Source organism: Acinonyx jubatus, chromosome F2, assembly GCF_027475565.1.
Source record: "Acinonyx jubatus isolate Ajub_Pintada_27869175 chromosome F2, VMU_Ajub_asm_v1.0, whole genome shotgun sequence".
NCBI classification, from domain to species: domain Eukaryota; kingdom Metazoa; phylum Chordata; class Mammalia; order Carnivora; family Felidae; genus Acinonyx; species Acinonyx jubatus.
The window spans coordinates 32,738,592-32,882,770 of record NC_069394.1 but is presented as its reverse complement, the minus strand read 5'-3'; the positions used below and the strand labels follow the sequence as shown (position 1 = coordinate 32,882,770).

The following is a 144,179-nucleotide window of genomic DNA, read 5'->3' as shown; positions in this document are numbered from 1 at the left end:
CATGAAATTCCTATCTGTTTGGAGGAATGTGAGAGTAGAGATGGCCTGTGCCCTCAGACAAGACTTTCTTGTGCCTCCACTTGACACGGGGTAGTATAATGATGTCCTGTGCTGAGAGGACCCGAGGCAGGGTCCCCAAGAGTGCAGCCTGGAGTGTTGGGTAAGTAGGTGTTCCTAACAGAGTAGCTCAGACAGGACACCAGAGGCCATCAGATTCAAGGATCCTTGCAGCCAGGAGCATGGAGGAGGCAGCTTTGTGCTGTGTGGACTGATAACTGATGAAGAGGAGGGCATCTACACAGGTGACAATGTAGGTGTCAGAGGCTGAGGCCTGAGGCACTCCTGCCCCCAGCCCTGAATACTGCAGGCAACCCTCCTCACCCAACTCAATTTAGACCCAGTGAGGTAGGGGCAGGTTAAGTTTCTGCCTTGTAAAGCGTGCTCAAAGCCAAAATCTAGTTCAGTTTAAACAAATCATCAGTTTGTGAAGTAATATTCAGTGATCATTAAAACAAGTGGGGGCAGTGGAAGGATGGCCACTCCAGCCCCATGATGGGCCACTCCTCTTTCACAACCCTTCAAGAATCACTTCTCTGATGTGGGAAACCTTCTGTTCCTCAGTCTGGCAAAGCTTGAGGTGACTTCATTTGCAGGAAGGACACAAACAGTTATTTCTGGCATTGTTGTGGGTAGCAGAACCAGTAGGGGGTACTTTGGAGACAACTTCACTAGCTTTGTAATCAAATAGAAATTTCCCCAGAGACATTTCATCCAGCATGAGGGGAGAAAGTCATGGGGAAAATGAATACAGATCAGTTTACTAGTCAGAAGCAGGTAGAACAGTTGGCAAAAGTGCCTACAAATGAAAAATATTCCCAAGGAATTACACACAAATTAAAACAACAGTTACTGTTTTAGGGCAACTGGATTGGCAAAGATAAGAAAAGAAATGATAATACCCAGTGCTGGTGAGGAAAGCTGGTAGGAATATAAATTGTCCAGTTTCTTCAGGAGGGCACTTTGGTGCCATGGATCCAAATGTCAATGGTCTGTTTTCCCTTTGAGTCAGCAGTTCTAGGAATTTATCCAAAGGGAGGGATCAGACAGATACAAAAACATTTATGTACGAGGAGGCTAATCCCAGGTTTGTTTATAGCAGTGAAACATTAGAAACCACACACACACATTAATGAAGAGTAAAGCAAATAAATTACAGAGCATACACGTACCAATCCACAATCTATATGCAAACAAATACGGAGATATGATATGGACATCGCAATGACTATGCAGCTTTATATTTATTAGCATAGTATGGTGTTTAAGATATATTGCTAAGTAATAAAACCAGCTTAGAGTCAGCATATTAGGTATGAATGAATTAAAAATATGCATAGAGGTAAGAAGCTGAGGATCCAATGTATGGCATGGCTGAAATTAATAACAATATTGCACACTTGAAGGTTGTTGAAAACAGATCTTAAGGGTTCTCACCACACAGGAACCATGTGAGGTGTTGGATGTGTTCCTTATCTTGGTCTCAGTAATCATTCTATAATGTATCTGTATATCAAATCATCATACTTGGAATATATACTAGTATCAATAAAATTAAAAAATATGCATATGCGTAGGCAGACAGAAGTCTGGAGGTCTCTTTTTTTTTTCTTTTTAAATTTACATCCAAGTTAGTTAACATATAGTGCAATAATGATTTCAGGAGTAGATTCCAGTGATTCATCCCCTATGTGTAACACCCAGTGCTTATCCCAGCAAGTGTCCTCCTTAATGCCCCTTACCCATTTAGCCCCCACTGCACAACCCCTCCAGCAACCCTGTTTGTTCCCTGTATTTAAGAGTCTGTTAATGTTTTGTCCCATCTCCCTGTTTTTATATCATTTTTGCTTCCTTTCCCTTATGTTTATGTTTTGTATCTTAAATTCCTCACATGAGTGAAGTCCTATATTTGTCTTTCTCTGACTGACCAATTTCACTTAGCATAATACCCTCCAGTTCCATCCACGTAGTTGCAAATGTCAAGATTTCATTCTTTTTGTTTGTTGAGTAATACTCCATTATATACATATACCACATCTTCTTTATCCATTCTTCTGTCAGTGGACATTTGGGCTCTTTCCATACTTTGGCTGTTGTCAATAGTGCTGCTGTGAACATTGGGGTGCATGTCCCTCTTTGAAACAGCACACCTGTATCCCTTGGATAAATACCTAGTAGTACAATTGCTGGCTCATAGGGTAGTTCTATTTTTAACTTTTTGACGAACCTCTATACTGTTTTCCAGAATGACTGCACCAGTTTGCATTTCCACCAGCAATGCAAAAGAGATCCTCTTTCTCTGCATCCTCGCCAACCTCTGTTGTTGCCTTTAGTTGCTAACCATTCTGACTGGTGTAAGGTGGTATCTCATTGGCTACACCAAACTATTAAAGATAGGCGTTTTAGGGCAGGAGTGACAATAAAATGATTACAGTGATTTTATGTTCTCCTTTTTCACTTAAATGAATTACCTGTCAAACTTTTTTAGAATAAGCGTGAATTATTACATATTTATATTTATTTAAGTGTTCTGGGTGTTGGACCAGGTGACCTCCAAGGTCCTTCCCTCCTTGCCCTGCTCAGCTTTTCCCTCCCCCCACTGTATTTTCTCTCTTCTCTGAACTCCCAGGGCAGTTAAAATCCAAGTTCTGCCCAATGGAGGAGTTCAGTAACGTCTTTGCATTAAAGATACTGTCGGTGGTGAATCTGTCATATGCTGTTTCTCCAGCAGCTTTGTAAATTCAACTTGCTCCAAATTTGTTTGGAGCCAACCATTATAACATTTTTTTTTGTTTTGATGGGTCATTACTCTTACAGACTTCTGGGAACGCATGAGACTACAAATGACCTTTTGTCGATTGTTTGGGGTGTAGACATGTTGTGGAAGGAAAAGACCATCTTGGATTTAGAAGGCATTTTCAAATGGGGCTTGAAAACTGGGAGTAGGGTCAATGCTAAGCACCTCATTAGGATCAGAATTGTAGAGCTTTATAAGATAAAGCCCCAACAACCGCTCCATCTCGGGATCTTTGTCTTTCCTCCTTCCTGATAGTCAATGCTGAAGCTGCTTTCGCACTGCCTGGGGAAACTGATCCTATGAAATGTTGAATGTCTGTCTGGCTCTGCTTGTGGCACAAACCTGTCATTCCTGGGTCAGGGAGAGACAGCAGGGGCAGCATCACCCTTGAGCGTAATTCAGACGTAAAATCTGGGAACCGATGGTGTGAATTTCAAACTGCTCCCTAACTGTTGATAAGCCAACTGAAACGAAAACTCCAGTTGTAAGTAAGTATACCATGGAGAAAGAGAGGAAAAAAGAAAGGTGAAAATCTGAGAGGAAATAAAGAAAGGAAGGAAGAATCAAAGGAGGAAGGAATGAAGGAAGGCAAGAAGATAATAGTTTGGAAGAAAAATGAGGATCTTTTGCAGAAATAGTAATTTCTGAAAGTAGCTGTAAAGATTTTTGAAGGCCTTGGACTGTGCTCCCCTTACCATGCTTTAGGGAGATTTGGGGACCCTGGGAATGAGAAAGATGAGAAGTCAGAAAGACTGGGTGGAGGTGTAGCTCTGTCACTCACTATTCATGTGACTCTGACTGTGTACAACCCCGTCTGGATCTTCCTGGAGAACATGGACATGAGCCGGGACGTTCGAAGTTTCCTACCAGCCCTAACATGCCATGTCTTACAAGTTCTAAGAGCACACATTCTAAGAGACACAGGCAGGATGTGTTTGTGGTGGCCACGTGGCAAATGTGCCCACCTTGCCTTATTTCTACCCTTTGTCCTAGGCGGTGACTATCATAAGTCGTTCTCATAGTTCCTCACAGCAAATGGGCCCTGCGCCTTTGAAAACAATGATGGATATGATTCTCTTTGTTTGCTTAAAATCTGGGCTAAGGGGTTGTCCTAAAATTTTCAGTCGCATTATGGAAATGACATGATCCCAAATCCTTAATGATATTTGGGTTTGGTAGATAGTGGATGTCTTACCTAAGTTCCTGAGTATCCATAAGAAGTCTGTGTGTCTTGGCTCTGATTAGACTTCAGATGTACTATGCTATCCTGTTTGTGTTATCTCTCAGGATTAGGATAAAATAACAGTATGGAGCCTCATTTAAAAAAAATATTTCTGTGATATATTGTGTGTATAGTAAATGTATAAAATGAATTAAATTACATTGATCATAAATGTATAGCTGGGTATTTTACATATGCACACACCTATGTAAGCACCATCCAGATGAAGGTATAGACATTCTGGCGCCCTGTTTAAGCCAGTTACCTCTTCTAACCCCCAATCCGTCCAAAGGTCAGCTCTTTTGACTTCTATCACCATTGATTGTTTTTGTCTGTTCTTAAACTTCATATAATGGATTCATGCAGTATGTACATTTCGGATCTGATGTGGGAGAATTTCTTTGGTTCATGTCATTGAAACTACTTATTTTAATCCAGTCTATGCTTCTCTTAACCACTATAGACAAGGGGCCACATAGACATCCTGACATAAAGTATATGTTGTCTGACTACCATATGTACTTTTACATGCAACATGTACTATGCAATTTTACTCAGATGCCTTTAAACTCGTGTCAAGTACCTCTTTGATCAGGTACCACAAGAGTTAGAGAATCAATGGTGAATCTAGAGAGACCAGACTCTGGAAAACAGATGAACAATCTCAGAAGTGAACCACCATAATTGTGAAAAGGGGCTAAATTGTTCCCAAGGATACTCTTTCAAAAGACATAATAAGAGGAAACATCTCACTTCTGAACAATGAAACACGTAAATGCCTAATTCATTAGACCAACCAGAAATGCAAACAAACAACCTGCTATTCAGCATAGCGTCACTAGATGGGGATCTTGAGTCAATCATCGCTTGCTGGTTTTCTTTATCTCAGGTTTTCTTTCTTTGAATCTGTTTTACCCAGGGTCTGAATACACATAATACAAGTTTACAATTTTGGCATTTCACATTTTTTTTGGCTGAACTTTTTGGGGATGGTAATTTGGAGTAAAATGGATTTAGTTTTAAATATATTAGCTTAATTAATTTCTCATCTGGGGTCCCAGGGAGGTGAAGAGCCCCGACAGGCAGGCTGTGTGCTATTAATCTGGTGGTTATTTCTGGCAGAAGCTACCAGTGTTTATTCCCATTGCCCCCACAGGGTGTGGCTGGTTGTGGAGACTGTCATTATACTTTATAACTGATTAAAAGAGGAAATCCTCACTAGAAATTGCTCTACAGCAGCCAACAAGTGAACCCAACTGTTTGATTTCCATAGAGTAAGCAGTTTCGATCTCTTTATATGTAAAAACTGTAGCAGTGAAAGAAAGCTAATGCTTTTTGTCCTTCTTTTTTCACAATGAAATTCCAAAGTGATTTTTATATTTAATCCCATGTTGACCTCATAGAAGAATCTAGACATACGAAGTAAAAGCCTTTGCTTTCTCTTCTATTTGTCTAGGCAGTCATGCCATTCAGGAATAAAAACCCTCAGCTTGCTGAGAACGGTGACTAAAGTAGCCTGTCCTCATGTTTAAGTTTTCAAGAAAACTCAGTAGCTGGACAGTCTTGCCTGTGACGTATTGACCTTCTATCTGGGGACAATGTGGCCATTTAGCTTTGGCTGCTATCTGAAATGAGTTTGAGTGTCTCAGCTCATTTCATAAGAAACACAAATAAAGCCCACATAATAAAGCATGCAGTTTGGGATTATTGCCAGTCTCTGTTCAGAAGGTGCCCAGAACTATATTTCGGAAAACTAAATTCCTGTTCCACGTAGATAGAGACTCTTGTATTTTCAGATGGGTCCAGTTGGAGGGCAAGCAGGGAAGAGAGAGAAAAGAAAATTGTAAACTGTGAGCATCATGCTGGAGGAAATGCCTGTGGCGACCCAGGCTGAAGGCCCGCACAGCAATCTCGAGGACCCCACGTTCAAACTGGTGGCACATCTGAACCCGCGTGAAGTCGAGGGCAGGGGCTGTCTCTGCTCTCCCACTTTACCTTCTGCTCTCCAGCTTCTTCAAAGCTGCATAATAAAGAATGGTAGGGACTTCACTTCTTACCGCCTTCACCTGCCCCTGTCACAGCTCCTACTCCCAGAGCTGCCAAGGAGGCAAACGCTCAGAGGCTCACTGTCAGTGGTCTGTCTCCACTCTGCCTGTCCGGCCAGAGAAATAGGCTGGTGGGCCTGGTTGTGGCTGAAGCAGGCGCTTTGTCATTTGGGTAGAACCCTGAACCAAATTTTGTGAGGATGAAGTGTTGGCCAAACAATGTCTCAGATTTCAGATTCAGAGTGGTCATTTCATCAAGGGAGGATACTTTCGTTTGCTTGCATGTTTGTCCTTATATTTCTTTCTCTTAAACAAAAGTAAACCATGTTCACTAAAGAGAAGAATTCTAGTAAATGCAGATAGGTTCAAAACAATTTTTTTTAAACTGTCTGTATTCCTCCTACATAGACATAAACTGTTAAATGCCTGCTTTGTGTGTACCCTTCAATCAAAGGTCTATGGGTATGTACATATGTAAATTTTTTATAAAAATAGGAGTCATTTTGTACACACTGCTTTATGACTTTTATTTTCACAGAATGCTATTGTATCTTTCCATATATTCCTAGGCATTTATGTATAATCTCACATTTAACAGCTGCCTTATATTCTATCATAGACAATCCCTTCTTTTTGAACAATAGACTCCTTCCCCCCAATTTTATTGATGATACGAAGCAGTGATTAACTTTCAAAGGTGAGTTTTATTGTATAATCTAGTTTTCAAATATATCCGATTTAGAAGTATTTGATTACTGAGAGATTCCTTCCAGTATGAGAAATTATGCCTTTTACAGAAACATGAATATAGGTCAACATTTATTTTTAAAAAATACAACCTTTTTCTCTCCCCATATGGATTAAGTTATATTAAACACTCCCCACATATATTTACATGAATTGTGTGTGTGTGTGTATGTGTGTGTGTGTTTTTATATATATATATAAACATACCCTAGAACTGCCACATGATACACCCTTTTAATGTAATGGAAAATAGTTACTTTAATTCTTAGGGTTGATTCTTATGTGGGTAAATGGAAAAAAATATGCTAGGAATACAAGATGCATGAAAAATGTTTTAAAGTCTTTATTAGGCTTGAAATGATGAGAGTTTACATAATTAATCATAAGGGGATGTTTTTAGTCACAGAAATAATCATTAGTATCGCACTAGAGTTAAGTAATCTTTATAGCAATATAAAAATGCCATTTCACCCTTAGATCTTACCGAGATTTTGTCTCTCTTTTATTCTCTCTGGCATTACAACACTCAGTAATTGAATGCTACTTAATAATGAGGGTGGGTAATGAAACCATCTAAGCTAATGTGTCCATGGAAATTTCTGAAGCACAAACCCCAAATATCACCACAGTATGTTGTGTTAGCCCAAAGCTAGGAAGAAGAGAAATTAAGCGCTATCATGGTGGTGTTTAAAAAATTACCCCCACTTTTAAAATTAATAGCCTTTGTTCTTCTTCTTCTTCTTCTTCATCTTTTTTTTTTTTTATGATCTTTTAAGATGCAAATTCTATATTTCAGCCTCGGTTCACATTTTTGTCAATTGCTTTGGTGGGGGCCGTCATAAATTTTAACTCTCCTTCCTAAATTATAAGAATGTCTGGAGTGAGTTTTTTGATAAACAGAAGGTTCGTATTTGGTCTATTTTGACAAAGAGGCAATAATAAAGACAATTAGCGAGTTCCATTTGCTCACAGGAGAATATAGGTCAATAGTCAACGGTGCAGTCTGTGGAATCAGAGTGACTTTGCTTGTACCTGGGTGCTGCCCTTTACTTGCTGGATGACCTTGGGGTGATTTGCTACCCCCGCCCCCCCCCCCAGGGTATTTCAGCTGAAAAATGATGATAAAAATGTGAAGATTAAGCGAGGAGGTGCAAGGTGTGCACCATTGTACCTGACAGAGAAAAGAAGTTCAATACATTTTTAACTATTGTTTAAAAAGTTGGCTAACTGTACTTGAATATTTAATGGAGTGAAATTAGATTTATTTTGATCCCCAAACACAAAGCCTATGAGTTAGGGTTGTTGCAGATTTTTCAGTCTATTTGGTTAGAAATAATTGTGTCATCATCTAACTAAAATCCCTCAAGAACTTACTTCAAAGACATTTACATTTATAGAAACAAAAGCATACAACTATGGGGTAGATGTTTTGACTTTTCTCTGATCTGTTCAGTAAAATGAGCCTTCAATTGAGATACATGTCTTCTTATCACAAATGTGTTCTCATAATGGCTTTTAGCAAATGTAGCTTATTGAAAATAGGAAAAGCTGCCTAAAGTATCATTTAATGAAGCACCTTTAAATTTAAAAAAGCAAGAATATCTCTTGTGCCTTCAAAATGGAACTTAATTGGTTCTAAACATGAACAGTTGGATTTTGATCTCAGTGTATAAAAAAAAAAAGTTTGATTTTGACTATAAGACTGGTTTAAAATTTAACTGCAAGTAATTGATTTGTAAAATTTCAAAAGCAACTCTTTAATCTTTTACTAAAGTATTAATAAGTTAATAACCTTATTTCATTGAATTTGCTCTTTCATTATATAAGTCCAGCTTCTTGAGTAGGTCCTTGTTCATTCAAAAAATATGCTCTTATTTTTTGAAACGTCCATCTTGCTGTGTAAGAAAAATGAATTTGTGGCATCTTTTCTTAGTTGCAATTTTCCATTAAAATTTACCTTTAAGTGAGAGTGAGGTGGGGGAGGGTGAGAGAGAGTGACCAAGAAAAGGTTTCTTAACCTTATACTTACGTGGGCTCTGAAATTTAGCAAATCTGGTTTTTAAGTAAATTCCAATTTTCTTTCATCTTTACTGACAATAGATATAGTTGTATAGAAGATCATCAGACTCCTTTGTCTATACATTTAGAAAAGCATTCTTTTTATGACTATCACATAGAAAAGAATATAAATCCTGTCTACCTCATGATAAACAGACTTTTCTATTCTGTTTTGCGAGAAACGATTTATACAAACTTGTTCCACATCTGCACTCTAATTATCAAATTTTTCTCAGAGTTGGTCATATATCACTTACTGAAATACTGACATCATCCATTTTAGGGCTGGGATGACTGTCGCTTCACTATGAAAAGAATTTTTTAGAAGTTGAGTTATGCATGTTCAGTACCTCTCAACTGTTAGAAGACTGGCATATTTAAATGCTCTAATGATGGGAAAAAGTATAGATCAATTGTCTTCCATTTGAGATCAATAAGCTAACTGATCTGAAAGGAAAAGCAAAAACAGATGATGCTTTCGTAATCTGTTTGACTCTATGAAAGATGATGACTGTCTGAGTCTGTGTGCGTAAATGGGAAGAGCTGGGTTTAGTAATTCATGAGAAGTGGCTCTTCCGTCATCTTTTAAAAATGAATAGATCCATGTAATGGTTAAAGGTGACTCTAACATCATAGCCCTGTTATGGGATCGTCGACAAAGATTCCTGAGCACGGATTTTATAATTTGACTGGATCTTTTTTAAAAACATGTTTATTTATTTATTTTGAGAGACAGAGAGAGAGAGAGATAGTGCAAGTGGGGAAGGGACAGAGAGAGAGGGAGACAGAAAATCCCAAGCAGGTTCTGTGTTGTCAGCACAGAGCCCGATGCAGGGCTTGATCCCATGACCCTGGGATCATGACCTGAGCTGAAATCAAGAGTCAGAGGTTCAACCAACTAAGCCACCCTGGCATTCCTGATTCTAGATCTTTTTTAAAAAGCATATTTCCTTTTTAAAACTCAAGCCTTGAGCCTTTATCAGAGCTTCCAATAATTCATGACAGTTTTAGGTAGTGACCGTGACTCAAGAGCAGTTGAGAGGATGAGATATTAATTTTCTTGTTTGCTTGCATGTGATCTATCTAACACCATGGAAAGTAAGATACATCACAGCAAATTTTTTTTTAAATCAATGTTGTATTGTTAGCTCCTAGAAGAGACTTCAGCACATAGTAGGGCCTCAATAAATATTTGTGGAATGATGACATCAGTTGAAGAAAAGAAAAGACTCTGTTCAGACAGGAAGGGACAGCAATGGAGAAGCAATGCCAATTTTTAACCACAGCAGACAAAGAAATCCCAGCTTCTCTAGTCCTGAAAGTTTGGAGATAGGCATGAATGATGGTGCCCAGTTGAAATCAGGCAAGGAGTGTCATTTAGTTTCCTAGTTCCCCCTACAGTCACCCTGCAGCCTGCAGTGTCTGGCTGCCTCTTACCTCTCTGCCTCTTAGTCTCACTGGGGTTTCTTCCTCTCCCTATTGCCCCTCTCCCCCACTTGTGTCAACATGAAGCCTGGGCTTTCTGGGTAATGAGCAGGACAGTGATGTGGTTGAGAATTCGAGAGGGCTTCAAGAGGCACTTGGGCGTCAGTCCAGGATCTGCACTTTGATGTGTCTGATCCCACACAAGCTCCTTAGTCTAGCTCAGCCTCATTTTCCCCATCTGTATATTTGTGTTCATAATAGTTGTGCCTATCTTGTTGGCCTGCTGAAGGATGAATGAGAAGTTGCTTGGTATGAGTACCCAATGACAAAGACATGTCGTGGGTGGCTAACTGCTTTCAAGAAGTAAAACTTTGGGGTGCCTGGGTGAGTCAGTCAGTTAAGCGTCCTACTGGGGCTCAGGTCATGATTTCACAGTTCGTGGGTTCAAGCCCCACATGGGTCTCTGTGCTGACAGCTCAGAGCCTGGAGCCTGCTCTGGATTCTGTGTCTTCCTCTCTCTCAGTCCCTCTCCTGCTCATGCTCTGTCTCCATCTCTCAAAAATAAATAAATGTTTAAAAAAAAAAAAAAGAAGTGAAACTTCATGTACAGGGACCAGGAATAATGCTCTTAGCACAGGACTGGCTCGTGAGCAGCCTTTGACAGTATGTGAGCTTCTGCTTCTGTATGTGCGTCTTTTCATTCCTCCCAGTGTGGAGAAACAGAATATGAGTAGGAGGCAAAGGAGATGGAAAGTGGGAAGATTCTGACCCCAACAAAGGCTTTGGAGTGAAGGATAGTTCTGTATTTCACAGCATCCCTGGGCTGGTGTTCTCCAGGACCTGAGATGAGCCAGACGTATGTAAGTCTCCACACTGAAGTGATCTACATGCATTCAACCCTTTCCAGTCTGGGTGTTAAAATTCTTTCCATATATCATCATGGTCATTTGAGTTTTGCTGTTGCAGAAGACGTTTCTTCACAGATTTTGTTTCTCTTTTTAAGTTTATTTTATTTTTAAAAAAATTTTTAATGTTTAATTTTGAGATAGAGGGAGAGAGCGAACGAGCAGGGGAGGGACAGAGAGAGAGACACACACACAGAATCCGAAGCAGGCTCCAGGCTCTCAGCTGTCAATGCAGAGCCCGACATGGGGCTCAAACTCACAAACCGTGAGATCATGACCTGAGCCGAAGTTGGATGCTTAACCGACTGAGCCACCCAGGTGCCCCTTTGGAAATTGATTTTAAAAGGTTAAAATAGCATTTGCCATCAGGTCGTTGCATTGGATATGTTAGGCTGGGGCTTGGTGGGCTGTTTATGTTTTTTATATGCTGCTGGGGAGAAGACTGTGGTGCTTCATGTGTGGTCTCGTGGTTCAAGTGGCCAACTTCACTGTGGGTGTGGGTAAGCGGTTCACCTTCCAAGAGAAAGAAAGAAACAATTTGACAGGCTTTTCCCACTTAAGTATTAATAATCCATTTGAAGACAAATAGAACTCTTTATTCAAATACCTACACATAAACATAAGCCGAGGCTACTAATTTTCGTGTATAGAATATGCAATTAGAACAAGATAATAAAGAAAATAAGCACCTAATTACAATTTGATGCCTTTATCATTAACCTTCAACTGTTAGGAATGTGAATTCTTTCGCTTGCTTCCTTTTGTAACTTTAAACAAAGATAGAAGCATTCAGGCTATTCCTTTTTACAAATCTTTTCTGACACCCTCAGCCTCTTCTCAGGTACTGACTCCTTAGAATTCAAATATTCTTATCTTTGTAGCAGCCTAAAGCTTTCTCCTGCCTCTTTGCCCTCCCACTTTTGTATACACCATTCCCTCCATCAGGAAAACCCTTCCTCTGTCACCCCTAATATTGAGATTTTGTTCAAACAACCTCTCTCCTACAAGGGAGTCTCCCAGGCAGAGAACCCTTTGAGAAAGCATTTTATTTTTTGTGGGTTCCTATTAATCAACTTGTGGATCTAATTATGTGTTTACACATCTGTCTCCCCACCTAGCAAGACTTAATTTTTTTCAGGGACCTGGCCTTGGGATGGGGTTCCTTTTTGTTTGTTTTGTAACATAACAGTTTTATTGGGATATAATCCATGTGCCATGTGATTCGCCCACTTAATGTGTATAATTCAACGGTTTTTAGTATATTCACAGAGTTGGACAACCATCTCTACAATCAATTTTAGAACATTTTCATCACCTGAAGAAAAAACCCTGGACCTATGAGCAGTCATTCCCTTTTTACTCTTCAATTGTCTCCCTGAACAACTACACCACCACCCCCCCCCCCCCGCCCTCCACTATTAGCCAGAGAGAACCACTAATCTACTTTCTGTTTCTATATTCTGGACTTCTTATATAAACATCATTTGCTTTTAAACTGCACTGCACAGAAGTAGAAGCAAAGAAAGTTTGTTAGAGGCCAGATTAAAAAATGCATCCCTAAATATTTTGCCTTACTGCAGGAGAGAAGCCCACTGGAATGAGCCCTATTATTTTAACTATGGGATAATACAAATACCAGACCATCGCAGGTGAAACTCAACAAAGAACACTTTACCTGCTCTTTCAGGGAATCACTACCAGCAACAATATACCAGGAGGCAGTTACGTAGCTCCTGTCACATATTTTAGGGGCTCAGTTCTGTTCAGTTTGGATAAAATTCTGGAAGAAGAAAAGCCACCTCTTAGTATTATGTGCAAGCCACTTGCCTTCTCTTGTCATAACAGAATGCTGACATAAATCTTTTTTTAATAAAATGAACTATTAAAATTATTTCTTTCCTGAATGATGGCTGAAACAGATGTATTTTAATCTACAGGGCATAGAAAATGAAATTTACATGTCACTGAGGTCTCTCTGGTTAGTAAATGTTTTAAATAGAAAGAAAGCACTAAGCTAAATAAATATGGAACTATGCTGCTTTGCATAAGATTAAAGAAGTAAAATTAGAGGTCTTTTTCTCCAGCAAAGAACTGATTTATAAGGTGAAGGTATCTTATACTATCAAATACCAGTTTTTTAGAATATCCTGAAAATGCTGCCTTGCTGTTCTTCTTAAAAATAAAAAATAAAAAACAAAAACCTGCAATATGTAGTTCAAAATATTGCCTCTGCATTTCTAACTTGACTGGTGTGTCTGTTATGTGAGTACCAGCCTGATTGTTTTCACTAATATTGGGACATTTTCTCTCTTTTTGTGTGCTGGTGAAGTGAAAAAAACTCATGTTCCATTTAGGACCTGGCTCTAAAATTTTACACTTTTTTTTTGTTTATAAAATATCATAAGGTTTACCTACATTTTGTTTGTTACTGTCAGACAATGTCCATGATTAAAAATGAGGAACTCAGAACTGCCCTTTAAAAGGCTTGGCAGACAATTGGTTTTTTTCCTTTAAAAAACAAATAAACAAACAAACAAACAAATTTTTTCCTGGGTGCTTTGAACTGTTGCCAAACTAGATAAGGGTAAAAATGGCTGAGTTTTCCTAAATGGCTTGCATGGAAAAGCTTCAAATAACTTTCATGGACAGGCAGTCTAAACATGCATGCCACGAATCCATTTCCCCCAACCTATTTGTCCTCCCACTTTTGATGAGATATATCCCTGGTGGAATCAACCTTGGAAAAATAAAATGGCAGCTTGGATGACCTGACTTGTACCCTGAACACCACAATGCCTTGAAAGCTACTCTTTTCATTGTAGTCAATGGGCTGAAAATACAGGAATTCTATTCCAGATTCACCTTTCTATAGTTAAAAACTGTGGCAAAGTCATTTTTAAAAAAGTGTTTATAGGAAGGGCTCAGGTACTACCCTAGTCTGATTAAAACGGGTTGTGGGTCCTCCTCCTGCTTTTAAATTGCAACAAGACAGACTCTGATATGATGCACAGATCTTTTTTCTTTTTTCACAACAAACTGAGTTTTAGAATTATAATTTAGAGTGTATTGGATGTATCACCAAAAGACAGGGTGGTTGTGCAATTGTAAGGGAGTATTGTATTGTTGCTAGTCTGAGTAAATCTAAATCTTTTCAAGCTTTGGTTGAGTGGGTTAATTCCAGGACCTGAATTACAAGTGCAATTTGAATTACATTGCAAACGCTGAACTTCCTTCACTTTAGCGAAGTGCTTTCTTTTCCCCTTCTCAGACTTATGAATTCTAGCTATTTTGTTGGTTTTCAAGTGTTGAAATATTTCTGTTAGCTGTAAAAAATAGCGGTTCCAACTAGAAATGGAGGAAAAGATTTTTTCCCTTTGCCCCTTTGTTTATTAATTCCCCCCCGTCTCTTTTTTGGTTTGCCTCTATTTTGTGAAATCTCCATTTCTAACATCAATTTAAGCCTTTAAAATCATAGCAACTCCTGAACCATTCCAGGCAGTACAGCATTAACCCTTTGATCCTGGCATATTTCGTAGAAAGAGTGCCACAAACATTAAGAACAGGTTGGGGCCGAGGGTGGCGGTGGATGACAACAAATGAACAGGTAAGAAATTAATATATGATCTATGATACAAATTGGGATTTCTGGTTTGAGGATTTTCCCAAGCATCAACAAACACGGATGAATATAGTCTCTTAGAAACCCTGTGAGGTAGAGCCATAGGATGACACTGATTTCATAGACAAAGAACAAAGAGGTTAAGTGGATTGTTGAGAGCTTGAATTCCTGTCTCCCCACCTGATTCTAACCACTGGTCCTCCGTGGGGAGGATGGAAAAGTCCAGCAAAGAGGAAACAGCAGGCTTGGGGTGGGACCGGAGTTTCTGCTGCAATGCTGGAGATAATGTCAGGCATTTTAACAGCCGGGGGAGGTGGTAGGCAAACTGCCTGGTAATTATTTAAGAACATAGCAATTTATTTGTAGCATAAAGTCTAAGATCAAGCTGCTCAGGCATGACACTATAGTTTTCAGACTGTGGAGGTATTTATCTCCCAGTCTTCACAAAGGAAGTCTGATTGAATAATTGTTGTCAGAAGACAAGAAAATGCAGGTTCATATTGGGAGTTCAAAAGCTTGACACATTTTTTAAGAGAACCTGTAAATGGGGTACTAAAACTGTAGAAAATTGCAGTAATCAAGGGCTTTCAGCAAAGAGCTAGAAATGAGTAATCAATCTAGAACATCTCACGCTGTAGTGACAGTGTATTTTGAGGGCTTTGTTCATCTGTGCCTGCACTTCCCTCCCAGATTTAAAGACCCCATCCATTAAAGCACCTTTCCTGCATGGGACCTGGGTACCATGGCGGCTCATTTACTGAGGACCAAAGAAGACAGTAGGAGACCCTGCAGGAAACCCAGGACCCCTCTCTGTCCTCACTCAGGAGATTATCACTCCAAACAACACGATTGCAGACTTTTTCTGGCTTGCACATTTGTTGATCTTCTTTTGTTTCTCTTGTTTTCCCAACATCACGATTTAACTAAGGCAGATTTATCCAATCAAACCTTACGCAACTAACAAAATGTTTCATTTTAACCACTGAATATTTAAATTTAAGAGAGATAGTGAAATATATTATTTTCAGCTTACAAAAATATTTAAACAGAACACTCTGCTTTTCTCCAAAAGTGAGAGGGAAAATGGCTTTGAGGAAAACTGTACAAAAAATGACTGTGGTTCCAGATCAGGGATTAAAATAGAGTGGAATTTCATTTTTAAAAAATCATCTGATGTTTTCTCCCCCAAATCTATATTTTATAAAACGTTTTGCTTCGTAGGTGAAATTTTTATTTGAATAATTTCCATATTACACGTATATAAAGGCAAATGCAACTTCACACATGTTTATTATATATTTCCATAAATCTATAACTTAGAATATCTCAATGTAACTTCCCATTAATCCACGCAAAGTGGAAATTTTTCAATTGGAAAAATGTGAGAAGGTGTCCAAGCACGTATTTGTGTCATCTATTAACTAAAATATAGTCTAAATGCAGAATCCTATATTGATGGAAAGTATGGTGAGATTTGTTCCTCTTCTGTTTTCTTTCTATTTTAGGAAAATAGCATTATAAGGATAGGAATGATGCAATGTTCAGGCAGTAAGTTTTAAAACAAAGTCAGAGGTTGTAAAATTTAACGTTCTCATAACAGCATTAACTTACTCGGGTTGTACATATAGTACATTAAGGGATCGCATTTTGCTGTCTTCTATGTAATTGGAAATATTCTATATGTACAATTTGAGTGAGTTAATGTTTCTAGGAGAACCTTAACTTTTGCATTTCTTGACTTTTTTATGTTTGAATTTGTAGCTTTAACATTTGCATTAACATAGTTATTTGCATTTCATTACAGCTGATGTTAGCATATTCAAGGACTAAAGTCGTAAGTGAGTGTTTACTTAAAGATCTGTTTAAACGAAAATATTCAACCTTTTTTTTTTTTTTGGTTTACATATTTATGTTTGGAAGGTATACTAGTTTAAGACTGTGATTTTTTTGTGTGCTAACTTAAGACTAACAATTTTTATGCATGGAAATTTGGCAACAGTTGAATGGGTGAGTAAAGGAACAATCGCTACAACAATTTAGCAGCAACATTAGATATAGAAAAAGGTGGCAATAAGATCAGTGGATTGTTTGAATTAAAAAGCAGCTCTCAAGAAACTTGTCCTAAAGAAAGGAAGAATGTCTTTCTCAGCCTTTTATAGTATCTTCCTGTTGGTTTTTGCTGTTCTAAACGCTCTTATTGTGTTGTTTTAAATATTCTCCAATTGAAAGGAAGAATGCTATTTCTCCAATTTTGCATATAAAGAAAACAAGTTCCTAAGGGATCACATGATTATCTCAAAGAGAAAAAAGACGGGAGGGCATGCTATACTGAAAAAAATCTGGAAATCCAATTGTACATTGATTTTTGGAAATTTATATGAAGATATAGATGTAAATAAATGCAAATGGAAGGGATAAGGGAAAAAATACCTGCTCTTTTATTTATGAAGAAAAGTTTAGCATAGGAATCCCTTCCTCAGAGTATAGACCTCATGCAGACAGGCGCTGTCCTGTTTTTATATCCTAGTCTCTAGCACATGCTAGGAACATGTGAACTCTTTTTCTAAATAACACAATTAGTACCAAAAAATAGCCAATTTGCATTACTCTATGTGCTTCAAATTATATTAACCTTAACCAAAAGTTATATTTTTAGGGGACAGCTACTACTTAAGAGTGGAATGAAAACAAGTCTGTCCTGTCTTAGATTATGCTCCTTTTTATCGTAGGAGAGCAAAAGTTGCTACCCTAAAATATGCCTCTTTGGCGTGTTGGTTATTTTAAGCTGACTATTTCTAAGAAACAGCAGACACAGGAGAAGCTTTGAAAAACAAGTACAAGTTACCCTTTTGTAAGATTCATTTACATTTATAAGGGAAATCTCTATTTGCAAGCCTGAGTCCCTCAGAAGGACGAGGATGATTCTAAATCTCTAGGAACTGTTACTGTTTGGAGAAGGCGCTGGACTTAAACCTGTGTAACAGCTCTCCTATTGTTAATTGTGCTTTTACTAGTTACCTTCCTTAACTGACTCCCCATCCCCAACATCTTCTTTGTCTCTAGGCTGAAGATAGTATTTCGGGTGGTGGCTTCAGGCTTTTCAGGGAATTGCTGAGTTTTCTTGGGTCTCTCTCCTGTATACAGAAGGTTTACATGTTATTAAACTTTTGTTTTCTTTTTTTTTTTTCTGTGAATCTGTTTCATGTCAATTTGATTCTTAGACCAGCCAGAAGAATTTTGAAGAGTATAGAAATTTTTTTTTTCCTTTCCTTAAATATATAAAATGTTCTTAGGTATTTGTAAAGATTGTGCATAAAGATGTTTTAAAAGATTATATATCTGTAATAAGGATTTTGTTTCTTAACTGAAAGTTGGTTTCAGTTAAACTAAGTTAAACCTTTTTGTTAAAGGTTTAGCACTTTCACCACAGAAGGTGCAAAAATTTGAGTTTCATAAAACTTTCAGGGAATAAGAATTTCCTGTTCCCTTTAATGGGTCTTTCCAGTTAGACTAAAAATCAAATTGACATGAGACAGATTAACAGGAGAAAATCAAATTTAATTTCATACTAAGAGGAATCTGCACGGACATGAAATTCCAAAGACAGGTAAAATATACATGGTTCTGAACTAAGGAGAAGGGGAAGGAATCTGGAACTTTAAAGGAAAAGAATGGAGTTCACAAGAAGATAAAAAAGAGCAAATGTTTCATAAACAAATGTGTGTTTGGACACTCAGAAAGAGTAGGAAATAGAGAACTTTGATCAAATAGGTCTTTCCAAGTTTCTCCCTATCTGCCATACCTAATTTATATCATAATGTAGTTCTCTGTGGTGATAGCTCTCTTCCTGGAACAGGTCCTTTACATTCTTTTTAGGCAGTTTAGTGAGGAGGTAAAGAGCTTTTACTGAATCTGCTAGGTTTCAATTGCTTTTTAAATCAAAATAATCTTCATGCCAAAGTGACTTATCTGGGGCTGGCCTGCCCTTGGCCCCTACAAAACCCTATTAGAGATTAATATAGACACTATGTAGATTTAAATTTTGAGGAGAAAGGGGGGGACAAAGAGAAGAAAGAAATGTGGAAAGAATCCAAGAAAATAAAAAGCAGTAAATCACATTTATCTATTCATTCGACATATATTTATTGAGCGCCTATTATGTGCCATATGTCTGAATGCTGGGTATACAGCAGTGAAGGAGACAAATAAAGACTAGGCTCTGATGGAATTTGCCATCTAGTGAGTAAGACAGTAAGAAAAGAAATATGTAACTAAGATTATTTCACGTAGTTAAGTGCAATAGATAAAACAGGTGGAAGGAAGCTATTTAAAAGCGGATAGTCAGGGGGAGGGGTGGGTACTTTAGATTTGATGATCAGGGAAGACTTCTCCCAGGAGGTCACACTTGAGGTATGAGGACTGAAAGATGGAAGAAGGCAGCCATGTGACATCCAGAGGCAGAATTTTCTAAGAGCAAATGAAGCTGAGCTTGATGTGCCTGAGGACCATAAATGAAGTCAGGGTCACCAGAGTTTAGTGAGAAGGAGGCAAAATGCTAATAGGATCCTGATCATGTGGAGCTTCCTCAGCAGTAGAAAAGAGTTTGGATTTTGCCTTATGTGCCACAGGAACCACTGGCATGAGAGACCTAGCTAAGATTTTTTCAGTTACTCATTCATTCACCCATTCATTCATGCAGTCATTTGTTTGTTTAATAGACTTTATTTTTAGAGCCATTCAGGTTCACAGCAACACTGAGTGCAAAGTACGGAGTACCCACATTCCTGCCCCACCCCTCCAAACTTTCCCCATTATCAACATCCCTTACCGGAGTGGTACCTTTATTACAATCAATGAATCTACATTGACACATACATAATCATCACCCAAAGTCCATAGTTTACATTAGAGTTCACTCTTGGTGTAGTATTTTCTGTGGGTTTTCACAAATGTATACTAACATGTGTCTACCATTATAGTATCACACAGAGTAGTTGTACTTCCTTAAAAATCTCTATGCTCTTGTGTGTTCATCGTGCCCTCTCCACAAACCTCAAGCAACCACAGATCTTTTACTGTATCCATAATTTTGCCTTTTTTAGAATGTCCTGTAGTAGGAATCATGCAGTCTGTAGACTTCTTACAGTATGTAGGCTTTTCACATAGTAAGATGCATTTAAGTTTCCTCCATGTCTTTCCATGGCTTGATAGCTCCTTTCTTTTTAGTGCTGAATAATATTCCATTGTCTGGATGGACCACTTTACCCTGGCAATTTGTCTTTTCATTCAGCTAAATATGTGCCATATGTGTATTTGTCACAGACGATATAGTGATTAGCTAAATAAATTTAGCCTGTGGAACTCACAGTCTAGTGGGGAAGATAGATGGAAAATTAATAAAAACAATGAATGTAAAATTGCAAGCAGATATGTGTTCTGAAGGACTGGGACACCTTTTGTTAGGTATGTGTAAAGAGAGCCTTGGAGTCAGACAGGGATTTCCTGATCAAATGACACTAACTTGAAGTGGGGTCTGAAGGATAAAGTGAAGAAGGAGGCAGTGGGGGAGACAATATCCCAGACAGAGGAAGCTTGCCTCATTCAAGGAACAGAAAGAAGGTCCAAGAAGCTAGAGCACAGCTCTCAGTGGGAGGCAGGGTACCTGACTGCACAGAAACTGGTGGGATGGGGGAAGGTCACACTTTCATTGTAGAAGCAGTGGGAAGGCCTTGGTGGGTTCCAAGCAGGAGAATGAAGAATGACATGGGCAGAAGAGTGTGCTGGAAGAATAGAGGCTGGGGGGTGGAGGGGGCAATGAGAGCAGGGAGGAGACTTTTCAGCAGTCCTCACAGCAGCACCAGAGGTTTGAATACCGGTGGTGGAAGAGGAGATAAAGAAGGTAAGCAGGCTGGAGAGGTAGTTTGGAAGTGAAATTGACTGGAACGAAAAGTGAGGGAGCAGGGGAATGAAAGCAGTCTCCTGGATTTCGGGCCAGAACAAGATGGACTGAGACAGGGAGCGTTAGATGGAGATCAGGGTTGACTATAAAATAATCTAGGAATCTTTTTCCACACTAGGAAAAATGTATCATTGGGCTGCTACCAGCTGTATGCGGATTCTAGAACCAAAGAGGACAAATCCTTGCTCAAACTGTAAAGAGGAAAACCATCTATCGGGGCCAGCGTTTCACAGAGGAACTGTAAGTACCAGAATTAGACACGGAATTCTTTTCCTTGTTTTGGAACTTAGTGACTGAGCAAAAGTGAGACTCATGCAAATTTTGTAGAGCTTTACTTGTTTTTAGAATCAGCAAGATTTGTGAGAATAGCATCACATTTTCCTATAACTTTTTAAATAGATGATAGCCTATAATAAAATGAAAATAATATTTATGGAAAGCATAATATGCATTCAGAATGGTCTTATACGATTTATTATTTGTATGATTTATTTCCTATAACGCTAAACTCACCCAACAACATTTATTAAATAAGTACTCTTTTCATCTCCAGTGCTGTGCTATGCTGGTAAATGTCTAACAACTGGCTCTCTGGGGAAAGCAGAGAGCTCTGTTTGTGGCTTTTGCCAATTTCCTTCTCTGTGGTGTAAATTTTCCCATCGTGGCCAATTCAAACTACCAGGGTGATGTCGCTGAACATAAAGTTGGGAAGAGATGTGTGTACAATCGTTTCCTCAGTCCATGTGAGCCCGCTCCAGCACAGCACTGAATCTCCCTTTTATTAATGAGGAATTCAGGCCTCAGAAAGTGAGAAACTTACCCAAGTTCACAGAGATTAAGTGGCAGAGTGAGAATTTACACTCTGGCAGAGATCCCAAAGCCTGGGTGTTTAACTGCTATTCTGTGCACACCAATGGTTGAATCATAATGTTGAAAGTTTGATGCAAACCCAGGACTCATTTCAGTCCAACTGCTTTTAACGGCAAGAACACTGAACCCCAAAAGGCTTTTGTTGATTTCCCCCAGATGAAAGGCAGCATATTAGCAAAGCCAGGGCTATAACCCAATTCTTCGGTCACAGCTTTATGCTATGCTGTAGCTGCTTGGTTTTCCCAAACTTCCTCCACAAAATGTTGAAATAATTTATTTTGTAGGAAAAGCAATTGTTGGGATTTTTTTTTCTTTCCACATATTTGGAGTGAAAATCTCATCATGTGGCAATGCAGCTCAACAATATCACCCTGCTTGGAAGCAGTTAATTAATTGTGGACAGAATTCCTAAAGAACAGTTATCATAATAATAGTCATAGTTGGCCATCATTTATTTTGTGCATGCCAGTTTATTTTACAAGATGGCGATAAACTATGGAGACCTAATTGTGCTCCCAGTCATAGGTACCCTAATGTGTATGTGTGTGTGTGTGTGTGTGTGTGTGTGTGTGTGTGTAACTGTAAAACAACAGAGAACTCACTGTGTAACTAGTTCTATAATAAGTTGTAAGTAGCCGCAGAACTAAAAATTGAGCCATGCTTGGAGACTCCAAAAGCCCACACTGTAAGAAGCTGGTCCTATGCAATTCCAGCTCATTTTAGGGCCAAAAAATTACACAATTTGCTTTAACCTCAAAGTTAGCGGTTTAAAAGAAGAGAGAATGAAAACGAATTATGGATTGAGCACAAACGGGACACCAGAATTGCAGAACTTCTAGCAAAATTTCAAAATACAATTTGGCCAAGTTACCAATCCTCCCTAAATCAGGGAAAATAGCTACTCATTTCCCAGCAGTGTTGTTACGAAAATTAATTAGCAATGGTATTGCTGTCTACAACGGTTATTTCTAGAGAGATCCCGAATTTCAAGGAGACTCCAATTCTTAAAGCAGTTAAAGATTGAGAATTTTATTACTTACAAGAGGATTTATAGTATGAAAGACTTTACTTACATAATGTTTGACTAGAAGTTTTAAAAAACGACGCAAAACTATGTTCCACGTGGAGAAACATTTTATTTTCTTGATAACTAACTAGGTAAGACTTGCTATTTGTTGCTCCTTAAAAGATTTTATTTTTGTCACCTTGTTCTTTAAATCAAATGTAACCTACTGAGGATGGCCATAAGAAGCATTCTAAGAGTTACAAGTGAAAATTATTAAAGAAAAGTGACTTTTACTTAGGTAAATGGTTCATTACCTTTTTAGGGGTTTAAATTTGGCCTACCCGTGTTTCTATAGCACAGCAGGTGGACATGTGGTCTTAGAAAGGAAATAGGAACTGCATATTATTCTGTTTTTAAAATGTGCTCAGCATAGATTGGGCCAATGGAAATATGATACCCAAATTAACATGAGATTGAACAACAGTGTGAGATAAAATGAAGATCTTGACTATGTGCCTGAATGTTGTACATATTCCTGGGGAGAATCTTTGACCTTTTTTGGAGCCGGCACTTTAAGCCTGGGGACAAATAGTTGCATTTTTGACAGTCATGTGAAGATTACACTGGGGACCAAAGATGTGAGACCCTTTCTCTGTCAGAACTTAGAATTAAACCCACATCAAAAGCATTTCGAGAAGTGGGAGATCAGTGGGACATACTCAGTAAAAAACTCTTAATGAGCAGATAGACTGCTATGTAGCTTCTGTGATGTGCGTCAACTTAGTCTTGACATAGCCAATTCCCAATTCTCTGTGCAAGATAGAATAAGGGTAACAAGGATAATTGAAACCCAGAGATAATCCGCAGGTTCCGTTTTAACCCTCAATTGTAACTGACTGCCTTGCAAGCCTTTCAGGAGACCCAGGGAAGAGTTGCACCTCCTCTTTGTGATGTTGGCTACCAGCATATCCTGAAAGTGTTGGGAAACCATGAAGTAAATAGAGAGGTTGTATCATTCAGGGGCCTGGCAGGAAACAGATGGTACACTCAGAAGGCAATCAAATAGAGTTGAATGAAGGGACCATTTTCAAAGATGTGGGTAGGTTCAAGGGAAGCCTAAAGGCTGAGTAAACATCCTGGGGGTAGCAATGACCAGGAGCTGTTTCCACCCCTAGGGATGAAGGAGCAAGAGGACAGAGCTGTGAGTTGAACCAAGCTGCCTGGCAGGGGCTGTGATCTTCCCCACAGGAAGGCAACCACTGGCAACCAGAGCTCCACAGAGCAGGAGTCAGGGCAGTAAACACCAAACCCCTCCTTCCTCTCGCCCTCTGATCTCCTGCCAGCGCCCCCCACTGGCTGAACCCATCTGGAAGCCAGAAGGAACGGAGAGCTGTTGATGTGGTCAGCAGATGTCAGGATCCTGGGGCACACAGCAGAGTGGAAAAGGGCCAAGAGTAAATCTAGAGGGAGAGACAGAATATCTAGTCCAGAGGGGAAAATGATTTCGGGGAGCTCAATGAGTCATGGTTACCAGCCCCTGCATTTGAATGCAAAACCACACCTGTTAGAAGAGATACTTTTATTTTTACTTTTATTTTTTTAGAGAGAGAGAGATTACAAGTGGGGCAGAAGACAGAGGGGGAGAGAGAGAGAGAGAGAGAGAGAGAGAGAGAGAGAGAGAGAGAGAGAGAGAGGATCTTAAGCAGGCACCATGTTCAACATGGAGCCAGACTTGGATCCCAAAACCCTGGGATCAGGACCTGAGCTGAAATCAAGAGTCGGACATTCAACCACCTGAGTCACCCAGATGCCGCAAGAAGAGATACTTTTATTTTTAGAAAGCCAATCAAGACAGAAGGTAAAAGAAAGGAACATTCTCTACGAAATGGCCATCTGCAATACGTAACATGTATGTATTGGGAATACAGTCAGTCTTTCATCCTTTAGAGGGAGAGAGAGATAATAAGGGGAAAGTTAGTGCTCGTTTTGCTATTTAAAATTTGGGGGAACAGAAAATCTTCGCTGTGATTATATCAACTTCTATCAAAAGGGAGTCCTGAGGGTTCCTTGATAAATCTGAATGCATGACCATTCCAAAGGCCAATTTGAAGAGTAAAGTTTCCATTGTCCCTTCTGAAATTCAGACCCACACTCCTATATTTCAGTGGCTCGTGAGAGAGACAATGTCACTTGTATCATTAGTTACAACAGAGATCTTAAAATGAGCTTTTCTTATAGATCCAGATACTGTGGGAAACTGAACTGTAGTACCTCAAAGAGTTACAAAAGTATTATAAAGTATTACGGCTTATCTATTTCAGTATGTTTATGGATTCAACTATATAGAAAAGACTGTGTTAATGCCACTTTCTCTCTCTTTATGTTAGCAGAAAAGATATTGTTCTAAGGGATTTCTGGAGATCATCTAAACAAGCAGGAGATCATGAGTGCCTGTCTCCCCCCATCCCTGTCCACTGTTCCTGACAGGCTCCACTCTGTCACATTCCTAAACCCAATCCTACCAGCACTGTGTGCATTTTAACTTTTTTGGTGGCTCAATATTTGTTTGGGGCCAGAATAAGTTTCATGGATACTATCTCTGAATCTCAAGTGCTAGGGTGGGCTCCAAGTACCCAGAGGTTTTCTTGACCCCAGTGGTGGGTTCTCACTTTAGGTAACAAATCAGATTTAGAGTGGCAAGTTTTCATAGTGCTACCCTGAACTTCAACTTGCTTGACCAAGAAATTGGCACTTTTCCCCAGCCTTTGCCAGACCTACTGTCTCCTGAACAGGGTCTGGACCATGACTGTATGATTTTTCTTGGTGTTCTTCTCAGCTTCTCCTGCTGTGCTCTGCCTCCCATACTGGGCTTCATATAAGCAACTTGCCCCTTTTTCTCCACCTCCCTACTCCTGCCCCCAATCTAGCCATGTTGTCCCAACCCACAGGACTAGGCTTCTGTTTCCAAGAGGAAACACTGAGATGGATTACATACAGAGATTAAGCAGAAACATAGTCACCTCTCCATCATGAGGCTTTCTGCCACATGAGGCTTTCTTCTATTTGTTTCTCACTTGCTGAGTTAGATGTTTTATGTTTTATACTGTCACCTGCCTCCCCAAAGGCTGAGTTTGTTAAGGCCCTGCTAATTCTGCTAAGGTCAGTCCCATGTCAGGGTAATGGTGATGGTACATTCCCAACCTATATGGTCCCGGTGTCCTTCTCTTTATTGTCTAATGCTGCTAAAAATCTTCACTCACCTGGAAGTGGATCCACCTAATGTATGACAGATTGTTTCAGATAAATAAATTCCCTATTTTCCAATAATTGTGTTACAGCAAGATATGGTATTGAAATGTTAGTCTCATGAATAAGAGACACACTGGAGGGCTAGAACTTTATTATTTGCTCTGAAAATGTCATATAAGTTTAGGAAACTTTAAACTCCTCTTTGGTTATTTCATTAGGAAAAAGTAATCTCATTTAACTGGCACTTTTACATCTACATTCATGCTTTTAAAACACTGAAGTGAGTGTTCTACAGCTATGTAAAGAAACACATTATCAAAGCATTAGGAAATGATTAAACTGACATTTTCTTAAGAGAACGAAAGGAGCAGGAAAAAGCCATTCTAAAAGGACTGAGTGCTACATACTCCAGATATTATCTGCAGTGCTTACTCAGGGATCTTTAAAGAAGCTTATTACCAAGTACCCTAAGAAGACAAGTGTGGATGTGTACAGATCAGAGGAATGCAAGTTAATGCACCTGCCAGATTTTACTATCGTACAAAGTATGTCAATCAGCACTCAGACCTTGCATTTAAAAATGTGTTCTTTCAGGTTTTCTCTGTGCTGTATCATTCATAACTTAATCCTCCAAGTCAGTAACCATTCTATGTTGCCAATTGTCACAAATGGCTTATGCACACACACACGCACACGCACACGCACACACACATGCACACGTGCCACATGGCTCTTGAGGTTATTAACAATCTTTTTCCGGACATAAGGAAATATTTTAAAACATGAAAAAGTTAGAATCTTGACTATCTCAGCTGTTCAAGCATTTTCTTATTTGGCTAGCATTTATTAAGCATTTGTTGCATGCTTCACTTTTCATGAAAAGCTTCACTTTTCATGTTTTCATGGATGCTCTCTCAGGTGATTAGTATTGCCAAGTTCTAGGATATGGATTCAGTTTGGAGGGAAATTATAGTCTTCTATGGAAGAAGAAAACTAAACTAAACTAACTTAAAAATAAGCTTAACTGACTTTATTAGGGCAACATTTCTAGCTGTGAGGCTAGCCCCAACAGAAAGGAAAAAGATGAGGAGGTCAGAGAAGGCAGACAATGGTTGTGAATGGCCTGGCCTCTTTTCTAAGGCCTTGGCCAGGGAGTCTGGAGAACAAGGCCAGATACATGCTTTTTCAACATATATGGGAAGGGTAGTGATCAGGATTGGCAAGTGTTCATTGTATGTTGGTAGGGACACTTTTCAAGGTTGACTACTGACATCTCAAAAGCAATTGACATAGCTGAATACACTCTCCTTCTCCATATGACGTGTTTCCTTGGTTTCTCAACATCTTTCTTGACAGATTTTCCTCTGCTTGCTGGCTATTCCTTCTCAAGGTCACTTGCAGTCTCAAATGTCATCGTTCCTGAGGGCTCTGGCCACAGAACCCTTCTTACTTTCCACACTGTCTCTAGGAGACCTTCTTTATCTCTGGGCCTCCAAGACATTGAATCTCTTCCTGAACTTCAGACCCTACAAGCTTACATTAGTATTATGTTCTTTTGGCTAGACATTCCATAAACTCTTCAGACTCAACACATTCAGAACCAGGCTCATCTCCCCCTGACGCCCTCCACCTCCTTCTAGACAAACTACTTCGGGTAGTTGCTGTCTTGGGAAGAACCACCACTCTAGCCGTCCTAGGCATCACTTTTGACTTCTTTTCCCTCTTCGCCCTGCACATTCTCTAAGCCAATGTCAGCCACCAGGTCCAGTTATAGGCTAACCTATCACACTTTTTATATCCATCTTCTAACCATCTCCACTGCCATCACTTCCTGTGTTACAGGAAACCCCCATACAACAAATAGATTACGTAATGAGAAGTTGGAAAACTTGAGAGAGCACAAGACTAAGAATTTTGAGACCTACAGTTTTGTCTCCGTAGCATTCATATCTGGCCAGAGGGATGAGAAATGTCTTTTACAGCACAATGCTGTTGGTGTTTTAGGAGCTAGTGGTGCCTTATTTGTCTCTTTTTTTGTAGAACATAGCACTAGTGCATGTTTTACAAGTGCTTGTTGAATGAGGAACCAACACCAGAGACCATTCATTAATGTAAAATTTTAATAAAGTTTAGACGTTTTTCTGTCTTTAGAAATAAAGACATTTTAGGTAAAGGTGGGATGAAATTAAGTGGATGAAGTGGTACAATGGAGTGGATGGAATCTGCAGCCTCTTCCAAGATCCATAGGGAGAAATAATATAATGTGATGATTAAGGCAACTCCAGGAGCCAGCTATGGATTTTCCAGATTTTACTATCACAAGATTTCCTCCAGTCAGCCATCTTTAGATATTCCTGGCCTTTCTCGTATTGATTGTTTTTACTAAAATTGGAGCTTCCACCTATACTGAGTGAAGAAAACACAATTGTGATGATGGGCAATTGCTGTTTTGAGAGTTCACACCTGTTTGTCCTACCTCGGGATGGTGTGTGGTTAGGGCTGGTTCTTCCTTTTGGTTGAAATAGCCACCCACCCCATCCTTAGAATAAGTAGCTGGTGCTTTTGGAAAAAAGCCAGAGGAGATCACTGAAGCTTTGTTCATTTTTGAGACAAAATATGTTTCAGCAGTAATCTCCTTGTAGACATTGTCTCTTTTGCGTTGCTTAACCCAAAATGCTTTTTTGGGGAGAGAGAAGTGGGAGAGATTGTGCGAGGGCACTAAATAACATGCCCAAGGCGTCACACAGAGGTTCTTCTGACTTTTGCCCTGAGTAGAGAGATTTGGGGCAATGTGTGTAGCCTCAGCCATAAGAGTGTTTGTCTAATATTCTGCTCCGAGAGAGATAATAATGAATATGAAATAGAAAGAGCAATGAGGTAACAGTCTGGAGACTTGGATTCTCTCTGGTTCTTCTCACTACTAGTTGTGTGATCTTGCCTTGGATGCAGCCTCAGTTTCCTTCTCTGTGACATGGGCATAATAATGCCTACTTACCTACCTCACAGTGCTGATGTTAGGAATAGAGATGATATATATCAAAGCCCATTGAAATTGATTGCTAAGTTCATTAAGTGTGAAAGAGAGTATCATAATTATTTTTCTGGCCCCACCACTTACTACCTGTGTTGCTATGGCCAAGTTACTTAACTCTCATCTGCCTTGGATTCCTTATCTGTATAAAATTAAATACCTCACAAGGTTGTTTGAAGGTTTAATTGAGACAATCCACATAAAACGCTTAGTACAGTCAAGCATATAAGAAGCAGCCTATGAATATCCACATTTTTATCTTTCGTGGCATCATGACCTTAAGCATTTACTCTGAAGCATCATTTTAACATCACTGTAGTATACCCAGATTTACCTGACTTTATAGTATTTCAGGATGCAATAAAAAAATTTATATTGTTGATTTATCAATCATGTCTATCCTCAGCCACCATCTTTTCAAGTTCATATATTGTAATTCTTTCAGATTGTTCTCATACCATGGACTCTATGATCTTTGAATCATTTCTAGCAAAATCTGAAAAATAAAGATAATCCATAAATAAACTAAAATGCAAAATGCCCAGATGTCTGTATGATATTTTAGACATGGCTGTTTCATGTTTATTCAAAGGTTGTTTGCTTCTTTGCCCCCAATATTCTTGTGTGTGTGTGTGTGTGTGTGTGTGTGTGTGTGTGTGTGTGTGTGTAAGTCAAGGAACAGGATCAGAAGACCCAGGAACCACCCTTAGTGCTTCCATTGCCTCCCTATGTGTCTTTGGGGTGAGTTTAGTCAATCCTGGAACTTTGAATTTCCTCACCTGTAATAGGAACTTTATAGGACTGCTGTGAGGATAAAATGAGATTATGTATATCAAGAAGTTGGCAAGTAGATCCTGGGTGTAGTGTAGTGGCATAGTAGATCCTCAGAAATTTTAATTTCTTTCTTTTTCTCTTCCTTGATACTTCTTTGACCCATAGCTTCCTAATGTGTGACGTGTAGATTTTTACTCTTATCTTACATTTCTGTGAGATTCTTTTGAGGCATAGTTAAGGTGCACCTTATGAAGGCACTCAAGTCATTGTAGAGTGTAAAAATGTCATTATTCACAATGGTGGTGGTTAGTGATTTACTAATTTATTCAAGAACATTACTGAGTGTCTGTTATATTAAAGGCAATGTGCTAAGTGTTGGGAATATACTGTTGACTATTAGAGACATAGTCTTTATTTTCAAGGAGCTTTTAGAAGGAAAATGCATGTATACATAATCTTCCCTGGTACCTGTTTTAAGAATAAATAGAGTATTAAAATCTCTGTTAATAATTAAAATTGTTACTTTTGTGTAGCCCCAAATTTCACATGGTTATTTGATCATGGAACAACTTCCCTTACCATTGTTTTTTGCATTTCATGCAAACCCACTAAGATGCCATGCAACAAACACAACCTGGGAAACACCACTGAAGCAAGCAGGATTTCCTCTCCCATGAGGTCTGGTATGTATTCCCTCAATGTGCTGTATTTGCATAAATCATATTATGTAGGTGGCTGCCTGTTTTGCCCATGGTCAGGGCCAGCCATAGATAGGGTACAACCCTGGAGTGAACAAAACAGGAGTCACTCCTGGGCAGAGAACACAAACTTTGTCAGAAAATAAATTACTGGAAACATTTTTATTAAAGAAGAGGAGTAGTTTTGAGGGTGTGATAACTTCCGTTAAAGCTTGCGCAGTTAATCATTCCTTGTTTGAGGTTTGGACTTTCTTCCCTTTGATGTAATTAGCCATTAGGCTTTCTGAAGTACATTTTTCATGTCAAGGAGACAATGGTTTCAAAGGAGAGATAGGGTGGGGCTGAAAGGAAGGCCAAGTTAATGCATAGAACAGCAAAAGACACAGGAAAATATCAACACTTCTTGCACAAGCCATTTGCTAGCGGTGCATTGGAACACGATGCTATTTTCACTATAAACACAGCAACGTGTTACACTCTGTTTGCTGCACTGTGAGGGTTTTCTGGCACTTTTTTCTGAATTGTGAGATGGGGAAGTGTGTGTATTTGGGAGTGGCATAGAACCATTTCCCCTGCTTCAACCAAAGAAGCTCTCCTGTTATGTTTTTGTTTATGCTTCTAATTAAGATGCCATTTGCAAAAATAGTAACTGCTAAAAACTATTTATAACCTCTGAAATAGATGAATTACCTGAATGAGAGAGGATTGGTTAGTCACCTGTTGCCCCATTCCTGTCCAAGTTGACTTTGTTATAGCAGAAAAAATATCAGGTCAAGTTATTGAAAGAAAGAATAGTTTATCCAAACTCTTTATTCATTCCATAAGTGTTTATGGGAAGTACTCTATATACAAGATACGGTTTGGTTTTGTGTAAATGTGTAAGCATATGCACACATACAGGAATTGGTATGTGATTGTGTGTATATGTACATGCATATACACACATGTGTGTATATGCGTGTACATGTGTGCAAGCACACATGCCTGCGTGTGTGTGATTTAGAGGAACTTCAAAGCTGACACAGATCTGAATCCTGGCTTTAAAGCGCTTGGTCTAGTACAAGAAGTAAGGCATGCGTACAAACGACTATAACCAAAGCAGAAAGTAGTTTGTGTCATCTAGCAGATGAGGACTAGTTCACATTCAAGTTTAAATAAAAATATCCCTCCCCAAGAGGATGTCCTCATCTTTGTTCTTTGTCTTTGAAAATTATATAAAAAATACAAATTAGACAGGTTAATATTTAAAACACCAGATTTCTGCCACTCCAGACTCATTTTTTAAAATTAGTTTTTGGTCATATTTGTGTGAGCCGTTTTATGGAAAAACTAAGACAAAGTTGAAGCTTCCTTTGATCCTCCAATTCCATTCACCTGGGTCTGTATGTGTGGCAATTACTGGTGAGAATGTGGGATGTGCCCTTCCGGCTCTTGGTTCATATTTCTCTACACGTATATTTGTATCCACGTATACTGTTTTTTCCCAAATGTGCATGCGTAGTATCAGATGTTTTCACTTTCTGCACTGCATACAGGCATACAGATGTTGAAATAAACAGATATAACACTAAGTCCTACTTTTACTACTGTTTTAGTATCCTAGGTTGGGACAGGATTTCTTTTCCTTTATTCCTTTCCCTAGAAGTATTTACATTGCTTTCCACTTGTCCATAATTACAAATCAAGCCGCAACGAGTATCTTGGCATACGTGTCCTTACAAGAGTTTTTGTCAGGCAAGATCCTTTTTCAAGGTTAACAGAAATGAGAAGCTGCAGGGGTGACCCTTTTACTAGATCGTGCCAAATTGCTCTCCAAAGCGGTTCTACCCATTTCTGCTTCCAGCATCAATGTATGAGAGTTCTTGTTTTTCCACATCCAGGTCAGTGCGTAGTGTGGTTGAGGCTGTAGGTTTTTTACTAATTTGATATATATATATATTTTTTTTTTCATTTGCCATTCTTTGATAACTAATTAGTTTGAACATCAGTTTAACATTTAGTGACCACTTGAATTTCTTCAGTGAATTCTTTATATCATTTCCTCACTTTCCTAGTAGGTTATACTAATGATTTTTTTGTAACATAGTTTGCAGATATTTTCTTTCAGTTATTACCTTTCTTCAAAAAATTTAATACCATATGCTTAAAGTTTTCTAATAAATGAAATTTAACTTTTGTAGGTGTGAAGATGAGGAAATAATTTAAATTTTTTTTTCTACAAGGATCAATGATAATCTTTAAGTCTCATGGAATTTGGCATTTTGATGGAGGAGGGCAGCAGATTATGGTTATAAGAACCCAGGTTCTGGAGGCAGGCTGCCTAGACTCAAATTTTAGCCCTGCCACCAAAAAACTTTGTTGCTTTAGGCAACTTATTTTCTAAGCCTCAGTTTTCTCACCTGTAAAATGGGGGTGATAATAATATTACTTCTTACAGGTATTTTTGTCAGAGCTAAATTAGCTGATACATTTAAAGCATTTAGAACAGTCTTAGAATCTAATAGTATCATATGCGTCTACTATTATTACTTCATGAGAATCAGTGCTATAACCTGAGTTTGTAAATATCTATTCTAAGCTGACTTTTACTTCAGATGTGATAAATGTGTTTGTGTATGACAGATGAATCTGGGGCATAGTGGCATATCTATTCACAGGACTGAAATGACATATGGCTAACTATTAATTTTATGTATTTGTAAATATCTCCAGGGCCAAGACTATAAATATCCCATTTATTTTTTTTACGTTTATTTATTTTGAGAAAGAGAGAGAGAGAGACAGATCGAGCAAGCATGGGGGAGGGGCAGAGAGGGGAAAAGAGAGAGAATCTCAAACAGGCCCTACACTGTCAGCACTGAGCTTGATATGGGACTTGAACCTGTGAACCATGAGATCATGACCTGAGCTGAAATCAAGAGTCAGAAGCTTAACAGACTGAACCACCCAGGTGCCCCCCTCATTTCTTTTTTATCCTTAATACCTATCACAATGCCTGGCATAAATAAGCTCTCATCTAGGACCTGATGAGTGAATGAATGAATGAATGAATGATTTTCTCACATTTATGTTTAGCCTTACACCCCACTCTATCCTGTCAGCATTTTCTCAGAATGAAAACTGCCTTAATATCAGCACAAACAAACCCTGGAGGATCAATCAGCTGCAAAATTATTATGCAAAGCATTCCTGAGCCAAATATAAATGACTTTGGATTATCTGATGTTCTGTATTTTCTGCATCGCTACCCCCCTCCATCAGTGTGAATATTCAACAGATAGGTGTGCTAAGCAATCAGGAGCCTGTTTCACCATCAGGGAGTCCAAGAAAGTGAAGACATTCCAAATTGTTTTAGAATGGCCTCCTCGTTAATGCTACTCACTCCATTTGTGCTCTTGAATTGATCATGATATAAGGCACTTGGAGGTTTTTAAATTTAATTTATTGTGATGAAATTTTCTGGTATCCGAATTTGGGAGGACAAATGTTGTGCCATGGTTCATGTGTCAAGCTACTGCCCACTCATGCACTCACCCATGTATCCATCTATTCTATATGTACTTGAGGAGAGTCTACTGTATGCGTGAATGCTTTGGGTGGTGCTGTGGAGGATGCCCCAATAATGTGATGTGTCTGTTCCAAGAGCCTGTAGGAAATCATGATGCCCAACCCTTGAAAAATACACAGATTCTAGTATAAGATTCTCTGTCTTCAAGTTAAAGCTCTTCTATTTACTGTGGTACATGAGCAAATACTTAAACTTCTGTAACTGTCAGTAAGGAAGTACATGTAAATTGTCTGGAAAACAGTAAATACTCTCCAAAGTTTAGTTTTTATTCTTGCAACCTTGGATATCAAATGGATTAAGGGGAGTGTTCACTTTAAAGGCAAACCATAATTCTGACAACATGGCAGGTCTGATAAAGATATTCATGAGTATTAGAAATTGCAGATGGGGCAATCCTGACCATAATTTACTTCAGCTACTGCAAAGGCATATGCATGCCATCATTTACAGCTAATATCAACTAGGTGTTTACTATTGGGTAGTCTCTCTTGTAAGTGCTTTTACATCTATTAATTATTTTAAAAAAATTTTTAAAGTTTATTTATTTTTTGAGAGACAGAGCATGAGCATGAGCAGGGGAGGGGCAGAGAGAGAGAGAGGGAGTCATAGCTTCCAAAGCAGGCTCCAGGCTCTGAGCTGTCAGCACAGAACCTGATGTGGGCTTGAACTCACAAACTGTGAGATCATGACCTGAGCCAAAGTCTAATGCTTACCTGACTGAGCCACAGACATTCCCCAACATCTGGTAATTATTTTAATCCTTCCAGCAATAATGTGCAGAGAGTAAAGTAGAACCAGAAAGAAGTTAACCATATTGCCTCAGGTCACATTATAGTGATTGGTAAAGTCAGATTCAGACTCTGATGACTAGCTCCAGAGCCTATGCTCCAGCTGCCTCTTCTTGCTCAAGATGATAGGTTGGAGACTCTCAGATGTATTATAAACTCATGGGATTTGGGTTTGTCTATGGGTTCCAGGTCTGTTTCTAGGAATTCTAGGGGCCTGTCACATATACAAGACATGGAAGCCAGTTTTATGCTTCCCTCAAGCCAAAGACATAATTCTTGGTTTATCAAAAAAAAGTTATCTTGGCCACTACATGATGGGAATAGACAATTTTAAGTTTGAGTTTAAGGTAGAGGTTTCTTGTATCTATATAAGAAATATTTCTTGAGCACATACATTTATCAATGAGGTCATACATTGAACACATATTTTCATCTTGAGGTTGTCAAGATATAGTGGATAGGAAAACAGGCATGATCTTGGCCCTAAATGAGTATATTGCATTAAACATTGTCACTGTGCTCCAATTTATTCTAATTTGGGGAATCAAAAAATTAGTTGAAAGTATTCAAAAATCTATGGGGCACCTGGGTGGCTCAGGCAATTAAGCGTCCAACTCAATCTTGGCTCAGGTCATGAACCTCAAGGATTTGTGAGTTTGAGCCCTGAATCATGCTACACACTGTCAGTGCAGAGCCTGCTTGGGATTCTGCCTCTCCTTCTCTCACTGCCTCTCCCCTACTCTCTCTCTCCCTCCCTCTCTCTCTCTCTCTCTCAGAATAAATAAACCTAAAAAAATTAAAAAAAAACCCAAAGTATTAAAAATCTAATATCTATCATCAGACATTACTGTTACTTGTTACTAATTTGCATGTAGTAAAAATCAGGTCAAGCTCCTCTGAAACATACCAAGAATTTATTCCAAATTAGTTGGGTGTAGTGAGGTGGTTTTGCCAAACCTTATTAGAGCATCACTGGACTACATTTTCCAGCCTCCTTTCACTTTAGGTGTGAGTATGTGACTGAGTACTGGCCATTGAGATGCGAGCAAAAGAAAGGTGAGCCATTTACAGGCCTGTTTCAAAGCACTTCTTGGATGACTCTCCACTGTCTCTCTTCCCAAGTTTTCTTGCCACATCCTGACACCCAGAGTGACTTTGGAAACTATGTATGGAAGGAAGATGACTGTGTCAGCATGGGGCCCTGAGGATGGCATCGAGCCCAACATCCACAGTCACCCCCACCCTAGTCGATTGGGGTTTGTGAGATTGACAGATAAAATTCTATTGTGCTAAACCACTGAGTTTTCAGAAATGATCTGTGGCAGTTGCTTTCTTGTGCGGTCCAAGTTTTGAACTTTTTTGTGTGTATTCTTATGACTTTTTATAAGTTCAAGTTATCTTTTGCTTCCTGATGTCCAATCGGCTCTCTAACGCCCTATTCTTTCTGTTGTAGCTTCTACTTATAGGCATGTCTAAGCCGGGCCTTGTTCAAAGGAAAATGGGCCATTATTGAAGAAAGGCCCGTGACACAAGCCAGATGTACACCAAATGCATACAGAAGTAATTAAAGAATTTTTAAAGTGGGAGGGATTTGGAGGGAAATGTGGGCTGGGGTCTGAAGCAATTTTTTTGCGGGAACAAATACCCCTAGATTTATGCATTCACTTGGCAAACACACAGTCTTATATGCCATCAGAGAGCCATAGGATCTAGAACCTGCTCCCTGAGAGTGAAGAAGGTATCTTCCAATCAAGGCAACTGCCTATGAGATATGTGTTAATCCTTCCCAAGGGTGTAGTAGTTCCATTATAATTGAAATGCCACCATTTTTCAGTTTGTTGGGGTCCTGTGTTCCAGCTATTTTCATTGTATTCCCTTTCTTGTGTTGGTTTCTGTTCTACAATGATAAAATATTTGAAATTCTGGTATTGAATTTCATCCCCTCGTGAGACTTTCCCTTTTAGAGACATGGCTCTTTAGCAATGCCAAAGTTTTAGCGTCTAAAATTCAGATGCAGAGATTTAAAACCAGGAGCAATCTGGGCAGATGTCAGCGGGTGAGAGGTTGCCACAGCCAGTACTCATAAAGCACATGTCCATCTTGCACTGTGGCTTCTAATCCACAAATAAAGCACAGATCCTACTGCGATCATCAGCTGAGACTCATGTCCAAAGGCAGATATTTTATTCAAATAATCTCACACTGCTCTGTGGGAAATACTATTTTCATTATGTTTGCAAACATGTTAGCATTCATTAAAATGTGCACTGCCTGCAAGAAAGATTCATGGCGAGCTTTTCCTGTTAAAGGACATGTTTGTGAGCAGCTCTCGTGAGGCAGTTTATAACATTGGTGGTTTGAAGTGTGTAATATTTATGTTGCTCCTCTCATTAGAAAGTTTTAGAGTGCTGGGTCTGGGGTACTTTCCATCCCTCCAGCCATCTGACAGGCCAGACCTTCAATAGTCTTTGAAGTTTGTCTGTTCATATTTTTGTAGATTTCTATATGTACCACACCTGTCAACCTGTCAAAAAAGAACAAGATTTAAATGTGGGATCCACATGGGCTCTATGTTAAATTCTGAATTCAAGTGGAACCCAGAAAGGGGGTTTGTCTTTCTCAACTGGAGCCTGGGAATCAGCAGCCCTTGTGTGCCTGGAAAGATGTGTCAGTTGGGGACTGAAGATAATTCATTAAGCAAATGTTTTAGAATTACACAGTCATAAACTATAGAATGTGAGAATTGGAAGGACCTTGAGCTCCCTTTTTGCATGTGTAGGACTGCATTCTAGACTGACTTTTGGTTTTGTACTCTTTCTTTCTATTTCATGCATGGTATCCTTATCTGTTTAATACCTTTGAAGTCTTTCCCTTCATTTCTTTATTATTGTTCTGATGTCATTTTCTGTCATCTGTTTAGGTGTTCTTCTTGTCTTAACAACTTCATATTCTAACTTGTCTGTTGAGAACGTGTTTTGTCCTTTTCCTCTTTTATACTTTTATTGCCAGTCTAGGTATTATTCTATTTTCCAATGGATGTGACACTAAAAATTTATCCTTGTGTAGACTTACATTATGTTTTCAAAGATGCTTAATGTTAGTCTGATGACAAGCTTTCTAATTCCAGAGGTGCAGCTAGAGTAGATTGTTTCTTTTCTAAATGAGTAGACACTTATACAGAGACCAAGACTCATAAAGTATGAATAAAAATTTACATAAACTTTAATTTCTAAATGAATGTGATCCCACAATCATGCTTGCATTGCATTCACACATATACACACAGACACATGCACACACTTGTATTTGATTGTGGTAATGGTCAGGGAAGCAAGGGCCTGACCTCTAATCATGTCAAAAATAACTGGTGTCTAGGGGTGGGTTGGACCACTAAGGACTTTAAAAATTTGAGTTCAGATAGATAAGGGTTAGCCATCACCTACACCCCCAAAATTATCTATTTATACTTGAAAATTAGGCAAAGTGACAATCACATCTTTCATTTTAAAGAAAAGCTAAAATCAAACTGTTGTATTGTCAAACTGCATTAGCTATTCTTGCATCTAAGGCTTACAGGTTATATCTACTTTAGGAGACAGTCTAGTGACCAACAGAAGAAAATCTTATCCTTGGGAGGGCCTCACTAGAAAAAGGCTAGTGCCCTGGGAGAAAGAAAATTCCAGCGATACTTTACCAAGACTTGTTATTTTTATTTTCATTCGGATGAATCTTAAATTGACTGAACAATTATTTGCTTCTTTGTCAGTGTTTGGAAGTGTGGCGGTCCCTGTAACGAGCAAGTTCCTTAACTTTTATTTCCTCATCTATGAATGGGATCACAATTCCAACTTAATTGAATTGTTGGGAGGATTATGGGATGTGATCCCTGTAAAGGTCAGAACAAAACCTGATACATAATAGGGACTCCATGTTGCTGGCTCTTTCTGACACTATCTTTTGGCAATCACTTCCTGGTTAGTATCCTGTTATCTTCAACCTGTCCTTTTTATCACCTATTTGTATATACTTCCAGGAAATCTAGGGCCAAAGTTCATGCTGGAGCACATCACAAAGATCTGCTTTCCTCTTTATAGCTTTAAGGCACTTCCTGGTCACTTAGGGTCTGCTTATCACATCTATTGCCTCTACAACCTCCATAGTTATATGTGTGCTATGAAATTTTGTCTATCCAATCTTGGGATAGAATACCTTTGGATCTATAAATTCAATTCAGTCATCCTACTTCACCCTAATATTTGAAACCTACTATATCTTCTTACTTACAAACAGAGAAGTTTGGTAATCTAACCAAAGCATTCATTCTAACCCAAGTAAGGATTAGTGACTTCTGGTGATCAAGGCCCTGGCATTTTGGTCTAATTTAAAGGAGAGTTCTAATAGCAGCAAATTTCAAAATAGAGAAGTAAATACAGAAAACAAATCTATAAATAGATTATAGCTGGAAAATATATGGGAGATTCTCTGGCCCAATTTCTCGTTACATAGATGGAACTGAAGCCCAGAGAGTTTAAATAAATTTTCCAAGGTCACTCAACTGGGAACTGAGACTAAAACTTGAGTATTTTGATTCCTAGTGTTTTGGGTTTTTTCCAACTGTACTTCATTGTCTCTTGAAAAATGATGATATTTTGCTGGTTGGATTCATTGGGCTTCTCAATTCATAGCACATGGACAACTTGATGCTTCTATCCTCAGATTTCCATAACCTGGCCTTTATCACCATTTTTTCTCCTATTCTGATAGTCAAAGACCTAAAATCTCTATGTCAGCAGTTTTATTCATTGACAACTACTGTAAAAATGTTACACTTAACTAATAATAAAATTGTAGAAAGGCAGGGTTCATCAGATATATATTGAGGATGATACTAGCAGTGGGTCTTTCATATATGGCTTTTATGATCTTGAGGTGTGATCCTTCTATCCCTACTTTCTTGAGGGTTTTTATCAAGAAAAGATGTTGTATTTTGTCAAATGCTTTTTCTGCATCTTTTGAGAGGATCAAGTGGTTCTTGTCCTTTCTTTTATTGATGTGATGTATCACATTGATTGTTTTGCAGATATTGAACCAGCCTTGCATCCCAGGTACAAATCCCACTTGGTCGTGGTGAATAATTCTTTTAATGTATTGTTGGATCCAGTTGGCTGGTATCTTGTTGAGGATTTTCGCATCCATGTTCATTAGGGAACCTGGTCTATAGTTCTTTTTAGTGGGGTGTTTGTTTAGTTTTAGAATTAAGGTAATGCTGGATCAAGGAAAGAGTTTGGAAGTTTTCCTTCCATTTCTATTTTTTAGAACAGCTTCAAGAGAATAGGTGTTAACTCTTCTTTAAATGTTTGGTAGAATTCCCCTGGAAAGCCATCTGGCCCTGGACTCTTGTTTTTTGGGGGGTTTTGGATTACTAATTCAATTTCTTTACTGGTTATGGGTCTGTTCAAATTTTCCATTTCTTCCTGTTTCAATTTTGGTAGTTTTTATGTTTCTGGGAATTTTTCCATTTCTTCCAGATTGCCCATTTTATTGGCATATAATTGCTCACAATATGCTTTTATTATTGTTTGCATTTCTGCAGTGTTGGTTGTGATCTCTCCTCTTTCATTCTTGATTTTATTTATTTGGATCCTTTTTCTTTTTGATCAAACTGGATAGGGGGTTTATCAATTTTGTCAATTTTTTCAAAGAACCAGCTTCTGGTTTCATTGATCTGTTCTACTGGGGTTTTTTTTGTTTGTTTGTTTTTGTTTTGGTTTGGTTTTGATACCATTGATTTCTGCTCTAATCTTTATTATTTCCTGTCTTCTGCTGTCTTTGGGTTTTATTTGTTGTTCTTTCTTCCAGCTCTTTAAGGTGTAAGTTTAGGTTGTGTATCTATCTGAGACCTTTCTTTCTTCTTTAGGAAGGCCTGGATTCTATATCCTTTCCTCTTATGACTGCCTTTGCTGCATCCCAGAGGTTTCAGGCTGTGGTCTTATCATTTTCATTGGCTTCCATATACTTTTTAATTTCCTCTTTAACTTCTTGGTTAGCCCATTCATTCTTTAGTAGGATGTTCTTCAGTCTCCAAGTATTTGTTACCTTTCCAATTTTTTTCCTGTGGTTGATATTGAGTTTTATAGTGTTGTGGTCTGAAAATATGCACGGTATGATCTTGATCTTTTTGTACTTGTTGAGGACTGATTTGTGTCCCAGTATGTTATTTATTCTGGAGAATGTTCTACGTGCACTCAAGAAGAATGTGTATTCTGCTGCTTTAGGATGAAATGTTCTGAATATATCTGTTAAATCTATCTGGTCCAGTGTATCATTCAAAGCCATTGTTTCCTTATTGATTTTCCTTTTAGATGATCTATCCATTGCTGCAAGTGTGGTGTTGAAATCCCCTACTATTCTGGTATTATCAATAAGTTTCTTTATGTTCATGATTAGTTGATTTATACATTTGGGTGTCTCCATGTTTGAAGCATAAATGTTTACAACTGTTAGGTCTTCTTGGTGGATAGACCCCTTAATTATGATATAATGCCCTTCTTCATCTCTTGTTACAGTCTTTATTTTAAAGTCTAGATTGTCTGATATAAGTATGGCTACTCCGGCTTTCTTTTGGTGACTATTAGCATGATAGATGGTTTCCATGCCCTCATTTTCAATCTGAAGGTGTCTTTAGGTCTAAAATGGGTCTCTTGTAAACAACATATAGATGGGTCTTGTTTTCGTATCCATTATGTTACCCTATGTCTTTTGATTGAGCATTGAGTCCATTGATGTTTAGAGTGAGTACTGAAAGATATGAATTTATTGCTATTATGTTGCCTGTAGAGTTGGAGTTTCTGGTAGTGTTCTTTGGTCCTTTCTAGTCTTTGTTGCTTTTGGTCTTTTTTTTTCTTCTTCATTTTTTCTCCCCTCAGAGAGTTCCCCTTAAAATTTCTCACAGGGTTGGTTTAGTGGTCATGAACTCCTTTAATTTTTGTTTGGGAAACTTTTAATCTCTCCTTCTATTTTGAATGACAGCCTTGCTGGATAAAGAATTCTTGGCTGCATATTTTTCTGATTCAGCACATTGAATATATCCTGCCACTCTTTTCTGGCCTGCCCAGTTTCTGTGGATAGTCCTGCTGCAAACCTGATCTGTCTTCCCTTGTAGGTTAAGGACTTTTTGTCCCTTGCTGCTTTCATGATTCTTTCCTTGCCTGATTATTTTGTGAATTTGACTATGATGTCTTATTGATGGTCGGTTTTTGTTGAATCTAATGGGAGTCCTCTGTGCTTCCTGGGTTTTGATGTCTGTGTCTTTCCTCAGGTTAGGAAAGTTTTATGGTCTGATTTGCTCACAAATTTTCCACTCCTTTTTCTCTCTCTTCATCTTCTGGGACCCATATGATTCTGATGTTATTCCTTTTTAATGAGTCACTGAGTTCTCTAATTTTTATTTCATGCTCTTTTGCCTTAGTTTCCCTCTTTTCTTCTGCTTTATTATTCTCCATAAGTCTGTCCTTTATATCCTGGATTCTCTGCTCTAACTCATCCATCCTTGCCACCATGGCATCCATTGAAGATTGTAGCTTAGTTATAGCATTTTTTTACTTCATCCTGACTAGCTTTTACTTCTTTTATCTCCACAGAAAGGGATTCTAATCTACTTTCAATCCCAGCTAGTATTCTTATTTTCGTGATTCTAAATCCGGTTCAGACATCTTGCTTGTATCTGTGTTGATTAAGTGCCTGGCTGTCATTTCTTCCTGTTCTTTCTTTTGGGGTGAATTCCTTCATTTTGTCAGTTTGAAGGAAGAAAAGGAATTAATAAAGTAAAAAACAAAACAATTAAAAAATTAAAAATAACACAAAGAAATCAAATAAAGGATGCTAGATTCTAGGTGTGTTTTGGTCTGGTTGTTGAAAGAAGCTTGATAGATAAGAGAAAAATGGGAAAGATAAGAAAAGACAAAGGGAAAAAAGGAAAAAAGGAAAAAAAGGAAAATGTTTGAAAATTTGAAAAAATGAACAGAATAAAATAGACTAAAATGAAATTATGAAAGTAAAACAGAATTGAAAAAATTTACAAAAAAGTGAAAAATATAGTAGAAAAAATTAAAGAAAAATCTTTTTGATAAAAATGAAAAATAAAAATAAATTTTTTCTGTTTCTATATTCAAGAATAAGAAAAGAAAAGAAAAAAAATGAATAAAAGGACCAACAAACAGAATGGAGTACGATTGAAATTACATCTGGTTTCCTGTAGAAGTCAAACGACTAAGCACTTTATAGTCTGTAAACTAAGCAGGCAGAGAGACTGGTGTTCTTCAACAACGCAGTTGGCCCAGTTGGGCAGCGTTTAGTGTAACAGCTTCATTCTCCACTAGGTGGCGCTGCTTACTGGGGTGGATTACGGTGGCTTGGCTAGGTGTGTATGCGCATGCGCGGGAGGGGAGAAAATGGTGTCACCCAACGACTTAGTCTCGGGTGTTGAAACTCCGTGCTCTTGGCAACAGGCAATCAAGCACCTGTCCTTTGTCCTGGGCTTCTGTCCACTCCCCGCTTCTATACTGTCTGACCAAGCCGGCAGGCTGCGAGGTGACACCTCCCTTCCGAGTTTTATCTCAGATGCGGCTGTGTTTCCCAACCGCTCCCTTCTGAGGGACTGCGGCTTTGACCGGCTCAGACCTTCTGGGGGAGGGTCTCACCAAGGAAGGGCTGGGTGCTGGCCACACCCAGGAACGTTTGTGGGACTGCGCTGCTGCTGATGCCCAGGGAGTGCAACCGTGTGCCAGCCGGCCCCAGGAAAAGTTCGTGAGATGGTGTGGCAGCAGCATTTCAGGGATTATGGAAAATCACGACACACATCTGGCACTGGGCTTCACCCTTAACGACCTTGTTCCAGCACCAGCAAATGTGGTTGTCCTCTTGGGTCTGCTGGGACCGGGTGGCCACACAGCCTCTACCAGATGTCCTCCCAGCAGGGGAAAAGCCACTCCCTGTGTGGCCTGAGGACAATAGACCTCAGTCTCTGCTCCTGGGGATTCGCCGTTCCCAGCAGGGCACCGCCAGGTATCGAGCTGCGGAGTTTCAGACTCTGTGCTCCCCTGTTTATAGTCTTAATGGAATTTAAACACTCTCCTTTTTCCTTTCTCCCTTTTTTGTTCAGTGTCTGTAGCTGTTTCCCTCTTTTCCACTTTCTCTCCAGCTGCTTTTGGGGGGGGGGAGGGTGCTTTTCCCGTACTCTCCCCCCATCTCCATCCTCTCTCTGCAAGCAAAACAGCTCCCTGCCCTCCGCAGCTTCTCTACCCCAGTTCACCTCTCCGTGCTGTGTACCCGCTGAGTTCTGTGGTTCAGGTTGCGCAGATTGTTGTGTTAATCCTCAGATCAGTTTTCTAGGTGTGCAAGATGGTTTACTGTTGATCTGGATGCATTTCAGGGAGGAGAGATGCAAAAAACAAAACAAAACAAAACTTCTATGCTGTTCTGCCATCTTGGCCCCTCCAGGGAGATATCTTTGTATTATTTTTTGTTGAGAGAGTTTGCATATTTTCAGTTGTATGAAAGATAGCTGCATCATTTAGGTGGAAGGATGATTTTGCTCTTCTTTATTTAGAAGTTAAATAAGGTTAAAAGAGATTTATTTAACTTTTTTTTTTTTAAGTAGGCTCCGTGCCCATCATGGACCCCAATGTGGGACAATCCTGAGACCAAGACCTGAGCTGAGATCAAGAGTCGGATGCTAACCAACCAAACCACCCAGGTGCTCTGAGATTTTTTTTAACTTCTAAATAAAGAAGGACTTGTAAATAAAGAAGGGTTAGACTGTGTGGTGGGACAAAGGGATGATTGTGTGCCATGGCAGATGAGCTAAGCTGGAACTGCAATTTCTAGAATTCTCTTAACTGTATTCCTGGTTGTGGGAATTGTATGATATGTGGAAGGCAGAGTGTAGCCGAGGGCTTTATGTCCTGAAGTTCATGAGGGCTCTGGGTGCCACCACAGCTCATGCACATTGGAGCTGACCTGTGGACTCACTTTATAGGTTTCTGACCCCTGTGGAGTCCACTGCCCTTCCAGCCCCCACTGATCAATCTCCTAATTCAGTTTTATATAATTCTGGGCTAGGTGAATGCGCAGCTCTGTCTCCAGGCACCAGCTTCTTTTGGCAGATCACCCATGTTGTTGAGTTGCAAAATGGTAAGAAATAGATTCAATAGATTCAATAGATGTCTTCATGGAATCCTATTTGTCTTCACTATGCTTCTTTTCACTTATAGCTTTCCTTTCTGATTGTCTACTCTGCTGACCTACACTAAGTTCAGGAAGAGACTTCTCTCTAGTCCCCATGATTGTACAAGGTCTAATCCCTACTATAAATCCATTATTCCTTATCACTCATAGTGGTTCTGCTTCTTTGAAGGAACCATTTCTGATTGAAATGAAGACCTTGATATTTATGTTTCAATTTTATGGGTTTTTTTTTTTTTAAGTTTTAATCTTTAATTTAGGTGATTCTCTTTAGATGTTGATGATGGCACTAATGTATTTCATGTTCTTTTGAATTTCATACCAACTGCAAATTTGGGGAACAGGTCATCCTTATCGTATATAAAAATATCAGTTTGTGTTAGATTTATGAGCATAGTTTGGTAATTTATATAACCAACTATTATCACCTTATTCAGTGGATATTTCTTCATCTTTTCCACAAAGACTAATGAAGAAGTTTTCAAAAACTTTGGTCAAACATAGAGCATACATATAGCTATGCTATAGTTACTATACTTTTATGATTCTACAAGTTATTAATTCTGTGAGATTAAAAAAATTACTTTTAATCTGATTGGAAAGTGGACAAAGACTGAATAGACATTTATTTATTTATTTAGTTATTTATTTAATTTTATTTTTGAGAGAGCGCACACACTCCCACGAGTGGGAGAGGGGCAGAGAGAGAGAATCCCAAGCAGGCTCCATGCTGTCAGCACAGAGCCTGATGCAAGGCTGGAACTCATGAACCATGAGATCATGACCTGAGCTAAAATCAAGAGTGAGGATGCTTAACCAATTGAGCCACCCAAGCGTCCCATGAATAGACATTTCTTTAAAGAAGATATGCAATAGCTAACAGGTACATGAAATGGTGCTCAATATTACAAATCATCAGGGAAATGCAAAGCAAAACCACAACAAAAGATCATCTCACATTTGTTAGGATGGCTACTGTAAACAAAACAAGACAAGACAAGATGAGACAAGACAAGACAGAACCAAATCCAGAACCAAAAGATAACAAGCGTAGGTGAGGATGTGGAGGAAATTGGAACTTTTCTACACTATTGGTGGGAATGTAAGATGGTGTAGCTACCATGGAAAACAGTATGACAATATCTCAAAAAATTAAAAACAGAACTGCCATATGATCCAGCAATTCCACTTTTCTGTATGTATTGGAAAAAATTGAAATGAGGATCTCAAAATGTTTATTGCACCATTAGTCACAATAGCCAAGATAAGAAAATAACTTAAAAGTCTATAGATGAGTGAATGGATAAGAAAATGCGGCATATACATACAATGGACTATTATTTAACTTCTAAAAAGGAGGGAGGAGCTAAGATGGCAGCATAATAGGAGGACCCTAGGCTCGTCTTGTCCCTGGAACACCACTAAATAACTATAAAATCATTCTAAATAACCCAGAAATCAACCTGAAGATTGATGGAACAAACTCTACAAGTGAAGGGAGGGGAAAAGCCACATAGAGGAAGGTAGGAGGTGTAGAGACATGATTCTGGGGAGAAATGATCATGAGTGCTATGGAGGGGAAGGAGCTGTGGTCATGGAGAAAGGTGAGAGAGGAGCACACCGGGGAAAGCACAAGGAGAACATTTCCCCAAGCCATTGGCTGGGGAAACAAGAGGTGTTGATTTTTGTTTTTGCAATCAGTGGGGCTTGAAGGCTGGAGTTTTAAAGGTCTGGGGCACTTGGGTGGCTCAAGTTACTTAAGTATCTGACTCTCAATTATGGCCCAGGTCATGATCTCACAGTTCATAAGTTCCAGCCCCACATCTGGCTCTGCGCTGATAGCACTGAGCCACTTGGGACTCTCTCTCTCCCTCTCTCTTTCTACCTCTCCTCTGATCATGTGAGTGAGCTCTCTTTCTCTATCTCTGTCTCTCAAAAATTAAAAAAAAAATTTTTTTAAAAGATCTATAGGCTTGGCTGGGATAGAGCCTTGATGGCCCTGCCCTGCTCCTGGAGAGAAGACAGGCAAACAATCCAGGGGTCAGACTGGGCAATCTGAGGAACACCCGGGGCACACAGTGGGAGGAGGGGGGTAATTCGCTTCTTTTGGAGCATGTCTGTGAGACATAGTGTTCATTGAGATGCCTCTCCAGGGACAAAGGAGCCAGTGGGTGCCATTTTCCTCCCCTGCTCCTCAGCATAAGCACAGAGCCACTTTTGGAAAGCAGCTTGGCTCCAGCACTGGCTGCCTAGCCTGCCTACTCCAAGTCCAACACCCTTGAGCTCTGGCACAACTGCCCTTCTTGGGCAAGCCAGCATGGTGGGCCCTCCCCCAGAAGACCAGTGCAGGTCCCCGCCACACCACGGTCCCTGAAGCCTAGAGTTTTAAATGTCAGCAGGCTTGGCTGGGATAGAGCCTGGAGGGCACTGTGCTGGTGCTGGAGAGAAGGCAGGCAGACAACCCAGGGGCAGACTGGGAAAACAGCAATCTGAAAAATGCCTGGGACACACAGTGGGGGAGACTGTTCTTCTTCTGGGGGTGCTTCCCTGAGAGGCAGTGTGCATGGAGACTCCCTTCCAGGGACAAAGGAGCTGACTTGTGCTATTTCCTACCCTTGCCCCTTAGTATAAACCCGGAGTCACCTTCAGTAAATAGCATAGCCCTGGCTCTGGCTGCCTACCCTGCTTATACTAGCTCCCACACCCCTGTGCTCTATCGGTGCTGCCTTTCTCAGTCAGGTCTGCCTCAGTACCAGCACAGTGGGCCCCTTCCCCAAAAGGCCAGCAGAAACCCCTGTCCACAACATGTCTCCCAACCAGAGAGTTCTACAGGGCTTCAGTTCTATTGGAAGTAGTATCAGGTCTCATTTAACAGACCAGAGTACACCTACTTAAAACTTAACACATTCTGGCCAAGGACCAAACACTGCCCACTGCCCACTGCCCACTGCAGGTACAGAGAGTCTCTGCAGACAACTGACCTGAAGGATAGAGCAGCCAAAACACAACAGCAGGGTGCAAGCAACAGACACCAAAGACACTCCCTGAAGAGCCAGGCCCTGGACACTATATGATCTCTTCTTCTTAAAGCCATTACTCTCAGGAGCAGGAAACATAATAGGCTTTTCTAACATACAGACAGAGACTTAGACAAAATGCCAAGACAGAGAAATTCATCCCATATGAAAGAACAAGGTAAGGTCACATCCAGAGAACTAAGAAACAGATATAAGTAACATACCCCATGGCAATCATAAGGATACTTGCTAGGCTTCAGAAAAGAATGAAAGACTTCAGTGATGCCCTTACCACAGAGATAAAAGAGTTAAGCAGCAATCAGAAATGAAAAATGCAATAACTGAAATTTGAAACAGACTGTATGCAATGCACATAAGGATGAAAGAAACAAAGGAACAAATAAGTGACACAGAAGATAGAATAATGGAAAATAAAGAAGCTGAAAAAAAGAAAGAATTATGGAACATGAAAATAGACTTAGGCAACTCCGTGGCTCCATTAAATGTATTAACATTTGTATTATAGAAGCTCCAGAAGAAGAAGAGAGAGAAAAGGGGGGAAGAAAATTTATGTGAGGAAATAATAGCTGAAAACTTCTCTAATCTGGGGAAGGAAACAGACATCCTGATCCAGAAGGCCAGAGGACTCCCACCAAAATCAACAAAAGTAGGTCAACACCAAGACATATTGTAGTTAAATTGGCAAAATGTAGTGATAGAGAAAAAAAATCTTAAAAGCAGCAAGACAAAAGAAGTCCCTAGCTTACAAGGGAGGACTCATAAGACTAGCTGCAGATGTCTCAAAAGAAACTTGTCAAGCCAGAAGGGAATGGTATATTCAATGTGCTGAATGGGAAAAATATGCAGCCACTCTATCCAGCAAGGCTATTATTCAGAATAGGAGAGATAAACAAAAACTAAAGATGGTCATGAACTAAACCAGTACTGCAAGAAATAGTAAAGGGGACTCTTGGAGTGGAAAGGAAAGACCAAAAGTGACAAAGACAAGAAAGGAACAGAGGAAGTCTCCAGAAACAATAACAAAAGAAGTAATAAAATTGTACTAAATATATATCTATTAAGAATTATCTGAATGTAAATGGACTGAATGCTGCAATCAAAAGACATAAGATGTCAGAATGGATAAACAAAAACAACAAGATCCATCTATAAGCTATGTACAAGAGACTCATTTTAGCTCTAAAGACGTTTGCAGATTGAAAGTGAAGGAATGGAGAAACATTTATAATGCAAATGGACATTAAAAGAAAGCTGGAGTAACTATACTTATGTTGGACAAACTAGACTTTAAACCAAAGACTGTAACAAGAGATGAACGAGGGCACTATATCATAATTAAGGGCACAATCCACCAAGAAGATCTAACAATTGTAAATATTTATATACCCAACACAGAAGCACCCAAATATATAAAACAATAACAAACATAAAGGAACTCATTGATAATACTACAATAATAGCAGGAGACTTTCACACCCCTTTTACATCAATGGACAGATTAAGCACAAAATCAACAAGGAAACTACAGTTTTGAATAACACCCTGGACCAGATGGACTTAACAGATATATTCAGAACATTCCATCCTAAAGTAGCAGAATACATTTTCTTTTTGAGTACACATAGAACTTTCTCCAGAATAGATCACATACCAGGTCACGAATCAGACCTCAACAAATACAGAAAGATTGAGATCATAACATGTATATTTTCTGGCCACAATACAGTGAAACTGAAGTCAACCAAAAGAAAAAATTTGGAAAGACTACAAATACATAGAGCTTAAATAATATGCTACTAAATAATAATTGGTCAATCAGAAAATCAATGAAGAAATTAAAAAAATACATGAAAACAAATGAAAATGAAAATACAACAGTCCAAAACCTTTGGGATGCAGCAAAATTGGTCTTAAGAGGGAGTATATAGCAATATAGGCCTACTTTAAGAAGCAAGGAAAGTATCAAATAAACAACTTAATCTTACACCTAAAGGAGCTAGAAAAAGAACAACAAACGAAGCCTAAAGCCAGCAGAAGAAGGGAAATTGTAAAGATTAGAGCAGAAATAAACGATATAGAAACCAAAAAAAACCCCAGTAGAACAGATCAATGAAACCAGGAGCCGGTTCTTTGAAAAAATTATTAAAATTGATAAACCACTAGCTAGACTTATAAAAAAGAAAAGAGTAAGGACCCAAATAAATAAAGTCATAAATAAGGAGAAATAACAACCAATACCACAGAAATACAAACAGTTATAAGAGCATATTATGAAAAAACTATATGCCAACAAATTGGACAACTAGGAATAAATGGATAAATTCCTAGAAACATAATAGACTACCAAAACTGAAACAGGAAGAAATAAAAACTTGAACAAACCAGTAACCACCAAAGAAATTAAATCCGTAATCAAAAATCTCCCAACAGACAAAACTCCAGGGCTAGAAGTCTTCACAGGTGCATTCTACCACTCTAAAGAAGAGTTAATACCTATTTTTTTCTCAAACTATGCCAAAAAATAGAAATGGAAGGAAAACTTCCAAATTCATTTTATGAGGCCAGTATTACCCTTATATCAAAACCAGATAAAGACTCCAGTAAAAAAGAGAACTACAGCCAATATCCCTGATTACATGGATGCAAAAATTCTCAACAAAATACCAGCAGACTGAATCCAAAAGTACATTAAAATAATCATTTACCATGATCAGGTGGGATTTATTCCTGGGCTTCAAGTGTGGTTCAATATTCACAAATCAATCAATGTGATACACCATATTAAAAAAATAAGGGGTAAGAACCATATGATCCTTTCAATAGATGCAGAAAAAGCATTTGACAAAATACAACATCCATTCATGATAGAAACCCTTAACAAAGTAGGGTTAGATGGAACATACTGCAACATAACAAAGGTTATATATGAAAAACCCACAGCTAATATTATCCTCAATGGGGAAAAAAATGACAGTCAAAAACAAGGCAGAGATGTTCACTCTCACCACTGTTATTTAATATAGTACTGGAAGTCCTAGCCGCAGCAGTTGGACAACAAAAAGAAATAGAAAGCATCCAAATTGGCAAAGAAGAAGTCAAACTTTTGCTATTTGCATATATATAATACTATATAGGAAACTGGAAACACTCCATCAAAAAATTGCTAGAACTGATACAGGAATTCAGTAAAGTCTCAAGATACAAAATCAATGTAAGCAAATTGGTTGCATTTCTATACACCAATAATGAAGCAGCAGAAAAAGAAATCAAGAAAATGATCCCATTTACAATTGTACCAAAAACCATAAGATACCTAGGAATAAACCTAACCAGAGAGGTAAAAGATCTATACTCTGAAAACTATAAAACACTGATGAAAGAAATTGAAGATGACACAAAGAAATGGAAAAACATTCCATGGTCATGGATTAGAAGAACAAATATTATTTAAAATGTCCATATTAACCAAAGCAATCTACATATTTAGTGGAATCCCTATCAAAATAACACCAGTATTTTTCACAGAGCTAGAACAAACAATCTTAAAATTTGTATGGAACCACAAAAGACCCCGAGTAGCTAAAGCAATCTTGAAAAAGAAAAGCAAAGCTGGAGGCATCATAATTCCTGACTTCAAGTTGTATTACCAAGCTTTAGTGATCAAGACAGTGTGGTACTGGCACAAAAATAAACACCTAGATCAATAGAACAGAATGCACAACCCAGAAATGAACCCAAGTTTGCATGGTCCGTTAATCTTCTACAAAGTAGCAAAGAATATCCAGTGGAAAATAGACTGTCTCTTCAACAAATGGTGTTGGGAAAACTGGAAAGCAACATGCAAAAGAATGAAACTGGACCACTTCCTTACACCATACACAAAAATAAATTCAAAATGGATGAAAGACCTAAATGTGAGACAGGAAACCATTAAAACCCTAGTGGAGAACATAGGCAGTAACCTCTTTGACACTGGCCGTAGTAACTACTTACTAGATATGTCACCTGAGGCAAGGGAAACAAAAACAAAAGTAAAATATTGGGACTGCATCAAAATACAAAACTTCTGCACAGCAAAGGAAATAATCAACAAAACTAAATCCCTATGGAATGTGAGAAGATATTTGCAAATGACATCACTGATAAAGGGTTAGTATTCAAAATACATAAAGAACTTATCAAACTCAACACCCAAAAAACAAAGAATCCAGTTAAGAAATGGGCAGAAGACATGAATAGACATTTTTCCATAGAAGACATACAGATGGCTAACAGACACATGAAAAGATGCTCAACATCACTCATCATCAGGAAAATCAAAATCAAAACTGCAATGAGGTATAACCTCACACCAGTCAGAATAGTTAAAACAGAACTAAAAACAGGGTTGGTGAGGATGTAGAGAAAGGGGAACCCTCTTACACTATTGGTGGAAATGAAAACTGGTGCAAACTCTGGAAAACAGTATGGAGGATCCTCAAGAAGTTAAAAATAGAACTAGCCTATGACCCAGCAATTGCACTACTAGGTATCTACCCAAAGGATACAACAATATTAATTTGAAGGGATACATACACTTTTATCAGCCATAAAAAAGAATGAAATCTTGCCATTTGCAATGACATGGATGGAGCTAGAGAATATTATGCTAAGTGAAATAAGTCAGTCAGGGAAAGACGGCTACCATATGATTTCACTCATATGTGGAATTTAAGAAACAAAACATGAACATGGATGGGAGTGGGGAGGAAAGAGGCAAACCAAGAGACAGACTCTTAACTATAAAGAACAAACTGATGGCTGTTGGAGGCAAGGCGGGCAGGGGAATGGGCTAAATAGGTGATGGGGATTAATGAGAGCACTTGTGATCAGCATCAGTTGTTGTAAGTAGGCATTGAATCACTAAATTCTATACTTGAAATTAATATTGCAATGTATGTTCACTAACTGGAATTTAAATAAAAACTTAGAAAAAGAAGGAAATCCTGTCATATGCAACAACGTTGATGAACCCAGAGGACATAAAAATCTGGTTGTAGAAGGACAAATACTGCATGATTTGATTTAAGTTATCTAAAGTACTATTAAATGGCTAATTTGATAATGGTGATGGTGATGATGATTAACCTGGCATTTCAGATATTTCAGATCAGTTGTGAAAAGTTTGATTATTCAAAAAGTGGTGCCGTATTTCATGGTTAAAAATATGAAAAAAAAATTAGATGCCTCAATCACTTCATATTATATTAAAGAATAAGGAAAGTGCATAAGGTAATGGGTAAAAACATATTACCTGGTGTTAGCTTGCTTTAATTCATGTTTCATCTCTGCCTCTTTCTAAGTGTGTGATAGCAGCCAAGGTATGACAGATTTTTAAAAATGATCATGAAAATAATGATGATGCATGAATTTATTGCATTTGCTCCTGGTGCAACTTTAACTGGGTAAAATTAGAAAATCAGCATATGTATCAAAAGTCTTAAAAATTTCCACAATTTTATTGTACCATTTTAGTTTCTAGGAATTTACCTTAAAGAAAAAATCAAAGAAGTATAAAATGTAGGGGCGCCTGGGTGGCTCAGTCAGTTAAGTATTGAACTTTGGCCCAGGTCATGATCTCGCAGCTCGTGAGTTCAAGCCCTGAGTCTGGCTCTGTGCTGACAGCTTAGAGCCTGGAGCCTGCTTTGGATTCTGTGACTCCATCTCTCTCTGCCCCTACCCTGCTCGTGCTCTATCTTCTCTCTCTCTCTCAAAAATAAGTACACATTTTTTTAAAAATATAAAATGTATATACAGTAATGCTCATAGTAGCATTATTTTTAGCAGGGATAATCTGAAAACAAACTAAATATGTGATGAGGGGATGGGTTAAATGAATGTTGGCACATTGTCAGGTATAGTGCATGGTGATTAAAGGCAGGGCTTTTAGGGCCAAGTTGGCTTGGGTTTGATTTCTTTTTACTTTAACCATTTATGAGCTCTGTGAATTTGGATATGCTGCTTACCCTCTAATTCTGTGTCCTTATTCATAAGATGGAGCTAATAATAGCATGTATCTATCTTAAAGGTTTGTGAAATGAATATTAATTTATTTAATGTATTAATTGAGACAATTTACCTAGAGTATCTGAGACATAGTAAATGGCACCTGTTATCAATAATTAATATTTTAGAAAATTCAAAGATTATAATAAGGGAGGGAGCTTTGCCACCTGTCAACAGGACTTACCTGGGATTTGATTGTTCTTTCCTCCGCTCACCACATCTGATCTTGGAGTAATTTCCACCCTTTCACTAGTGCACCCTGCTTCTAATTGCTCATCATCACCACGGTCACAGCCTCAGTCAGTGCCACCATCCTCACTTGCCTGGAAAACGGTGATGGCTCCTGCTTCTGCTTTCTCTCTTGTTCTCTTGGAGTCCATCATTTATATGTGGCCAGGGTAAACTTTTAAATTATAAATCAGGACTACAACACTCCCCTGATTAAAACCCCCTGGGGGCACCTGGGTGGCTCATTGGGTTAAGAGTCCAACTGTTGATTTCAGCTCAGCTCTTGATCTCAGGGTCAAGAGTTCAAGCCCTGCCCTGGGCTCCACACTGGGTGTGGAGCCTACTTAAAACAGACAAACAAACAAAACCCTCTAAAGACTTCCGGTTCCAACCAAAATGTGATGTAAACTCCCATAAGTCTCTCTTTGATCTGGCCTTCTCTAACTTTTCAACTTTATTTTTCTCTCTTATCTCTCTAATTCAACACATTTCAGAGACATTGATTTTCTTTCTGTTCTTCAAATATGCATGTGTCTCTTGCTTGAAATGTTCTTTTCTGGGCACCAGGTCACAACTCAAGTGTCATAGCTCCCCAAAAGCTTTCAAGCCACCCTCACAAAGGCAGCTTCCAGAGGCATTTTCTATCTCTTTACCCTACTTTATCCTCTTCTTAACATGTGTGTTTTTACTTCACTTATTTACTTTTTTTCAGCCAGTAGAACATAAATTTCTTTAGGAGAGTGGCTCTATTTCTCATATCCAACATGGAGTCCCAAGGCTCTAGAACAGTTGCTGGTGCACAGATAGGTATTTGTTGACTGACTCTTGTCCTGGATTGTGTGGACATGTTTTGGAAGAGTAGAATAAAGGACTTCATCTTTACTTTACACAGGGCATTATTGTTTTTTTACAGCGTACAATAAAGTGATGCTGGTTATTTGTGGACATGAAATTAAGGGTACTTTAAACCTTTTTATTTATAAGTTTCACATTTTAAATATATTCTCCTATAAACCTATTCTTTATAGAATCAGAAAATATTTTATTTGATTAGTTTTTTAAATGTTTTTTTTTTATTTTTTTTTTTCAACGTTTATTTATTTTTGGGACAGAGAGAGACAGAGCATGAACGGGGGAGGGGCAGAGAGAGAGGGAGACACAGAATCGGAAACAGGCTCCAGGCTCTGAGCCATCAGCCCAGAGCCTGACGCGGGGCTCGAACTCACGGACCGCGAGATCGTGACCTGGCTGAAGTCGGACGCTTAACCCACCGCGCCACCCAGGCGCCCCTAAATGTTTATTTTTGAAAGAGAGACAGACAGACAGACAGAGCATGAATGGGGGGAGGGGCAGAGAGAGAGACAGAGACACAGAATCCAAAGCAGGCTCCAGGCTCTGAGCTGTCAGCACAGAGCCTGAAGAGGGGTTTGACCTGAGCCCAAGTCAGATGCTTAACTGACTGAGCCACCCAAGGGCCCCAGAAAAGTATTTTAAAGAATACTATAAAACCCTGATCAGATGAAAAATTTTGATAATATATCTTCATAAATATCTAGATGGCAATCGGTAATAATAATGTGTATTAATTTATACTTAACCATATTTACCAACAGATGTTGATTAAAAATTATGGCATCAATGAAAGCAAACATGATAATTAGAAAATAGGAATAGCTGTGCTTGATTATGATAGGAATTGTAAGAAAAGTTCTTTCTCTTCTCGCTTTCATGTTTTTGTTGTTCTTTGCCTGTCTTTTAGTAAAGTAAATGCAGTATTTCCTGTCTGCCAGTGACAGTATCTTTACTGTGAAATTTCTAGTGTGGCCCTTAAATGTACCTGAAAATAGATATAATGCTCTGGGGTGAAAATGAAGCTGTAATCTGGAGATGAAAGAAGTGAAAGACACTGAATTCAGAAAAATATCGTAAAAAAAGAAAGAAAGAAAGAAAGAAAGAAAGAAAGAAAGAAAGAAAGAAAGAAAGAAAGAAACTAAAAAAGAGACAATTATTTCACAAAGGAGCCCAGGAAATAATTTTGCTTGTAGAAGATTTCCATGGGATCCAAACAAACCTCTTGATGTTTTATATAGCACAGTTAAAAAAATCCACTTCCTGCTTTACTATTTATTTATTCTTTCATTCATAAAACATCTTTTGTCTTACATTCTGCCAAGCATTGCACTAGGATCTTGGAAAGGAAGGTCGACCAAGATAGACACAATCACATTTCAGAGCAAATGTACAAACTGGAGCTTATGAAATCTGGTTCCAGGACATTGACAGAAATCGGAATATCTTCATGAAGTAGAAAGTGAAGTTAAATTTATATAACTCTGGTAGAATTTCTATTTTTGAAGAATCAAAACATGTAAAAGCATCTATTATGGTAATTTTCCCATTTTCATACTCATGTAGTTTTTGGTCTGGTTTCATTGTTTTACCCCATCATTTCTTATTCACAGAGGATCAAATTTGTGTGGATGTAGGGTATAAGATGATTTTCCTGGGAGCAATTGCTCTGAGCTGGTGAAGAGTGCAGGGACTCTTCACACTACAGTCTATGTCTTTCCCCCATTTTAAAATTTAGCTTTGCTGTTATTTCTTTGACCTGCCTCCACTCTGTTTCAGATTTGTATACTCGTGTTTCATGTATCAGTGATGATTCCAATTACACGCTAGGTAACAAGAGTTTAATAAAATGTGGCAATAAATTGTGGAAAGACATCATGCATGTGAAAAAAATGTATTAAGAAATGTGTTCCAGGTAGAGCTTCCAGTATTAAATGACTAATCACTTCCACACACATATACAAAGTGAAGGTTTTATTTAGTTGAATCTGGCCTTTCAAAACTAGAATGCCAAGCAGTGCCTTCCAACTGGTTTCCTAGCTGTCAGAAGCATGTGGCGGTTGTTTCTTTTCACAGGGAATGTTTTAGATGGTCTTCAGTAGCCCTTCAGCTGAAAGGAGGTAGGACATCTTGTTCAAAGCTCACATTATTTTGATTTAAATGGCAAATGGTAATAAAAAGAATGTGCAATATTTATACTCAATACAACCTAGTGGTCCGATGACTGGCATTGAATCCAGGCTCTTCCTTTCAGTAGGTATGTGACATTAGGCAAGATTCTTTTATGTGGCAGTTCTTCATTGGCAAAACTGGAACAGTAATACCTTCTTTACAAAGATATTGTGGAAGATCAATGATTAAAAAAATGTAAACTGTTTAGTCCCATGTGGGACAGAGTGTAAGCCCCTGATATGTACATTATTCTAAAGAGTCAAACTCAAAGACTCGAACAGGTATAACAGTTGTAGAGCAAAACAAGGCAGGTTATGTGGGCCAGAGATGTCATCTTGGCCTTTTATTCCATTCTCACTCCCAGATTAGGCTTTGCGAAATCTTCTCCATAAACTGTAGCAACATTTAGGTTTATTTCTGCTCACCTCCCCTTCGTTAAGCACTACTATAAGGAGTCCTAAGTTTCAGTAACTGCTTCCTGAGATAGGAATCATAAGTGTAAGTCATTTCTATGTCTATTTCTATTTCTACTCATTCTCATTTAATATTGAAAGCAAACATTAAGAAAACATAGGAGTTAAGAAGGCTGTTTGCTGCCCATCAAGTTTATCTTCTCATTGCCCATGCCTCAGGAACATACTGAGAACACATAAAGGAGCCAGCTATGCTCCCTGTGCTCTATCTGTAGAGGATTGCATTAAAGTGGAAAATGTCTGGGTTAATGGCTCAGAGATCTCATCACTTTCTTACTGAGTGACACTGAGAAAGTTATTTAACTTCTCTGTACCCTTTGTTCTCCTATGTGAAATGACAATAACGATCCCTCACTGTGCAGTGGGAAAGATTAGATAGCCTGTTTCCAAATGCCCAGGACAGAGCTTGAACACATAATAACCATTTAATAAAGGCTCTGTGTTGGTGTATTGTTAATGATTTGCAAGAATCAAATGAATAAATATCAAGTTAGATGAGAAGCCTAGAATGGAAAATCATATATTTATAAACAAGTTAAACTTTATCTTTAGAGAAGCAATACATAAGAAAGGTTACCCATGATTGTACTTTTGGATGCAGGGATATTAGGCTGAAGAACACAAATGTCAGAAGGTAGATTTTTTTCGTATGTGTATAAGTGAGAAATAGAAGAGGCAGTCAAGTGATAATTCAAAGTGTAGTAGTATCATCTGGTATGTGTATTATTAAATCCTGTTCCACTGGTAATTTGACCCTGAAAACAATGTTATATTTAAAAAAGAATTTTATTTAGGGATTGGGAGCTCTGCTCTTTATATCTACTAATAAATGGTAGTTACAGATAGAGTAAACATTTGTTGAGTGCTTACTGGGCACTTAGTATGTTTCTGAGTGTGTTCCATGTGCATGACTTAATTCATTCTCACATCAAGTCTCTGAGGTGGATAGTACTGCTCTTAGAATATGACATGGAAAATGGACATTTTTTCCCACTTTATTTTCCCGAAGCAGGATGGAGATCTCCTTTTTCACATGGCACAAGAGATTTGGGGAGACCTGACTTGTCTTGTGTGGGAGGAAAAAGGTCTCTAAGAGGGAAGAAGACCATATCTTGGGTATTCTCTTATGGTCCCAGTACTACTCATCATTATTACGATGATATGGTGGTGGTGATTTTAATAACCACACCATTATTATTGTTATGAATAACACTTATTGGTTACTATGTTTCATGCGTTTCTGCCTTATATAATGACATTTTTAAGAAGGAATGATATTGGAATATGTACTTTTTAATATTTTAGATATTATAGTGTACTGAAATATTCACTGAAAAAGGCAACACATTTCTTGTCTACAAATTTGGATATATACATTCCTTGTTTCATAATATCTGTTAAGTTACAGCAAATGCAAAAAAACGGGGAAAACCAATCAGGGAGAATGATTTCTGATTGTTCTCAGAGTCAGCTACACTTTGGGAGTGTTAACAAACTCTCTTGTCTTGGATTGTCCTAATTTAGTATAGCAATATTGAAGGTTTTCAGTTTCTTATTATCAGGAAGGGATGGCAGCTGAATTTTGGGGGGTTAATGTCAGTGGGATTTGGATTTAAGCTATAATGCATGTGTAATTCGAATATTTTTAAAATAAATATGAAAAAAATTATACCTTAGTCAATGATCCATAATAATTGTACTTTATTGATTTTTATAGTCTTATATTATAAATAATTCAGGGCACCTGGATGGCTGAGTCGATTAAGTGTCTGACTCTTGATTTTGGCTCAGGTCATGATCTCGGGTCCTAAGATTGAGCCAGTGTTGGGCTCTGTGCTGGGCATGGAGCCTGCTTAAGATTCTGTCTGTCTCTCTCTCTCTCTCTCTCTCTCTCTCTCATTCTCTCTCTCTCTCTCCCTCTCCCTCCCTCCCTCCCTCCCACCCCTAATGCTTGTGTAATATTTCTCTCTAAAAAAATGAAATATAACAAACAAATAAATAATTCGATTCAGATTTATCTTGCTTTAGCTAAGTTGAGTGTTTTAAAAATATTAAAAACATAAATTATGGGCATTTGCTTTGCTAAAAAGATTCATTACTTATGAAAGGATTTTTGATAGGAGCCTTTTGAATAGTGAATCATTTAGAATGTCTGAAATGTGTGAATTAAATAAAATTTACTTACATATGTATTGTTTACAGTAAGAGATTATATTTTATACTGAAAGTTATACAGACTTGCCCCTGGGTTTTCACCTGACTTTTGCATTAGTTCTTTTGTGTGATTGGGTATTGGACTGCAATTTTTTCTTTCATGTTGTTTTTACTCTAAAACGCTAAGATTTTGAAAAGCACTCTTGTCTAATAAGTTCTCACTTTATTTGAAAGACACTGTAGTCAACAGATGATAGAATTGAACAGCTGCGTTTCAATCCTAGGTCCAACATGTGTTAGCTGTGTGACCTTGGGCCAGTTATTAACCTCTGTGCCTCAGTTCCTCATAAGTGAAATGGATTATGTACTTATCTGATTGGAGTTTATAAAAGTTTGCAAAACACTTAAGAGTGGCTGGTGCATTAAGCATTGTATCAGTAGCTGTTGTTATTTAATTAATTGTTTATTCAATTAAAAAAATCTAAAAATCACTTTACCCAGCTATGAAAATTATGGAAGCCTCTGTGATTAGAGAAAGTTCAACTAAGAATTTTAAGAGTGGATGATGAAGAAACAGAATTGGGGAACCAATCTATGAAAACTGTTGTTAAAAAAGAAAAGAAAAGGAAAGAAAAGAAAAGAAAAGAAAAGAAAAAAAAGAGAAAAGGAAAAAAGAAAAGAAAGAGAACACCTTTATATTCAGTGGAAAAAAAAAAGACAATAATTATGGGATACTAAAAAAATTGAATGGAATGCTACCAACCATATTTTGGAATTGACTGCCAATCATTTTTTTCCCACATTTTAAAATTAGCAATAATGGCTTTCCTGAAATTAATTTGCATGTATTTACCCACCATTTTTTAACTAGAAATATGTCAAGTTCTCCTTTTCTAACCTTTAGAAACTTTGTGATTTTGGGTTTTTGCTTTGTTACTAACAAGCACTTTTTCCCTCCGCAGCCAGTCCTCCATCCAGCTGTTGACAATCTTCTCAAAGTTTTCTATGTTGGATCTCTGGGTTTCTCTTCATGATGTAGAGTTACTTACAGTTCAATGTTTGCATGTTCAAAGCAACTCTTACACTTACTCCATTAATTACCACTTCTGCACAAGGCCAGAAATCTTCCTTCTGACTTCCAGGACAGAAGATTCCTTCCTGGGAATACCATGACAGGAAGTGGCCTCTCTGAGAAAGCACAGAGATACTTGAATGGGAGTGGATAAAATTATTGCTATCTTCATTTTACAGATGAGTCAACTGAGGTTGCTTAAATAACTAGTTTAAGATTATAAATTTAGTAAGTGACAGACCTGGCATTAAAATTGGACAGGCTGCCCCTGGGCCCATGTTCTTTCTATACAGAGGAATGGGAAGCTAATGGTTTGTATGACATTGTACCTTGAGAACAGGTACCTATGAAGAGAAAGGGAGATTTAGGAAGTTGTTATGTAGTATATACTATGTGCAAGTTATTGTTTATAAATTTAAGTAGCTTATTTCTTTGATTATAGAAACATTACATGAATTACATAAAATAACTTGGGAAATACAGAAAAACACAAAGAAGAAGACAATATAACAATTCACAACTCAGAGATAACCACAGTTGACATTTCAGTGTATTTCTCCTCAGCTTTTCTTTTTGCTGTTAACAGATTGCTATCTGCAGTGACACAGCAGGGCTCATACAATACAAGCAGTTGTGAATACTGCTTTTTCCATTCAACATGATGTCTTACACATTGTGCAAGCCAGAATATGAATAACTACTTGAAATTTTTGGAAATTATAATTTGACCTGTGTTATTCTTTTACCAAGGAAACTTGATTTAACTAAAGGTACCCGAAATTACCAAGTTACAGTTTTTTTGGGGAAAAAAAAACACTACAGAAAGAGCAGGTCCAAGATGGCTTAGAATTTACCCAAAATACTATAAGTATCTAACAGGTTGTTCTCTTGTAGGAGACTTTCTAGAGACACAAAAAAGTTGCCTGATGTGGGGGAAAGTTTCAAACTAAGTGGACTCCTGATGTTTGACCTGATTTCTGAAAGGGGTCCCAAGTGGGCTCTAATAGACTCCAAATCCAAGGTCAGTCCTGGGTTTGGATTTGTTCTCAAATGACCTGGGGGTTCTTCTCTGTCCTCCAGTGTCATCTGGCCAATGCAAGTGCTTACTAAGGTCTCTCTCTAGACCAGGCACTCTGCTCTATACAGTAATGAGACTAACATGGTTTCTGCTTTCATACAGTTTTGTAATTCAGTGTGAGAGAAAGGCTCTAAACCACCATCTGTCTGCTTAACTTCTTAACTAAGTGCCATGGTAGGAAGTGCTGTCTTGCTATGTATGGAAGAAAAACAGAAGGTTCTGTGAATCCTGAGATAGGAGCCGGTGAGGAAGGCATGGTTTCGGAAAGCTTTCCTGAGGAAGAAGGATGAGTAAGACCTGTCTAGGGGAAGTGCAGGTTAGGAGAGAATTGGGGTAGAGAAAAAAAGAGCATACTGTTTCCCTAAGGAAGACAGCAGCTTGAGGTTTTGGGGAAACAGAGAGGGCAGAGTGATTGGAGATAATAATCAAGTGGTTCAGGGTGAGTCTAGATAAATAACCTGGTCTATCCTATTCTGCATCCTTCAATTCATGGCACAGTAGAATATAATAAATGCCCACCGGGGGGCTGAAATATCCAAATCACACTGGCAGTTCAAATTTAAATGGGCCTAGAAAAGGAACAATTTTAATTGCTAAGGAAGGAAATACAAATGAATGAAAATGTCTGGGAGGACAAATGCAAGAGAGGGATTGAAATAGAAATGATTGTGAAGTCAAGGCAAATTCAAAGGGCAGTTTTCCTCATTTTAATTTACAGTGTTTATTCAGAGGATCACAGGTACATACTCATAAGTTTAAAGCTCCCTCTTTGCAAAAAACATTTTTAAACACCAAGCCTTTATTCCAAGAAGAGAAGAAGCTAATGCTCATATTTTTATTCTGAATGAATTGCCAACATTTTATTCACTAGTTTCACTAAAGAGCTGGAACCTCACTGAGGTTTCTGAATTAAATTAGCTTTCAGAACCATTTAAAGTTCTTCCATTCTATTAATTCAGCAGACAATCAAGTTGTTCACTTGTTGACTTTTATCCACATGCACTCAATCAAATCAACTATCAAAGAGAGATACCTATTAGTTGTTAATTTCATATGTTAGATAGGAATCCTAGAACTCCTGTTTATATCTGTTTGATAACCTTCTAATCTTTACTACAGTCTCACTAACAGCAACATTAACTAGTCTGCCATCTATCTTGATTAACAACCCTGAGACTCAGAAAGATGCACAACATCTGATAAGCCCAGCAGTCCAAACTTCTAATAATGCCTATAGCCCTATGGAAAATGGGTTTCTACCACCATTTTTACAAACCCTCAAAGTTGTTTTTAAATCACAGTTTTGCAAATTATTATTTGAAGTTAATAAGAAGAGCTTGTTTTAGTATAGGAGCTCTTACTAATAATTGATAAGACTGAGTGCCTTGCAAAATTTTTGCCTCAATTTTGTGTACTGTGAATTGGGGTTTTTAGAAATTGTTTTTGCCTCATATTGAATTACAAGTACATTGTTATCTATGGATTAGATTAATTCAACAAACATTTATTAATCTCTTTGTGACTAGCACTTCCTACATACATAAAAGATATAGAAAGTACAGCTCCACATACCATAAAGCTCCATCTTTGACACCATAGTAACTGGATTTCTTAAAAAAAATTTTAATGTTTATTTTGAGAGAGAGAGAGAGAGAGAGAGTGAGCAGGGGAGGTTCAGAGAGAGGGAGACACAGAATCCAAAGAAGGCTCCAGGTTCTGAGCTGTCAGCACAGAGCCTGACACGGGGCTCAAACTCATGGACCGCGAGATCATGACCTGAGCTGAAGTCAGACGCTTAACCGACTGAGCCACCTAGGCACCCCTAGATTTCTTTAATAAGTGGAATTATATTGGATTTTTCTTTGAAGTTAATTTTTATTTATTTTGAGAGAGAAATAGAGAGCAAGCAAGGGAGGGGCAGAGAGAGAGGGAGACAGAATCCCAAGCAGGCTCCGCTCTGTCAGTGCAGAGCCCTATGCAGGGCTTGAACTCATGAACCATGAGATCATGACCTGAGCTAAAGTTAAGAGTCAGACACTTAACCAACTGAGCCACATAGGCACACTTCTATTAGCTTTTAAGAGAGAGAGAGAGAGACAGACAGACAGACAACAAAGAATGTTCCATGTGATAACGTCTAGGTAAGTCTTCACACAGTTCTTTCCAAGTCTATTTATACCATTCTTCATCCAGTTTCATTGCTGAAATGTTAAAGACATTTTACACAGCATCCATGTTGATTTTGGCAACTGGCCCACAACCTTTATCTCCATATTCTTCTCAGGAAGTTCTTGGTGGCTTCCATATCCACCTTGCCAATGCTTCTACCACCATTACCTCCATAATTCCATAAATTAGTTTCATATTTTTAAAATTTCCACTGAGCCTGCTCTTCATCCCACTTCAGGTATTCTTAGGCACAGCTACATCATGGAACTTGGTTGGGACCATGTTGTCTCCAATATTGTACTCTGAAAAGTTCTTTTTGAGCTTCTCTGAATCTTTATTGGTCTAGCTGCTCTTCAGGTAGCTTGTGGGAAGTAGATATTAACAAAAGATTGGAGCAGAAGAATACAAGATGAATGATTCCTCATGTGGGACATCCCTAGCCATATCTAAAATAAGTGTGCAAAGAGAGAAGCGTGGAATCCTTATATTATCTCAGAAAGGCTTTGCACTAGCATATTTTAGATATTACTATGATAAAATGTGATTATAGAAAAAATGTGAACTCATTACCTCAGGATGATGGACGATAAAGACATCCACATTTCTTTCTCAACTCCCATATCTGTGCAAATGACTCCCTAATTTATTTCTGAAGACAAGGTCAGTCTCCTGAGTTCCAATCCTGAATTCCCAATGACTTGGGTATCTCTAAATGCATCTCCCAAAGAACCTTCAAGCTCAGCATGTTCTGATTTGTATTCATCATCAATCTTCTTACACTAGCACCATCTGGGAATTTCATTATCCATTAATGAGACCACCATTCTCTAAGCCATACAGGTTCCCTATTTTGCTTCTCCACTTTCAATTCATTACCAACTCCTGGCAATTCTTTGCCTTGAAATTTGTCTCAAGTTTATCTTCTTTTTTCCAATTCCCAAATCCACTTCCCCAATTCATTCCTCATTATATGTCATTCTGAAAACTGCAGTACACCTATATCCGGGTTCCCCAGACGCTCACTTACTCCTTTAATACATCCTACCCATAACCATAAATTATTTACTTCTTAAAATGTTTAATAATTTAACATTTCTGTTTAAGTATAGTTGATACACAATATTACATTATTTTTAGGTGTACGATCATAGATTATTTTCATAAAGCTACTTTGGTACAGTCATCCCTGCTCAAAATTTTTCAGTGGTCCTCCTGCTCAAGTGAAGTTCAGACCCTTTAAACTGGGATTCTGGTCCTTCACAATTTGCCCCAAATTTCCATTCCATTTTGTTTTTTCTCTCATACATATTTTTCCATATATCCTTCTCCACTCATCGTCATGAGTTTTACATTTCATGTCCTTTTCTCATGAATTTCCTTCTGCCTCTAACTCTCTTCTACATATTTATTGGTTGTCAAAATGATTTTCAAAACTAAACCCGATTGAGATCCTTCCTTCTTCCCTGCCTCCTTTCTTTGCCCCTCTCTTTTCTTTGTATGAATAGGTACACTCATAGACATCTATTATGTTCCAAAAGGGTGTGTATCCTGCCATGAAGGATCTCACAGTCCAGAGGAGATGACCAATACACCAATAGGTATAAACAAATATGGGAGCAGAGAAGAGGAGAACATAATTGAGTCTTGTTTGGGGGAGGTGAGGAATGAATCAAAGGAGAAATTTTGGAGGAAGTTGCAGCTATGCTGAATCCTAAAGTATGACAAAGAATAACCCAGAAGAAGTTTAGCAGAGAAGGAATATTTTTCCAAATGTTGGAGCTAGTAGGGGCACAGGCTAGCTGAAAAAAGGAGGTGTTTGGCAAAACCATCAAGATGTAAGTTTTGCTTGAGATCAAAGGACAGGGAAAGGGAGCAGCAGAAGATGATATCCGAGAGGTAGGCAGGGTTTAGGGAGGAGTTTCTGTACCACGTTTAAAACTTCAGAATTTGCCCTAACGTTGATGGGAGCCATGAATGGATTTGAACAGGGAAATGAAATGACCAGATTTACATTTTAGATGGACCAAGCTGGAAGCTATGTTGAGAATAGATTTGAGGGAAAAAGTCCACAGCCAAGAACAGTAGATGGAAGATATGAACACAATCTGTGGGGGAAAGAGAACTAAAAGGAGGGAAACAAAAAATACTTGGTAGTTAATATTGGTAGCATTCTATTACTTGGTGTGGACATTAGGAAAAGAGAGTTAATGATGACTCCGAGATATCTAGTTTGCATAATGGGTTGGATAGTGATGCTACAAAATGATACTAAAAAATAATAATGCATGATAAGCAGGCTTGGTGGGAGAAGTGAGATGGGAAAGTTAAAGATAAAATTGAGGGTCGCCTGGGTGGCTCAGTCAGTTAGGTGTCTGACTTCTGTTCAGGTCATGATCTCACGGGTCGGTTTATGAGTTCGAGCCCCGCATCAGGCTCTGTGTTCTCAGTGCGGAGCTTTCTTCAGATCCTCTGTCCCCATTTCTCTCTGCCCCTCCCTCCCTTGCACATACTGTTTCTCTCTCAAAAGTAAATAAACATTTTTTTTAAAAGATAAATTTGAATGGCCTCGTCTCATCAGGTGAAGGTGAATGAGGCCAGATAACATACATAATATGTAGACACTATCTGAAGCTCAGGAGGTAGGTCTGAACTGAGCCTTAGAACTGACATTAGTTAGTACCCAGATGGCATTTGATAACTGGATTGCATCTGTAGCAATGCAGGGTACCCTGGGAAGCAAGCTGAAGAAATAGATGGAGGAACAGCAACTGAGGAAGTAGACAGGGAAGAAATAACTGAAGAAAAAAAAAGTCAGAAACATATTTTTCTTCTGACTTCAGTGTCCCTCTTTTCTTTGAGTTCTCAAAGCAATGACACATTTTTGGGGGGAGATAGGAGGTTCCCTCTATCTCCCTTATTCTTTACAATTGCAGTCTGGTCAAATTAAAGGAAATTTATCAGACCACGTTTACTAGTGGATGGATTTGCTATTGCAAATTGATGTAGCCTTGTGTCAGTATCTCTTCCTTCTTCTTCCCATTGCCTTTAAGAGATGTAATTGATAAGCTGTGCCAAGGCTCTCTTGAAAGTCTCTTGCTCCTCTTTTCTTACAAACCCCTAAATTCTCATCACTTCTAGTGAGTAGTCGGAGAATTAAGAATGTGAGATAGTAGCCTGCCTTGGAGGGGCTTTGGGCACCAGATACATTCTCCACACCAGTTTTGCCAGAGAACACTATACTGGAGGATTGGGCCCTAGCCCAACTAATTCTAAAGTGATAATGTACCCATTTATCTATGTCCCTTGTATGTATTGCTTCCTTAGTCCTAAGAGACAGAAGAAATTGTCAGGTAAAGGTAAAATTCAGGCATGCCTACCTTTCCTTTCTCTACCTCAGCACTCCTTTGTGGCACTTGTTACTTTATATCTTATATTTTTACATATTCATATTTTATATATAGCTATTTTATGTTTATGGTTTATATTTTGGTTCTTCATACCTATCTCTTATCCCCTCTGCTGTACCCTAGGCTGTTTGGAATCTCATTCTGACAATACAATGAGTAAAGGCATTTTTATTTTTAACAAAGTACCAGATCCTTACGTAGTTTGGAAGATTATGCTAACCTGCATCATTCTAAGTCAAAGATGACAAAAATGAGATATTGGAAACATGAATTGACAGCATTTTGTATGATGTCTACACTGTAATTTGAAGTAAGGATCATAGACAACATCAAGATTTATGATAGTATTACACACTTTATAGTAATAATTCAGGGCCCCATTTCATGCTTCATAATCAGATTATTATGATATCTCTCCCTCCCCAATAAGGTATGTGGGCTTTCCTGCAGTCATTTCACTAGATGCAAACAATATTATGGTATTTGGGGATCCATATTTCAGGGTCAAGAGAGGTGTCATGGTTTTGATGTTGGTTTGGTAGATAAGGACAAAAAGACTTAGGTGCCTAAATGGAATAATGAACTTCTTACTTTTAACACATGCATGGAGGACTTCTGTTCCTTAGCTCCTTTCGATGTCATTTTCTTTTTTATACCTAAGATTCCTATTAATTTATTCTGAGCACCCTAGTTTCTTGGCTGACTGGGGCCTGCACGACAGCTTAGTGCCTTTATTTTATTATTTGTTCAGAGGACCCTTTCCAGTGGTAGGCGAGTCACTTAGATGTCTCTGTGTATGTGTGTGTTTTATACAATCAACTGATATTTCTGAACAAGACCGGGTATAAATGATTTAAATGTCCTTAAAAGATTAATTTGAATGACAGATGCTATGAACCTAAAACTGAATATGAAATCTCTTAACTTTGGAATGAACTTAGATGCCCACCCAATAACGTTGGCTCAAACTAACCACAATGTTCTCTGTTTATTTATTTTTGAGACACAGAGAGAGAACATGAGTGAGGGAGGGGAGAGAGAGAGGGAGACACAGAATTTGAAGCAGGCTCCAGGCTCTGAGCTGTCAACACAGAGCCTGATACAGAGCTCGAACTCATGAGCCATGAGATCATGACCTGAGCCAAAGTCAGACACCCAATCAACTGAGCCAGCCAGGCGCCCCCAGAGTAACTTCTTAAGACTGAAAGTTCACTTAAGTTTTTCAGTTACAATTTAATGAATTTTTTAGAAGGGCAATCGTATATTATGATGATATTAAAATTTGGAGATTCTCAAAAATATTATGTCACATCATCACCAACTTGCCAATATTTTCTTTATTATTAAATATAAGCAGGATTTATATCTTAATGGAATTTATAATTTAGTTGAAGAGAATATGAAAAGTTAAATAAAGGGACTAACAATCTAAAACTAGGGTACATGAAATGTAAAAAGGCAGTGATTCAATGAACATGAGAGTGTTAATATCATTTTGTGATCTTGATTTTTTTTTTTTTTTGGAAAAATACCCAGAAGTAAAGTTGCTGGATCATATGGTAGTTCTATTTTTAATTTTTTTGAGAAACTTCATACTATTTTCCATAGAGGCTACATTGTTTTGCACTCCCACCAGAAGTATAAAAACGTTCTGATTTCTCCAAATCCTCACTAACACTTGCTTTTTTAAAAATAATAGCCATCTGGAAACATTATTCATAATAGCCAAGATATGGAAACAATCTATATGTCCATCAACAGATGAATGAATAATGAAGTATGATATACACATACAATGGAATACAATTTAGTCTTAAATAAGAAGGAAATTGTGCAATATTTGTCGACATGGATGAATCTTGAGGGTGTTAAGATAAATGAGATTAACCAGTCCCAAAGAGACAAATATTGCATAATTTGACGAATATGAGGCATCTAAAATAATCAAATTCATAAAATCAAAGATTGGAATGGTCTTTGCCAAAGGTGGGAGAGGAGGAAATAGAAATTTACTAATCAATGGGCATAAAGCTACAGTTAAGCAAGATGAATAAACTCTGGAGATCTGTACCACATTGTCAACAATAATGTGTGATGTACTTATAAAACTTAAGACTGTAGATTTTATGTTATGTGTTCTTACCACAAAAAAGGGCAGTGAACTAAACTTTAGCATGAAGTTTGAACGTATCTTAATAAAATATTGCCTTGACTTCTTATAATTCTGCAAATGTTCCTGGTTCCTGTTAAATGCCTAGGAAATGGAGCTGTTGCGAGTGCTTGGTCCATTTTGTAAGGTGTGAATAACTTTTGGAAATTTAAGAGAGAAGAGCTTTATCAATGAAGTTGGATGAAATGCATTATATCATATCACGGCCATCAGAGTTCTATTTCTCCGGAGTCACTCAGGTATGGCCACAGAGTCAAGGCTTGAATATTGCTGTCTTGTTTTCGGCACAAATGCTGGCAATCACAGAAGGAAAAACAAATTATTGTATTTTTGATGTTGGTGATTCTGGTCTAGGTCCTGATCTGAAAACTGAATCTAGAAGTGACTTGGAAGTTTCTGTCATGTTGATGACTGCCTTTTATCAAATCCCATTTTCCCAGATTTCTTGGCAAAAGCATATTTTCCCTAGTTGAAACTCAACATTTTAGTTTTCTCATATCCTCTGTTCTGAACTGTTGCTCACATCCCTTCTTGGCTCAGTGCAGATGATAATAATTGCAACCTTTAGCTTTGTTGGGGTGGAGGGCAGATGGGCTACCTTTCTTTTCTGCTAGGTTCCTCTTGGAAAACAATAGTAAGTGGATCTCTCTCTTTTTTCCCCTTTTTTAATTTCCTGTTTTCCTTTTTCCTTATTTAATTTGGCAAGTACTTGTAAATCTTCTCCTGTGTTCAGAAGACAAAAAAAATTGTATGTAATTGCAGAAATTTTGTTTTATACCTTTAGTAATTTCCCCCTCCATTTATATATAATTTATAGTGAATATTCAACTGGGACACATAAACCTGGATATTCATTTTTTTATTAGGAAGACTGGGTATATGGGCTATTTCCCCATGACTAGACTAACATTATCTATATATGTGTTATATCCCCTAGGACCCCTGCTACTTTTTATTTTTGTTTTAAAAATTATTTGCTCTTTGTTTTGTTGTATTTTTCGGGGTTCAAAAAACGGAATGAAATTAGACTTCTTCCCGCCTCTACACATGGCATTATAGTACATTGAAATTATGACAAACTTACTATTAGAAGTCTTATTTTTTACATTCATCCCATCCACTAATAGTGAGCACATCTCAGTTAACAATAATTATGTTAAATGTTTAACATTACAAAGCACTGAGAGAGCATTTCAAAGCTGACTCTCTTGATTTGTCAGCCACAGAGGGATTCTCTTGAGCACAGCTTACTGTAAGGAGGGAATAGTTTCATTGCTAAGAGGACATGGGAAAGAAAGAAAATTATTTGTTGATCACATAACATGTAACAGACAATATGCTCGGTATTTTTTCTCGGTTATTTTTATAATAACCTCATGAAGTAGGAATTAGTATACTCATCTTATAAACATGGCTCAGAGGTAAAATACCTCAACTGAAGACTTTTGACTAGCAGGTGGACAAGCTGGGGTTAAACTCAAGTTTACTTGGCTTTGGAGCCCATGTACTTTCCTCAGTGTATCCTACTGCCTTCTGGCATTATGACAGTGTGAAAAGCATTGGACTAGAAAGAAAAAAACCTGGGTCTATATCCATTTTACAGATGTGGACCTGTAAACTTTGGCTCTAGGACCACCGTCTCCCAATTTGTTGAGTGAGAATAAAATACCTCCCAAGTTGATTGTGATAATTAAGTAAGATTCGTAAGTATAAATCCTTTGTAGAAAATAATTAGTACCAACATGTATTCACTGTATGGTAGGCATTCTAGTAAATACTTTAATATATCTATAAATGCACTCATTATTAAAATAAACCCATGTGGTTATTTTTTTCCCCGCTTGACAGAAGGAAACTGAGGCACAGCCTAAGTAACTTGCCCAGGGTCATGTGAAGATGAAGAACCAGAATTTGAACCCAGGAAATCAGAAATCAACAGGCATGATCTTAACCACTACTGCGTATTGTATTATAAAATTAGGGCTTAGTATGATAATTCCAGACTTCAAAATAAATATCAAAATGATACGAGAAACTAGGTGTGACATCACTGTCAGCTAGTAGCTTTGAAGAAATGGAGCTGGAACTGTTCAACATCCTAGTGTCAAAAATGTGCCATAGGGAATTATCTTAAAGAAGGTCGATCTATCTCACCACCATGGCAGGATGGAGCCAGGTAGTACTTGTGGTTTCACTAACAATGCTCAGATTATCTATAGTAATCTACTCTTTCTAAGGACACTCACGTGTCTCAGTGACATGTCCACTAAAGAAGGACTTGAAGGATCCATAAGAATAGTATTCTCTTAGGGATATAAGTATATGTTCATAAGTATATGTAAGTACATATGTTCATAATACAAGCATGGAAAGAGGGAACTTTCTTTGAGGATTTATGTTAACAAGACCCAGAATTTAAGGTGTACCTTAATGGCTATATGCTTCCACTCCCCACCCTGACCTCATAGCTATGGCAAACATAAATACTCTATATGTAGCCCTGAAACACTTCTTAATACCACACTGGGATGCCACTACTAATTTCCACTCTACTTTTCATTATTTCCTTTTTTCTGCTTGCTATAGGTTTTGTTTCCTGTTCTTTTACCCCAGTGTCTTAAGGTGAAAGTTTTAAGTAATTGATTTGAGATCTTTCTTCCTTTTTAATATAGGTATTTGCAGATCTAAATTTCCTTATAAGCACTGCTTTAACTTCATTCCATTAGTTTTGGCATGTTGTGTCTTCATTTTCATTCACCTCAAAGTATTTTTTACTTCTATTTTGATTTCTTCTCTAATCCATTGATTATTTAGTAGTGTGTTATTCAATTTCCACATATTTGTGTGCTTTGCAAATTTTTTCCTCTTACTAATTTCTAATTTCACTCTAATGTGGTCAGAGAGTATATCTTGTGTTATTTTTATCTTTTGAAATTGATCAAGGTGTGTTTTATGGTCTATGTTGGAGCATGTTCTATGTGAGAAGAATGTACATTCTTCTGTTGTTAGGTGCCATGTTCTATGAATGTCTGTTAGGTTTAATTGATTTATGATATTTCCTTGCTGAGCTTCTCCTTAGTTGTTCTAGCCTTAGAACATAGTTGTTCTTTTGGTTCTGGGGGCTGAGGAATTCAAGATCAAGATGTCAGGAAGGTAGGTTTCATTCTGACGTCTCCTGAGAGGTGGCCATCATCTTGCTGTGTACTCACACGACCTCTTTGTGTGCATGTGAACAGAATGAGAGAGAGATCTTTTCCTTTTCTTATAAGGGCACTAATACCATTGTGAATTCATTTAACCCTAAATATCTCCCAAAGGCCCCATTTCCATATACTCTCACAGTGGGGGTTAGGGCTTCAACATGAATTTTGAGGGAACACAATTTACTCCCTTTAGTCCATAACACCCCTCCTGGTCTTCCCAAACTCCAAGCATCTCAGAACCTTGTCTGACCACTCAGTTGCTTTTAGAGACCTGCCTTTGTTTACACAGTATATTGTGCATGCTTCTGTCATAGAACTGATCACCCTGAACTATTACTGGATGCATGGTCTTCTCTCTGCCCAATAGGCTCTGCTTTCTAGTGATGGAATCTATCCTTGTTCATCTCTGTATCCCGAGGTCCTAGAACAGTGGCTGCCATAGAATAGATGTTCAATAAATATTTGTTAAGTGGATAAATCATTCTTAAAAAAACTTTATATGCCTATTAACTAGAAATGCTTCCATTATTTTAAAATCCTAGCAATATACTTGGAAAATAACTAGCTAAGCTATTAAGAATATACATCTGTGTTGCATAAACACATTCAGAGGGAAGAAAATATTTTAACTCGATATGAACTTACTGATGACAGGTTTGATTTGGGGAAAACGTGGTTCTATAGTGCAGATTCCACCTTAAGTTAGGGAGCACAGAGCTGCTTGCGGCTCTAGAGATGCCTTCTGTGAATGCAAATGCTGACATGTATGACTAATGTAGGCACTCTCTCTTTTGAGTTAAAAAAAAAAGATTCTCACCTGAATTTTTTCAATGCAAATAGAAGCATAAATAAAGATTTATGTAGAAATTGCAGATGGCGGAAACAGAATGAATGTGTAAAAGAGGTCAGATGAGAACAAAACATTCTGTGCTGAAAGTTTGTCTCCTTAAAAACCTTAAAAACCTTAGTATTTCTGTGGTTGGTGTTTGTGTTTTTATGTAATATTTATTTTTTATACAGATATTGCTTGACTTACGATGACGTTATAGTCCCAACAAACCCATCTTAAGTTGGAAATATAGTAAGTGGGAAATGCATTTAATACACTTAACCTACCCAACATCAGAGCTTAGCTTAGCCAACCTTACATTTGTTTAGAACACATATTAGCTTACAACTGGGCAAAATCATCTAATGTAAAGTCTATTTTATGTGTTGGATATCTTTTGTACTTTGTTGAATATTGTGCTGAACGCGAAACAGTACTGGTTTTTAAGTGTATCAATTGTTTACCTTTGTGACTGTATGGCTGATTGGGGGCTGCACTCACTGCCCCTGTCCAGCATCATGAGACAGGGCTGTACTGTTTATCGCTCGACCATGAAAAAATAAAAATTCAAAATTCAAAGTGCTGTTTCTACTGAATATTTGTTGTTTTCACACTGTCCTAAAGTCAAAACATCTTAAGTTTACCATTGTAAGTTGTGAACCATCTGTATACTTCAGGCACTTAAGCATCTCATATACTACTTTATTTCATTTAATCCACGTAACAGCACTGGGAAGTAAACTAGTTGATTTTAGTTTATACTCTGCTTTTTTTTATGCTCTGAATTTTACTTTCATGGACTCTAATCAGGATTTTGGGGTAGATTCTTAGATATATTTGCTGATATGCTAAGCCATAGGAGCCTGGCTTCCCAAGTATAACTATGACATCCCCTTTTACTTTCCTACAAACAGTTGAACATTTGTGCATTTACCATTTTGGATTGGTAGAATCTTTAATTAATATTAAATGTTGTTCATTGAAGACCTTTCCATGGACTGTTAATCATTTGACTCTAGCTATTCTTTTTTTTTTTTAATTTTCATTACACACACACACACACACACACACACACACACACACATATATAATTTATTGTCAAATTGGTTTCCATACAACACCCAGTGTTCATCCCAACAGGTGCCCTCCTCAATGCCCATCACCCACTTTCCCCTCTCCCTCACCCCTCATCAACCCTGTTTGTTCTCAGTATTTTTTTTTCTCAGTATTTAAGAGTCTCTTATGGTTTGCCTCCTTCCCTCTCTGTAACTTTTTTCCCCCCTTCCCCTCCCCCCTGGTTTTCTGTTAAGTTTCTCAGGATACACATAAGAGTGAAAACATATGGTATCTGTCTTTCTCTGCCTGACTTATCTCACTTAGCATAATACTCTCCACTTCCATTCAGTACTTAGCTATTCTTTTTGCTTTCTTTTGTGTTTGTGGTTAATTGAGCAGTTGTAATGAATCCCAAAAGTAAGCAATAATGGCTGGCCAGGACTAAAAGCTCTTTAAGGAAATTCCAGGTGCCATGAACCACACCCAAGGCAACTGATCTAAGCCTGGTCCCAGCCCAAGGACCCATGGAAGGATTGCTATGTGTTGTAACTATACTAGGCCTAGAAACTCCAAACTCCTTGGTCTTAGCATATGAAGACTTAGAGGAAGGCAACTATATTGTTACTGAAGGAAACAATGCCCCCAGAAATCCCTTCTTTATTCTTCCAGTCCTCTAAATGGCAAGAAGAAGCACCTGAAAGTCTCAAGTAAGCTTCTCTTGAATTTTATGTAGTTCTTTTTCCATTGGTGAAAAACTTTCTTTCAATGAGCCTTGCAGAAATACACCATAAATATTCTTGTATTTGTCTATTCTAAAACACAAATTTTAGCTCTTGTAGTCACTTTGTAACTTTGTAAAAGTTACACTTTTGATCTTTGTAAATGATCGTTAGATTTGGCAGAATAAAAATAGCCTTATGTGTTTGTTGTCAGTGGTTTCTACAATGACTGTACTTAATTATCAGATTACATAGTATAGGTTATACAGGTTCACATATAGATACATGTGTTTTAGATGGTAAAAGATGGATTTACACCAAGGACTTCTTTTTTTCCTCAGCGTAACTATTTATGAACCACTTAATTTAAAGTTTATACTTGAAGATATTATAATAAATTGGGATACTGTATTTTACTCAGTTTACATTTAGTTTGAGAATGCTTGCATTCTATAAAATGTATTTCAAGACTTTCTAAAAAGACAAAATAGACACTCTTTAAGCAGTTTACAAGATACAGATCTTTATCTCCTACAAAGGAAAGGAAACAAGAAAGCTGTAAATAATAAGTTCTGAATAGGAATGACATAAACTGCCTAATCAATGTCTTCCAGAACTGGCAAGTGACACCTCTTTGTTTTTTGCAAATAAAAACCTTCTTACCATCACAATATAAACCATTATCTCTGCAGGCAAGGTATATTTAGAAATGTACAAAATGTACATTTCCTGCCAGCCTCTAGATCAGTAGGTGGAGATCTAAAGTCATGCAAATATTACAGTAAATGCAGGCAACCAATTTCTAATTATTCCATATCAGCAGATTTGTGAGGAATATAATTTATTAAAAAAGAACAGTTTATGATCAGCAGACCTTGGTTATGACTGTTTAGGAATTCAGTGCATTTTGATCTAATCACAAAATCAAAATATTCATGAAACACAATGATATCTCCCCAAAGCAGCCGGGCAGCCATTAATTTTGAAATTCGGGTAATTTATTAACACTTATCTGAAGCTGTAAAAGCTTACCTCTGTGTTTGTAATATGGGGAAAAGTGAAAGCAGTTTTAAAACTGATTCCTAATGATTTATAATGGTTTGCTGTAATTTGAGCCAGAAATTCAATTAAAATGTATGTCTAGTTTTGTTTCAAGATCTTTAGTTAAAAATTCTATTAAAATTCTATTTCCTTCTTGCATTAAATGTATCTGTTATCTGCATATACAAGAAATATAAGAAAATTCTATCATTTATTCCCCAGTCTCCATAAATGCTTTAAAAAAGCATTCATTTTTATTTCATAATTCTGCTAAGGTAGCATTTGGAATTTATATATAGTAGAGGAAGAATTACTGTATATGCTATTTTTCTCAGTGAGGAAAGAAATCTAACACTGAATACTTTAGGGACAAGTCAAGTGATATTGGCCACTTTATCAAACTAGAGGTAAACAAATAAAATGAAACAGACATTTTTGGCTCCAAATTATTCACTAATAGGTTGTCTCTGAGGCATTAAAAAAATATAACTTCCCAGAGAAAAGGGTATGGGCTTGCATACCCTTCCCCTTGCGGGGAAGACTATTCAACTTCCCTGAAACAAATGCAAATGGATGAAAACTTTGAAAAAATTATCCTAAGCTATGAGATTCTTTAGATATATTTTTTTATTAAACCTAATGAACTTGATGGGTTAATTGAAGGAGAATCTGATTGGTTCTTGCTTCTTGTTTTCTGCTATTTTCTTGAACTACAGGAAATTTTATAATAATTACCAAGGACAAACATTAACAGAAATGGTTTGTGTCTTAATTTTGTGGTACCAAAAGTCTATAAGTAGAAATAGAAATAAAGCTACAAGTTGTTGAGCATTTGCTACAGGTATATGTGGATGGATTGCATGGACTTTTAAATAGTTCAATCTCTTCAGTCATATATGTATTATATATAAATATTGTTATTCATATTTCACTAAAGTTGTAGCAGAGGCACAAAGTTTCACAGAACTCATAAGTGGAAGGGCTAGGATTTGAATCTAGAAGGGCTATAACTATCTCCTTTTCAATTTGGTCATGTAGTGGGGTGGAGCGATGAATGGTGGGAACTTCACTTTATAAAGCCAAGAGTCAGGCTAAAGTGAGCTAACTTGGAGTTGATGGACTGTTTCTGAGAAAGGAGAAGATTTAGTAGACAAAAGCTGATAGTGACTGAGAAGGAACAGAGTGGCATTTTCCTTGGTGTATCTCTTGTACTTTGATAATTACAAGATTGGGGCCCTACTTGTCTTCCCTCGCCTGGTGAACTGGAGACCCTGCAGGGTGCAGGGCTTGAGAGATGTTGAGCTGAGTGTCAAAATGCCGTAACACAATCAAGGTAAATAGTAGAAAACTCAGTCACTCAGCCAAATGAGGATAAAGGAAAAATAGAAAGAAAGAGAAAGAGAACAACAACAACAAAAAAAGAGGAAGCAAGCAAGCAAACTAAGTTATAATGTCCTATGAGCTTGAGACAGAGGGAAGACTAAAGATGAGATTGTAGAAAAGTCAAAGGAAGGGACATCATTCTGGAGCAATTCTCAAATGGAGAAGGCTTTTAATGTTACTCTGAAGGTCCCTTCTGGGATGGGCTGAGATCCTATAATGGGACAGAAACCAGTAAAGCATGTACTTTTATTTGACCACTCCCTTAATATTACACTGAGATTTACCTGTGTTTTACCTGTTGAAAGTTACCAATGGCCAGTGAGTTTCTGTTTTGTACCCCTAGGTGGGTTAGGGTCAGAAAACAGGAGACCAGCTGTCCCCTACACATACTAGAATTTCTGATAGGGGTGATAGAGTCAGAGCAGGGTTTTCCTGGACTAGGCCTGTTGATAAATGATAGAAACCAGAATGGGTGTCATAATTGCTGTGACAGTACAGGTTTATGGAAGCTGATTCAGGGCTGAGGTGGGTGGGACAATTGCAGATGAATAGTTTACTGATGGAGGAATTTTTCTAGGCATCATTATGCTCCGAGAATCCGACAACAATGGTCAGGTAGACAGGAATTTCAAATGCCTCACACAACATTACCTAAGGCAGGGCTGCCAATGGGGTCCGTGGTCAGAGGAAACAGATCAATTAGAGGTAAAGAAAATGGGAGTTGCAAGAGTAGGAGTCAAGATATACCACAGCAAGGTGCCTGGGTGGCTCAGTCAGTTAAGTGTCTGACTCTTGGTTTCTGCTCAGGTCATGATCTTACAGTTCATGAGCTGGAGCCCCGTGTTGGGGTCTATGCTGGCAGTGCGAAGCCTGCCTGAGATTCTCTTTCTCCTTCTCTCTCTGATCTCCCAACTCATTTTCTCTTTTTCTCAAAATAATAAACAAACATTTTTTTTAAACGTGCTTTCATGGTTGAGGGAAGAGATATTCAGAGAAGCCTCACAAAGTGATAGTATTTGGGGATATTCTGGGAGCAGTGTTCCTTTGGATTGGCTAGGTCTGTAGTTGACACTTAAACCATTTCCTGTCATGGGTGTGCCCACCACAATCTCTGTGCACCTTGTTAAAAGGTTTGCACAAGTCAGGTTGGCCAGTCAAAAGGCCATAGTGGCATAACCACAGTGTCTAGATTCAGATCTTCCTGGTGTGTTTATATAGAGTTGACTATTTTTCTAGAATAGGTCCTTTGGCATTCTGTATGTCCCAGGGCCATTTCTGGGGACTCCTAAATTTGGGGAATGTGAGTCCAGGTGCTAGATTAATTGTCCAATTATATTCTTGATAAGGGATAAATTTTAGCTACCTTGTTAGAAAATACTTTCTTAAAGTCCACATATAAGAAACAAAATAGATGAACATAGGGGCAGCGAAGGAAAAATGAGATAAAAACGAGGGGGAGGCAAACCATAAGAGGCTCTTAAATACAGAGAACAAACTGAGGGTTACTGGAGGGGAGGTGGGTGGGGGAATGGGCTAAATGGGTGATGGGCAGGCATTACAGAGGGCAATTGTGATGAGCACTGGGTGTTGTATAAGTGATGAATCACTGGGTTCTACTCCTGAAACCAATACTACAGTTTGTTAACTAACTTGAAGTTAAATAAATTATGGACTCTTAAAAAAAAGAAAAAAAATACTTTCTATTAGGCTATATACTTGACCTATGCTGGCATGGAACAATTAATAGGGAAGCTCTGCAAGGTGTAATCATTTCTCACAGAATTCTGATGTCAAGTAAGTGGTGTGTGTTTCTTGGGAGATGGCCAGGTCATGAGCCTCTGCCCATGTTCAAAATGGGTATAGTTACCTCTTGAACAGAAGCATGGCCACAGCATCTTCCATAGGTTCCCTGATGTGGCCATGCCAAGAATATATAATAAGCAGAAATGGAGTAGATGGTGGTTAGGGAGCAAGACAGCAGTTGTGGAAGAATTACAAACAAAAGCAAGATTTAGGATGCACACGGCCAACACAGAGAACTGTGAGACCACCCGGCTCCCGATGCCTTCCTCTTCCTCATTGTCTGGGAATTTAATGAAAATCCTTACCCAAGAAACATGGGGCCTTTCTGAGCACTTTGCCTTTTTGTTTGTAACTATTTTTTTCCTATAACCTTTTAATTTAACTATTTTTTTCCTATAATCTTTTAATGAGGGAGATTTTTCTGCAAGGCAGATCGCATATGAAAGGAATACCTCTAAAGACTATTTGTAGAAGAGTGTGGCTGACAAAAGATTTACATGGCAGGGGTTACATTCCCAAGGGTTACATGGGCAGGACAAAGTCAAATGGCCTTGACATAAAGGATTACTGATGCTTAGTGAATGCTGAATAATGCTGCATTGAAGAATTGGGATGGGACATGAGATCATTTGATTCCATTTACAAAAATATAATAGACATTAGAGTCCTAGAGCTATTAAAAAGGCCACATGAGCAGTAACAAATACTGGGAAATATTTAGGGTTTTCTGAATCCAAAATATAACATGAAATTTGAACCAACTTGTTAAAAATCAGAACAATTTATTCAGGATTAATTGTCATAACAAGTTAATGCATACATATGGTTTTGGCAGATATTAACTTATTTGTTCATTTTAGAAATTCACTAATGTTACTTCAAAGCAATTGTATTATCCTTTTACCATCAAACTGCTTGGAAAAAATGTTTTACATTTGATGTTTTTCCTTCTACCATGTTGGCTCTCCACTCCACTGTAGTTTGGATTTTGTTCCCCCTACTCTAATGTAATAGCTTTCATTAAGTTCCTTAGTAATCTCTCTTCATTACCATTCTTAATGGCTTCTTTTTAACCATAAGTTTTCTTGATTTCTTTGGGGCATATCTTTCTGTCATTCTCCTTTTCAGTGTGTACCAAATTCTCCTGCTTCCCCTGGAGCATTCTTCTCTATTCCTTTGCAGTCCACTTTGTGGTTTCCTAAGATCCTATCTTTGGTTTCTCTCCAGGACCAGAACCCAGGTCTCTGGTCCCTTGGGTCAGACATTCATAGAGAATCATCCTATTCCAGTACAAGTGTTAAGGGCAGGTGGCTTCTGTAGCCTACCATTGTCTTCTGCTCCCCTGCATGGCAGTCAGATGGGTGCTTCCTCCAGCTAAATATTCATATATACTCTGCCACTACCCTCAAAAAGGACTATACAATCTCTTTGAACATAAATAGTGACTCATACATTCTGTATTTTCAGAACCTATTCTTCTATTCACAGAACGATTTGTTTTGCTGAAGCCAAGAACTAAACATGGCTTCACTTGTGCAATCTTGGCCAAGTACATACAGTTTGGTACTCAGTAATATTTGTAATTTCCATATTTTTGCTTTCTTGTAGTTTGTTCATTTTCTTTTCCTATATTTTGTATGAATTTTATTTTTTAATTTATTTTAATGTTTATTCTTGAGAGAGAAGGGGGGGGGAGAGGGAGAGCAGGGGAGGGGCAGAGAGAGAAGGAGACACAGAATCCAAAGTAGGCTCAGGCTCTGAGCAAGCTGTCAGCACAGATCCTGACTTGGGGATTGAACCCATGAGCCATGGGATCATAATCTGAGCCGAAGTTGGATGCTTAACTGACTGAGCCACCCAGGTGCCCCTGTATGAATTTTAAAACAATAAATGGTGCTGAGGTTTTATTCATCCATCCATCCATCCATCCATCCATCCATCCATCCATCCATCCAACCATCCATCCATCCACCCATTTATTAATTTATTCCTTCCTCAAAAATCTCTTTCTCTCTTTTAGCATTAGATTACTTTGTTTTGAAAAGGCAGCCTAGGGGCACCTGGGTGGTTCAGTCGGTTCAGCCTCCAGCTTTGGCTCAGGTCATGATTTTGTAGTTCATGCTTTGGAGCCCCCACATCAGGCTCACTGCTGTCAGCCTGTCAGCACAGAGCACGCTTTGAATCCTGTTGTCACCCTCTCTCTGCCCTTTCTCTGCTTGCACTCTCCCCCAAATAAATAAATATTTTTAAAAAAGAAAGAAAATGCAGCCTAAGAGGTAGAGCCCCAAGAACTTTCTGTGTAAGAAAGTTTAGGCTTGTCATGAGGGCACTTCATGAAACAAATGTAATTTCTTCTTATTCTTCATTGTATGGTCTGGGACACGTTCCTGACTTATGGGTGAATACATGTCTTGGTGGCCTTTGATGTAAATGTTTTCCCATGTGCTTATTAGCAATTTGATTTTATGTTCATAAGTTGTCTATTAATTTTATGTTCATATTGTCACATTTTTGTCTCTACAATTCCTCCCTATAGGTTTGTGGCATATCTTTATTGATTTATGACTTTTTAGTAGAATACAAGTGTTAAACTTCTGTTACATATTACATATTCCTTTGTTATTTGCCTTTTAATTTTGGTAAGCTTCCATCTTTAACATTTTATAATCATACCTGTCATTTTCTTCATGAGTTTTTCCATTACTTATTAGCTATAAAACCTTTCTTTCTCCAAAGACTTACTAAATATTTGCTTACAATTTTTTTTGGCTATTTTTGGTCATTCTATTCTTCTACATTTAATTCCTAAATCCATTTGGAATTTTAGTATAAGGTATATAGGGAAAATGTAATGTTTTCCCTAAATACTTCTCTATTGTTCCAGCACTTTTCAAAAGTAATTTTAAATTACCCTCTCATCTGTGATACCCATTTTATACTACACTAAATTTTGATATGTTCTTAGCTCTGTGTCTGGGCTACTTATTCTCTTCTGTTAATTTGTCTATGTAGCCTTATCACATCTTCAATCATAGCAGTTTTATAATATATTGTGCTCTGGGAAGGTTAGGGTCTCCCTTCCTCCATTAGAATCTTTTTCAAAATGTCTTTAACCATGTATTACTGTCTATTCTTACTTTGATAAATATTGGTATAATTTATGATGTTATATGTATTTCTCATGTCTCAGGTTACCCCAAAGAGGAATTTTCATTGAAGCCATAAGAAAGGCTTTTGACAACATGTAGCATCTTGTGAAAAAAAGCCCTGGATTCTAGCTTTGACCTTGAACAAGTTACAATTTCTTTGAATACTACTTTCTCATTTATGAAGTGAGAGATTTGTTTCACACAATTTTTAAGCTTTTTTTCAACTCAGGCTTTTTTACATACAGAGTTCTGATGTTAGAAGTTCAAACCATTCATTTATATATTCATTTATTCTCTCATTAAGTTTCTGAACAATTCTAGGGACAATAGTGGGAATGATGGCAGAGATTGGATGGAAGGAGGCAAGGAAGATAAACATATGCATAAAGTATAATTCTAATCTTCATGTGATTTACAATAGTGTATTTGTTTATCTCTGCCACTGGACTATAAGCTCTGGAAGGGGAGAGCCTACCCTTATTTCTTATACCTGACAAATTATAAATGCGCATAGAGATAATTTGTTCATTGAATAAACACTGACTTCTACAAGTCAGAAGACCACCCTCCAAAGTGGCCAAGGCAACAATTCCATAGCTGTGTCTCTCTAACTGTCCTTGTCCATGAAAACCTACCTCCTCCTGTTTTAATCCGCCAACCCAGTTCTGTCTTCCATCCTGTACTTTTGGGCCTAGCTCTAGCAACACAAGATGAGAAGCTGGATACATGGTGGAATAGTACTGGACTCCTGCCATTTCCTTAGTAAGTTCTACTACTTGGTGCAATGGAAGTGGGAAGGAGGACTTAATCCCAGTCACCACCCAGGATTTTCAGAAACTTCCCAAGATCCCTCTCTTTTATATTTCCAATCTGCCTTCATTTTAATTCTATTTCTGACTGTTCCTGATCTTGTTTCTTCAGTAGTTTTTGGAAGTTGGTTTTCATACTTGTTTAAACCATAGCTCTTCTAACTGACTCTTGAGTGTCTGTCAGTCTGGCTGTGGCTATCCAAGATCGTCTTGCATAGAAATCCTGGCCAGCTGAATTTTAATCTTTCCCATTCCATTGGTTCTTACCTAGACTACCTCCTTTACCCTGTGAAGAACTGACTATTCAGAATCAGTGGATAGCATGAGAAAAATTTCCAAACTGAAAAGAAAGTGCTGCCACTGAGGGAGCTTTAGGACCCTATGGTCTTTCTTTCTTGCTTGCTTTCTTGCTTTCTTCTTTCTTTCTTTCTTTCTTTCTTTCTTTCTTTCTTTCTTGCTTGCTTGCTTGCTTGCTTTCGTTTCCAATTTAAATTGTGGTTACATACACATAATATAAAATTTATATTAACAATTTTAAGTGAAGAGTTCACTTAAAATATTAAGTACAGGAAAACCCTGGATTGTAAGTTATTCTGCGAGTGTTCCAGAAGACAAGCAAACATTTCTAATAAATTTTAACTTGATAACCGAGCAATGTCTTGCAATATAAGGAATACATGATAATGAATGAATGTCACATGATCACAACTGAGCCAATGGTTCTTTCTCTCTCTACTTCTCTCTCTCAGTCTGCTCAGATGCTCAGTCTCAGGCCATGGTGTTTGGCAGTGATTTTTCAGAATGTTGGAAGGTGCCCACAAATGGCACTAGTGTATTTTTCATCACTCCAAAGCACCTATGGATGGTTCTTTGCTTTTCCATACAAGAGTAAGTAGGAATGCTTTGCTTCATTCTAGGTCAGGCTGCCTGCAGATATAGACCCTTTTCTCTGCTGCCTTATTGCCAGTTACATTAAATACAGTATATGACAAGACTTTATTAATACTATACTATAGTCAACATTCATGAGAACGTATACAATGGCCCCCATGCAGAAAAAGGTTGAAACGAAAGGTGGTAAGAAGCAGGAGATGATTATGGTGGAAGTTAAGAAGGAAATCATCAAGAAGTATGAATGAAGTATGTGAGTGGCTGAAATTACAAGATTTTGTAAGAAGTCTACATCAACCATTTGCATAATATTAAAGAAGAAAGAAGAAATAAAGAGGCTAGATGCAGTAAAAGGAGTCAAAAGAATATCAAAGCAACCACCATGTGTTCTGGAAGATGTAGAGAAATTGCTTCTGGTTCAGATAGAAGAGAAGCAACTAGCAGGTGATACTGTGACTTAGAACCTTATCTACGAGAAGGCAATGGCCCCCTGTACACCGACTTCATGAGTAAACTGCCAGGCACATCAACAGAAAATAAAGATGGCTTAACAGCAAGCAGGGGATGTTTTGATAACCTTAAGAGGAGAAGTGGCATCCACAGTGTTGTGAGGCACGGAGAGGCTGTGAGTTCGGATGCTAAGGCAGCTGAGGTGTTCACTAATGAGTTCCAGAAACTCATGGTTTCCGACTGTTGCCTGCTGAAGCAAGTTTTTAACTGTTCTTTTTTGGAAAGAGATGCCAAAGAGGACTTACTTTACAGAAGAAGAGAATGCAATACCCAGTTACAAGCCCATGAAAGACCATCTCACCCTCTTGTTTTGTACTAATGCAAGCAGGTATTTCAAAGTCAAGCTGCTGCTCATGTCTCATTGTGAGAAGCCATGAGCCTCCAGGAAATGCACGGTGCAGAAGACCAGTTAAACATTATGTGGAGGTCCAACAGCAAGGCTTGGGTCACTTGTATCTTGTTAATTGAGTGGATCAATGAGGTCTTCAGTCCTGCAGTAAAGAAATACCTATTAGAAAAGAATCTGCCACCCAAAGCCATGCTGGTTATGGATAATGCTTCTGCTCATTCTCCAGGCTTTGAGGACAAGTTACTGGAAGAGTTCGAGTTCATTAAGGTCAATTTCCTTCCTCCCAACACCACTCCAATCCAGCAGGTTATTTCAAACTTTAAAAAGCTTTATGCCAAAGCACTTTTTCAGCCATGCTTTGAGGTGACAGAAGGAACAAAGCTTACCCACTGAGAGTTTTGGAAAAATCATTTCCACATCATGAATTGCCTCAAGATCACTGATAAAGCCTGGGGTGGGGTCACCAAGGGACCCCTCAATTCTGCTTGGAGAAAACTGTGTCCTGATTGTGTTGTTGGACATGACTTAGAGAGGCTTGCTCATGAACAGGAGCTGCCAGTTGTTGATGAAATTGTGTCCTTGGGCAAGACCATGGGACTGGAGGTGGATAAGGATGACATATAAGAGCTGGTGGAGGAACATGGCCAGGAGCTGACCACCGAGAACTGATGAATCTGCGTTGTGAGCAATAGCAAAATGTATGGAGGAGATCTCGTCTGCAGAGAAGGAGGAGAAAAGGCAGACGAATCCCTCACTTCAAATGAGATTAGGGAGATGTGTAAAATGTGGGAACCAGTGCCAAATTTTGTAGAAAAGCACCACCCAAATAAGGCTATAGCAATGTGATTGGTGAATCTATTTAATGGCAATGCAATGTCACACTTCCACAAAATCCTCAAAAGGAGGCAAAAGCAAGTGTCATTGGATAGATTCCTTGTTACAGTTGCACGAAAAGGAAAAGATTCCATTGAGCCAATAGATAGCAGTGATTCCATTAATGATGGTGAAAGTCATCCTACACAATCCTTTCTCTTGAGTCCCTCACACCATCCACAAAGGTTTTCAAAGGTAAGTGCATGATAATTTTTTTATTTTTCTTTATATTTTGTATTTGCTTTATTATTTTGTATTATATTACAGTATTGTAATCATTTTTATACAAATATTTTTGGTTTGTGGAATGAATCATCTGAATTTCCATTATTTCTTATGGGGAAAGTCTCTTTGATATACAAGTGCTTTGGATTATAAGCATGTTTCCAGAACGAATTATGCTTGCAAACCAAGGTTTTACTGTACTTCTATATTTTTATGCAACCATCACCACCATCCATCTCCAGAACCCTTTACATTTTATAAAACTGGAACTCTATAGCCATTAAATTATAGCTCCCTATTCCTTTCTCTTCACAGTCTCTAGCAATCATCATTCTACTTTCTGTCAATGTGAACTTGTCTAAGTATCTCATAAAAATGGTATCATACAGTATATATTTTTTTAAATAACTGGCTTATTTCACTTAGAAAAATGTCCTCAAGTTTCATCCATGCTGTAGCATGTGTCAGAATTTCCTTTCCTTTTTAAGGCTAAGTAATATTCCACTGTTCATATATGCCACATTTTGCTTATCCATTCATCTGTTGGTGGACACTTGGGTTGCTTCCATGATTTAGGTATTGTAGACAGCCCTCTGTAAACCTGGCTATACAAATATCCCTTCAAGACCGTATTTCCAATTCTTTGTATATATACCAAATTGCTGAGTCCTATGGTAATTTTAGTTTTAATTTCTTAAAAAAAATTTTAATGTTTATTTATTTTTGAGAGATTGACAGAGTGTGAGTGGGGGAGGGGCAGAGAGAGAGGGAGACACAGAATCTGAAGGAGGCTCCAGGCTCTGACCTACCAGCACAGAGCCCGACGCAGGGCTTCAACTTGGCAAACTGTGAGATCATGACAAGAGCCTAAGTTGAAAGCTTAACCGACTGAGCCACCCAGGTGCCCCAGTTTTAATTTTTTGAGAAAGTTTAATACTGTCTTCAATAGCAGCTTTACATTCCCACCAATAGTGCAAAGCATTCCAATTTTTCCACATCCTTGCCAACACTAATTTTTTTGTTTGCTGCTGTTGTTGTTGTTGTTTTAATGTTTATTTATTTTTGAGAGAAGGAGACAGTGCAAGTGGGGGAGGGACAGAGAGAATCCGAAGCAGGCTCCATGCTGACAGCAGCGAGCCTGATGCAGGGGGTTGAACTTATGTACTGTGAGATCCTGACCTGAGGTACAGTTGGACGCCCAGCCAACTGAGCCACCCAGGCCCCCTGCTGTTGTTTTAATAGTGGCCATTCTAATGGCTGTGAAGTGGTGGCTCATTTTGGGTTTGACTGGCATTTTCCTAGTGAATAGTAATGAGCATTTCTTCATGTGCTTATTTGGCCATTTGCATATCTTCTTTGGAGAAATGTTTATTTAAATCCTTTCCCTACAGGAGCCTATGTTTTAAAAAACTTGCCTGAAATCCTTTTTCACTGTTTCAACTTTTCTGAGGTCTAACTTTCTTTCAATGAACAGTTAATTTTTACCTCTTCTATGATGCTCTCCCTGACTTCCCTAGGCAGAAGTGATTGTTTCCTTTTCTGTTTTTCATTTCTATCTTGTATAACCTCTAAGAACATTTGTTCCAGAACCTCACAATCATCCTATAAACATACATGTTTCCTCTCATCTAAACCTGAAGTCAGCAACGATGTTTTATTAATCTTTTCACACATATTATTTGTTCTATATCTGGCACATAGTAGGTGCCTAGCAAAGTTCTCTTGAATGGAAATGTCAATAATACATTAATTATCTACTCTCAAAATAAAATGTTTATTTTTATAGAGAACTATTTCACTTATGGCTTCTTAGGAATTTGACAAATAGTGTCTATTAAGGCCACTTGAATTGTTCCTACTATCAAAAATGGGTGGTGATCCTTAACTCTGACTGAACATAGAAATCATTTTAATTCTTGGGTTTAAGCTTAGAGATGCCAGATGAGGCCCGGGAACTTGGTTTTAAATTCAGATTATCCTAATGTGTGTCCAGGGCTGAGAACCATGAAGAATTACTGAAAACTGTGACCACAATGTCTATTGCTCTTTTTCAGCTTTATGGAACTGTGACACTAGTGTTACTTTATAGGAAACATCATGAAAATTCATTTGTAGATCTGTGCACTTCTTAAATTTTCTTGCCTGCATTGAAATAAACCAAATACCTCTTCTCTATACCTCATATCTCTCATAATTAATCACAACACAATCTATTTAGTAGTTCAACAGTCATGAGGGTGTTCCTATTTTATTTTAGTTTGAGAGACATAAGGTCAGGTATTACTAACCCAGGCATTTGGAATCCATGGAATCTGGTAAGGGGCATGAAATATCGCCAAGTTGGAGCTATTTCCATGTGCAATGTTATCAAAGTTGGCGGGGAGATGTTGGTAACCTCTTTGCACTGGTAGATGTGGATTTTATAATTACTTGTGACTTTGCTTCTTTTATTGTCTCTGGCTCTAGCGTTGGCATTCTTTTAATGTGCATTTCTGTACAAATTAGAAAAGCAAGAGTTAAGATGTAGAACTTATGTGTCTGGCCACAGATGTTCAGAGCAATTCAGCGTGTCAAGCTGAGGTCAAATGAATAGGTAATGTCATTACTAAATGGTAACATTTTCTGAGAGCTTTAAAGAAATTCAAGTCCTTTTTAAATCTACATTTATTTTATCTTTTTTTCAGGGTGATAGGTTGCACTTCTAGTTCTTGTCAGAGATTTGTACATTAAAATGACTTTATATTTAACTATTCTAGAAGTCAACTTTCCAAATAGTGTTTCAGGCAGTGCCAGAAGAAGACATACAGTTTTATTTGAGATATAGACTTCTTTTTAAATTCAATGAGATATACATGTTTATTTGTAAAGCTGATGTGGCATATGCCTATATATCCTTTTGATATATTAACAAGGACTCTGGGGGTTAGGTCATGTTTTTAAATTCCATGACCTGAATTATAGGTATCAATTCAATCTTTTCACAGTTCATTAAATTTAAAACGCTATAGCGTTCAGAAGTTTTAGGAAGTACTTACGCCAATTTGGAAGCTAACAAAACAAACTCCATGCCTGTGCATCTGTGTTCTGCGTTTTGATGATACACATTGATACATAGGAGGATTTGGTTACAAACCACATTATATACATTTTAAGCCAGCGATGTAGCATTTATGGTGCAGAGTTTGCAAAAATGGCAAAACTGGGTTATTGAGTTACATTTTAGTGCATGCCACCCCTATGATGTTTGTAAAGGACCAAGTCACCTGGTAAGCAAGACAAAGTGGGTGCCTCCACCTCTGAATTATCTCTGGAATGGAGGTGAGCAGAAACATAGCTAAGTATATAGCAGAAACTGTTGGTGCCTCGTACATTTCCTTCAGATCTTTACGTTTCTTGCACACTTGCTGGTTTATAGTTGGTAGCATCTCCAACGTTTTGTCTAAGGTCTTTTTCCACAGCAAGAGAGGTTGGCGTAGCCCACTTGCAGAGCAGACTAGAAGGGCGGGGGAATTATCTTCTTTTTTAGGCACAGCCCTCAACCAGGGATGGAAGAAGTTGATAGATAAATACACTGGCTCCTTTTTCCACATGTGGGAGAATCTGAAGTACGCAGTCTGTCCATCTCCCAGACTTCCCCAGTTGGATTATCTCTCAGAGGCAATTTGCTCGAGAACACACTGTTCACTGCATCACTGGCAGTGAACTTTTTCCATGTCTGTGTCGCTCCCGTAACCAGTCTCTTCTGTCTCTCCCAAACTTGCAAACAAGTCTTTGTCCTAAGGTTCACTTCTGGGGAAACTCCAATATAGGATAATTGACAATGGTATTTGCTGTTTTACTTTTGTTTTACAATGGAAATTTATGAGAATTTACCAAAAATGTATTGCAAATCAATACCCTAGGAACTCTGGTTTCGAACAACCCCTGATGTCTTCCTGCACCTCCATTTCCTTATTTAGAAACTTAACAGATGGCATAAATGACCTCATTCTAAGGGTCTCTTATTTTAAGACCTGCATTAGAGCATCTTCTTCCATCATCCAAGCATTATTTCTGCAGTTTACTGCTGAGCGCTATTTCTCTGTGCAGGTAAAGACCATTCCCTTTCAGGGTCTCTTAGCCAATGCAAGCAGAGCTTCCAAAACGTCTTTCTGCTTGGTGCATTCTTTCGGAGCCCTGCTCTCACTTGTCATCCGCTCAGACTCTGGTACCATTCCTTCTACTCCACTCCACTCTTCTGACGTTGATAGTTGCAGTCTCAGCTCTAGAACATCAGGATTCCAAGCCCCTTTCTCTGAAAAACCCCTCACTTTCTTCTCCTTTCCTCCCAGGGAAGGGTTTGTTTTGTCTTCATGCGATCGATCAGAATTTGCTTCTCTTTGGGACTCCTACAGTAACTCCCTACCTGAGGTAGAGGCACTTGCTCCTCAATCTGACTTCATTTGCATGGTTTAATAAAAAGTGATTTCATGCCATGCTCAATAGATATGTACAGCATGACAGGCCAATTCCACAGATAAAGTTAGTACCTTTTAAGGTGGTTGAAATAATTGTGAGAGCTGCCAGCAATGTCTCACCTTCAAGGAGATGGGAGTAAAGACAAAAAGAAATGAACGTGAAATAAGTGGGGAAAGCATACACTTTGGATGTTTATTTTTTTATTTTTAAATGCAAACACAGTTGTTACTTTCCATGCCTTGGCTGGTCTGGAGGGGGCTGTCTTGGGTTTCCTGAGCACCTGCGGCTCTGCAGTCTGTCTTCCTGGCAGAGAGAAAGGCATTCAGATTCTGGGTATTTGTTTTCTTTTGCTTGCAGCTATTCTTAGATTTGGAATAGACATATGAATAGATAGGAGTACTATGGAGAGAGCCTTATGGGGTCAACGTGGCATCCCTGTTGCTCAGAAGGGGCTTCCTGCAAAAGGGCCATCAGTCGTCATGTTTTTCAGGTGGTGTATCTCAGTTTATTGGGGCTTTGACATCCAGAGCCTCGGGATCAAGGTAATTCCCACAGGCATCTCGCCATCCGAATGAATGAGAACGGATGTATGAATGTATGTGGACTTGATTAGACCCAATACTGGGTTCTAAAGCACTGAAGTAGGGCCCTGGACCACAGATCCTGGTGGAGGAGCCAGATTTCCAGCAGTCAATAAAGAAAGGCCTTCCACCCCACATCCCAGGAGTAAATTGGGATGACAGCGATATTCAAATTCAACAGAGCTTATAGTGTAGGGAGGATAGGCTTACTCATATCTACTAGTGTCTGTGATGAATTTAGGGTTTTTCAAGTTGCTTTATTCACATTGGTTCTGAGTAAGCTAAACATGGTTATATTATTATCTTGAACTGCAGTGGTTTCCCAGTTAACATGTCACTTATAGTATCCCAAATCTTCAAAGCTCAAATCTGATTAATGGAACATTGAGGCGGGTAAAGGAGGAGTGTTTCAGAACACAACACACAAATGATATGGACTCTTTCTTGCCTATACTGGAGCAAAAAGTATGGTTGGGCTGGGGTGGGGAGGTGGGGAGGGGGGATATCTAGATGGTTCTCTAAAGAACCATGACTTGGTTTTGAGGCAGCTCCAGATGAAAGAGATTTCAGAAATGTATTTATCATGGGTCTTGTGTTATAGTGTTTTTCCTTCACCAGATTTGAAGTCCCTTGCTGGCAGTCTGTTCGTTTTCCTTATTGTTGATATCTTTACACAAGCTTAGTGTGTCAGGGACAGTAATTTTCATCAAACATGCTTCCCATGTTCCCTGGCCCCATGAAGTTAGGTGCGCCATCTGGATAGTTCTGGCCAGTGAAATAATACTTGTCAGTGCTAAGCTGAAGCAGCAAAAAACCCATGAATGATCCTGCAGTGTCTCTCTCCTCTGTTTTGGAGAATAAAAATGTTCCAGATGGTGGTGCCCCCGTCAGTCTGTGTTCATGAGTAACTGTGTGAAGGACAGCCCTATATTTGATTTATATTGAGCATGTGATGTTTGTGAGTATGTGAGAAATGTACTTCCGTTGTATTAAGTTATTGAGGCTTTGGGATTATTTGTTGCTACAGTATTATCAGTCTATTTTGACTAATATAGACATTGGCATTTGATATGGGATGGTGCAAAACAAAAATACAAAAATATCACTTTGGTTTAGTGATCCAGTCACAGGTAGTGAGTAAACAGATAGTAGAGACTGGAAGGGTGGTGATTATTGAATGCTGACTCCCCAAAATAGCCTCTTGCTAAGACAAAGCTGAGTTTATTGCTTGCTATAGTGAGGAAGAACACCACTTTGAGGGAGCCCCTTGGTAAAGGTAACGATATAACACTGTAGGATTGTTATACAATGTTATATAATGTTATACCATGTTATACAATGAACTGGGAGTGAAAGTGACGTTCTTTGCTACAGCAAGTATGTGAACGAACAGCCTGCGCTAATTTGGTTTCTAACTACATTTTGTTTTTGACATAGTAGAGTTTGAATTTGAAGATACTATTTAAAAGCCCTGCGTATTGTGGTGAGCATAACATAATGTGTAGAGAAGTTAAATAACTATGTTGTACACCTGAAAATAATGTAACATTGTATGTCAGCCATGCTAAAAAATTATCAAAAAGAATTAAAAAAATAAAAATTTAAAAATAAAGTAAAATAATAAAATAACTTCTTATTGAAAAAGATGTTTAAAATATAGATTTTAGAATCCAATGGTTCCAAAATACCTGAAAAGCTATCTCTTCATGAGCTACTTACATAAAGTACCATCTTTCTCAAGTAAACTTCCAGGGCGATCATTTAGCAGCTAGAAAATGATATATTGATTTTATCAGTTGCCCAAACCACAGGGGACTATTGTAGGCTCTTATTTGATTATTATTTTAGCCCTATACCCCAACAGAAATGCAGGGTGGGCCTTCATTCATATTGTTTCCTTTTCCTTGTTTCTCATCTCAACCCAGAGAAGTTCTTCAGACATAGATTTGATGACTCAGTGATGTTTCCTTTTTCCCCTCACAGATTCCCCTAATCAGAGCTAATCCAACTTCACTCTGTGCTCTCAGAGTACTTTATCTATCTTTCTATTATAACATTTGACATGGGCTGACTTTATAGTAGCAGTTATTTGTGTCTATGTCTTCCTTGTGTCTTTGGTCCCCATGAATGGACTAAATCTTTCTAAATTTTTTTTAAATGTTTATTTTTGACAGAGAGAGAGAGAGAGAGAGAGAGAGAGAGAGAGAGAAGCATGAACGGGGGAGGGGCAGAGAGAGAGGGAGACACAGAATTGGAAGCAGGCTCCAGGCTCTGAGCCATCAGCCCAGAGTCGGACGTGGGGCTCGAACTCACGGGCCGTGAGATCGTGACCTGAGCTGAAGTCGGACACTTAACTGACTGAGCCACCCAAGCGCCCCAGGACTAAATCTTTCTAAAGTTTGGAAGATGTGGGACGTAATTTGGAAAAATTAGCTGTGTTAAATCAATTATTTCCAATAAGTGTGAGTGGATAAATTTCTTTTGTGCACTTATTCAATGTATATTAGTCAGGTGGAGATAACATTATGGTGCTGTAACAGCAACATCCACAAATTTCCATGTTTTGACACACACAAGTTTGTATCTCACCCTGCCTGTGCAAAATGGGTCAGTATGGCTTTCTGCACCATCGGTGACTCAGGAACACAAAGTTTGATATCTGGAATGTTTTTGGTAGCTGTAACAGAGGAAGAAATATTCTGGAGAACCATACATGAGGCTTGCACTGTCCAGCCCAAACACCTCATGGAGGGAGGGGTGGAGCCACTGGATTCTAAAATCTATATTTTCAAATTCTTATTCAATGAGCACGGTTTGTTGTTGGTGTTGGTGTTGTTGTTGTTCTTTTGTTTTCGTTTTGTTTTTCTTTTTGGTAACATTTTCATATTCAGATTCTCCTGTGCTAAAACCGAAACTAAGCTAGATACCAAATTAGCAAAGACTTATTTATATGGTTGCGAGAGAACCATCTCCCTCCACTTCTGTTGCTGTGGGAGTTCAAAGAGGGTTTGAAAGGAGAGTGAGTGTTATAGAGTGAAAGGGAGACAGTCTTTTAGAGTGAGACCTTTGGAAAGGGTGTGGGGAAGTTTTGTGAGTGGCATTTCAGTATATTTGGTTGTCTTTGTTCAGTTGTAAGTGAGTAGAAGAACAGGTTGAGGAGATTTCCAGAGAAGAAGAGACAGTTTAATCTGTGGTTGGCCATTTCCTAGAACTAGTGGAGTTCAGTAGTTCGTTCTTTCTCGTTAAACTGATGGAATATTTGAGTCGTGGTCCTCAGGGTGGGTAGTGGCGACAGACAGTTCCTCAACTGAATTCTTAATCTTAGTGAGTTTTGTGGGGTTTTTTTTTTTAACTTTAAAAGAGTTAATTTTAACCATATACAAGTTGTACTTTTGTAAAACAAAACAAAAAATAATGTTGCTTTTCAGGGGATGGTCACAATTTGTTATCCCAGAACAGGAAGAATACTGGGATATGAACAGCACTAGAAAATGAAAAACAACACTTCGTTTCCAAGTTACTGGTTTTCTACATGGCAGCATACTATGTTTTCATTAGAAAGGAAACCTTAGTAAGTTTTGGGAACAGCCCAAATTGTTGCTTTTTCATCTAGTGTGATGAATTATGAGAGCTTGGACTGGTCGACAAATCTCTTTCTTTACTTTTTTTTTTCCCATATGATGAAAACAGTGAATTAGGTGATGTTTAAGTTGTCTTTGGATGTTTACAAGTCTGAGGCTCCATGATGATGTTGCTACATACTAACAGAATTACCTTATTTTATCAATGGCTAATTGAGGTGAATAACAATTTGTCTCTCAGGGTGGTTATAGGGAAGAGTCATGTTACAACAGGAATCTTACAAATAAACACACCCACTGAGTTGTGGAATTCTCTGTAATAACCAGCCATTCTCTGTTATTCCAAGGTGACAGCTTTTGGGGGTCCTCCTTCTTAGCATATGTGTCTGTGGCTTAAGAGACTGCTGGGGGTGCACTCTCCTCTTCGTACATCCCTGGAGTAAAGGCTCTTCTCAAATTGTGGTTGCAGCCTTGCCTCCCAGAACCTAAGGCCATTTGTGACCCTGCCACTTAGATGTGCAGTCAGCTGGAAACCTTTATTCAAAGGAGCTGCTCCAGGCTTAGCGACTGCCAGGCTGATGCAACTTGCCCAGCTGCACACATCCATGCCACAAAGTTGGAATCTATGCCCTGAAACAACCTGGATCCTTCCCTGCATATGGTTTCCACACTTCAGCTCATCCAAGTCTGCCACAGAGTTCACCGTGGGGCAGAAAGTACTGTCATGGTTTTAGAAATTGTATAGTGGTCCTGTTTTCATGTAAATTACAAATAATGGATGCTCAACAGTAATTTGAGGGTGAATCTGTCAAGGGCCAATATTTTGCTAGTGCCGGTTTCTAATTCACAAAGTAGGAATCTCTTTACACTTCCATCAGGAAGGGTAATAATTTGCCAGTTCAAGGAAGACGTTTGAACTTGGTACCATGTAAGAATTCCTAACATTTACTCAGCCCTTAACCACTGTGCTAAGATCTTTATATGCACAATGACTCACTTAACCATCAAAATCACTTGAGTTGAGAGGTTGATACTATTTATTCCACCATTTTCCAAATGAGAAAAATGAGGAAGACTAAAGTAATTTTCTTGAGATCATACATAGAACAATGACATACTCTAGTAATGTCATTAGAAAATTTTGTTAAATGGGCAGTCTTTCCTTTTTTTTTTTTAATTTTTACTAATGGTGTAAATTTTTATTTTGGAAAAATTAATCAGTTTTAAGCATCTTAATTTTATTTCACTTTAAAAAATATCATCACAAAGATGCCACAGTATGACAGGACCTTAATTCTTATGTGGGACTTACCCAGTGTTGTTGGCAGTGTTTGTTACAGTGCCTATGAGTATCTGCCATGTTAAGTTTCAAGTTGCATTACCCCAGAAAGGAGAAAGAAATATGTTCTTCATTTTATACTTGGTGGTGGTCATGATACATGCCATATTTTCTGGTGAAAAATTGAACTCTGTCTCTGTGACCTGGCAAAAATTGTTGCTTGTTTTCTTTTTAAGTCATTGTGATGAATAAAAGAAACTTATTCATTTCTGAGGATCCTAAGAGCAGCAGCAGAGAAAGGCATCACATCACCTCTCTTTCTCACTTTGATTGTCCACCTCCCTCACACAAAAACATTTGTCCATCTGTAAAATGGGGATTATAAGTGACCTTAAAGAGGATGCTTGCTGAGCATTCTGGAATGTATTATACAAATGGCAAATATGACTCACTTTCTCATATGGCCTTTTTCCAGAGAGTAAGGCTGGGCAACAATTTCCCTGAATCTTTGCAGGTAGGTATAAGCTTGAACATTTATGAAGCACTTATAATTGTGCAGTATATCACTCGGTAGGCACACACATTTGGTCTGAATCTTGATAAAGAAGTTTTTAAAAATTTCTCCCCGTTTTCCTGGCATAATATTCTGAACAGCAGCAATGCAATCTGTTGTTTGTTTAGAAAAGATGGCAGAAGCATGTATGGTGTGTGTGTGTGTGTGTGTGTGTGTGTGTGTGTGTGTGTGTGTTGTGGAAGAGGCTAGTCATATAAGATACCTTCATAGTCCAGGAAAACAGGAACTTGGCAACATTCGGAGTTACCTGAGCTAGTAATTATCATTTGGGAAGAGGGTAAGGTCTGGAGTGAATTAATCAAAGCTACATTCCAATGGTGGGCGTATAGCAGAGAGTCCACCCCACATTCTCTCTCTCCAGTGTGGTCACATGCACACAGAGACCCACACATATGTATGCACACAAGGAAGAAGGGGGTTTTCATTTCATGGTCAACCCACAGTAGAATTCTTCTGTCCCTCGCTTTGGCAATCCTATCTTTTCCTCCCTTTGACTTTTCTTGCTTCCCATCTTGGCGGCTGGGCTCTGCTAGAGGGCAGAGAAAGCATCTGAGCTGACGGAAGAATCACCATAGCAACATGGCAGTGAGTCCTGCCCCCAAAGGTCTAGCCATGCTTGGCTTTTGGTCTTAGCTCAAGTGAAGAATTATGATGGTCTTCCTCACAGCCCAATCTGTTGTGATTTTGAACTACCTTCCTCCCTAGGTCGGCTCCTTCCCCAGGTCTCTGTACAGTTTTGGGAGCTGGAGTTTCTTTTTCTGTCCACCAGGCCAGAGGTGCCAAATGCCAATTTATTTACATGTTTCAGATAACAGACCAGCCCTATCCAAAGATATGGTTGGCAGCCACCTACTGTTGTGATTCAGGGCTCCCGGGAAAGAGTGGCAGCTCTAGGAGAGGGAAGCAAGTGCTGATCTTTCAGGTAGGAGGTTGGGGCTCATACTTATTTCCTATAGCCAGTATATAGCTCCACTTTCTAGGTTTTCTTTTTTTTTTTGGTCAGTGATTGAACTATAGGTATATTCAGCAATATGGATGAATAACTCCTAGTAATGCGATGCTGAGTGTGAAACATAAGTTCCAGAAGATTGCCTATTATATAATAAAGTTAAAAACTACTAAAACTAAACAAGGTCGTATAAGCATGCCTATATTTAGACATGATTTTTAAAAAAGTGTATGTGTGTATATGTGCATGCAGGTGCATTTGCTTATGTGTGTAAAGGTAGACAAACCTTCTGGCTACCTCAGGTTGGAAGGAAGAGGATAAGATAGGGGTGATAGATACAAGTTATCAATGTTAAGTCTTTGGGTTGAGAGCTGTGTTTATAGATATTCATTATTTTATTTTACTTACTTCATAAAGTAAAGAAGGCAATGCCTAGAATAGTAATGGTGGCATGTCCTGAAGCAATGATTATGGTTAGTCCAATTACATGTATTTGAGGGTCACAAAACTGAAACCAAAACCAAGTACTCCTTAACTGTAGCTGCTGATGCAAGTTACTCCTGCTCTCTGCACCTTAGTTATCTTACTTGCAAATACAAACATTCAGTCCTTAGCAATATTAGCATTGAATATATTAAGCATGTATATTACTATGTCACACATTTGTTATTTTGAAAACTATATTTTAATACACTTGATTTTCTTACTAATCTTATTTTTCTGAGCAGGTTCCATAGGTGTCACCAGAGAGCCAAAGGGGTTCTTAGCTCAAAAAGATTACATACCTTTTATAGAAAACTCAAAATTCTCTAAACACATACACATATACAGAGAGAGAGAGAGAGGCATATAATTCTGTTAAGTGGATAGCTTGGGTAGCCTGAGAAAGTTTGAAAATATATATACATACATACATGTATGTATGTATACACACACACACATCCCTGTGTGTGTGTGTGTGTGTGTGTGTATTTACACCTCAGTTCCCCTTAAGCTCATGTGTGTGTGTGTATGTGTATGTTTGTGTTTCCTTTTGATAGGTGATCTGCATGTATTCCTTTCAAGATGAATAGCAAAATGGTAATTTTGACACATTAAATACATGGGAAAGAAATGAGCACATTACCTTTTCAGTTAAATTCCACAAAGAAAAGTAATTCTTTTGAAAATGATTTAAACATGTTAAAATATATCCTTCAAGTTCTAAATCATTTTTGAAAACTCTTGAGAAAATTTCAGGACCTGAAGGTCTTTGGGTTATTTCTCCCCATCTAAAAACTGAGGGTCAGGCAAAGTGCAATATGATATTATAGCATTTCCTAAATCATACTCTTAAAAAAAAATGGACACACATAGCCCTGTGTGCTGAAATCCATCCAAGAAAGAATCCATATGATTCCTATTTATGTTTTCTTACTCATTCATTGACTTTTCTCCAGGAACTTTGAATCCTGATTAGTCCTTATAAAATTATCCATTGCCATATACGGTTTCAGTACACATGTACTGCAGGGTGTGAGACACCAGTGTAAGCCACATACCCAGCAGTCTGAGGAATTAATCAAGAGCCTGTTTGTATGAGGGCAGTTTATGAAAAGAATTCATCTCAAGTGAAGAGGAAATGGAAGAAGTAAACAAGTTTGGTCTCAGGACAATGAGCTGTTGTTAGAGGAGTGCCAATGTTTAGCAAAGAAAGAAATATATCATTCAGGTTGTCCTTTGGCAATCCAGAACTTGAGTAGACCTCAGAGGTGGTGCATATAACAGACCTGGCTCACAAAAGAATCTCTGTACACCCCCTCAAAGCTACTTTCTAGCCCCTGTGGCAGAATCTAACAAGCAGTACAACTTGTGTTGTCTTAACATCCATCATACCTCACCATGTAGCAGCCTTGCTGTGGGTAGTGGTAATTCTGCCTTTACCCTCTAAATCAATCAGTAGAATTTCACCCTCCTGCCATAGGATTGGTTTGCAGATTGGCACAGAACAAGGTGGCCCAGTCAAAGTGAAGCTCAGGGCTTGCGTTTGATGGGTAGGGAAAGAAAAGTCTTGTTTCCTTGCGGGGGGAGGGTTGGGTAGGGAGCCATGTGTGTGGATGTAAACACCTGGATTTGGTGAGGCCTTTTGCCCTATGTGGAAAGCCAGCCTGAGGACAAGGCTGACCTTGAAGGAGGGCAGAGCAACAATGCACTTGTACAGAAACAGAGCTTGAACACTTATTCAAACAGTCCAGGAGCTGATCTACTTCTGGATATTTCTAGTACTTAAATGATACAGTGCCTTTACCACTCAAGCCATTTTGATTTCATTGTTGTTGCCAGTGGGAGCCAAAAACATTGCTTATTTTGGAAACACTCAACTGTGGTGGCTAGTTAGGCGTGCTGAATTGCAGAAAAGAAGAGAAGAAGAAGCAAGAGAAGAGAACCATGGTTATTGGGACTCAGCCTCACAGCACTCTGGAAATTTGTTCATGAGGTGATATAATTAATATCTCTATTTTACAGATCAAAACATATCTGCATAAAGAGGTCTTCTGGTGGGTCTAATGGTCCCATATGACTTACCATGTAAATAAGACTACAAACCCTGTCTTTTGATTCAGCTCCCACAGATAGCACAGATTATTGTGGCTTTTTTTTTTATTGTGGCTTTTTAAGTAGTTTTTTGAAGTTTAAAAACCTGGAGCCATTTTAATAAATCCTTTCAGAGTTAGGACATTCAGATAACTTATATCTCTTCAAAATTCACCTGCAAATGATAACTAGCTGATTTGGGGTTGACTGTCTTTTATTGTTGTTAGATGGAGATGACAGAGTATAAATTATTGAGAGAACTCAACCCCCAGTCAGAAAGTTGTACTCCTGTTCCAGCTAATTGAATTTCTCTGGCTGGCAGGAAGGTAAAATAATAATGATAGCAATTGTTTATTGAGCATTAGCTTTGTGTTAGGTATTGTGTTAAGTGCTTTACATGCATTGTGTCATTTAATCTTTGCAAATACTTTGGAGGTTGTTACCACTGTGCTATTTTTCATAAGTAAAACATTAGAAATGCAGCAGGAATGTGATCTGGGGATGTTATTAAGAGGTTGATGAGGGTTCATAAACTCAGACCACCATCAGGCATTAATACGTAACACTTTCAACATGATAGAAACCACCGTGATCCCACTCAAGATGCAAACAGGTCCCTCTAAAATGGTTTTGCATCATTCATCAACTTAAAAATTATTTTAGGTGCTGCCACTAATCTTTTTCTAAAATCTTTAGTATTGGTCCTTCTGAGTTTGAATAACCCATTACAGTTTTTGAAAATTTGCTTTCAGTACAGGAAATAAAATTGATTTTTCAAAATACATTGTTATTTTATATTTGAAAGTAATTTGATTGAATGCTTCATGCTTCATTGGTTGACAACTATATATTAAGGAGTTATAAAGAGGAGAGAGACATTGCAGTTTTGAATAACAGTGATGAAGAATCAATTTCTGTAACTGCATCTCATGTTTTTATTTTAAAATTGAAATAATGGTTTAATAGTTCTGTGATATTTTAGAGAAGGTTGATTACTTACACCTTTTCATAAGAATAAACATGTGTCTCCTACAACATGCCTATAAGGTGTTTATAAAACACAACTGTGTATCCTACAATGATTTTTTTTGTAAGACATAGTTCTTGAAGGTGAATGCTACTTCTGGTTGGAATTCGTTATAAAATTAAAAATAAATTCTTCCAAAGGAAAACACACCACGGGGAGATTGGAAGTATTTGGGGGTAAAAGTAGTTCAGATATTGCCAATTCTACAGCTACTGGGCCTCATACTGTATCTCTACATTATAAGATGGTGGCTGTGGAAAGCTCTAAACTAGAAACTTGCTTTTTCCTTAAGGCATTTTCTTAACTTGAGGATATCCTTTCTTCTGTGTGTTAGCTGTCCCCCCTCCCTATTATTTTCTTCTTGGGTCAGGTGGACTTATAAATATTTTTCTTCTTTCTGCCAGTTCCTTGACTCCACACTCAAACCCAGCAAAGCTTTGTTGCACCCTGTCTTGGTTTACAAACTTAAACCATGCCTAGGTCATTAATCTCCATCAGTATGCCAGATTGCAACATTACACTTTGCAGGTAGGTCTCAGCATCTCACATGTGATTCACAAAATTTCTAAGTTCAGGGTTTCAGGAAGACATTAGCTTCTGACTACTTTGATAAAGTTTTATAAACTTGAGAGCCGGTAGTCAAATTTACTTAGAAGAAGGCACACTTGTACCATCAGCGTTTCTCATTTGCAATAGCTACGTTGCTGAATGGTAAAAGCTGGCATTTTTTCTAACACATGGTATCAAATACAAACATATAATTAACTTATCTTAGCACTCCTCTCGAAGTGAGGCAGCTCCTGCCAATCCACGGAGCTTCCAAGACAGATCAAGGACATGGTGAGAAGCGTTGGCTTCCCTGCCTGCAGTATCTCCTTCTCTATCCACACAGAGATAAGGTTTCTTCTCACTATCTTCAAATCCCCTTTAAGCTCCCATTTTACCCATCTCTAAACTTGTCTTCTAACTACTGATCCAGATATAGCTATGGAAGGAGGGACCTGTCTTCACCACATGCTGGACCTGGCTTGTCCTACTTCTTGTCTAGTGTGCTGCTCCCACTACAACCCGTCTGCAGTAAAAAAAAGAAAAGTGTGCACACTATAATTCCCGAGGACCTCCACCTAATGAACATGGTGTTAAAGAAAGACAGGAATCAGTCAGAAGGAAGGATGGACTTCAGCAAATTGACCTGAAGCCCTTGCTTTCCTGATGGTCTCTGAGTCTGCAGAATGCAAGACTTGTACCAGTCATGACACCCATGCACCTTTCTACAGCCCCCTTTCTCAGCTTCACCACCTCTGTCTAGTTCCTAACAAAGTCCTACTTTACATCTTACTCTTTTACTCTCTCAATCTCTACTCTAGTTCAAATGATCATGTCCTGCTTTACAACAGTCTTCTAACCTGTGTTTCTGCTTCTCCCTGGTTACTTTCTAATCTGTGGTAGGTAGCACAGCCAGAGTAAATGAAGGAAATCAGCTGCTAATCATGCTACTCCTGCAATGGCTTCCCATTGGTTTTAGGATTTAATCTCACATTCTGGGCTGCATAAAAAGCCCTACATGATCTGTGCGTGCTTTGCTGTTCCCACGCCATTCTTCTGCCTAAGACTGGGAGCAACAGTTTCTAGAATTCCCTTTTCTTCATGGTCCTGGGTTAGAAATTGCCAATGACAAGACTTATTTGAGATTTGAAAGGCAGAAATGAATGGGATGCTGTTATCCTCAGGCAGCAGTGGGATTCAGATATGGGGAATCTTCACAAACCTTTCTGGAAATTCTCACTCTGTTGAGATGGGCTTTACAACTTTCCCTGAGAGTTCATTTCCCTATTCACACTCCAGTACTCCCGGCTGAAGCCATTGGTGAACTTTTCTCAGATTTTCCAGATGCACCTTCTACACGTTCATTTGTCTGGCTCTTCTCCCTTTTCTGTAAGCTCTAGTTTCTGTGTTAACTCACACCTGCCTACCTCTCCTGCTTCTTTTCTGTATTCGCTTTAAACCTTAAAAGATATATATTTTTTGCCATTCTCTATTATCATGGACTTTTTCTTTGCACCTCTTCTCAAAATCTTCCCCTACTTCAATATAGGCACCCTCTCGTTAAGTTAGCTTGGTGTATCCATCCAGGTATAAACATACAGCTCACTTTCTCAGTAAAGTCTTCCCTGACCCTGAGCTTAGTTCAGGTCCCCCAATTATATATCCTTTTACATTTATTCGGAAGATGATTCTCTCAAAGCCTGGCTTCTGCACAGGGCTGTAAACTCTATGTGAGCAGAGACTAGGTCTGTTTTGTTCAGGATCTAGTTCAGTGCTTGACACATAGTAGACCTTCAATAAATATTTGTTGAATGAATGAAATGAATGAATGAAATGGGTTTATGAATCCATTCACTGGATCTGGCTGACCAGACATAAAGGCAGTCAGATTGAACCAGGGTGGACCCTGTCCTCTTTGATCTGATTTGTTTGCCCAGGGTCTCCCTTTCTTAAAGAAACATTTTCTCCTTAGCTCATTTCAGTTTGGGAGATTTATGTGATAACTTCAGCACCCCATTTTTAAATATGTTCATGGTAATGAAAAACTTTTAATATGTGATGATTTAAAGTTTAATTTTTAAAAATTGTGCCCTTTACTTGAAAAGCCTGAGGGCACAAAGTTAGTAAAATATACTAATAATGAAAAGATTTGAAGTTCTCAGCAGTGGAAATTAATAAAATATCAAGCACCCCCAGACAGTGGCCTCATCTTGACCTATGTGGGACACACGCTTGTCCTCTGCTCGGGGACTCCCTCTCCCTGAGCAGTGCTTGGGTGTGGGACTGTGATGGGTAACACTTCACGCTTGAATATTATCCGGCACACATGATAACACCCAATCTTTTCATAACAAACATTTTTTACTCCACTGTCTCCAAATACAATTTTAATGGTTAATATATTCCACAAGATGGTTCTCAGGACAATTTAAGCCAGATATTTTTGCCTAATTACCCCAGCTATTGTCACTTTCCACATCCCCTTGGCCTGAAAGCCAGGCCCTCACTGAACACTGAGTTATGGCATGAACATGGTGATAGTTCCCAGGGTATGATGCTGATGAATAAGGGAATGAAGCCAATTGCAGAGCACAGATCGAAGCCAGGGAATGTCATCTCCTTTTCAGAGTAGGGGACCCTAAGTAGATAGAACAGATCAAGGTTAACGATGGCCTTGAGCATCTGTAAAACTTCTTTATCCTTTTCCTTTAGCCTTTCTCTTCTCCAATTTCCCAATCTCCTTTACTCTAAGGTAGATAAAACACAACATTGAATAAGCATAGGTTCTCTCCTGTTTGTCTGTTTCTGTCTCTCTCCTCCCCCTCCCTAAAGTCCCTTAGAATATATAGAATGTTGCCCCAATAACCATACATTTCAAACTGATTGCCTTTCATCCCATCCTGTGGGATTGCACCTATCTAAAGGGCAGCAACTTTACAATCAATCCATTTTGATCAATCAATTTTGATACATTGTTCATTGTGGATTTTTTGGCAATTATTTTTGTTTGTAAAATATTGCATTAAAATATTTATCTTAGCTACTGAGCTGTTGGCACACCCTTCAATTTTGCCCTTGAGGCTGCCACCTCACTCTGGTTCCAGCAATGCTAGCACAGCAGGCAAGAATGTCCCTAGATGTGGATAGCCATGAAGCTCATTAAGGACTATGTCATCACAATCACATATAGTGATTTTCTTTCCAATTTAGAAACTGGGCTATTTTATGATAAGCCACATTATTGGAAACTGTAAGGCTGTTTTGTTTGTCCAGCTCGACATGACCACCATTTAAACAGTTATCTTTAGAAATAGAGAACTGTTCATATTTCTCAAGTGAATTTCAGTCTTTTGGAAAAAATGGTATGGCAAAGTGAATTGAGTTCATGTCTACGCTCATTTGTACTCAGGCAATCTATGAATCTCACCACATACGTTTGGCAGTTAGTGCAAAGCATATACATATGGGCTACTTAGATTGTATCAAGTGAAGCCCTTTATTTTCTGTGGGTCATTTTGTTGTTTCCAGAAAACAGTCTCTCCAATGGCCCTGAGACTACTGTGTCCAGCTATACTGAACTCAACACCCACAGCCCTGCATAAAAAATTAGCTGCAGGCATGCACAGAAGTGAAATGCACGAAAGATTTAAGCAGACACCAATTATTTTGGGAGTGGGGAAAATGTTAGGGCATATTTAAAGGCTGTAGGTTCTCACTGGAGAGAAAAATCACCAAAAAAAATGTAGGAGATCAGAGTTAAAATAATTTTTTTCTCCCAGGAAACATTCAAATCAGTTGGCCAAGAATGGCTGATGCTGAAAAGACCTTCCTTCCGTCTTAGTGTGGAGTGGAGAAAATCCTGCTAAATTCCACATTTCGGTGACACCAAAGCCAAGGACAGTTTTTGAGACAACTTTTATGGAAGTGGAAAACAGTAACTTTAACCAAGAACTAAGGGAAATGCCAACAGAAATAAAAGACTCAGAACTCAGAGGGCAACCATACAGAACTTTATATACTAAGCCACACAAATTGAAACAACTAAAATAAATGCCAAATGTACAAGAAAATAAATGTAACTTATCAGAGGTTAATGCTGTTTAACGTTTTCTTCATATGGCAACTTGTTCAGTGATTTGATAAAAAGGATTGGGGATGAGACAGGCCATGAGGTTTGCTAATCCATATTGAGCCACTGACTCTGTGTGACCTCAAGCAACTCTCTAGAGTTTGTTGGCCTCACTCAATCACACACACACACACACACACACACACACACACACACACACACACTACTTTTACTTGGCTTGTAAAGGGGGAGGAATTAATAAACCTTCTGTGAAATCTGGCATCATTTTGGGAGATCAATTATCACCTCTGGTAATTGCAGAGAAAGAGGGCTGAGAGAGGTTTTCAGATCTGCAGGGGAATCAACTCTGTTGGTTTTTGACAGGACAACTCTCACAGAGCGGAGTGTTTACTGTGTGAATATCCCTGGCAAGGCTTTGGAGGATTAACTAGCCTGCTGACAGGAGAACAAACAGTTTAATCCCACTGGAGCACCTGCCACTGGGTGGGCTGGGCTGAGCCCAGCATGAAGCCAGACTCCCAGTCCTCTCCTCTGTTTTGATGCAACACACCCTGGACTCCATTGGCTTTCTAGATGTGTTGAGGGGTTATTTTGGGGGTAGAGGACCTTTCCCAGTATCCACCAAACCACAACAGAAGAGCCTGGCTGCTTTGCTTAAGCATAAACCCTTCCCAAATATACATTATAACACTGCAAAGACACTGTGCCTGCCATCAATGAGTTCCAGCTTTGTTAAAAGACTTGCAGTTCCAGTCTTGGCCCATACCACTCTGCCTGGTAGACCTTCCCGACAACTTTCTAAGACTGGGTTAGGAGCCCGTCTGCCCCTCATCTGCTCCCACAGCAGCCTGTGCTTGTTTGCACTGTAGCACTTTTACATCTTATGACATAAAATAAGCCCTTCACAAAACCCATGCCCACCTCTCTTCATCCCAGTTTCTCATTCTATTTCCCCCCTCCATTGTGCTATAAACCTGAAACTGACTTCTGTTCATGCAGGTTCTCTCTGGCAGTTCATGCAGATGCTGGTAGATGGAATTACTGAGCCCATTCTTCGCTGACCCTCAGCTGGGCCCATTTTTATGCTCTTTGCCATGTAACCTTTGTGATACCTGACACTAAAGGCAAAGTGCAGCTCCTTGCCCCCCGCCCCTTGACTCTGGCCATGGTCACATGACTTGCTTTGGCCAACGATAGATACATGGGCAGAGGTGATAGTGTACAGATTCCAAGCTGACTCCAAAGGACTTGCAGTCCTTTTGTGCTTCTGCCATTGCCCTGAGGAGAAATCCCAGGGCTGCCCTTCAGCCCAGGCTCTAGAATGAGTAAGTGGAGGAGGTCAAAGGGCAGATCTTCAGCAAGAAGGCTGTAGTCACCATAACGTGAAATATAGCCTGCAGACGCATGAGAAATAAGTTCTTCTGCCACTTTGTCCTGTTCACTTGGTGATCTCCTCTTCATCCTTCAGGACACAGCTCAGAGAACCTATTTCAGGAAGTGTCTTCTGACACCCTAAGACTTTGGCCTTTCTTCTGTTAAAAAGGAACAACAATCCCAAAAAGGAGTCACTTATGTTAAGACCCACCAAGACTTGATACCTGTCTTAAGTGCAGTTGCAGCCTCCCTCAGGAGTGAAATTTTAAACCAATCAGTCTGGAATTTCCTGATTGAACTAATGAAGTAATCTGGATGATAGGACCCTTGCCCTTTCCCTGAAGGGAAAATGACCTTGCCTGAAAATGTTTTTCCTTTTATTTTGCTAGTAACTTCTTTGTCCTGCCTCATTTCTGCCTACAAACACTTTCCATTTTGTATAACTCCTCAGAGCTCCCTTCTATTTGTTGCATGAAATTCTGCCTCAGTCATGAATTGTTGAATAAAGCCAATTAGATCTTTATATTTACTTGGTGGAATTTTTGCCTTTAGGATTTGGTGGCAGCAGTGAAACTGAAGGAGACTTCCAGCAGCTTTGGTAGCTACCAATCAGAGTAGGACTGTATCCAACTTAAAAACTGGACTGGTCCAATTTGGGCTGGACTGAGTCCAATGGGAGGCCTCAGGTGAATATTAAATAAGGACTCATTGCAGATGGGAATCTAAGAGGTCAAAAAAGCCTCAAACAATGGTGGGTACAGGTTGAGAATTTAAAGGTTGTTAGAGAGCTTGTCACCTTAAGAAGACTCTTGTGATAGGCCCTTTCACATTTTAGTTTGACTCCAAGAAACCCAAAGGCCTAGATAGATGAAATGAGATCCTTTATATCCAAGGGTTGAGTGTGCTACCTTCTGACATACCTGCTTATTTTATGTTTAAGTACTATAGTCACAGAAGCTTCAGATACCTAGCAAAATGGCAAAATTTTATTAAAAATAACCTAGAGTTACAATGGCCATTATGGGGAATCTTCCAATTAGACAACATTGCTCATTTAAGAAATGCACTTGAGAGGAAAAGATCCCAAGTTGAACAAATAGAATGAGATGTCTACTTTAACTGGCATGCAGAAGCTTCCAAAAGCCTTCAAAATTCCAAAATAGCTTCATTAAAGGATTCATTACAGAAGGCTAATGAAAAATTAAAGATACAAGAGGTACCTAAAACAACAGACAATAGGACTGATGTGACTCCTCCTCCTTCTCCCATTCTTTCTTTACCCGAATACTCATGTTTTACTAATTCTCTGTCTGAACCTCCTGTCCACTCTGAAGATACTACTAAACAGTTACTTTTTAAAATAAAACTACCCAAAGTTATAGATGAATCTCTTCAGGTATCCTTCACCTGTGGTCAAAGACTCAATTAAGGCCCAGAGTTAAAAAATTTCCTAAACATAAAGAGGAAACTCAACACTTTTTGAAGATTTTAGTCATTATTAAGACCTATAACCCCATACTTCCAGATTTTTATCAGCTTTTATGCATGTTTGTAGGACCTGGTGAAGCCCAAGTAATGGATGCAAGAACCATGATGGGAAAACCCCAAGGATAATAGTCAAGATCCAGGACCATAAAAAACTTGCACTATAACAGCCAAATTTTATAAGCCATTCCTAGAGTCTTTGATGCCAACACTGACTGGTCTATTATACAAACTTGCAAACAAACAAACAAAAAAAGATGACTCTATGACAGACTTTGAAGCCCTCTGGTATTCCTTTTTTTCTACAGCAATCGGGGTTTCATATGATAAATAAGGTCACCTAGTCTACTGTAGCTGCCCTCTTTGTAAGTGGTTTATCTCCTGAGATTAGTGGACTGATAAAAAGGTAGAAGATAGGATAGGAGGCCACCAGCCTGACTGAACTCATGACTATAGCTGAACATTTTGAAAGGACCCTGGAGCAGTATCATGAACAAAAAATCTGCCAAGCTATTAACTTTATAACTACCACATCTCCAAGGCCAGAGACCCCAAACAACACCTGGGCCTCCCATATTGTATCCCCGTTGGGGTCCATCATCGAAATGCTGGTGCACAGATTGATGTCTCAGCTGTAATTAACTGGGACACTGCAAAAAGAGATTGTTCTCAAAGGTCCTATGCAAATTCTCCTTGAATGACTTCATACATAAGAGTCATATAGATGTAAGTAAATCTGTCCCTAAGTTACTTTCACACCCATAGTAGAAGATCTAATTGTCCAGGGGCTATCTATTCCTTGTACTTGTCCTTGCAACACACAGCTTACTGGCCCAGAAACCTTATGGACTATGGGGTTTCAGAGCTATTGATAGGATAGTTATTCTCCATTTCCTAGTCATCTCAAACCCAGGCACTTTTCTGTGGCAAGTTATTCCAGACTCAAGTTGGTTCACTGCTGTAGACTTCTGTTCAGCCCTTTTCGGAATTCCTGTGGGCCCCAACAGTTAATATCTATTGCCTTTATTTGAAACAATTGCCTATATACCTGGACAGTCATGCCTCAAGGGTCCTCTAAAATTCTTTCTTATTTCTCTGAAATACTTCGCTGAGATTTAAACACTCTCCAGTTCCCCTTGGAAATTGACCCTTTTACAATATGTAGATGACTTCTGGTTGTGTTCAGTTACCAAAGAGGAGTCCACAAAAGATTCCTTTTATTTACTGCAACTGTTAGCTGAAAAGGGACACAAAGTCTCCAAGGAGAAATCACAATTATCTCTAGCCACTGTTCATTACCTAGGTCATGATCTAAGCACTGAAGGACTTCAGCTGTCTCCCAAAAGAATTACACTAACCCAGGACTTTCCTAGACCCACAACTAAGGGACAGCTTCGTGGATTTCCAGGCTTGGTTGGTTATTGCAGACTATGGGTTCCTAATTTTTCCCCTATAGTTTCCTCACTCAATGAAGTTATTAAAATCTCAGTTCCTGAGCCCTTCTCTTGGGAAGAAAAACATGAGTAGGCTTTCATTAGGTAAAACAAGTACTGCAAGAATCACCTGCCTTAGGGCCACTTAACTCTTCAAAACCTTTCAATTTCTCTGTGCATGAAAGGGATAAGCAAGCCCTGGGAATGCTCACTCAAGAACATGGTAATAAACACAGGCTTATTGCCTAATATAGCATACAACTTGATTCAATTGCTTGTGCCTATCCCAGCTGTCTAAAGACTATAGCCACAGCTACAAAGGTAGTGGAAGCCTCAGCAGATATGACCCTAGGAAATGATATTTATTTGCAAACTTTACATGCTGTCCAACTCTGACAACTTCTGTTCTTAACTCTGAATTAACTCAACATTTCTGTATAGATAGAGTAACTTCTTATGAGATCCTTCTGCTTTTATAACCTAATCTACATCTTAAACATTGCAACTCCTTAATCCTGCCTTGTTACTATATCTCCCTGAGGAAGGGAAGCCCTGCAGCTGAAAGGTAATAAGGTCCCATTTGGTGACATCATGTCCTGATTTACAAGTTACCCCTTTAATTCTGATCTAAAGTTGTTTGTTGATGGATGATATTTAGAAAGGAAAAAAGGAATTCCTAGGCTGGTTATGCTATTACCGTTCAATATGACCTACTCAAAAGGGGAAACCTCCCACAAGCTAAATCCATGCAACAAGCAGGGCTCCGTGCCTTACCCAAACGTGCTCATTATCAGAAAGACAAATTGTAAATATTTACGCTGATAACTGGTATGCTTTTGGGTTTGTCCATTATTTGGGGGATGTTATAGAAATGGGTTTTCTTACATCCTCTGGAAGTCCAATCAAAAATGGGCAGCAAGTAAATGATCTTCTTACTGCTTTTCTTTTACCTTCTGAAATTTCTGTCATCAAAACTGAGATTCACACTAGACTGAGTCTGAGTATGAGAAATGTTCTAGCTGACTTTTATGCAAAGGCAGCAGTAACAGAACCTATAAAGATTATGGCACATGTGGATGAAGTCTATCTTGCTTCTGCAAAAAATGACCCCTCATTGCTAGACTTTTGCCATCCTGATTTCCTTGTAATGCGGCAACATCCTGCTCCTGAATCAGGGAAATTAAGATAGTTAAACAATGGCTGTAAATTAAATGAACAACCAAGGCTATGGAAAACAGAAGACAGCCTCTTGGTTCTTCCAAGCCCCCTGGAAAACCTCATTTTTCCATTTTTGCTTTCCTTCACTCATCATAATGCATTCAAGATGATTCAAATTATGAGCTAATACTGGTTGGGAGACATCTATAAAATTGCAGAAACAGTACTAGCAATATCTGACCTGCCACATCCATAATCCTGGAAAAACTATTTTTGTCCCCAGTGGCCTCAGAACTCCTCCTTTGGACCCTTTGAACACCTGAAGCTGGACTGCTTTCAGCTGCCTCTTCGTATGGGTTGTCAATATGTTCTTGTTATTATATGTGTGTTTTCCAGGTGGACTGAAGCTTTGCAAGTCTGATGCCCTTACTGTGGCCAAGAAACTGTTAGAAAATGTGTTTCCAATTTGGGATACACCTTCCACAGTCTCTGGGCACCTACCTCACCAGACAAATCATACAAGCCTTCATGAAAATCTAGCAAACCTCGTAGAATGATCACTGTGCTTCCTACCTTCAATCATCAGGCAAGGTTGAGAAAACTAATGGGATCCTCAAACTTAAAATTACTAAACATGTCAAAACCACTGAACTCCCCTGGCTTAGGGTATTGTCTTTGGTCTTGCTGAATGTTCACAGTAACCCCTTTGGAAAAAAAGTCACATCACATGAAATAGTCACTGGTAGACCAATGTCTATCATCCTTTTGCTGATTTTCTGTCTCATGCTATTATGACCAGCTGCTGTTAAGTCTTTAATGTCTTATGCTCAAGCATAAAACCAACAGATTAAGAAAGCTTTTCTGTATCCCAGTGCAAGGTCCTGTTGATCACAGTCTGGAGCCTGGTGATGGGTGTACTAGAAGGGTCATCACAGGATGACCATTGAAAAGGACCTTATGAAATACTCCTGCCCACTACACTGCTGCAAAAGTAGAATATATTGAGCCTTGGATACACATCTCACAGCTAAAGATGGCCCCACGTGACATCTAGTCCTATACAGATGCTAGAGGTCTATGAATCAAATTGATGAAGAAGAGAAGTAGATGGCATCAAAATAGACTGCTTCCATTCAAGAAGATGGATCGAGACTTCATACTTTAATTAAATCCCAAATTCTCTCTTTCTTCTTCTTTTCTTTATTCTGGTATTGGTCTGGAAAGATAATGGCCCTGTCCATATCTCCTAGGTCATTGCTAAGTGGGGTAAACTTTCAGATTGCTGGATTTGCCATGGTGCGAGAGATCCCCTCGTCTTCACTATGACCAATTTCTCTTTGCAATGTCATTGTAAACTACAATTGACACCCCTTAGAAGAGTGTACCCAATTGGACACATCAACCTACATGAATCTTAGTACATTTGCACCCCCATATTCCCAAGATTATCTAGATCAGATTTGACCTCACTAAAAGATCTCACTCTTTGTAAGGCAGCACCCATCTTTGTAAGGCTTTTAAGATGTCTTTTTTATTTCAAAGTAGGAGACTCTCCTCCCATATGTGCAAAAATCTGACAGACCCATGGTTCAGGAGTAAATAGAAATAAGAATATGATCAAAAGGATCTCAACACTTAGAGACATTATAGATTTTATTGCTAAGACATTGCCCAGAAAAGATCCTTAGACTCTCTGGCCAAAAATTGTTCTTGAAACATGATTATTTTTTAGCTAAGCAAGGAGGTATCTGTGCTATGGCTAACACTACCTGCTGTACCAGGATTAACACTTCTGGGGAAGCTGAAACTCAGTTATATTAGATCACTGAGCAAACCAGTTTGGCTTAAAATGGCAACTTCTTCAACAACGTCTTTCTTTGATTGTTTTAGGTCTTAGAAACAATGCTCCCAACCATTGGGAATTATCCTACCTATAGTTATCATAATAATCTTCCTGGTGCATTGTATTCTTTCAAAAGCTTTAAGTGCATATTTGCAGCCACTGACCACCAATCAAATGATCTACTTAAGACTGGAACATGAAACATGGAATGAAGAGAATGACCAGCCAAAAAATTCTATGACTGAATTTATGATCTGTGAATACCACAGAAATTCAACCAAAAAACCCAGGATCAACAAAAGCTGTGAGAACTGTAAAGCAGTAGTTGAGAATGGTGCTAATGCATTAATGCCTTAATTTTTATCACAACTCTCAGGCTAAGAGTTTGATCAAAAGGGAGCAATTGTTAAAAAGGACAACAGGCCCAACATAGAGCTACTTATGTTAAGCCCCACCAAAATTTAATACCTAACCTGATTGCAGTTCAGTCTCTTCCAGGATTATTTTAAACCATTCTGTCTAGAATTTCCTGATCAGCGCTAGTGACATAGTCTGCATGCTAAGACCCCCACCTTTCCCCCAAAGGAAGGTGAACTTGTCTGAAATAATCCTTTTTTTTCTTTTGCTAGTATCTTCCATGTCCAGCCCTGTTTCTGCCTATAAAAGCCTTCTATTTTATCCAATTCCTTGGAGTGCCCTTCTATTTGTTAGATGGGATGCTGCCTGGTTCATGAATCATTGGATAAAGCCAACTGGATCTTTACATTTACTCTGTTGAGTTTTTGTTATTTAACACTTCTCATATGTTTCTGTAACTGGGAGAGAGGTTTAGAATCTCTACTTAGTGCTCTAATCCTTGTTAAAATAGGGATGTCTGTGTTTCCTTAAGCCTTTCCTCAGACTATCTTCACGCCTCACTTCCAATCTACAGTCAAATTTTTCTCTGTCTCTCTGAAACCATGGATTTGCTGCAATAGTCTCCTATCTGTTTTTTTTTTTTTTTTGCTCCCACATGTCTCTGCCGTGTTCTTCGTATAGTAACTAGAGTCACCATTCTAAAACTGAACCCTCCACCTCCCTCTCACCCTCGTCTCCACTTTATGCTCAAATATGTTCTCTTTTGTTCATTCATTCAACAAAAATTTTTCTGGCTTCTGACTTTGTCGTGGGAACAAATTACAATCTCTATTACAAAGGCTGCAACTTCTTACCTCTGTTACTGACTTGGGTCCTTGGACCCTCTGAGCAAAGAAACCGACTGGGCTCAGTGAAAATTCCAGGCAAGATTTTATTGGGGCTTATGTTGGAGCATGAGGGAAACAGCACAAAGGAAAGGGTCCTTCAGTCCGCAGAAACCTTTTAAAGAGGTAAGGTGGGAAAGAAATGACACAGAATGTTGGGCATGCAGGGACAATGGACAGAACATGCTACATCATACATCATATGTGTCAATAGCATGTTAAATCTCCACCCCGGGCATGATTTTTAGTATTATAATGAGCAATAAAGTTGGTGAAAAGTCAGCACTACTAGGATCCACCTTAGTGCTGGTTCAGTTTGGTTCAGTCTTCTCCAGTCTTCATATTTGAGTCCCCTATGGTAAGCATCTTGCTTCTGCATTCCTGCAAGATATGCTACTCAGGGGGCATAGGGTTGCAGCTATGAAGGAACACTGGGTTTCATGGTCAGGATTGAGGGGACTCAAGTCCAGTCCCTGGTCTGTTTTACTTCTGTTACCCATTTCAACCCCTACACAATTCTCATTTCAGTCCTTTCCTACTTATCTTTCAAATCTCAGATTAGTTGTTAGCTCTGGGATCCCTTTTTTAACATAGGTTTTTCTGTCATGTGCTCCTTGGTTATCCTGTTCATTCCTTATTTTTGTATGTACATGCACTGCATATTTATTAATCCTCTTTAAAGTGCTGGTTTGTTGTAATACAGTTGAATACTGTTTTCTTGTTTCTTGTTCTTTTTCTCCTTCCTCTTCTTTTTGCTCTCCCCCTCCTCCCCTTCCTCCTCTTCCTTCTTCTTTATCAATACTTTAGTTGTATTGTGTTTTATTTTTTATGCAACACTATTCCAAACACCAATTACATTACATTGTTAGGTCTTCACCCAAAACCCTGTGAGTAGGCAAATGAGTGTAATATATCTGTTTAACAGGGAAGAAAGCTGGGATTCGTGCTGATTAATTGTCTTCTAGAGCTACCCTGGTAGTGAGTGTCAGAGTTAGATTTCCAAGTCCCAGCCCAAGTTCATTCTATTTCACCTCATCTCTTGATTTGAAAAAAAGACTCTGCTCATAAGGGGCCAGGTGTACTGGGAGCCCTCAACATCGAGATAGACATTCACAAAGTTAAACAAAATATTGTTCTCTCTATTTTATCTTCTCTGTTTCTGTAGGTGAAGTCTATAGGACGTGGGCATAAGAGACATATTGTGAGTAATGGAAGCTGATACTGCCTTCCAAGGTTTAATCAAAGGGTTAAAAAAGTGAAAAGACTTTTTAGAGCATGGGAAGAAACCTTTTCCCAGTAAATCTGATGATATGCCTGTAATTAAGTCAAATAGGTTAAAGGCTTGTTATGCTAGCATTAACACGTAATTCATCCATTGAATTACAATGAGATTCATGTAAGGATTACACGTAAAATTCCATGTAATGAGATGTATTCATCATCAAAAGCTTTTTGCCCTTTAAGAAAATGTTACAATAATTATCCCATGAACGTGAAAAGTCAATAGAGGTGAAAATACATGTCTTTTTATACCATCATTGTGATTGTATTTATATTGGCAAGGCCTAACCTTGCTGGCATTTAACTTTCTAGGGAGAGAACCCGGGCGGCTGCCGTCTCCTCTCATCTTACCCTTTCCTCCTGGGCCAACCAAGAGATGCTCTTTGGCCTCATTCTCATCTCCTCTACTGGAGATACAGGCACGAGAATCTTGTTTCTCAAGTTGCAAAACAGATAAGTTAGAATGTGATTACTTACTTTGCAAAAGGATTCACTAGAGACTTCCTTTAAAAACTCTCTTCCTTTTTTTCATAGCAGTTTTTCTTAAAGTGAGGGCTCAGCAGTATTTCGAATAGGAGCTTTAAAGATTATTACACATTTAACATGAATTAATTCAAAATTTGTGTGGACAAGTGTATTCTGGATTTATTAGTGACAACTATTGCAACCCTTGAGGATGATATAAGTATACAGGTGAGTTTGGGGAAAGCTCCAATAAGGATGACGATTTAAGGAGCTAGATCCATACAGTAAATATTATAATCCAGCCAAGGAAGTAAGTTTTTGCCCATGTGCCCAGGACTATATAAAAAGTTTACCTAAATGTTACTAGACAAGGACTTTTAAACAGTTCAGCCCTCCGTAGGATCTATATCCAATATAATGCCATATATAGTTGAATTCTTAAAAATTCCACCATTGCCATTTATCTAAAGGGAAATGCAAGTAGTAGGAGGTGAGTATGGAAATGTTAAATCCAGCATTTTAAAGGCCAAATTGAGTAACGTAAAGGTAGATTATTGCTATTTCAGCATTAAGTTCTTCTCTGACACCAGCCACCACACAAATAAGGCTAGTGTGTCTCACGCCATTGATGTGTCCCACTAATGAAGTAGGAGAAGTAACCGAGGGTACTTTATCTGTCTTGTGTTCATGAATGATTTTAGGCAATATCTGTCCAGCTAAGTGAAAATTTTTCCAATAATTTTGTGTAAATATGCAAAATATTCAAAGCAGGAAAATAGCATTAAGAAAGACTTGGTCTTTTAAAAGAAAAAAAAACATGCTTTGTTTGGAACTCTTGATGTATCTTTAAAAAAATGTTGCAGTCATAAAATATCCTTTACCTAATGACTGAGTAGGAAAATACCTGTCACTCATAGCCTCTTGCTTTCAGTCATGCTTAATAAAGAAGAGTGTCATTTGGAGTATTAAAATTTAATTTGATGTGTATCTTTAATGTATGTGTCATGTGATGTCTTAATTTTGTATGGGTCAGCAGGTGCTTTTTACTGACACTGCTATTATCTGAGGTAAATTCTCTAGTGTTCTTCCTGTACAGTCTAGTTTCTTTTATGTAAAAGAGATAAAGGAAGTGTCTTAATAATACTTTTTTTTCAGTACATGGAAACTGATGGAATATCTTATATTCTTAAAATCAAGATAGCCATTGCCAGAGCTCAAAGTCAGCCGGAAGGACTGAAGGAGACTAGCTGTCTCCTTTTGCTGTCATAGAAGATTCTTAAAAAATCTATATAGCCACCAATGTGCCTATGACTAAAATAGTGGGTCCAGTGGCCAGCAGACATCATGAATAAGCATTGGTGTTCTTTGCTATGAAGTCAATTTTATCCAAAAGTTCTCTTTATAGAAGAAAAGGAATAATTTATTTTTAAAATATGTTTGTTTTTGAGAGAGAAAGAGTGAGGGAGGGGCAGGGAAAGGGGGACAGAGAATCTGAAGCAGGCTCCATGCTGACAGAAAAGAACGAGATACAGGGCTCAAACCTATGAACCATGAGATCATGACCTGAGCTGAAGTCAGATGCTTAACCGACTGAGACACCCAGGTGCCCCAATAACTTATTTTTTAATAATAAAACTCTAGTCCAACTTTACTTTCCCTTCCATTACAACTTAGTCAACACTGACTTTTTCATCTATTGACATTCCATTAATTAATTGTTACTATTTATTGTTTAATGGCCACATGTCAGACACTTTTCTTGGTCCAGTAAGAAATATTAAAAATAAAGATAAATCATAGCCCCTGTTTTCATTTTACTTACAATATAAATGGAGGCAATAAATAAGATGGCTAAATAATCATAATATAAGGCAAAAATTTAATGAAATCCATGAGAGATGTTAATTCAAAATTGTATTGGGTTTTGGAGGGGATGGGGTTGCATCTACTTTTCAGGGAATCAGGTAAAACTTTATGAAGAATACTAAATAGGAACTAAGATGGTTGGATCTTTATGAATAGACAGGAACAGCACTTTCCAGTGGGAGGAATAGTAATAACAATGGCATGAAAACCGTGAAAATTGATAGTTTGTCCTGGAAACAATGAACAGTTCAGTTTGCCTGTATTGGTAAATACTGGAAGCCACTAAATGCCCTAAAGCAGTGGTAGTGTATTTAGTAAGAAATGGTGAATTACTGAAAGTTTGGGAGCATTATTATGCCATTATCAGAGTAAGGAAGGAAGATTTATCTGACAGCCATTTTACAAAAGGGGGAGATTTGAAGTCATATTGAAACCACAAGCATGGAAATTTATGAGAGCCTTAACTATTGTGATAAAGAGTAGCAAATGAAAAGCAGGGATAGAAATGGCATAGTTAATGACTTGCTTGATATATGGAGGGTGGGGAGAAGTGTTGGGATAAAAACCTAGGTTGAAAAGATGCCAAGGTTTTGAGCTTGGAGTGCTGAGAAAATAAAGTTATTAACCGAAATGGTGAAATTAGAAGTCCATGGGATTAAGGGAAGATGAAGAGTTGAATTTGAGTACAGTAAAATCTTGGTTTGTGAGCATAACTCTTTCCAGAAACATACTTGTAATCCAAAGCACTCATATATTAAAGGGAATTTCAAGAACCATTGGCTCAGTTGTGATCATGTGATGTTCGGTGTCACATACTAGCATTGCAAGACATTGCTTGTTTATCAAGTTAAAATTTATTAGAAATGTTTGTTAGTCTTGTGGAACACTAGAAGAACAAATTATTCACAATCCAAGGTTTTACTGTATTTGTTGACTCATTTATTCATTCAGAAATCTTTCCTGAGCACCTCCTAGACAGATCCCTCTTAATTGTCTATTTAAAATGTGTCAGGAAAGGAAATAGAAAATGATACTTCTGGAGCTCTAATTGACTGCCCAAACCTTTTTGTGTTTTAAACATTGCATTTAGTAAATTTTAGGAACTTTGCTTTGCTATTGGATTATATCTTTCTTTTTTTGGGTGTTAAGGTGGTGTTATATTAAGCAATAGTGATGCAACTGGGTATTTTTTTAAACTTTTAATTTTTATATAATTTTAAAGCTGCAAGATAAGACACAGAATTACCAAATAGTCTTCATTCAGCTTCCTCTAATGTTAACATTTTACATAGTAGGATTGTCATGGTCTGTATTCCATCTTTGGGTCCCTTGACAATGTGGTTGATATTGTAAAAATTTTCCTATTGTAAATTCTTTAAGATGTTTATTTCTATGGTTTTGACAAATATATAAAGTTGCGTATTTACCACCATGTGGGATGGTTCTATGGCACCCAAAATTCTTTTATGCTGCTCCTTTGTAGAAATACTTTCTTCATTCTCAACCCCTGATCCGATTCCTATCCTTTTAGATTATCTTTTCAAGCATGTTATATGAGTGGAATTGAATAATATATAGACTTTTGGTTTTGGGTTTTTTTTTCAGTTTGAAAAATATGTTTCAGTTTCATCTCTGTTATTACATGGATCAATATTTATTTCTGAGTAGTATTCCATTATATGGATACACTACAGTTTGTTTATCCATTCTCCTGTTAAATAACATTTAGATTGTTTCCAGTTTCTGGACATTATGAATAGGGCTGCTATAAGTATTCACATTCAGGTTTTTGTGTGTGAATATGTATACTGAATCTACTTGGGTAAATACTAAGATTGTTGGCTGTGTAGTACTGTGCATTCTAATATTATCTACACTATTCTAATAGATGAGTAGTGATAACTCATTGTGATTTTATTTTGCATTAATCTAATCACTAATGAGATTAAATATGTTTTAATAGTTTCATTTGTTGTTTGTATCTCTTTGGTGAAGTGTGTGTTCATGTGTTTTACTCATTAAAAAATTGGGGTTTTGTTTTGTTGAATTTTGAAAATTCTTTGTATATTCTAGACAAAGGTCTTGATTTGTCAGATATGTGTTTTTCAAATATTTTGGCTCACTCTGTGGCTTGGAGACAATAGCATCCTTCTCAATAATTGAAAAAAATAAGTAGGCAGAGAATAAGGAAGGATGTAGATGATTTCAACAGGACCTTCAGTTTGACCTGACACTCATTTATAGAACACTCCATCCAACAGCACCATAATACAAATTTTTCTGAAATACATATGGAAGTCAGCAAGATAGACCATATTCTGGGCTGTAAGCAAACCTTATAAAACTTAAGAGAATAGAAATCATACGAAGTATGTCCTTGGACCTACTGGAATTAAACCAGAAACCAAAAACAGAAGGTTACTTGAAAATATCCAAATATTTGAAAAATAAAACATATACTTCTAAAAAATGCATGGATTAGATCTTTAAGACAATTAAAAATATTTTAAACTGGAACTAAGAACAGTTAGACCAAATAGAAAATAACTCTTGGATATTTCCTCATGTTTTTCCCCCACTGTTTTTTTTTTTCTTTCTGCTTCAGTTTGAGTAATTTCTATAGATCTAACAAACTTTAATTATCTCTTAGTTGGCTTTGTTGAGTCTACATGCATACCAGCTCATTGAAGGCATTCCTCAACTCTGTTGCTGTATTATACATGCCTAAAATTTATGTTTAATTTTGATACTTTTAATTGCTCTACTAAAGTTACCCATCTGATGTTGCATGTTGTTCACCTTTGCCATTAGATCCTTTAACATATTAATTCGAGTTATTTGGAAGGACCCTTTCAGATAGTTGTAACATCTGTGTCATATTTGAGTCTTGTTTGGATGATTGCTTTGTTCCTTGGGAATTGTTTTTAACCTCTGGTATTGTCATTTTTTGTTGAAAGCCAGACATTTTATGTAGTAGTGAGACTGAAGATAAATAGTTCTGCTTCGAGATAAATACTTTTTACCATCTTCTAGGTCATTAGTGTGGAGGTTAGTGTTAATCTAATCGGAAGCTGGATTCTTTTTAACTCTATGTCCCTGAGCTGAGACTAGTGTCTCCAAGACTTTTTTTCTTTAAAAAAATTTTTTTTAATGTTTATTTATTTTTGAGAGAGATACACACACACACAAACACACACACACACACACACACACACACACACACACACACACACACACAGAGTGAGAGCTGTGGAGGGACAGAGAGAGGGAGACACAGAATCTGAAGCAGGCTCCAGGCTCTGAGCTTTCAGCACAGAGCCCGACATGGGACTCACGGAGTGTGAGATCATGATCTGAGCCAAAGTCAGACGCTTAACAAACTGAGCCATCCAGGTGCCCCCTTTTTTTTCTTGATGAAAAAAAATTTTAAACTGAGGTCTACTGGTTTATAAGAAAAACAATCTTCAAACTCTTTAAAATATGGTGTTAAATTTTGTGTGATTGTGGGCAAAGGAGTTTCTGTAGCTCTCATAAATTCTTCAGAGTGGTCCATGATTTAATAAAAATTATTAACAATAACTTCTGCTTTATGACCTTTTAAAATACTCATCTTACTTTCTTCTTTACCACTACCTAATGCTATCAAAAACCCCAATGTTAAAGTTAAATTGCTACTACAGTCTTTTGCCAAATTCCAGTCAAAGTGAGAAGTGAGGATGAATTAGCAAATAATTAGGTCTGTGTAGCCCCAATCACAAATTTCAGGAAGGGCTACTGTACAATGTGTTAATTGCAAAACTAAACAAATCTGTAATCCCTATGCAATGTAGGGGCCACACGGGTCACTGCTACTTCTCACTTGCTTATTTGAAGGGTTGGTAGATGGAACTGATCCAAAAGCAACAGATATGTGATGATTGGTCCTGAGCTCTTTCAGATAAAGGTAATGGAGTTCCTGGTGCCCATGTGACACATCTCTACTTTTGTAATAAAAGTTGATAGGAAAAAAAATACTATTTCCTTTACCAAAACTGATCTTGCAGTTTGTCAAAATTGTTTACTATATAGCATGAGATGGATTGTAGAGTATGTAACTGAAATATAGGAGGAAATTTTTGCATTTTGTAAATTTTAGGCACTTCCTGGTTTGTTTTCTTTTGAGGGGCAGAAATTATGACTTCTTTGTAAAATTTTTCACTTCTTTGTTTTCTGAAATAACTTACTGACAATTGTGTTTAGGAAATCTCCCCCTTCCTCCCCCAAAAAGGAAGGGTTATTTGGCACTAACCCAAGTGGAGTGCTTTTATTGTTTTCTAGGAAGATATCAAGATATTCCTCTGTTATAGGCTGAATTGTGTCCCTCCCAAAAATATACATGTTGAAGTTCTAACCCCCTACTATCTCCAAATGTGACTTTATTTAGAGAAGGGACTTTAAAGAGGTAAGTAAGTTAAAATGAGGTTGTCTGGGTGGTCCCTAATCGAACATAACTGGTGTTGTTTAAGAAGAGATTAGGACACAGACACAGACAGAAGGAAGATTATGATGACGCAGGGAAAAGTGGGCATCTGCAGTGTAAGGAGAAAGATCTTAAAGAAACCTAACCTTCCAACACTTTGATCTTGGACTTCTACCTTCCAGAATTTTGAGAAAATAAACTTCTCTGGCTTAAGCCACTTAGTTTGTGATATTTTGTTATGGCATCCCTAGAACTACGGCTTTCAATATCATCTTGTTACTCTGTTTCATTTACGCATTTATGAAGATATAATCAAAAATATATTTAAAATATTTTTATATTGTGACAATCATTTTTAGTTTATATTGCAAAATATGTGTCTCTTTGTATATATTTTCTCTACTGATAACATGCATATAATTATATCTAGCCACTAAGTGTTCTAGGAGACTTCTACAAAATGATCATAACATATATTAACACCTTTAAGCAAGGTATCATATCAAATGGGATATATGCACATTCTGCTAAGCTATAAAAACAAGATCATATCTAACAGATATTTTGAAGCTAAAATTACTTTAATCTGGCACATTGTCAAATATAGTGCCATATTTGTGGCAATTTTATCAAATGTAGTAATAAAGGATATCGTAGTAACTATGCACAGAGTGTCAAAATGTTTCCTGTTTATACATACTGGAGATTTGTGTATTTTTATATGAGCAATGTAGTGTTGATTCATAAAATTCAACTACTAAAAAGACATGGGGGTGCAATAGGGTATAGAGGCCAAATTAATTTGATGATAAAATGAACTAGGTCTGATTCTTGAATCTACCACTTGTTTGATGTTTGGGTGTGCTCTTCACTTCTAAATCTTAGTTTTTTCATCTTTAAATGGGGATCATTAAAGGATATTGTGAAGCCTAATGAGATAATGGATGTTAACTACTTGGCTTAATTGCTTGGCAAATTGTAGGTGCTCAATAAGGATTAGGTATCACCGTCATCATCATCACCGTCACCATCATCATCAGTAAATTAATAAATGGTAAAAAAAGTGTCACCCCAAAGAAAAACAGAAGAAAATGTCAGAGATGGCTTGAACTGTATAATTATCCAGAAATATTGGATGAGATTTTTATAACTACAGCATTAAACTTGGTGCATTTAATTTCCATTGTCTGTAGAGGAAAACTAAGGTGCAAAGACATATTACTCAACTGAGGTCTTTGATCTAAGTTTTCATGGAAATGTTTTATTTCCTTTCAGGAAGAAGCAAATTGTTCAACATCTATGTAGATCCCTGTTATAATAAAAATGGTCAGTACTCTTAAAACATGATAGAGAAATACTAGTTATAATATTAATTTGTTCTACATGTTACAGAGCAAACTATATGGTCAAGACAATATATGCCATCTGTAATTAATTCTCTGGGTAACTGGATAGGTAAAGATATAACTTGTAGTTATATAATAGTTATATCCTAGTAGTCAACCTAAGATTGTATAATTATAATATAGTACTTTTTTTTTTATTTGAGAGAGAGAGAGAGAGAGAGAGAGAGAGAGAGAGAGAGAGAGACTGAAATCCCATGCAGGCTCCACGTTCAGCACAGAGCCTGACTTGGGGCTCCGTCCATGACCTTGGGATCATGACCTGAGCCAAAATCAAGAATCAGATGCTCAACCGACTGAGCCCTCCAGGTGCACCTAGAATATAGTACTTTCTATAAAACAGGATGCTTTGAGCATCCTGACACTATAGATAGTTTTTAAAGGAAGATATTTAATTACATAGGAAATATTTACAAAAGAAAACTTATCCCAATATCTTTTCTTCCCCATAGTAAAGGGCATGGTCCAGGGGGATGCACATTGGGGATTTAAATTTACCCTTCATTTTCCTCTTTGCCCAGGATTTCATTGAATGGCAGAATTTAGGTAACATCACTGGCAATAATGGTGTTTCACTCTCAGCTACTCTTCTAGCTATGCCAACAGGATTTATTGAGCTCTATTTGATTCCAGTGTTTGATGGTATGAAACATAGTCTTCTTAAGGTTAATTTTCCTCTTTGCAGGGAAATTATCCAAGAATAGGGTGACAAACTTTATATTTTTGAACAAGTAATTCTGGCTGGGTCAGTATATTGAGAAGTCTAGTATATTTTGCCTGTGTTTACTGGCATACTGCAAAGAACTTACTCTGATTTTGGTAGACACCATTACTTAGATGAAGGCTTCCAGACGACTCCTCAGAACTGAGCACTCAGAGGTCAAGAAGGCCTGAGAGAAACAATTTAATTGAAAATTGGCAGTAAAAATATTGTCAGCCTAGAGAAGGAATTAGATCAATTTAATATGAGAGGGCATTCATTATTCTGAGCCACAGTAAACCAGTTGAATTAATAGTATATATTCCTTTCTAAACAATGCAGTGATTTTATCTTTGAAATCACAATATGAAAGTTGCTTTGCTTACTATGGCATTGTAATTTTCAAAGTATTTTCACAGTTTAAAAAAATTTGGGCAAAGGTCTACTTATGCCCACATATAATTCCCTTTTTTTGAGGATAGGTGGAACTTGTGACAAAAGAGATGAAATATTACTACCTTGACTGAGTTACATTATAGAAGACTCTATTTTACTGGACTGGAGTGAGATTGCCCACAAAGCATTAAAGAAGTAAGCAGCCATGTTGTAAGATACTCTTTGAGAGGACCATGTGGCCAGGAACTGCAGGCAACTCACAGGACCCCAAAGCAGCCTCTAGAAGACAGCCAGGAAGATGATGAGGCCCACAGTCACACAGCCACAAGGAAATGAATTTTGCAAACAACTTGAATTGAGCTTCTCCAGTCAACTCTTTAGATAAGAATACCTGGTCAACACCTTTATTCCAGTGAGATCCTGGGCAAAGTAATCAGCTAAACCCTGCCAGACTCCCGACCCACAGAAACTGTGAAATAATAAACGTGTATTATGTTAAGCCACTAAATTTATGGTAATGTGTTATGTGGGTCTACATAAACTAAATACTGGCAAATAGTGAATGAGATACTCTAACCTTATTTCAAAGTCATTCTTATGCAAAAATAGCTACCCAAATAATCAAAGTTGCAATTTCATTTTCTCTTCTCATAAAGTTCCATTCCTTTCCACTCATTCACAATATATAAATCAGAAAGATGAGTAGTGTTTCTATTTTAAGGACCTTTATGATATAAAATAGATATACAGAAAAACCATGAAACCAAGTATATCTAGATGGTCACAGACACAAAGCAATGAAATTGACCAAATGTCTATATTGAGAGTTACTTGCTTTTTTTAAAAAAAAGTCTTAAAATGATTGGCTATGATTGGAAAGAAAAATTTCAAATATTCTTAAGACAATCAGATTGGTGAGCATTCTCAGGAGAAAGTGAACTTGGGACTGGATTATGGAGAACTTTGAGTGTCCAGCTGAGGAACCTGAAATTTATCTGATAGTGAATTGAGAACTTTAGGGTTTTAATAGGCTTCATTTGCTAGCATCATGTCAGAATGGATGACAGCAATAGCAAGTAGAGCGTTCCTGGTGATTCTGTGTAATACACATAGTATGTACAAGACCTTGGGTCAAATGCTGGGACTCAAAAAGGTATAGTAGGTAGTCTGCCTTCAGGTAACCTAGAATTTAGTAGGCGGATGGCTCTATACACTAACCAATAAGCAATAATATATAATCCAAATACTGAGTTAGATTCAAGTTAACTAAAAGGTTAGACAGCAGGGAAATAATTCAAACAAACTCTTGGGGAAGGTATTTATAGAAAAATAGACTTAATGGGACGCAAGAAAGTAAAATAAACATAGGTAAGAGGGATAGGGACATTATTCTAGGTTGAGTATCATCTAATCCAAGGGTAGAGCTTTAATATGGCGTATACGGGATGTGAAGGGTAAATAAGTTTGGTTTTAATTGAAAGCTGATAGAAGAGTAAGAATATAATTTCCATGAAGGCAAGGATACGTTCTTCTTTGCTAAACTTATGTTCTCAGTACCAAGAATAGAGGTTAGCATATGGTAGGTACTGAACAAATAGTTGGGAAGGGAAGGGAAGGGAAGGGAAGGGAAGGGAAGGGAAGGAAGGAAGGAAGGAAGGAAAAGGAAGGAAAGAAAGAAGGAAAGAATAGAAAGGAGAGAGGGAAGGAGAGAAGATGAAAGCTAGAAAATGGGTTGGATAGAGGAGAGCCTTGGGAGTCTTACTATGCAAACAATAGAGTCACCAACCTTTCCAACAACAGAGGCTGATTCTGGCAGATTATGCCCAGAAAGTGTTTTGTTTTGTTTTATTTTGCCATCAGGGTTATTGTAAAGACTAGGCTTAGACTTGAAGCTAAACTTCTGAGAATAGCACAATGTCACAGAGCTGGCTGTCCTGATGAGGAAATTCCTGCCCCGTTCCATGGCATTACTGAATCTAAAAACCATTGCATTTGCCTACCCTTCATGTCACTTCTGCACAAGAACTTCACTTTGCAATCACTGGAAAGCTGACATCAGTACTGCTGCCACCACCAAAATTGGCATGCCTCAATCCCTACTAGCACCGGCAAGAAGTAAAAACTTCACAGAGAGTGTCTTCATTTCCAAATCAAACCGTTAGGTGAATGTACCAGATTGGTGAAGCCCAGGTCACACGTCTGCTTTGTAGCTTCAAGGAAGGCTGGAACTTTTAGGTCTGACTCTTATGTTAGGGAAGAAGAACTTATCATGTGGAACTTCTTTAAATATAAGAAATCTATTCAAAATATGATGGGTAGATATGAATATGACAGTTATTTGCTGTGCAGTAAATTGGAAATTAAAGTACAAGCTACAAGTCTATCATGGTAACTCAGGAAGAATAATCTCACAATGTCATGCGGGACATACTTACGCAATCAGATACGAGAGCCTAATTGGGAGACCAGTTAGATAATTATTTAATTATTGGCTTGTCCTAGGGTTGCAGCCATGGGAATTTTAAGGGCAAGATCAGATACTGAAATATCGATAACATCACAATGTATGGAGTAAAAAGGAGAGGAAAGTGTCTGTAATGACCACCATGGTTTTTAGACTTAGAGAATGATGAGGTTATACATTGGAATAAGAATGTCAAGGAAAAGAGAGTTTGGGATGATTTTCATCTTTAAACCTCAAGACCCTAGTACAGAGGTGGTACTCAGTAAATACCCAATCACCTAAGTAAATATGTTGAATGGCAATTTATGAGGAAGCTGGAGACTTGGGAAGGAAATAGTACCAGAAATAACAGTGATTCATATGGGCTGGTAAAACCTGAAAATTCTAGAAAATCGCTTGGGGAAGAAAAGCAAATGTCCAAAGAATGCATCTGAGGAGAGATACACAGTTAGAAAAAGGAGTAGGAAAAGAAGCAATGAAGCAGACTCATGAGGAAAAGATCAGAGAAGCTGAGGGAGATGTTAGAATGAATGATAAAAATGGTCAGGGATAAGAGTAACACTTGTTCACAATGCTGCACATCAAAGAATAAGACTTGAGGAATGTGCTTCAGTGGTTCTAAGTTATTTTTAAAAATTGTCCTTAAACATCTACTAATGTCATTGTCTCCTTAAAGACCCAGATTAAATATCTCATTTTTCCCAGGTAGAATACCACAATCACTTCAACAGGATAATTGTGAACCTAGGACTATGCTTTACATGTAGAAAGTGCTGCTTTTTAGTTCCCAAAGAATTTGTGATAAAATATGTGAATTTTAAAAATCTCTTTTGATTATAAGCATCCATAGTTCAGGTGGCTGGATCAGAAGACACTAATTGCACTGGAGATTTTCAGTAGAAGAACCAGAGAATAAAGATGCTGAATTCTTTATTCATTCAAATGTGAGACCAGAAAAATTTGAAAACATGTGGTCAAAATCGTCCACAAAAATTTTTTTTGTCCTTCACCCCCTCTCCCAAATACTCCAGATCAGTTAAAGACTCCATTAGCTAGGGAATAAAAGGAGAAAGGAGAGTAAAAAGAGCAAGAATTTATATTTTGCCTATTTCTGTGATCCCAGATGGATTTGCAAAATTCAGTGAGGAGGGAGAAGAGAGGTCTCACTGCTCCCATCTAAAGCTCTGGGGGGTCGTTCCACAGACATGTTTTGGGATGTGACATAGGAACAACAGAGTGTGGCCTCAGGAGGATGTGGAAGAGCATTGGCATTCCCTGTGCTTATGAGAAAGGGTTCAGAAATTAGCTGAGAGAGAGAGAGAGAGAGAAATCATGCTTGAGCAAATGTGAGTACAGCAGTGGATGTGCAGAAGATCTCAGTGCCAAGCAAGGGACACTCAGAGCAGAGGAAGACAAGATGTGGATTGCTTCAGAATGTGCTTGTGTGGAAGAGGTTGGACCTAAGAATCTGACCTGAGAATGAGGTCTGCATAGGGCTAAGGTAGATCAAGTCTTGAGAAGTAGACCAAGAATACTCTCATGGTCTTTGTTCACATAAGTCACCAAAACATTGCATCAATTCCAAGGAAAATGGAGAGCTTGGGGGACACTGAATGTGGACAATTTTAAATCCAAAATGACTGAAAAGACACTGAATTTGATGAGCCTATTTGGAAGTGACTGGATTATGTTTTCTGTATCAGAAGGAGGGTTCAAGCTCTCAAAAAGTAATGTTAAAATAGTACTTTGTTGATTGTGTGATTAGGAAATTCATACTCATCAAACACTGATTAGTCCCATCTACACAGGAGTCTCTATAACACATTTCTCTTTGGTATTTATATGTGATAATCTCACCAGTTCCTGCCTTAATCATTTGTATATTTGCCAGAGGGCATATCACTCATCTGGACAGAGTTCAGGTTAATATGCCTTAGAATGGCCCAGACAATGAACATTAGAGCCTATGGAAAGGACAAAGCCAACAAGTCCAGGTGAGGAACTTGGGAAGATAATCAGAAAATCCAGGGTCTCTTGGCAACCAGCAATAGTTAAAGCTGATACAAGCAGTGCCTAGGTGCCTAGTAAGGGGCTGCAAGTGAGACAGGTGGAATTCAGCATTAGAGGAAGTTCCTAAGCAGTCATTGTTAGAGGTTCGTTAGAACGGTTACCCTTTCCACATCAGGCATCTCTAACAGAGACCTTATATTGAGATCTAATTTCATGGGAAGGACCTTCTAGAGAACTTCTAGAGAAAGTCAGCTTTAAGAGTCCTAGGGAGTACAGTAGACAAAGGTCGTTAGGCAATGTATCAGGTCACATCAGATGACTGCTGCACAAAGACTAATTAGCAATTCTAATTTAGTGGTCAGTTATGGTCCCCTACTTCTTCTGATTCCCCTGGATAAAAATAGGATTGGTCTTGTAATCTGGGGTATGGATGAGCCTGTACCTAGTGAATAAGTGTCCCCAGTGCCATGATGGTCGATAACCAAGTCCTATCATCAGCCATCATTATCCTGCCCTGGCCCTTTGAATGCAATGAAACTGTGGCAGTGCCCTTTCAATATCAAACTACCCTTTGTGTTTTCTCCTGAGTCTTCAGCTGCCACACCCGATCAGAGCTCTGATTCTGCCACTTCACCCTCCTGTGGTCCAGTTCTCCGTTTCATATTAGCTTTGCAGAGAGTTTCAAGGAGCTCCAGAGTTGCTGGCATTGTCATATTTCAAGATCATACTGTTAAAGGAAGATTTTGGATTGAGCAATATGATGGCATATTTGAGAGAATTATTGAAGCTCTGATATTTGACTTACATTATCTTCAGAAGGAGCCCCAAGACAACATGGACACTCCCAGACATTCATCAAATATTCTGTCCTATCAAGTTTGCACCTATCATCAATGAGTCCCAGAAATGCATGCCTACTGTTTCTCAACTACTAAAGTCCCGAGAAAAATGTGGAGGAAAGGCCCTGAAATTTCATTTATATAGTAAGTAATATGTAAAGAAAAATAAGTAAAGTAATAAACTATAATAAGTAAAAAAAAAAAAGGTCTTCCTACTTTAGATTCATTTTGCCAGCATCGTTGAGTGTCTTTAAAAAATTGTATCTTGGCTGTCAATTACAAATGAAGCTTCGCAAGAGCTTTTGTTTAAACGTTGTACATTCCGATGTTAATATGGTTTTCCTAGAAAAGCAGCTGCCTTTTATGGATTTTAAAAAGCCACTGAGTTTTATCAAAGGTTCCTCTTTCATGTTCTTCGATTGCTAAGCTATATAAGTTAACCAAAAGATAACTGAGCATTAACCCATGTTGCCTTTTGTTTTTTATCTTCTTTTGAAATCCCATGAGTTTAGCTAAGTACATTAAATGGAGCATAAATCTTTATGTTGTTTTCATTAAGTCACATATTTGGAATATATATCTGAGACTATTTGATCGATTGTAAAATATTAGCTGCTGCACTGAAGATTTGTGACATGGATTTTAACAAGTGAACAAACATTTCAAGAGCACAGTAAAAACTATTGGCTGGGCAGCATGGATAAGTTATGACACTTGAGTTCAGAGAGATTTTACTCCATAGTATTTTCAGATATACATTGCAATTTACAAAATTAAACATGAGCAAATTTGGAAATAATTTAAAGATTTAGAAATATTTTCCATTTTTCAGTTTTTCCACTTTTATGTTCTTATGATGACTGCCTGTCAAATTACTAAAAAATCCTTATTATACTGGCCCAACAAACATCCACTTACAGATTTATATATTTTACTCTTTTAATATATCATAAATACAATCTCAACTAGTCCCTGTGTCTCAGTTTTACCTTGTCATTTCCTAATCTGGGCTTTTACTTATACTATTTCTTCAGCCCAGAAGTTTTCATGCCTATCTCTCTGCCTACCAAAATCTCATTCATTCATTTATAATTATTAAGCTCCTACTATATGCTAGACAATGTGTTTAGTATCTTTCAAAGTATAGTTTAAATGTCACTTAATCTATGAAACTTTTCATAATTTTATCTCTCCTTTAAAATAACAGGAAGGGGCGCCTGGGTAGCTCAGTCGTTTAAGCATTTGACGTTTGATTTTGGTTCAGGTCATGATCTCATGGAGATCTCATGGAGAGGTCATGATCTCACTGGAGTCTGTTTGGGATTCTCTCTGCCCCTTCCCCACTTGTGGTCTCTAAAAATAAATAAATAAACATTTTAAAAAATTTTTAAATAGGAAGAATTTAAAAAGAGAGAAAGAGAGTTGAAATTCCAATAAAAGACAGTCAACAAGATGGCAGAAAAATTTGAGATTTTATCAGTTGAACAAATAATTCCCAAGCACCTATTCAAGAATATAGGTCAAAAATGAATTTCAAAATTGTCCTATTTCTAAAAGACACAATCTGTTTAGTAGAAGGTTTACATTTAGAAGGATTTTAAGTAAGGAGGCTTTATAGGTCATTAATGGAAATCTTTGAAAATTGCTATTCTATAACAACCGCTCATACAAGTTATTAGAGTTGTGTGCATGGATTTAGCCTTGCCAGTGAGATATTTTGAGTAATTCCCCAACATTGCTCAGCATTCCTGCATAGTAGAAAGTGGCCTAAGACTTTCTTGATGTGTGTAATGTTCAGGTTTCTTCAGTTTTCCTCTAAGAACAGTCAAGCATTCTCTTTCACTGGTGATAGGCATGGTCTCTCCAAGCATTAAACCAGTTCATTCATTGTCTATCATCCACACATCTGTCTCTGTTATGGCCATAGGATTGTGCTACTTAATCCTGTCTGAGTGGCTTCCCAGGAAGGGAAAACAATCTCTTTGTTCTAATATCCCTGAAAAGACAATGTCTCCTTGTTGATAGGAGAAAAAGATAGAACCTTGCCAAAATGAGCAGTGTCAGTGAGAGACTTATTGGCAAAATCTGACCTGGGTGGGGTCCATTTTCTCCCAAATAAAGATTTGGGAGAAATTTCAAGAAATTACTTATAAAGTTTACTTATAAAATACCTTTTAGGTATTTCAGAACAATTTACTATGCAAGCAGTTGAGTCTAATGACTGGGCATGGTGTTTCCTAGGGACACAATATGATGCATTACCAGTGTTCACTACAGCAAAGAAAATGGAAGGACCCAGATTACAATCCAGAATTTACCACTTTAGGTAAGTAACTGTAAATCAACATTGTTTCTAGATTTTTAATTCTGTCTTATATTTTATGGCAGAATGTGTTTGCTAATAACATTCTATAGCTGGAGGTCCTGTTTTGGGAAGAAGTGAAATAGATAGTGGGGAGTATAAAGGTCTCTCAACATCTAGAGCTTGAATTAATTTGTGCCATAAGTCTATGAAGTGAGATAGAAAACTTTGGATTCAAGCAATAAATAATAAATCTTTGGCATGCTTCCAGATTTGAGATCAATATCATTTAAGAAGAAAAAAAATTTTTATAGTTACTGCTACGGCAGAGTAATCACTTGAAACATAGTGCCTAGAATAGTGCTTGGTATATGGTAGGTGATCAATGAATATTTGTTCAATGAATATCAACAAGACTTTTTTCTTTTCCCCTTCCTCTCCAACTACAGCCAAAATATCTCTTTCTAAGACATAGGTCTATCACTGGCTATTAGGGATGGCTATTAGGATTGAAAAACAACAAAAAGAACAACATTGTTTTCCTTCTAGGTCCAAATATATCATGGTTTATTGTATGTGTTAACTTGTCTGGCCCACAGTGCCCAGATATTTGGTCAAATATTATTCTGGATTTTTTGGTGAGGGTGTTCTTAGATGAGATTTACACTGAACTCAATGGACTTGAAGTAAAACAGATTGTCCTCCATACTGTGAGTGAGCCTCATCCAATCAACTGAGGGTCTGAATGGAGTGAAAGGCTGACTGTTCCCAAGCAGACTGCTTCAGACTTCCTCTGCAACATCAGTTCTTCCTGATTCCATGGAAGACTGCCTTTGGTCTTGAACTGTAACTCTTTCCTGAGTTGTCAGCCTGCTGGGCTCAACCATTAGATTGTGAACTCTCCAAGCCTTCACAATAGTGTGTGCCAATTCCTTAAAATAAATCTTTGTATACACACACACACTCACACACATACAGGCACACACAACCCATTTCTTCTGTTTCTTTGGAGAATCCTGACTAATTCCAAAGGTGAGAGATGTAAGAGTGAGATAAAATGTTTTAGAAAGCAGGAAGAATGATCAAAATCACGTGTATTCTGTGTCCACATGCCTCCTGTCCAAACTCATTATAGAACCTCTGAGTTTGGGAGGAGGTTGGAAACAGAAAAGATAGTATGGATGCAATAGTGTTAGTGTGCAAGGCTGTGTTTTCTGCCCCCTGCCCCTCAAGGTAGACTTTTTCCCTTGTGTCGTGTGGGAAGCAATGATAGACACTCCAACTTTCAGTCTGACAGGACAGAGAATCTGTACTTCACATAGGTTATGAAGCCCAGAGATGAGGCAACCACAGTATAATTGCAAATGCTGTATAGCAGGTCTGGGACAGCTTCAAATTTCCCAGAGAGCTTTGGAAAGCATTCCAAAATTTCTTGGGCTTCCAAGCATGGAAATTGGAAGAAAGAGAAAGAAAATGTCTGCAAAAGTTTCTAATGTGAGTTAGGGCCTCTTCAGAAAAGTGTAGTGAGAATAGTTATCAAATGGAGTCAGTTAAAGACTTGGATATATCCCTCCAATTGGCAGATCCCCAGATGTGAGTGTAAACTGAACTGGCATCCAAAAGCTACATGGATCCATGTTAGCAAGACTGTCCGCCCCTGGGGCCTAGGAGCTAAGATAGTATCCTTCTCACAGCAGAAAAGTGAAGGCAGCCTATCAGCACCATCTTACCAGCATCCCTAACTGTCTTTCCGAAATGGTGCTTGCCTGTGTCATGGGATTCTGCTCAGTTCCTTACATGACTCACTGTGAATAGACAACACTTCTCATTGGTCTCAGATCATAGTTCTGGACAATAAGGGAGGTGATACAGATAAGAGAGGGATAGTGAACTGAGGAAAGAAGGAATCCAATGAAGCTACTCCAGAAAGAGAGCAAAGAAAGTACCAGAACACATCCCTTATTACAAGAAGGAATTTTCATAAAACTAAAACATCATGTGGTCAAAATTCAGACTCTCTTAGCTGCAAGTAGCTGATGTGATTGAAATAAGACTCTGCTTTTCCACAGAGAAACTTCCCCTTTAGCATAGCTTAAATATTGTTCAATAGCATATAACTCAATTTCTAATTTCTGCTTCTTATGAACTGGGAAAAAATCACTCAACTATTTCAAACTTGACAGTCTCTCATCTCACAATCGAACAGCTCCTCCTTGGGTGCTTCAGACTTTTAAAATGTATCTTTTCTGTCCTATTAAAAATTTTTTTGAAGCCAGAGGGACTTCCAACTCTTAAGCTATTTCTCCATTGTGTGATTATTTGCTGTTCCAGAATCTTTCTGAAAATAGAAAAATAAAACACAAAATATTATACTAAAAGAGTTTTACACAGTATTTTTAATATGTACAAAGATAGTTCTCATTTCTTAAATAGACTAAAGTCACCAAAAAAAAAGTGTTGCAAACTTGTAGAGAAGGTTCAGACATATATTGATGCTTAAATGGTGCAATAGATATGTAGGCAAAAATTAATGGAGATTTTCTCTGTGGTCACATATTTAGAGACTCCAAGGAAAATAAGGCATATACTGGGTCAATCAACTATTGTATTTAGAGTAGCAGCTTTCAGACTTATTTGACAGAGGAATGCTTTGTGGAAAATGAAGAAACTACGAGCATATAAAACTTACAAAGTTAAAGATGTCTTACTTGAAGAGCAGTGAGAAGTGTAGCATCCTCCCTACTCAGCTTTCTCTGATCTTGTGGGTGGTCCTTGAGACATTTTAGGTACCCAGGGCTCTGACAATACCAAGGATGGAAACAGATCCTGGAGAGTAGGACTCTATAGTAATCTATATAGGGGAAAAGAAAGCTTCTTCTGAATTTTCTCTCTGGTGCTGGGACTGGGATTCATAGTTGCATAACTGGCACCCAGATATAATAACCTAGTCTCCAGAAAACAGTGGTAAAATTTTACAGAATCATTTTTATTTGAAAGCAATTTACCCCTTTCTTACCTTAAAAGATCTCCTGAATGTGGTATAAACCAGTGGGGTTGTGTACTTCCAGAGCAAATAGGATAAGAGAATTTTTCACTAGACACTGTGCCTTACCCTCCCCTCTGATGTATTCTACAGAAAGTAAACTTGAGCGTAGCATTGTGGCACTTAACTTTTCCTTGCACATCAAAGTTCCATATGGAGAGTCTTTACCCAGTGTGATATTTGCTTTATATCAGTCTGGGGAATTTTCAGTGTTTACATTTGTACTGTTTAACCATACTAGAAAGAAAAAAAAAAGAATTCATCTTCTGTTAATGTGCATTGCTTTAAGCACTGCAGCAGAGCGATCACAGTCAAATTGTTTTATAATCAGTAACACACCATTTGGGAATTGGCAACCTACTGTTAATAAGTTGTGTACAACCGTCCTTCTCTAGAGATGCAGTAGGTCTTTGGAGTTAATATACACTACAGTGGGTTTTGTGTTGTTGTTGTTTTAGTTAAGTTGTACATTAAGAAGATAGGATGGGTTAGTACTTTGTGATGAATTATGTGTCTTGATTTGTAATGTGAAATCTGTATGTATTTTTCATTAACGTTGCAGCTAAAATGTATTCCGTAGATAAAAGCCATAAGACTTGAAAGAAAAGTGGGACTGATAACTTTGTTAGAAAAGAACTAGGCCATTAGTGAATATCTTGCTTAGCTGCTTAGTGAACACTTGATTTGCTTTTTGATTACTATTGACTTATAGGGTGATATTTGAAAAAAGTGACATGTGGGATAGGGTATATATTGGTAATAATACTGTACGAGTACTGTTTAGTTACATTTTTACAGAGATTCAGACACATCTAATGCTATTAGAGTCAGGAATCACCAAGAACTTCTAAAATCAACTGTAACTCAATTAGAGCTTCAGACTTTTCATTAACCAATCACATAACAGAACTATAGAACTGGACTATAACCTTAAATATTCCTTTGCTAAATATAGATTATCATCTGCCATATGTAAAACCTTATGCTTCTTTTCATTAATTGAATGAGGGAGTGATAGGTAGATAGAAAGACAGTGGTACAAAATTAATGAAAGAAATGACCCTACATCCCACATATACTAAAGCAGAAGAGTAAAAGGATAAGAAAAGAAATATAAGCTTTCTATAGTTTTCAGCATACAGATCTTTTACATCTTTGGTTAGGCTTATTCCTAGGTATATTATGATTCTTGGTGCAATTGTGAATGGGATCAGTTTCTTTATTTGTCTATCTGTTGCTTCATTATTAGTGTATAAGAATGCAACTAATTTCTGTACATTAATTTTGTATCCTGAAACTTTGCTAAATTCATGTGTCAGTTCTAGCAGATTTTTGGTGGAGTCTATCAGGTTTTCCATGTATAATATCATGTCACGTACAAAAAGTGAAAGCTTGATTTCATCTTTGCCAATTTTGATGCCTTTGATTTCCTTTTGTTGTCTGATTGCTGATGCTAGAACTTCCAACACTATGTTAAACAACAGTGGTGAGAGTGGACATCCCTGTCATGCTCCTGATCTCAGGGGGAAAGCTCTCAGTTTTTCCCCATTGAGGATAATATGAAGGAAATTGAAGAAGTTACAAAGAAATGGAAAAACATTCTGTGCTCATGGATTGGAAGAATAAATATTGTTAAAATGTCAATACTACCCAAAGCAATCTACACATTCAATGTAATCCCAATCAAAATTGCACCAGCATTCTTCTCGAAGCTAGAACCAGCAATCCTAAAATTTGTATGGAACCACAAAAGACCCCAAATAGCCAAAGTAATATTGAAGAAGAAGACCAAAGCAGGAGGCATCACAATCCCAGACTTTAGCCTCTACTACAAAGCTGTAATCATTAAGACAGCATGGTATTGGCACAAAAACAGACACATAGACTAATGGAATAGAATAGAGACTCCAGAACTGGACCCACAAAAGTATGGCCAACTAATCTTTGACAAAGCAGGAAAGAATATCCAATGGAAAAAAGACAGTCTCTTTAACAAATGGTGCTGGGAGAACTGGACAGCAACATGCAGAAAAATGAAACTAGACCACTTTCTTACACCATTTGCAAAAATATACTCAAAATGGATAAAGGACCTGAATGTAAGAAAGGAAACCATCAATACCCTAAAGGAGAAATCAGGAAAAAACCTCTCTGACCTCAGCCGCAGCAATTTCTTACTTGATACATCTCCAAAGGCAAGGGAATTAAAAGCAAAAATGAACTATTGGTACCTCATGAAGATAAAAAGCTTCTGCACTGCAAAGGAAACAATCAACAAAACTAAAAGGCAACCAATGGAATGGGAAAAGATATTTGCAAATGACATATCAGACAAAGGGCTAGTATCCAAAATCTATAAAGAACTCACCAAACTCCACACCCGAGAAACAAATAATCCGGTGAAGAAATGGGAAGAAGACATGAGTAGACACTTCTCTGAAGAAGACATCCAGATGGCCAACAGGCACATGAAAAGATGCTCAACGTTACTCCTCATCAGGGAAATACAAATCAAAACCACATTGAGATACCACCTCATGCCAGTCAGAGTGGCTAAAATGAACAAATCAGGAGACTATAGATGATGGCAAGGATGTGGAGAAACGGGAACCCTCTTGCACTGTTGGTGGGAATGCAAATTGGTGCAGCCACTCTGGAAAACAGTGTGGAGGTTCCTCAAAAAATTAAAAATACATCTACCCTATGACCCAGCAATAGCACTGCTAGGAATTTACCCAAGGGATACAGGAGTGCTGATGCATAGGGGCACTTGTACCCCCATGTTTATAGCAGCACTTTCAACAATAGCCAAATTATGGAAAGAGCCTAAATGTCCATCAACTGATGAATGGATAAACAAATTGTGGTTTATATACACAGTGGAATACTACGTGGCAATGAGAAAGAATGAAATATGGCCCTTTGTAGCAACGTGGATGGAACTGGAGAGTGTTATGCTAAGTGAAGTAAGTCATACAGAGAAAGACAGATATCATATATGTTCACTCTTATGTGGATCCTGAGAAACTTAACAGAAGACCATGGGCGAGGGGAAGGAAAAAAAAGAAAAGAAAAGAAAAGAAAAGAAAAGAAAAGAAAAGAAAAGAAAAGAAAAGAAAAGAAAAGAAAGGTTAGAGAGGGAGGGAGCCAAAACATAAGAGACTCTTGAAAACTGAGGACAAACTGAGGGTTGATGGGGAGTGGGAGGGAGGGGAGGGTGGGTGATGGGTATTGAGGAGGGCATGGGATGAGCACTGGGTGTTGTATGGAAACCAATTTGACAATAAATTTCATATTAAAAAAAAAGAAAAGAAATATAGTAAAACCTTGCATTGTGAGTAGCTTGTTCTGCAAGTGTTTTGTAAGATGAGCAAACATTTCTACTAAATTTTAACTTGATAAACAAGTGATGTCTTGCAAGACAAGTAGTACATGACACCAAACATCACATGATCACAACTGAGCCAATGGTTCTTAAAATTTAGTTTGATATACAAGTGCTTTAGATTACAAGCATGTTTCTGGAACAATTTTTGCTCACAGACCAAGGTTTTACTGTATTCAGGAAATTTCGGTGTGTGATTGGTCAGCTTTGCTCAGCTCATGAGGACAATTGCTCTTAGAGAAACTTGTTACTCAGTGCTGGGTTAACTTTGTACTTGAAGTAGGGACAGAACCTAGAAAACAAGAGAAGGTTGCCTGCTTCATTATCGGTAAGGAGAATTATATGTACTAAGTATATTAAATATATACATATGCATACATATACATATACATATGTGCATGTGAGTGTGTGTGTGTGTGTGTGTGTGTGTGTGTGCGAGCGCGTGCACATATGGCATAAACACGTAAACTGGGCTGGAAATTAAAGTGAATGAAATGAAGAAAATCCAGACATATTATTTGGTAGGCTTGAAGGGGAGAGACATTAGTTAAATAAAAATGTGGAGAGCAAGGGGGCCTCTAACCAGGTTTATTTGAAACTGAATGAAGCTTGGTTTGGTAACTTTTTTTTTCTTTTTCTTTAAGTTTTTATTTGAATTCCAGTTAGTTGGGGTGCCTGGGTGGCTCAGTCGGTTGGGCATCCGACTTCGGCTCAGGTCATGATCTCGCGGTCCGTGAGTTCGAGCCCCGTGTCGGGCTCTGTGCTGACAGCTCAAGGTCTGGAGCCTGTTTCAGATTCTGTGTCTCCCTCTCTCTCTGACCTTCCCCCATTCATGCTCTATCTCTCTCTGTCTCAAAAATGAATAAACGTTAAAAAAAATTTGAATTCCAGTTAGTTAACATTCAGTGTAATATTGGTTTCAGGTATACTGGTAACTTTCTTCTGTGTCTCACCTTGATGATCTTTGTGTCCCTGAAGACTCATATTTCTAGTAAAGCAGCTTTATGATCCAGGGTCAACTGACCTGAAAATATGCTAGTAACATGCCTTATTGGTAAGAGCAGTTTTTCAAGATGAAATTCAAACTAGGAACACTCGCTTCCTAAAAATTATAAAAATGACCAAAAAGACAGAGAGCCAAAATTATATCATAATGAGTGTAAAATAACATTCATTTGGTACTAACCATTTGCAAAATTCTTTCATGTATATGGTCTCATTAGAACTTTGTCCGATCTTATATTGCCATTGTTGTGATTAGTCTTATTGTTAAATAGAAGAAAAACTGAGGCTTGGATTCAGAGATTTGTTCAGAGGACAATAATGAGTTCATTTTTGTAACCCCAGTGCCTAGCATATTGCTGACCCATAGAAGATGTTTATTAGAGGAATGTATGAAGCTCTGTTTCATTCATATCTTACAAGTTGAAGCTTGTAAGTACTGAAACTAGAAGCAATTATTTCTGCATTACTTAGGCCTGTTTTTGTTGCAAGTAACAGAAATAAGCAAATTTTAGAGGTATTATTATGATTGTACAGAATCTAAGGTCATGAAAGTTGTAAGTCTTAAAAAAATGAAAAGGAAAACTGGAAGGCATTAGTAAATCAAGGCTGTATTTCTCTCTCTCCCGTATGTTTGCTTCATTTTTTCATAACCTCTTTCTTCAAAGGAGCTTCCTCTGCTCTTCAGGCCTATGGTGGAAAACAGCTGTCCCACAACTCCTGAGTTCACATGTTAACAGATTAAGTCTCAACTCAAATTCTTAGGAAAAAGATCTCAGTTGCCTAAACCTTTGTTAAGATTTCCACTTCTGGAGTATCAAGAATCAAACATGGCTCTTGGAATCCCACTCCTTGAGACACGTGGTTGGGAGTCGTTCATAGAAAATGAAGGAGGCATTGATTTATAAGCCATGCAGATGTTCCAAAGGTGTCTGTTGCAATATCTTTTACCAAATCCTATGTTGACCCTACCCTCCTACTATGCATTAGTGCCACTAGGAAGGATACAGTATTCTATGTAATGTCCTCTCCTACATGATTTCAAGTAGGGAGAAAAGCCCTTAATAATTCCCTTTGAATTTTTACAGAGTAGAAAGTAAAAGCTACAGAAATGAATGGTTGTATCTGTCTTTTGTTAAAATCCAACTTCCTTGTGATTATGCTGCTTATCCTGGAGGTGGAGAGGACTAAACAATTTTAAAAGAAATCAAAGTAGAAACAGTGATTGTACTATAATATTGGTCTACAAACCACATTTCCTAGTCTTCTTTGCCAGTTGGCACTTTACCTGAGTCAGTCATAAAGGACAACTGGAACTATCCAGGTAAAAGAAGAAGGTGAAGTATGTTCCACTCAAAGGAACAAACATTTGAGGCAAGATATTTGTAGAAACATTTATATTGTAGAACAGTTGCAGTGTAGATTGTAAGGTGGAGGGGTAGCAGATATGATTGGAAAAGCAGACTGCAGGTGGGCCAGGGTAACTAGACTTTGGATGTTCTGAGAATGTAAACTTTCTTCCATGGGCCAGTGAAAGCCCTTGAAGAAGTTGTGGGGTCATACTGGTAGTTTAAAATCTCACTCCGGTGAGAAGAACACTGTAGAAAAACTAGAAACAACTCAGAAAAAGCAGTGAGGAGACTATGTAGTTATGGACCAAAGAGAGATGTGTAAAATGAGGGCTGAGTCAAAGTTGTAGCAGTGGGAATATAGAGAAAAGGACTCAGTAAGATCTAGTAATAAGGATGTCAAATCTCAAAGTGTTGTTGAGAATGTGGGAAATAGAGAATGCTTTTGGCTTTGGTATATAATGATACCATTATAGAAATGGGAAACCTGGGAGGAAGGTCAGGTTTGGACATGAAGATAATGTGATTGTTACCCTTGAATTCAATGATCATAATGTGATCATTACCCTTGGATATTTATGGCACATACAAATGGAAATGTCCAATAGCTAGCTGGATATACAAATCTGGAGCTTAAGGAAGAAGTTGTAACTAGAGATGATTAACTTGGCATAGGGAGTTAAAAATCACACAGAAGTAAGGGAACTTTACCTTTGGTTTTTCATATATTCAACTTCCAATGGTAATGTAAATAGGAGAAAAATTCAGTTGACATATGAAATTTTAGAGCTGTCATCAGATTCTTTGCCTTCAATAGTCTGTCCTTGTCATGACAAATGTCTTTCTTTTATCAGTGCTATTGAAACAGAGCTTTATAAAACCTTCATGTCTAAGAACACATTTTCCAAGGGGTAGTTCCAAAGATAGAAAAATGTATTGGATGGATGCCATTCTGACCTAATATGGCATTTAAAAAAATGTGTGTGCATTGTTATATGTAATTTTTTTATGGTAGTTGTTTTATAAATTCTTTGAATGGGATAATTACCAATTACTTAGTGCTCAGAAGTCAACTTCCTCTTAATTGGTTTTCTGATTTTTATCATGTCAGGAAAATGTCCAGTTGCAGAGATGATCCTTCATGGTTTTTTTTCATGAAATTTTTGAAGGTCCATTGAATTTAAACCTTCCTTCTCGTCTTTGAGGGCACCCCTGATGCTTTGATGTCAGGTTCACTTCTTGATGCTTAAATTAATAGTTTAAGACCTTACTCTATATCTTGCATATACCTAAATTAACTGGACACTGTGTCTTATGGACTAGATTTCATTCCAATGTTTGCCTATAGGGCCTGCTGCCTCTTAGAGGGCAGTTCTTGTAGGGTGGTCCCTTCAAGCTTGACCCACACTGACATACTGAACTAGGTATCATTCATTTATGCCTTAACTAACAAGAGAACCAGAAAGGTGACAAGTGTGAAAAGCAGTTAATATGTAGAAAGGCAGAAGAAAATGTCCATGGTTAGGCAGATACCATCTAAGGAAGACCTTAAGGTTCCCTATGGAACTCAAATAATTGGAACTCTATGATACAGAAAAAGAAGGAGGCTTTGAATTCTATAGACCATCTGGAGGTAGAACAAAAAAACCCCAGTGATTTAAAGCTAAAAGACACAGATCCAGGTTTTGTGTAAAAAGAACTTTTAAACATTTAGTGAAATAGGCTGGAAAGTTCCAAAAGGTGAAAATTATCAGTCATTTTGTACATTATTGTCTGTGTAGTGATTGAAAATAAGATTTTGGTTTCAGAGTAACCTGAACAGAAACCTTATTCTACCACTTTGTAAGTTTCACTGCCACATCTTCTGATGAGGGATAAAGATCCTACCAACCTGACACTGGGGTGAATCCTGCTGCCCTCATTCTCTCACAGGTGTTCTGGAGAGCACTCCCCAGTCAACTTCCTGCCCACTAATCTATACCCCAGACTCTGCTTCCTGGGGAATCCTATTTAAATCATTAGTATTTTCATCTTCATTGTCTGATTCTAGCAGATTGTCAGCACATTAGGGGCACAGAGTCAGCCTTTTCATCTTTGTATTTCAAGAACTGTGGTTGTTCACTGTTTCTCTCTTTGCTTTGTGACGGTTTCGAAATGAGTCTTAGTAAATCACCTACCTTCCCACCAACAAGACAGTGGGTAATATAGATCCATAAATTGCCTTCTGCCTCTTTCCCCTTATTCTCACTGAAGTGCTCATCAGCATA

At 38.1% G+C, this 144,179-nt stretch overlaps 1 long non-coding RNA gene across 1 annotated transcript; it reads left to right on the top strand.

Annotated features, from left to right (window-relative positions):
• Positions 1 to 30,158: 30,158 nt before the first annotated feature.
• Positions 30,159 to 134,076, top strand: LOC128312807 (uncharacterized). Its single transcript, XR_008292566.1, has 3 exons — positions 30,159 to 30,447; positions 44,474 to 44,572; positions 133,073 to 134,076. It is a non-coding gene; the product is annotated as an uncharacterized LOC128312807 (long non-coding RNA).
• The last annotated feature ends 10,103 nt before the right edge of the window (positions 134,077 to 144,179 follow it).